General features: G+C 42.6%; 2 protein-coding genes across 2 annotated transcripts; both read left to right on the top strand.

Annotated features, from left to right (window-relative positions):
• Positions 1-33,346: 33,346 nt before the first annotated feature.
• Positions 33,347-91,600, top strand: FAM20C (FAM20C golgi associated secretory pathway kinase). Its single transcript, XM_084295766.1, has 10 exons — positions 33,347-34,772; positions 36,564-36,736; positions 45,697-45,775; positions 77,397-77,489; positions 79,138-79,253; positions 86,753-86,933; positions 87,522-87,631; positions 89,228-89,309; positions 89,810-89,869; positions 90,462-91,600. Exons 1-10 carry the CDS (start codon positions 34,258-34,260, stop codon positions 90,712-90,714), a joined length of 1,662 nt encoding a protein of 553 aa, XP_084151892.1. The 5' UTR covers positions 33,347-34,257; the 3' UTR covers positions 90,715-91,600.
• A 30,360-nt stretch (positions 91,601-121,960) lies between these two features.
• Positions 121,961-123,815, top strand: FOXL3 (forkhead box L3; the record flags this gene model as incomplete). Its single annotated transcript, XM_084295997.1, has 3 exons — positions 121,961-122,067; positions 122,814-122,982; positions 123,333-123,815. 3 exons carry the CDS (start codon positions 121,961-121,963, stop codon positions 123,813-123,815), a joined length of 759 nt encoding a protein of 252 aa, XP_084152123.1.
• Between the last annotated feature and the right edge of the window lie 20,364 nt (positions 123,816-144,179).

Genomic DNA, 144,179 nt, shown 5'->3' on the forward strand with positions numbered 1-144,179 from the left:
TCAGGCACTTGCAAAGGGTTTGTTGGTACTGGCTGGGGAAGGAGGCCATCGGAGATGGTGCTGGTGGAAGGAACAGCACCTTCTGCAAAGCAAGTCCCCATGCTTGTGGCAGAGTCTGTGCTATGCCAAAGGTCATCTCCTTCTCCCCTTTCCACAGGACTGCAACTAGAGCCAGCTTATACTCAAGGAAACACTTTGAAACAGAGAAGGGCAAATTACACTTCTTGCACTTCTCCAGTTCCCAAGCTGGGTTTCTCCTCTGCCTCTCAGGGTGCCAGAGCTGTGCACGCCGTGGGTGCATCTGAAGTGTCACTGCTCTTCAAAACAGAAAGGCTTGCAAATAAACAGGGGGGTTAATCCTCTTCTCTGCTCTCTCCTTGGGCATTCAGAAAGGGTTTTACTGAAGTCTGCTGTGGGCAAGTGATGCTTCTGAGAAGGCCAGCAGCACCCTGCAGCTCACAGCTCTGAGAGCTCATAAAATGAGAAGACAGCCAGATTTGCCCCTGCACAGGCAGCTGACCATCAGAGCTGCAGTGTGCTTCAGGGACTGGCAGGAAGCTGTGTGCCAGTCACCTTTTCCTCTCTGAGAGAAGCTGCTTTCCTGCCAACGGTTCAGGGACCAGAGCTTGCAAAGGAAGCGCCTCTGCCCAAACCATTGCAGCAAAATATGCTCTGTGTGCCCATTCCCTCACCAAGTCTTACTAGTTGGTGGCCATGACTTCTGTTATACTTGGCACCTTCCTGAAAGCCTCACCTACTGAAAGCATTTAACTGAGAATTTTAACCTAGAGAACAAGCAAAACTAAAAATAACTGCTTAGCTCTGATGATTTTGGATGAAGGCTCAAAAACAACCTGGGCTTCCCTTGAAGGCACCAAAGGGAAATGGAAATGCCACCAGATTTTGTATTTTGCTTTTAGATTTTGTAGTCTTAAAGCCAAGCTCCTACTTTTAGAGGACCTGACATCATCCTTGTATGGGAGGAGGCATTAACAGCTTAGCTGGGCATTATCTTTGAGAGAAAAATCATTTACCGGATATTAGCTATCTCCAGATAGTAATGGGCCAGTGAAGAAAAATGTGTTTTGCTTAAGTGTTCATTACCATCGCGAGTTTCGCTTGCTTTAAAACAACTTGCATATTAAGTAGCAATAATGTAAGCCTCATTAAGGGCTGCCCATATGTCTGCCACTGAAAGGACACACAGCTCTGGTACTGTGGGGAGAAAAAAAAAAAAAGGAAAAAAAAGAAAAGGCTTGCAATGGTAAGCTGTTCCCAGCCCTCTCCACTGGTGTTCCCACCCTGCCAAGCTCCTCATCCAGGCAGAGGCTCCCACTTCTGCTGCTGGATTTCAGTCTTTCACCACCTCCACTCAGTCATCCTCTCTTTTACAAAGAGCTACTCACATATCTTTCCCTGTGTCAAGTGTTATATTACTCTAAGTGCAAAAGAAATTACTGGTATGCCCATCACTAAATTGGGCTACCAGGGAAATAAAGGGATATTCAAGGAGGATGAGTGAACATATCAAAACCTAGCACTAAGGAGGCATTTATCCCAGTACAAATGGAGAATTATGCTTACTTGTACTGAGCTTTGCACCAGCGAGGAGAAAGACCCAGGGAGCTAAGCCTGAATGCTTGATAATATATATAATATCTTGAGGAGAAGGGCATTGACAAATTGAACATGTAAATATGCAAAATTACATTTGTAAACTTGCAGATATATATTTGCACACAGAGATGTAGATTTCTAAGCATGCTGCATATTCTGGGGATGTGGAGATTTGGCTCTGAGTGAAAAATACAACATTTGGTGTATTAATAGTCAGAACCAAATCAATAATGGAAGAATTTCACCCAGAGCTGTAAGATATGTTTTATTTTTCATGCCTCTAAGCAATGAATATTGGTGTTTTCTGCAATGTATAATACAAAAGAACTTTAGTTTCTTCCAAACATGCATTTTTATTAAGTTAGAGGAATAAAAATTCTGACCTTGAAGCACAGCCATACTAACATTAATAAACTACAAAATAGGTACGATCCAGTTTATCATTATGACTCAGTAAAATGAGATTAGCTAATCATGCAGCTTAATTTCCAAACATCTATATGCTGCTTCTGTTTGTTTGTAGTTCTGGCAGACAAGCCTCAAAAGGATGAAAAACATGATTAAGGTTTTATTTACATTTTCTTTAAGTATCAGCAGCATTATATTACAGACAACACTTTTAATCACCTAGCCAGTTTTGTGTTTATAAAGCACTACTTGCCCATAAATTCTGAACCCTGATTTATTTTCTGACAAATCATTGCTGGGTTTATGTATAAACCTACAGAGCTTGATGTAACTCTCATTTAAGTCAAGAACCAATGGCTGTCACAGATCTTTGGGCATTCAACCAGGTCCACCTGGCATTTTTCCAGTCCCTAGCAGTCACACGACAGCATCTGAGAACCCGCAGCTTCATCTCAAAACCAGAAGTCATGTTAAATTTACAGCTTTCGAGACAGCCCCAGGAGAGGTGGAGGTGAGAATACTTTTACAGAGAGCAGACCCCAACTCCCGCAGACCACGAGGAACCACACTAACACATAAAACAGCCATAAATGAGGGGATACCAAGGCTTCAAGAGCCCCAGTACCCCTGATTTCTCCTGCCTTTGTGCCCAGAGGCTGCCTGCCCAGCCTCAACTCCTACCTCCTAGAGGGAAGGGAGAGCTGCAAGGTACTGGGATGGGCATTCAGCACCCTCAATCCTATCCTTATTTTAAGTCATCTCCCCCAGGAAGTAAGAGTCAGAACGACTGAATAGTTCATCCTAGCTTGTCAAAGCACGAATACGGTCTGGGGTGTTTTCTTGAGGGCCAGCTTACATTGAAATGATTCGAGAAATGGGGGTTCCACTATCAAGCAGACTTTGCTGCTTGGAAAAGCACTCTGACAGCCAGCTTACATTTCCTTCTGTACATTTTCATGCTGTTCCTATCCACAGTGCCTCCTTTCCACCACTTGACACAGCTTTTCCTGTGTTTTTCAAGCAGCTTCCCCATTCCCACCACCCTGCCTTCTGCATGGGATGGAACAAGGGGAAAGGCTGGCTCACATAAAAAGTAGCTTTAAGCCCAGATTTACCTCCAAGGTCTGGGGAATATTTGCTCCTTGGTTGCAGTCTCAGCACAAACTGGTGATCTTGAAACAGATCCCCTGCCCTGGGGATGTCTCCTGCGTTGCTACTGACAGCTGAATTACTCACCTCCCCGGGGCTTTTATTTAAGCAGTGCATGCTTCTTTAGGCATCCCTCCCTTTACAGCTCTCCTGCCCAAACTGACATCCCTCCAATCTGTCCAAGGGAGCTTTTGTTCCCCCAACCCATTCTATAGAAACGAGGCCCTCTGCAAATTGCAGGCCATCCTTTCAATTATATTTCTATAGTAATGCTGGCACATTAGTTCCACTTATCCTTGGTTAATAGTTCAGCTTATATTCAAACAGCCATTAACATAAAATCAACACAGCAATTTTCGTATGAATTCTCATATCATTAATCCATTTAGAGTGGATACACAGTTCACACTTCAAATTCACTTAATTATTGACTTAATAACATTTAAAGAGGCCATGGTCTTTGGCTCCATTGGAATGTAATCTTTTTTTCCCCTTTCCCTGCTTTTACAGCTTTTCCGCAGAAGTTAATTTTGCAAGGTTTGAATAATGCTTGGAGGTGCAACATCTCTGGGAGAAACCCCCATCTAACTATTTTCCTCCCAGATTTGATTCAACTCTTCTCTCCTTGTTGTTGCCAATGTTCAATGGTGTTGTTTGCACTTCATTGCCTGTTACTGGGCAAAAGCAATTGGAAGCAGCAGGTCTTGCATTTCACTTTGAAAAATGTCAGGTTAAGACTTGCCTGAATCCTTGCCTAATTTGTGCCACTGCTGGAGGCCTTTCCTGGAGATCTGTATGTTTCCAGTATGTCTCTGGGCTATAGCCACAGATCTGGGGAGCAGCAGAGAAACGTCTGGGAGCTGTAGGGAAATGCGTGCCCAGCTGGCACGCAGCCTCATCCCCTCTGGCCTCCTGCCAGGAACCCCAGTGTCAGCAGAGGAGGGTGCTCAGCATCACACAGTGCCTGGGCTGCAGCCCACCACACTGTCATGCAAGGTAGGGCTATCTAACCAAACAAAAGACAAGTCTGTGCTGGACATTCTGCTTGGCAAAGATCCTGAAAACTACTGGATCCACCCCAGTGATCGTGGCAGTCCACTTCATCAACCTAAAGCCACAAATGTTTGCTCCAGCTACACTGGAAGCCGTATCTAGCAGTACAGACATCCTAAACACCATCTCCCCTCTCCAAGACATCAGAGCAAGCCCAGTATCCCCGCTGGCCACAGTACATTTGCAGCAGTATATTGGCAGGAAACCTGCTCTATTACAGACACCAGTGGAGACTAATTGCATCAGCACGAAGCATTCAGCTTTCTGCTGGACAAGGGTCATTGGAGTCTAAGAGGCTACGTTGCTTTTTGCTGCCTTTCACAGGGAAGTGAGCACTTGGAAGATCCTATCAATGGGCAGGAGCCCAATTTTATTAATGCATCTCGCCACAGATGTCAGCAAAAGCGGAATCAGATGCACAATGCTGCAGGATATAAGCAAATGTTTTCATTCAGACATTGTAGTAAAGAGGAGAACATCCCAGGATAGATGATAACTGTGTTGTGTGTGGTTTCTTCTTTTCAATTGGGCCTTAGGGTGTTTCCCACATCTTTACCACACTCAGCACCATTCGCTCTTAATTCAGGCACATGGGAATTTACAAGTAGCAGTGTTTTCTTGGGGCTGCCTTTAACAGAACAGGCAGGTGCTAGATAGAACCAGGTAAAGCTTTGCACCCGTGTTATTACTTGTTTGGTTATCGCTCCAAGAAAAAATGTTTTTTCTTATTTGAGGTTTATCTGCACCAGTAAAAGCAGTCTTTTGTTGCTTAATGTCTACTGAGGCATCTGCTTAATTTATAAGGTGACACTGCAGTCATGCTTTTGCTATAAGACACAACAAAAACAATACCAAACGTTCTCAAAAGTGCTCTCGAAACACTCTGTGACATTTCACAAATACAACCAAACATCTCCCTGCTCTTCCTAAATTTACTGCAGATTTTCTTAGCATTGCATTTACAAAACACAGCCCTCATGAATGGTTTCTCTAAATAAGGTCCAAGCTGGGTTTCAGGCACTCTGCAGATCAGCTCCCACCACACAGCACGCTGATCTCCCACTCATATCAAAATTGTTACACAAGTTCTGCGATGGGGTTTCACACTACTCGTGATCTATTTTATCTTGGGGTGGTGTTTTTATTTTTTGTTTGTTTTTGTTTTCTTGTTTTTAACTGCATCAAGTATGCACTGCTGTCCATGTGGGGTTTTGCTGTAGGGTGCCACATATTTTCCTATTGTCTTTTCCTTTCCCCCAAACCACAGGAAGCTCCTCTGCCCTGCATTTTATTTATAAGATTTTATGGTACTTTTTTTTTTTTTTTTTTTTTGGGGGGGGGGGGGAGTGGGTGGGATTTGGTTTTATAGCTTTATATTTTTGGCAGAAAAATGGAAAGTAGCTGTTCTCAAAATCTCACTGTAACGGTTTGCCATTTGTCTGAGATTGTTCTACTTTGTGGAAGATTTCAGTTTAGCTGAACAAAGACATACAGGAAAAAACATCTGTCTGTTTCTAGCCCTGGAGTCGTCAAACAACGCTCAGGACCAGAAATATTTGCCACTAGGCACTAGCAAGAGGAACAGGTCTGCATGAGACATTTAGTTTGTGCATGGCAAGAAGCTCTTCTCTAGCTCAGAAGTCACCTATGCTTTTTTCACGCATTCTGTCCAGCTTTAGATTTGCTTTCAATCCAGCACACCTGGAACAGGATGGAGTCCAGATCCAAAAGCCTAGAGTCATTTGAATCCTTTTTTCTCTGCAAGCCAAACTTCTCTCATTTGATATGGCCAGAAGGATGGGGAAATGGGGTCTTAGAGAGAGCATGGAGCTGCTTGATACGAAACATCCTCCGAGCCCACGTTCACACCCCAGCTCCACACTGCTCCCAGCACCCGCTGCCTAGCGTGGCTGTCCTCTCACCAGCAGAAGAGCACCTCTCCCAGTGCAGTTTATTCCTCCAGGCCCAGGACTGGCTTACATTAGGAAGGATTTGCTGGTGCAGTTTGACCACACACACCCCTAAGGGAAATAGAGCTCACACCCATAAAAATTCATTTGTCAGGATAGCTCTAGTTGGTTTTCTGAGCCAACAAGCTATTAGAGCAAAAGGACATTGCTGCTATATCTGTGCCTCCAATTAAAGCTCTTCTCCAAAATCAAACAACTGTAGAAAACCGTATTTCCGTGGAGAAGTAAGGTAAGGGTCAGCATTCAAGAAAAGATTTTTATTTTTGGAAGGAAATAGATATATAGTCCTGATCATTTTTTCACTTCAGTAAAAGAAATCATGGGTGGATACTGTTATGAAACAGTTTTGAAGAGAGGTCACAAGAAGGCAGGGAAAATTGGCTATTTAGAATTAGAGGAAAAGCTCATGTTCCAGCAACTAGGAAAGATGGGTGAGAAAAATTAAATAAATCATAATACTATTATTTCATTATTTATGAGTGAATACAAACATTGGAAACAGATTTTAAATAGGAAATTAAGCCAATTTTTTAGTTACTAGCAATAAAATGTTAACTCAGCATTAGCTGCAACAAATACAGTGCCTTTCACTCCACTGATTGATCTTAATTGGCTAAATGAATGCACTTCATTTTCATATTTTATTGCCAGCATCTTCTGCCACTTTCTATTACAATCCATTATGCAAGATACCTGATGATCATACCTGAATATCCTTCCACTTCGTTCTCACTTTCTTTCTCTGATTAATTAGGTGGTTTCATCAAACCGTGGGCACACAAGTCCCATTGCTCCCCAAAAGACAGCAGCCTGCCAGCTGCTGACAGCCAAGCATCAGTGCAGCAAGGGACTGCAGCATGCCAGCAAGCCTAAACCATGTTACATCCAACCTGAACAAGAGCAAATAATTCTTCTACCCGAGCCTCTGCCTTGCTCAGGTGTTGAACTGCAGAGGAGACTGCTTTGGTTCATTTATACCTTCCCACTAAAGCACGTTCACACAGTTTTAATGGGGTCTCTATATATAGATGTTTAATGAGAGTTGTGTATTTCAATATTCTTTTTAAACCTAGGTAATGTTAAGACATGTCTCTGAGTTTTACTCTGGGTTTCAGGGTGAGATGCTTACTCTCCAGAGAGATGGGCTATATGAAGGGGAAGGTGGGGGAGGAAAGCCCAAGAATTTGGATAATGTGAAAACTGTATTACTTGAGTTATTGACAAAAGAACTTAGTCACTTAGAAGGGAAATATTTCCTGAAATAGGAGACAGTGCAACAGCAAAATTATATTTTGTGTAACATTAATCATAAAAGCATAGGCTCTCCAGCACTCACATAATGAATGGTATATTACAGCCAAGTTACCAGAGGAACACAGGCCTGTATTTGGGTTATTTGTCCCTGGGGGCTTCAGTCAGAGCTCATCGTGCAGCCTCAGTGTACAATATGCTGCTAGAATACTGCACATAGCACCGGCTGGATCTCTGAACAGAAGGGAAAGCATGCTAGCACAATCCCTAGAATCTATATTCGTGAAAGCGAGTGAGGTAGATAATACACAGAGAGCAGCAATGCAGATAATTAAGAGGGGAAAAAAAGGAAAAAAAAATCTGAGGGAGAGAAATGGATGATCTATACTCTGTCACTGTTTTGAAGAGGGAGCCTTCCAAGGAAAGAAAGCCCTACTGCTTGGCTCTGAGTTAGTCTAATGACAGGGGGATTATACCAGTACAGCAACTGGGTAGTGCTGAAGAATAAGAAGTCTTTTTACCCTTAACACAACACAAATTCAAGAAATGCTCATCCCTACAAGACAAACCCTGCAGCCTGTTACGGTTAGCAATTTTTGCAAGTAACGCCATGCATGTAGACATGGTACGAAGGCCATCTCAGAGCAAAGGACAAAATTTCCCCAGCCTCCAAAGGGGGAAATTGAAACCTGCAGACAATGCCCCTGTCCAGTCCTGGTCTCCAAAAGAAAGTACATCTGGAATCAACGACTAAGAGCTTGCTTTCACTACCAGAATCATAATTCTTCTATAACACAGTATAAATCAATGTTTTATTTTCTTTTTCAAACTGATGCCTGTTAATGTTTGTCTCCTAGAAAATGGCTCTTCCAAGTTCTGGCTGCACTTAGCTTTTATCTCATACAAAGATCTTTATCTTATCTACTGCATGAGTCAAGCAGGGGAGAAGGCTTCCTTATCTTTCCTAGCCAACAGGGAAGAGCCTAATGAAAAAATCTGTTGTTCTTCTGTAACAGTCTGCCTGCAGCTCCCATTGAGGCTCTGATATCCAACGGAGATACACCGATACCCATCACACTGCTACAAACATTTACTTAGATCCAAATCACACATCTGACTTACTCTACAAGAACCCAGACAGCATTTAATTGTATTTCTCCTCCATCTTCTGGACTTCAGAGCATTAAAGATTACTATATTGTAATTATCAATTGGAAAGTTTCTTCATTACTATTAAAGAGCACTGTTTACACATTAAAGGTAATTTGGATTAAGATGGCAGTCTTCATGCTGCCATTGCTGTTTCCTCTATAACACCTTGTGCAAACCATTGTCATTCCAAAACCTCCTCCTAGGAGTAGACCTTTATTTTGGGTAGTCATTGATTTCAAAAGTTAATAACTCTGCCGCCACTGTCATTAAGTTCTCCTGAAGCGATTTAATGCTTCCAGAGCAAAGCATTAATGAATCTAACACCTAAAGGGGAAGCACAGGAAGACCACTCCAGCTGAAGTGCTAGGAAGTGTTTTGACTTGGGTAATTTATTCCCACACAGGAAAGAAAATAAGTTATCCCAGCATATGCTACTTTTCATGTTGTTAAAACTTTCACCCAGGGATTTATGCAGATAAAAGTTTTTCTTGCTCTCCGAATTAGGGACACCAGAAAATCAATTTCATCAGGTCTACCAAAGACCACAGGCCTGAATGGCTTTGTTTTCCTTTATAAAAATGTAATTAAAATACCAATTCCATCTTCTCCTTGCATCCAACTTGTGAAAAGGAGCCATTTTCTCACAATAAATTCCTAAAGATTTCATGACACGAGCAGCAGAGCATAGTAGCAGTGCATAATAAATCAGTGCAAATTCTGGCTGTGGCTAAAGGGTTTACAGAAAGCTCTCTATCCATTTCACACTCCAAAATCTGAATTATAATTAATTTCAGGAATCAACCAACCTACCCTTACTTTAAAAATGTCAGGCTGAGGAGTGCATTATGTGAGATTACAATTACAATTAATCAGAAGTGCAAGCGCGCGCGCACACATCTTCCCACTTAAATTCCTCGGCCAAAAAAATATTACAGCAGCCCTGACAGATACTAAATGATCTTTTCAAATAATGCTCACAGGTGATAAATGTTGCAGTTTTGCAGCCTCGTTCTAATACAGAGCTTTTCAGCAGCAACCAGGCATCATTTGACAAGTCCTGCGTTAGCTCTAACACCGCGCTGATGGCAGTGACAGCTTTCTTTCTCTCACTTTTGCTATCCCATCTGGAAGGAACTCCAGGGATGGAAGAGCCCAGCATGCTAAGTTATATAAAAAAATTATCAGCATTCAAGGAACATTAAGCATAACTCTTAGGACAACGTTGTTATTTACTCATTTTCTTGCAGAGATTAATTGAATTATTCATAGCTGCTGCTCTTTCAGGCCCTGGTGGTGCTTTCCAGCTCTACATTGTCCTGCTGAAGGCCGTGGGGTTTTCTCTGCTGAGGTCTGATGATCTTTAAAATGTGACTGGGACTAAGGCTGTCCAAATGTCCTCACAGAAGGCAACTCCAGTATTCAACAGCAGAGCTCTGACATGGCTTTACTTATGGTGGGAGAGAAGACAAGGGACAGGATGATGTGGGCACCCAGCAGCTGTTGCCCCTTTCCATGCAGGGTCCTTCCCGTTCCCTTCTCTGCTCCCTCTCTCTGCCCTCCTGTGGCCAAGAAGCAGGGAGAGAGGTGACCCAGGCCACAAACCCCTCCGGTGGTAAATGTAGACTAAAGGATAAGAACTTATGAGAATTCACGAAGCCCTGAGGCAGGACGAGCTTTCCATCCCATCTTCTGCAGCAGTACTGATTCCCCTCTCCTCCTGTCCACATCTCCCCTCTCCTCCTGTCTGGCAAGCACATGAAGCAAAGGCACAGCCTTCCCTGCCTCAGCTCCTGAGGTGCTGACTGAAAAGCCAGACACAGCCTGTGCCAGGCACCGGCCGCAGAGATATCATTCTGCTTCATTGCTGCCTGCATGGGGAGAGGAACAAAAATAACCGGTCCCTAATATAATAGGGAATAAAAGCATCTCCTTTTTCATTTATCTACCTGCAGAGCTATTTTTGCCCAGTTCACTGGGAGAATGGCTACATTCTGGTGTGCCTAAAATATTTCACTTCTTTAATCACTGCTAAGGGCTCCTACCTGCAGTACATGAACTGAGCCAACAAGAGCAAGTTAGTGCAGGCACCAGGCAGAGACCAAATTCTTCTCTCATCAATTATTTGGACCACTATTGTTTCTAGCAGTTTCTCCTCTTAATAAAAGTGATTGCAGCTGAATGTTTGGCTGCTTCTTTAGGAAGTGCCAAGACTTGTTATTTCACCATTTGTGCATTCTTACTGGTTATCCTCTGCAAGGGCTTTATGTAAGTGATGAGCTTTGTCTGGTTGACAAAGTATGACTGAAGTACAAGCCAAGAGCTGGAGGATAGATTCATCCTCACAGTGCTGTCGCTGATTTCCCATGTAACAATTAATAAAAAAGCACCCTTCTTTTGTCCCTCTTTGAAGTGAAGCTGGCAATGCATTTCAGAGAGGGGATAGAAAAGTCTGGGCCGATTCCACCCCTCTGGTGCAGCACTGGAAAGAGGAGGACATGGCCCATCTGTCCTGCCCTGCAGGGAAGGGCTAGCAGAGCACAGAGAAGTCTCATCCCTATTAAAGCTCTTCACTACACAGGATGCTAAATGCAGGGACCAAGTGATGGGGATTTACAGGCTACAGTAAGTTGTTCTTTTCTTGTAGGGCACAGTTAGAATGCCCTCTTCCAAAAAAATCTCTACACAAATCCCACTCCACCTCCAGAGCAGTTCCAAGGACCTGTGGGTGGGAAAGGGGAGTCTGGAGGAACTAAGCAGCCCTAGCAGAGGGCTAAAATCATGCCTGCACCTCCCCAGAACAAGAACAGAAAATAGTTAGAAGGAACTGAGACTTCTTTTGCCCTGTGCTGGCAAATCTCATCATACAAATTGTAGGAGAATGAGTTCTGCTGTGAGAGCCAAAGCAGAAAAGGTGCTGAAGGTGATTACTCCAACATCAGAAGGAAGATTCAGGGCTAAGCCACCAGGGCATCTTGGTGCCATATCGCTCTGCCACTGCAAGTGAGCTCAGAAATTCAAACAGGATTCACAAGCTAGGCAATGTAACATCTTGCCTGCTCTTAGTGAGCTGAAATTTTATTCCTGTAAGAATAGTTTTGATCCCATTTATGTTTAAGACACTTCCCAGCTGGAAATGAAGCTCTCTTAACAGTATAGATGCAATTAACTGTGGTAACTAAATGCCATAAAGTGCCTTATTCTGCTAGCAATGTCATCCATGTCCCTCATGGTATAGCAGAAGCTACTCTTAATCCTGGCTGTGTGGAGCCCTACAGTCTCTGCAATGATGACGAAAGTCTTATTTTGGAGTTGTTTTTAGAACTGGATTTCCCAGGTGCCTTATGTCATGAAGAAGATAGAGGTTACAGTCGTGTGCACTTCTGATTCCTAATAAAGCCACTTAGATAACTGGTTTTGAAAATACTTACTCAGTCAGACCACAGAAGAAAGGTCCCCTCTTCAAGCCAACTCACGTCGCGTGGCCGAGCACCTGTGTGCACATACATAAGCAGCATGAAGATCAAACCGAGCTAAAGAAGAGGTTTACACACATCCTCCACCAGCTGCAAAGGGACATCCACCTAGTCCCATTTGCCCAATTCAGAAGACTAGCCCCACAGCCACCAAAATGATACAGGTCTTACAGAAGTCCTCATTGTCAATGCCATTACCTCTGTTATTGCGTAGAAGTAATTTCACCTCCCTTTAGTTCACTTTTTTGGAAAGCGAGAATAAAAGTATTGCTCTACTGAATTGTCTTTGAGGTCTCCCAATTTACCTTTGAGATCTCCCGATGGCAATTGCCAGTCTGGGTTATTGCAGGTAGATCAGCCCAAGACCAGCACTGGCAAAGCACACCAGGAGCCCTCAACCTTGGAGGTCTAATTACAATTCCAAGTTCTGGTGGGAACAGAGCTTAACTCAGGATATGAAGAAATCGTCTTGAACCTACTCTATAAATTGATTTAAGAGATGAAAATTAAATGGTATAATTACAAAGGTTAACAAACTCAAGGGAGTCATTAGACAAACGGTGAAAAGATTGGTTTTAAAAGAGCAGAATCAAAGATAATGGAATTCAACCACTTCAATGCAGTTTTCCTCATTTTCCTCAATTGAGGGAACAGTAAGCCTACGTCAAATAAGAGCATTAGATGATAACTTCTGTGATGTTTACCTTTGAGCATTAGGTTTAAATGAGGCTTTATAAGGTAAGGGTTGGTCAGTATTTAACCTGCAGTAGTGGAAAAATATGCAAGACATTAAACATGATCTATCATTACTGCTATAATCCATCATTTCCTAATCCCTTAACTCTTCAGGAGGATTTAAAATAAATTGTATAAGATTTAGTAAACAAATATACCACATACAGGAAGCTAAAAATGAAACAGACTACCTGAGAAGGAAGTGTATATATTGCAAGTGAGGCTTAAGGAAAAGTTTTCTGAAGTACTTCCATGAATTAAGAACCTAATTCTCATTTATGGGAACGCTTAGGAGCTATGATAAGGGGCAGATTTCTTCAAGATTTATTATTATTTTATTTTATTATTATTATTTTTTTTTTTTAACTAAAATTACATGACAGGAGTACTTATTCAATGATTTTTATGACAACAAAAATATGTGATGTGAAAAGGCTCCTGGAGCTCCTGATTGCTTTCATTTCATTTCTCACCGCAAAAATGAAACAAGAGACTGAAGGGAAGATTATATTGCCAGGTTTCTCATTATTAATGGTGAAGGAAGTAGTTGCCTTAATGCATTAGATTACATCTTAATAATCTCAGCCACCCAGATCCTTTTTAAACATGCCAAATTCTGTAACAGAAAAGCCTCTTTCCAGCAGTGAACTGTTCAGTCCTGACCACTGACAAGTTGTGACAACTGCACCGAGCCTTCTGGGAGAGTGTAAATATAACTGGCTTTGTACCCATGTGAGTATCAGCTGTCGACAGGAGAGCATTATCAAAGCTGCAAGGCAGGCCGGGCCGTGCACTGCAAAAACTTTCCCGAGGTGCTTCAAGAGTAATAAAGAGAGCAGTGCACGTGCGCACGTAGGGAAGGGCTGCTCGGTGAGCATGCAATGCAAGGTCTGACCTGCGGATCCCCAATGTGCCCAAGCCACTGCTGCCCTCAGGGGTAATCCTGGAATAAAGAGAAGGCTGAAGAAAGCTCTGCACCTGATGTGTCCAAGCACTGATAGTGCTGGCAATCAAATGTGCCAAGCTGCATCTTTGAAAGAAAAAGAAAAATCCATCACCAGAATGCTGCTGGAGCATCCTGACCCTGCAAAGGTCCTCCCTGGATTTGAGCTGGAGCAATGCAGAAGACCCGGAGGAACAGCTTCCCTTTTCCTCTTCTGTCTGTTTTGTATCTCTCTCTTTCAGGTCCCTCCTAAAGGGTTTTCCAGCCCAGCTTTGCAGAACTTGCACTGCAGCTCATTAACTGCATCAGCCTCAGTCCTTTGCCTACCTCCCAACAAACCCAAAATTCAGGACCAGAACTGAGGCTCCTTTGTGAGGAGCAAGTTAGTGGTCAGAGGAAAGAGCAAGAAGGCAAGCCCACGCCCCGGCTTCCCTGGGAAAACAGGCCTTTCAGCAACAGCTGTGTCCAGCCAGTTTTATCTCCTGCATCACCTGCCGCTAAGCTTAAAAAAAAAAAAAAAAAAAAAAAAAGAGAATTGTTTCTTTAATAAGAAAAGTCATCTCAATAAATAGCCATATAGACAGGGACTGGGCGGTCTGATACACTTTGATGTACAGCAAGGCAGGGCTGCAATATTTCTTCTACCTATATACAACAGACTACTGCCTAGAAAGCTGAGAGCACTGTCTCAACCCCCTTCTTATTCCCTCATGGATATTTTGTGGGGGCAAGATCTCAGAGGGCTGGAAATGAAGGGAGCATGAAGAATTGCAAGAGAGAAGTAAGGAAAGTGATGCAGATTGAGGAGAAGCAGCTCAGCGCTGCCCTGAGACTGCTGTGAAAGGATGCTGCAGAGGGGAAGGGAATAATCTATTCTTCGTGCACATGGTAGGTCAGACAAGAAATAATGAGATAAAATTACAGCTAGGGAAATTCAATTCGGACATCAGGAAATACTTTCTAATGGTAAAAGACTGTTATACCCTGGAATAGATAGCTTGGGGAGACTGGGGAATATATTGTGCTGGTGGTTTAAAGAGACAGATGAACTAAACGACCTCCTGAGGTCCCTTCCAAGCCCATTGTCTTTAATTTAGGGTAAATCATTTCAAATTTTTCTCAGTGGACTCTGGCACCTGTATGACCTCTAACTTTTCAGACTCAGTGGATATGCTTATTTCTGAACCCACAGTGCCTTTGGGGTTTTAAAAGAAAAGCATATAAACTAAGTAATACTGATTATAGTATTTTATGATACAGTTTTATCACAATTATATATAGACTGTAGATCCTTTTGATCCAAGAACACCATTAAGCATCTGGCTATGCAGCCTCCATTCAGTCAAGAACATCAGCCCTTTCAAATGTTCTGCAACTGCTCCCAAACCACGCTCACAGGTTACCAGGTGTCAGGCTCTGTATTTAATTGTCTCATGCTTTAGTGTTGTTAACTGGACCTGCTCAGTTCAACATTACTCTGGGTGAACAGGTTTTGATAGCACGCATTGTAAAAACTCTGTGCAAGAAGCACTTTTGGGGGGTGATTTATTCAGTGTCGTCACTTATTTTTATCAAAATCACAACGTGAAGAGCTGGCCTGGAGAGGCAGTAAATGAAACCATATAGACCTCATGTGTGCAAAAACCAAAGCAAGGCTTTGGTGCTCGCAATGAATCCAATATTGCCACCCATTGCACACACTGGCACCAACCCAGCAAAGCACTTAAGTGCATGCTTAATTTTAAGCACACAGGTAGTGCCATTTAGGCTAATGGAATCACTTAAGTGCTTTGCTGGATCAGGGCCAGTCTCCTCAACATCTTGCAGTGTCAAGTACACAGAGCAAGGGCTTCGTCTAACTGCATCAGACTTTAATTGACAAAAATCAAAGTAATGCAGCATTTAGACCAAACCCATCTCTCCAAGGCGGCTATTATAATTACAGTGAGTAAGACAGGGTTTGTTTGTGCCATCCCAGTGCCTGAAGGATCCAGCTGGATTTGATCCACCTTGCCTGTCTTGTATAAGCCCTTTCTCAGCAGTTCCCCTTTAAGTTTTCCATCCAACATAACACAAAACAATTAATGTTTCCCCCCCCCAACTCATGATTATGCTAGCTTCTTGCACAACTACAATCGTACACCATGCCAAACATGTCTTATTCACTGTTATCTCCTCTTGATGTATACATGTTTAGGCTGTGGATTCCTTTGGAAATTGGTTTTTACTTGTGCTATGAAACTCCACAATACACAAGAATTAATCTGGGGCATAAGAGATGGACTTTATGATCTTGTGGATCCTTACAGCTGAGGATATTACAAATGCTATTGATGCTTCTGTAACTGAGAGATTACCTGATGTACAAGCTGAACCTCTCCATGTCCTAAAGAATAACTGTCCTGAAATACATAACTTATTCAACTTCCAAGCAAAGGAACACAGTCTATGTAGGGAGCCATTAGCTTAGCCTCACCTCTCTATGTAAGTTCCTACAATGACAACACTGAAGTTTCAAAATTTCAGAAAAATGGAAGAACGAGGCATTTCATTCAGCGTGGATGTAGAACTAACTTCTCACCACACTGCAATCTAATAAACACAGTTATGACAGGCAAAGAAATGACCTCTAGGAATTCAGACCATTGAGTTCAGTTAATGTGATGATAGAAGTAGCAGTCAAGAGCATTGCCAGGAGACTGGGACACTATTCATAAGCAAGCCCTATGCTTAATCACCTTTGTCCAAGGATGAACAAGTGCAGGGCTGAGCCACAATCCCAAACCAAACTCTGGCAACCAAAACACTAATTGGAAAAGAGTAGAAAGAAGTTTCCAGAACTGTAAGGGGATTTCTTAATATGTCTTTTGTCATTGTACTGCCCCACGGTCACTATTAAATAATCAGCATTTGTCCATAGCTGCTGAAAAGACGTGTGCCAGAAAGGCACATTTCATCTCACTACAGGAAAATGCCAGCCAGAGGGGGGTAGGAAAGGTCCGCGATGTATTTGGACCTTGCAACAACAGTATTTCTGTTGTGGCTTAAGTATGCCTTCTGAAACACAACCACGTCTTTCTGCAGGAAGTTTGTGCAGTTAAGAACTCGGGAAGCTGTTTTTCACAATACCTAGGAACGATGCTCCACCAAACATCAGGCATCCTCACGGCAGCTGGAGGAAGTGCAACCGCCCACATCCATACCATGGCAGCTCTTTGTTACGCGGTTACCCGAGTCACACACATGGAGGCACAAATAATTCAGATACCGAGGTAGTTCAACATATTCAATACATTTGGTGCAGCATGTTTGGAAGCATGATTCAACTTTGTACAGTCTGAAGAAACCTAAGTGTCCCTTATACTGAAGAAACTGTTGAATTTCTAAGTCTGTTTGGACACTAAACGGAATGGATTTAAAGAGTATTTGCAGGCCTTTTACTAGACCAACAGAACCCATTGTTAAGATTGTATCTTGTTCTGAAGGCTTCACTTGTCAGCAAATTTGTGAAGTTTGTCTTTTGTAGTCATATCTTAAAGGTAGAGTCCTTGTGTGCACTTAGAGAACAAGTAAAAGTTAGTGATCCTCAATGAACCCACCAAGACGTACATGAATTTGGACACAGTATCAGCTTTGAAACCCCAGACTGCAGGTACACCCTCACAACTTACTGATAGTCATTGGGACCCTTCCATGAGTCATTCATGGGGCCGCACCCTGAAGGAATGCACAGGCATTGCAAATGCCCCTAGCAACGACCTCATGTGGAAGCATCGTTTTTGAAAATGCATAGGCAAAACAAACACAAGGATATAAAAATCAATTCAAGGAAAAAACAAATTTTCAAATGTCAACAAGACTATCTCCCAGCATTTATCATATCAAAACAACACTACAGTGGTTACCTCTACCACGCTGTAGTCCCCAAATAAAAAAGCCTAGCTGCAAAAAAGGGCATTTTTCCCTTCTATGACTGTCCCATAAATAGGAACTTTTACTCATTAATTCAGAATTCAGTTTTTAATCATATCTGCTCAGAACAGGGTTGAGGCTGCGATGCTATGCACAGCTTTCCTGCAAAGCATATGGTATTTGAAAAGCAAGTAGAAGGGGAAAAACAGACAGGAAAAGGTTCAGACTTCTGTAGCCTCGGTTTTGCACTGCGTGGTAATTACACTGAAGAATTCATGACTCACTTTGGTGCACTACTGTGCACTGCTAAATTAGAAGTTTGGCAAGGACACCAGACAAATGATGAAAGATATAATATTGGTTTCTCCAGCATAACTCATCACTATACTCTCATGGCATTTCAAAAGTCTTTTTTTAGCCCTCTAGGAAAACTTTGGGTTTTTATTCTTCCTCTTTTTTTTTTTTTTTTTTTTTTTTTTTTTTTTTTTTTAAGCAACATATTGAACCAAAAAAGCACTGTATGGAAGTTTACAGAATTAGCAATATTTGTCTTAAAGAAGTCAGCCTTCCAGGTAGATTGGTGAACTGTTCCCCTAAATTGTGTCTATGTGGAGTATTCTTGCACAGAGAATTACTTAAAACTGCTGTACATTTGAGCAGAAACGTGATGTGGAGATGAAGCTCTACCACTATACTACATGCAAAGGAAGAAAATGTTTTCTTTACACCAGCTTACAAATGCATATTGTCAAAATTATTTACATAAAGGCCCCCATGCCATTTGACAGCAGCAATGAAGCCAAACACACTGAAAGACACACATTGGGAGCACACTCAAATTAACTCTTAAAGACAAATCTTTCTCCCAAGGATTGCAGTCAGTCTGGAGTTATGCAGCACGCTGGAATTAATCCAGTTTTGCCAGATGCAGCCAATCCTCCGTGTAATGCTGAACTAGCTACTCAGATTTGTAATGAGAATGAATTGGTACCAGTGACAGAGAGAGGCACCAGCATTCAAAATAAGCTTGCTGTGTGACCCTGACTTAGCTTCTCAGTTTACCTCAGATACAAAATACAAAAAACAAACAAACAAACAAACAAACAAACAAAAAAAAAACAGCTCCACAGCAAGACAAAAATGGGAATTAATTTTGATACTTGCTCATCTTTTCTCAAAACTTAGTGTAACGTGCAAGTGGTCATGAGAAGACTTTCACAGCTCATAGCAGTCAGAGGGTTTGAACATGGGTAGTGCTTAAAATGTTAGCAGAAATCCTGTCTGCAAAACTTGTCATTAACTTCAACCCAACCCCTGCCCCCCCCCGCATAAACCTGGCAAGCTCTCAGAAATAGCAAAGGCAATTATTAATGTTAAATTCTCCATACACTAAACAACTGCTGCTCTGTACATTAGGTATTTTGTTTAAAGGCAAGCACTGAGATGGCAAACAGTTATTCTTAACTCTTTTCAGTATATAGTACATCTGTTGTGTTCTTGATTTCCATGAAAAATCAGAGTCATTTACTGATCTGGCCATCATCCAGCTTTCTACATGAAACACATGGACTAAGCACAAAATAATGCTGGTTTATGTGCATGGGTGCATGTATTGTATTTATCATCTCCTCTGAGAATAAGAAGAGCAGTTTGAAGAGCTTGGGGGGGGGGGGGCAGGCTTTGAAGAAACAAACCATCATACTATTCTTATTTCTTCAAAACCCCTGAATTAAAAACATTAGGAACATGAAAACTTTCTTTACATGTTGCTGCTGTGACATACAATCCGTTGGCTTCATTTATGTGAGCAGGCGATCCTGAGGCTGCATTCAAAGGGGACGTGGATCAGGCTGTACCAGGTACCTCGAGCACAGCTTTAAAGTACAGAGAAAAGCCTCCAGCATAAATGAGCTACCAAAATATCTGCCAACATGGACCTCAGCCAGCAAGTCAAGCAAATTAAAAGCTGCAATCACTTCCCTGACAATTCTCCAGCAAAACTTGTTCTGGGTTTTGCTTTCTTGGTGGAGAACAGCAGAGGATCAGTGCTCACCAAAGGTCAGCAGGGTCAGACTATCTGAGGCCAGGGAAGGGAGGAAATTAAAATGCCGTGAGGGCACGGCCGAGCACCCTGCCAGCAGCCTTTTACCAGCTCAATCCAAAGCCTGCTGAAGTCGCCTGGACTCCTTTCAGACACCACTTCCTTCAGGTCACATCCTGCCTCCTCACAGGGCTCCACTGCCTTCCTTGCTGCTGGCTTCAAAGATGACAAAGCAGCAGGAGAAAAAAAGAGGGAATCTTCTAAATAAGTGCTGCATTAGGGCAAGGGAGGTCAGTATACCACAGCACTGCTCTCACCAAAACTTGGAGCTGAGGCAAGAGTGGAGAAAATGCAAGATATTCACTAGAATTTGAAAATGATTTTCAAGGTCATTGTCTTGGCAACCTTTCAGCACTTGCTTGCCATGCCTGCACGCATGCACAGAGCCCTACTTCTGACCAGGATCCTTCTAAGATCAGCCGGCCTAAAACGTGAATGGCCAGATGTTCCAAAAAGGTAAAATTCAAGTTTTGTGTCTGATTGCTGATGCAGTTACATAACCTGTCCAGCAAGAAGACAGAGCTGATACCCTGTAGCTTACGCAAATGACCCAGATGGAGCTTTGCTCATAAGGCAATTCCTGTTATTATTAGCATGGGCACATCTGGCTGCCCAGGCCAACCCCACCACAGCTGCACGTAGGTCCCAGCCCATTGCAGTTAGGGGACAGCCCTTTGCAGGGTGGAGGAACACGACACGGATGCCCAAATTAGCCGAAATCCGCACGAGCCAACATAGTTCTGCAAAACTTGTCAGGTCCAGTCCAGACACAGCCCCGTTCGACTCGTGCAGAGATACGCCTGAGCTTCAAAGCCTTTCAGCAGAACACCATGGTGCATGAAAATCCCTTTAGTGACACAAACACATGCAGCCAAGGTGGAGTCTTCTACCCATTGTTCCTTTTCCATGCTCCAACACATCCACACCTGCATGGGAAGCCAGCTGTAGAGTAGGGATTAAGGCACTTTCTGTACTTATTCCCATACCCTTCCTATCATGTCCCCTCACCCCAGCAGGGTGACACTCTCCTTGCTCATCCACCAGGCAGATCACAGAACACGGTTGTTTCAGATGTGCACAGCCCCAGACTTCCCCTCCTTAAGGATGATGTGATCTCTAGCTGTGATTTATTCCCCTGGCCTTTGCATGCATGCTGCATATGGTACTCATTTCACACCCATTTGAAAGCGATGCGTTGAAATTAAATGACATGGCCACAGTCACACAGGGACGACAGAATTAACGTGGACTCTGGCAAGGTAACCTCACCCTCTTTCTAAATGCAGGTGTGCTGCTTCTTCCATGCTGTATCACTGCTCTATGACTGCCAGGCTGACAATACCATTGCATGTTACCAAACCTACATGTTCAATTTAACTTGTGTCCTTCAGAGGTTAAACTTACATGGAAAAAAAAAGTTGTAGAAATATGGCTTGCATATGTTTGTGCCAAGAAAGTTTTCTTCTGCTTTTCTCCACAAAAGATTTGTGCCTTTTTTTTTGAATTATGACTCAGACTAAATAAAAGTACAGCTTAGGTTTCAGGAAGAATGCAAATGTGCATATTCAGCACCCAGGGCAAGTTTTCCCACTCCTGGAATTAGCCTGCCCAAGCCGAAAGAACAGCGCTTGCAGAGGATCCAGCTGGCAGCAGTCGCAGTCACTGCCTGCCCTTTGAACGCTGGGGTCTGGAGAGCAAAGAAAAGGAGAAAATCATTTTCCACAGACCTTTCCATTAAAAGACTTTAGAGGCGATCACCACTGCTGTGCCTCTCACCTTTCTAATCCTCAATCTTTTTTTTCTTTTCCTCCTTCTGTTTCTCAGCCCCTTTGGCTGTCAGGTGCCAGTAAGTGAAGAACCAAATGACTTCAGATCGCACTTATTGTGGGGTACAAACAGGAGTGTGTTTGCAGTCTTTTCCTGTTTTCTTGCTGCGACTGAATTGAAGGAGCAGATGAGGAAGAGCTGCTGCATCAGAACACAGCCCCTGGAAATTTGATGGAGGAAGAGAGGCTACTGGGGCACGCAAGCTGCCAGCATTTCCCTCTGGGGTAGAGCAATTTGTATTTCACTGCCTTGTAGCATCCTTACCCCTTCTGAAGTGTTTTGCAGCAATACCAATGTCTGCCTTCCGAGAATAAACCAAAAGTGCTAGAGCAGATACTGAGGGGATTTTCAGCTGGTTTCTCTCATGTCCTCTACAAGAAAAACAATTTGGGTCTGGCTGGACTCATGAGATCCATTGGCCATTTCACTTCCCATTTTGCCACAGGTTTATAACCCCACAACAGGTGGGGAATAGCACGATTAAGCTCTGACTTTTGCACTACCTCTGTAATGGGTTCACCCTGGGGCACGCTTAGACATCTGTTACACACCATTCACATGTAGCACACCTCGTCCCTTACCCCAGGGCTGTTGCTGTGCCCTGAGCATCGGTGCAGGGGGAGCACACGTGGAACAGCTGCACAGCACGACTCTGTGGCCCTTATTTATATTCCAGTCTCCACATCAAATTCTCCCAGTATCTTGGCATATACTTGTTACTTGAAATAGCATCTTCTGTGGTGCATAAAATAGCCCTGACTTCGTTGGCAGAGGTACTTCATACATTCTCCTGCACCTCTCTGTAGGTGGCAGATAGGGCAAATCACACATTATAGACCTCAAGTAGGGAAGGCAGCCTCTTCCTTATCCTCACTGAGCCTTCACCTACCGTGACACATACCCAAATCCTACCCATATTTGAGCACATGACAGAACTCTGCTCCTTCCTCCTGCAACCCTCAGACCACTTCTGCCATTGCCAATGGCGCAAGGCAAAGCATCCAAGCAGTTCTTGACAACCCACAGTGCTATTTCTGTTATCCCTTGAGACTAGAGGTAAAAGGCACAGCCTACCTGTAATTATTATTAAAAGGAACCTATAATTATCTTCTCTAGGGTAAGGTACAATAAAATGAAAGAAAATAAAATAGGAAGTATAATGCAAGTGCTCACATTGGTCTGTGAGCACCCATGCAAATGATACTCAAGGCTGCATCATGCTCCTCTTCTCTGATTTCTTCATGTCCTTCGTTTTCAGTCTTCTGTGTAAGACATTTTGTTCTTTCTCTACATAATTTTGTTCTTTAATTTATTTGTCCCTATTTCCTTTTGTTCTTCCTTTGATGTTGATCCTTTTAATGTTTCTTTCTAAAAGCATTTTTTTAAAATCCTTACCAGTTTCGATGGGCTGTCTTTGAAGCTTTTTTTTTTTTTTTTTTTTTTTTTTTGATTTGCTACTTCTTTGCTCTTCCTGGAACTTTTCTTTGCTGGTTTGCTCGCTATCTGTGGCACAGAAGCTATTAGCTACTGGGAACCTCATTGCATTACTTAGTATCTTAACTAAATACAACTATTCAGTTTAGGTTTCAGTTTATTAACCATAGTCCTTGATTTATCTACACCACTTCCATTTATAGACTAGAATTTTAGAGTGGTCCTTGCAGATAAGGAATTAAAGTCTTTATGGCCTTATACAATGGTCTCCAGTAACATGAATGTGGGTCTTGCAGAACTTAGTTCAGCAAACTGGCGACCAACACTGAGCTGAGCAGGACCTCTATTCCCAGTGACAGCATCACATACAAGGGCTCTACCAGCCTTTCAATTCAATATGTTCAGTCAGATATCAAACTGCCACGCTGAATATCAGTAATGAGAGCTTCTGGTGACTTCAGTGAGCAATTCAGGAGGCCAGCTGTGTTTCACTGCCACCTCTGGTGCACGGAACTGATGGAGCCACTACAGCCTCCTCCCCATCACAGGGCAAGGCACACCTAGGACATGCCTGAGATCCCCCGAAGGGGCAGTGCCATTTACCCCCCTTTTTTCCTGGAGTGTTCTGGCTACATCGGTGCCCAAAGGAGCAACATCTGTGGAAAAGGTACAGAGAAGCCTTATCCCTGTGCCCTGATCAACCCTCCGGATGAGCATGATGTGTATTTGAAACAGACAGAAAGGAAGGGGAGATGCAGACATCCACACAGCAAATGTGAACACACCAGAGCACTACTGCTACTGCAAACCTCTTTGTGCCCTTGAATTTTTAAGCTCTAGCAGTACAAGCAGATGCCCTTTGAAGAAACATCTATACAAGTCACTGTATTAGTGCTTAAATATATGGCAGTTGTGTTTAAGGGGTTTCAGCTGAGGTCTGGGCCATACTTGGCGCTGCTCTAACTTGGAGCTCCTGATATATTTCACAAGGCAACTACAGCCCTGGCTTATTCTGCATGTTTTCCTATGAGAAAGGACAGAAATCAGAGCAGACAGCCATGTGCAGCACATTAATCTAAAAGATAATAGGAAAAGCTTTGCAAGGAGAAAATTCAATTCAATCCAATAACAAGAAAATGTTCATTTCCCACAGTGACACCCAGAATGGTCACCTCCTGGTTCCTGCAGGCTCAGCTCCCTAGACAAAGGTCACAATATTTTGTCAGCAAAGAAAACAAATGTGCTGAGATGGGCTAGTCAATAATTGACTGGGCCTTGTTACTGCAGTCTCCATCTTTTCACCATGTCCCTGTCTGGTTAAACCAGCGAATCACTTCACTGAAAACGACTTCTTGTGGGGAAAAAAAAAAACACCACACCACTGACAACAAAGTTCCTGTGTTTTGGTGTTGTGTTTTTTTTTTTTTTTTTTTTTTTTTTTTCCCCTCCAAAGGTCACTCAGCACTTAGGTCCATTTACACTGTGACTTATATCAGCTGTGAAGAACATACAAAGCACACTGATATTCACTCCTTTGGTTTTGAGATTTCCATGGAAACCTTTTATTTTTATTTATTTATTTATTTATTTTATGTTACCTCAGTCTTCAAAGAGCCCATGAAGGAAAAAGCCTGCACTTCAACCACTCTCATTTTGCACGTCTAACACTGACGCTCAGGGCCCACCCGGGAGTTATAACCTTGACACATTTCTCGGCAACTGCCCAAAGTTTTTATCTTCCAACGGAGCAGGGAAATGAGCAACTACTTTCCCTGCTGGATTATAGGTGCTGTGCATCTACATCATCTTTCTTCTAATCTAATCCACCTGAGGACACTGCTCTCTTGCTGTAGGCACTGCACAAAGAGAATAAAGGATAGGCCCTGACTCAAAGCTCTCCCACCCTGAGAAGAGAGCAGATAATCGAGTCTTGTTACTCCAGCCCATAGCTGGGAGTCTTGGTTGAGAGATCAACACAACGGCAACCCCAAAGGCAATTAGGTCTGACCTGCAAGGGAATATGGCAATTATGCTTCCAGCTCAGCCACTGAAGCTGTCTAAAATGTTTGAGCCCATCCCTTGGAGAAGCCCCAGACCTGACAAGAAATGAAGCCAGAAAACCAACCTGCCCCAGCACACTCCTTTACTCATAGATCATCCCTCCCTGTAACAGCACAGCTGCTTCTACAACGAGGGCCGCACATCCTCCCACCTTCAACAGCAAACACAGAATAACCCCATTTAATCACTGCAGTTTTACTGCAACATATCAGTAAGGAGAGAAAAAAAAAAAAAAAAGTGTGATAAACCCCTTAGAAAAGCAAAGACAAATTTAGGACCAAAAGAGTGGAAATCACCACCAAAGCAGTTCCAGAAAATCCTGCCAACAGGGAGGGAAGAAGAGAAAAAGCAGAGACATCAATTCAGATACCAAGGGAGCATAGCAGGAAGGGTGCAGGCTGGATGGGAACTGCTGCCTCAGCAGGTTTACAGCAGCACCAGGCAAGGAGAAGCCTGAACCACAGAGAAGGTGACAACCCATTAGAAAAGAAGTTCACACCAAGTTAATAAATCAGAATACATACATTTGCTAGGGATGGGAGCACAGAAGGCGTACATTTTTAAACAGCTACAAAAGCTTTTTCACTAACACCTACTGAGCAACAATTCAGGAGGTGGGAAAGAAAGAGGGCTGCTGGGAGCTCAGGCACCCTTGGCAAGCACCTACCTTTCCCATGCTTTTCTCTAAGCTTGCAGTGAGCTTTATGGCAAGGCTTGATTAAAGAATAAAATATCATCAACTGGTGGAAAAAGGGAATTTTTTAGTGATAACTACTGTACAGGAATTCACCATGGCCAGAGTTTCCAGTGACTTTAACATCAAACCATCAGAAGTAGATCTGTGATTATGTTGGATCAGCATTCAAAAAAACATTTTCTTAGGGACAGGAAGCAAGAAAAACACAGGAGAGCAGGAAAACAGACAAGGCTGGGAAAGGAGGAGGTGCAAGGGGGCTCTTGCAAGCCCCTCTGTTATTGGAGACAATCTGCTTGCACTTCCAGTCACACCACAAAGTCCTGAAGTATGCGAGCAATCAAATAACCCTCAATCACATAGCCATGAGGGTGCTACTAGATGTAAGGGTTTTTCTGACCCCAGATTCGTGCATAGTCCCAGCATTTCAGGCCTTCCTCTACAGAAGCATTCTTAAGGGTGTGAGTTTCTTCTAAGGTTAAAGTCAAGAGCATGAATTATTCTCCAAAGACACTGAAAACATCATAGTGTCTGTCTCTCTCTCTCTCCTGTAGTGACTTTTATTAATAGATCTCAAAACGCTCTAGGGTGTCCCTCCTACTAAATGAGGAAACAGAACTGAAATAACTTCCCAGCATCACGTAGCCAGGGAGAGCCCAAGTAGGGAAGAGCCCTGGTGTCTCCCAGGGGCAGAGTAATTCACAGTCTGCTCTGTTACACTGCCTAGTTGTAAGGCTCTCCCATGAGATTTTTTTTTATTAGTATTTTAATTTCTATTTCAGGTTGTGGCGTGCTTTAAATGTCTTTGTGGCTTGCTCTTACTTCCTCAGGTTGTTTTTCTTTAAATGATCTGATCGAAAATTTAACCAGCCAAGGGGAAAAAGGCTCAAGTTAAGTCAAAATATCCATACAAATCCAAATTAGACAGCAACAAAAAATGTATTCCCAAAAGTTTCTCCAGCATACAATTAAACTGCTCATATGTGCCTCCATTCACATGTTCATATGCACTAAAACGTGTCTATGACCACGCTCACTCCAGTAAGCCTAACTTTCCTGTGTGCACGTGTAACTAAACTTGTTTTAGCACCAGAAAACACTTTTTCCAGGCATAACGCATGTAGCGCCATCAATTTCAATGAATCTGCAAAATGATTGTGTGATTTAGCAAGCCATGTTTTATATACTTTCAAACGATTCATGTAGACTGAGTTCAGGTAATAATACAAGAAATACAGGATATTTGATGACAGTCTTTTTAAAGGAATCAGTATTATAAGAGGATAAAATTAACTGAAATAGTGCATGCTGTTATGTCATGCAAGTCAAGATAATTTGTTTTGACTTAGTTTAAGTAATTTTTAGATAAGAACACAGCTTCCTAACAGTTAATTTTCTTTATGATGCTCTACCATTTAAGAGTGGAATTTTTCAGCCCCTCTGATGTAGCTACACACAACATTACTGCTCTGCCTGAACAACCGGAGTAAATGTGATACCTCCACCGGCCAATCCCATTGCTCTAACACCAACAGTAACAGGTTTTGTTCTTGCATTGCCAGGCAGCCCTTTGTTCCAGCCAATGGAAGAATTAAGCATTGTGGACCAGACCCTCAGCTGATACAATTAAATAGCATTTAATTGAAACTGGGGCCAGCTGATACCAGCTGAGGAGCTAACCCTTGATCTGCAGCAGCAATAGCTGATGAGGAACAAACAGGCAGGGAAAAGTCTTCTGTTTCGTTGGCCTAATATAATGAATTTCAATAGGTTTCTCAAGCTACTCCTGGTCATTTTTTTTATTTTTTTTTTTGAGGGGGAGGGTCACCTAGAACATTTGTATCCTAAATTACAGAATGGAAACGCTCAAAGCTGGAAGTTCTGGCTTTCTGAAATCAGTTGGGGCTGGTGATGCATTTCCAGGACAGGGTACACTTTGCCCAGCACTGATGATTCAGCAACACCAGCCAGCAATGCTGGTAACAGGGGAAGCCTCCTTTCATATTACTGAGCTCAAGCTCACAGCTCAATGCACTTCCAGTCAACCTTAGCAAAACCATTACAGGAAGGAATGAGTGGTCAAACTGTCTCTGGTTTTGGGAAGAGATTTGGCCACGACTTGGATCAAAAATATAATGTAGCTAACAAAATCCTGGGCTGGAAGGCGATCAAAATAACCTAGGGGGTACTTTTTAATTGTTATTTTTAACACATTAACATACCACTTCAAACAGGTATCCTTCATACATTGAGAAGTTGACTATGAAATCATGCTTATGGACTTGCCTTCTGTTCAGTAGACAAATCAAGCATAATTCTCAGCAATAAAGGTGATTTTCACAGTGTGGGAAGTTAATACGCAGTACCTGTCAGATTTCTGGTGTGATCCTTTTTTGTAAGGCAAAGTACCAATAAATTGGGTCAGTACATGCATCTTCACAGAGGCGGGAAATGCAGAGGGAAAGCAGAAAGAGCACCCTAGGCAGTGTCACCACAGGGACCAGATGAGGCATGGGATGCCCTTGGGGCTCCCAGCATCAGAGATAGAGGTTTTCAGAAAGCAAAACCCATTTTTTCCATTAGATGGAACAATAAAAATATGTTGATAGAAAATGTGCAATCAGGCCTGACTTCCAGTTTGCCCTGCTGCATTCAGGTTTTACATCAGAGGGCTGTAAACAGTCATAATAGAAAATTATAGCTGGGTACGTTTACTCACCCAAAACCACGCTTCATTTATTTACCTGAATACATTATCACATACACTGACCATTGTTGCTGCTCAGCGAGGCAAGCAGACAAAATGGGGAAAATAAACTTCTGCACAGATTTCACCAACAGAAAAGCTATTAATTCATGCACAAAACAATGAAGTGCCAGGATATATAACAACTGCTCCTGAATTCTTGATTGTATTGTTAAATAAAAGCAAAGGCAGAACATGCAAAAATGCATTAAGTACAAATTTATATCAGATAAAAAAAACTTGTTAGATCCAAAGCCATCTTGGCTTGTGATTATTCTAATTTAATGTCAAATTTCCAATAACATTCAAATACCCTCAAGAAAATGAAGGGTATTTGAATTCAATAACCAAAAAGTTGATTGTGAGAGACTTGATTTTATTGAAATTTTTAAAATGAGCTGCATGCAATAACTTATTAATGTCGTAATATTCCATTAAGAAGTTATTTCGTTGTTTACATAACACTAGCAATTATAGGAGCAATGCTGGCCCAACACACAACACAGCAGAAACAAGAAGCTGTTGGCCACATAATAGAATTCCATACAACAGCATAGAGTTTAGATAAAGAGAAATATTTACATTTTTCTTACTAAGCCTAGGACCTTAGAAAGTAAAACAATGAACTTCTGAAACTCTCCAAATCAGGCATTATTAGAAAGGCCCTACGTCTCTACACAGATCAGTTCTGTGGATAAAAACTTATTTGAAGAAAAGGTTCAACACCAGTCAGCAGTTACCAAAATCAGCATTTTCCCTATCAACTCCAAGTCTTAAAAGCAAACGTTTGAAGTCAAGGGAGGTAATGCATTCAAGTGTTGCGCTTACACTGGAAGTGAAGGGGCCAAAGCATCAAGGCGCGGAGATACGGCTGAAATCCAGCTGGCTGGACACAAAACCTTGTTTCTTCCCACACAGCAGGGGAAGGGAGTCATTCCTTGCTAGGGGTAGGTCATGTACCCCCAGACCCCAGCACAAAAGCCCCCCTACCCACACTTGCTCAGAGTAAGCAAAGGGATGGTTCTGGGAAGCCGCACCAGCCCTGGTAGCCCTCAGTCCTGTTCCTTGAGCCTGCCTGTCCTAGCTCTGCCTGCTCCTTATCTTGTACCTGCTGCCCAATTTCCAGGCTTTCCTGACTTGTGGCCCAGCCCCTGACTTCACTCATGCCTCACCCTTTAGCTTCATGCACCCACAATCTGTGGCTTCTTGGCCATTGGCCACCTTGGCCCTCCCAGCCCAGCAGATATTTAGACACCCAGCTCCATCAGGTCCCCTACCAGCCCTGTGTGACCACCAACAGGAAAGCAAGCTTCAGACTTATTTACTTGGTGCTCCCAAGTAGTGGGTTACAGAGGCAAGAGCCCCTTTACTCAGGCCCAAGTTGAATTATCTCCAGAACAAGAGCAGGTCTTGCTCACTACCTATTCATGGGAAAGATCAGTAAAAAAAGAAGGAAGTTGGTGTCCTCATTGCATTGAGGGATGTGCTAAGGATGGAACCCACACAGGAGAGGAGAAATTTAGATGTACCTTGGCTTCATTCCCTTGTCTCACCAGCCAGCACAGCTTAAAGGCACAGAGGGAATGTAGTATTGTGCTGATGCTGATCATTAACAGCCTCCAGGAAGAAGGATGAAAGGCTCAGGAAATACAGTGGGAATTACACATTGCCCCTTCCTTTAGGGAAAAGCCACAAGTTCACTCTCTGTGTTTGCCTTAGATGCCCATACATCTTTACATATTGATACGGTCATCTGTGAAGCAAGACATTTGAAGATATCGAAGTCAAGAAACAAAGAATTATCTGATGTTATTTTCCTTTAAAGATTGTTGTATTGCATTGAGCAAGAGGACGAAAGAAAAATCTGATTCAGGTAACAGCATCTGCTCATCCCTGCTGGGAAAGGCTGAAGCCTGAAAGACACTGTGCAACTTAAGGAAAAATACCCAGGCTGTCATGGGGAACAGAACTCCACACAAGAGGCAGCCCAAGTTAACCAACTTGTAGAATATTGATCAGTACTTTGAGGAAGCCAGGAAGGCCAGAAACAGAGGTGAAGGACATCTCCTATAGCAATTAGCTGTATGCCTACAGAGCCGTAAGTCCACTGAAGATCCTGAAAGGAGAGATCTCCAGCCAGTGACACCTTTTTTTCAAACACCTTTACTTGACTTCACCCAAAGCTACGTATGATCTTGCAGAAGAGAGACTTAATCCTCCTGAAGGCCACTCCTAAAGAAGCACAAAGAGTTAAGAAACTCCTTTATTTGCACCTCTAGGGAACTCTGGTCCACAAAAGTCCAGTTGTAAAGGGAATACAAACAGCTTCCCCTCACCAGATAGGTCTGTAAGGCTTGAAAGGCCCAAGGAACAGAGTCCATGGAACAGCCTTAGCAGGAGTCAGTTCTCAAGTAGGCAAAGTTTAGATGAAACCATACTTGGTTTGGTAACAATGTTCACTAAAGATCATTCTGATGAGAACAAAGTTTCAAGGAATCAGTTGCCTGTTTACTATATTGCTCTTTCATTTCACCTTTTGAAAGCCTCATAACTAATTACATTCAATTTTCTGTATTACACTTCAAAGCTAATCCCACTTTCATTATATAAACCTTACATGCAGAATTATGATGTCTGATGCAATTTGTTGCTGCAAAATACCAGAGGTATTCAAAAAACAAGTATTTTTCAAGTTCATATCTGTTAAGGCCCACCTCCTATCTAATATCATGGCCTTCAGATTTAGTAGGCCAGACACAAAGTTAAAAAAAAAAAATAATAATAGTCCTGTAGCTACAGCACATAGTCTGCAAACCCTATAGTGGCATGCTAAAGCAGGTAATGTATTGTATTCTCTAACCTTATAGAGATCCATGAAGAGCTGCAAGGAACTCACCCAGAACCTCTCAGAAAAGCTGTAGTAAAGGGACTACAAGTAAACTACACAGAAGCACGCGGCCTGCACTCACCCCCTCCCAGAGGGCCTCCTTTGCCTGCTCTCCTCCACCACCCCCATTCCCCAGAACCCAAGCTTTAGCTCCCACCTGCCTTCTTTTGTTTCCTTGGGCTTTACTGATAATTCAGCCCAGCTGACTTCCCTAAGTGACAGCACCAGAAGCTGTAACCATTGGCAGATTTAAAAAAAATAATAAATAAAAATACTCTTCCACATGTCGTTAATGTCACACCCCTATCACATACCATACCCCCTTCAGGTAGTGGTGGGTTTCCTGATATATATTCTTTCCTGAGTGTACTTTGCTAAGAATGCAGAAAAAGATGAGAAGTGTTGCTTCTGGCTCCACACCCAAGTGTCTTGTCATGAAATATGCTTGTACTTAAAGGTCCCAGGGTGACAAAATGGCTTCCATGGGAATCAAAGGCCTGCATCTGAACCTTGGAACCAAAATGTTCCCCCCAAGATAGCAATAGCTCTTGTTCCCCCATGAAGGCACAGAGAAGTCCACAGGATCGTTGCCCCATCAGATCATTGTTTCTGAGTCTATTTTTTCCCTTGGAAAAGCAGTGACTTCACTTGTGTGGAAGCTAGCCATGTGGTAACCCCACGGATGTGTTCCAGTGGACTGCAGGGCACAAGGCTTTGTAGAAGCTCTCAGTGGGGGGACAGTGCTGGATGGAGTCTGGGGGAAAAATACTTTTTTTGGGAAAGCAATATTTTAATGTTGGTTAAACCACGGCAAAATGGGCCAGCATTTGAGATGAGTCTGTGTGAAGGGTGGCAGTGGGTGGGCAGAAGCCCATACCTTTCTTTCCTACTGTGTCCCCACTTCATGACCATTTGAACCCTGCTAAGCACCACAAATCCAGGGTGGCCCCCTCCCAAAGGCAAAATCAGCAGCCCTGAGCACCCCTACCTGGTCACCTGAACACCACTGCAGTGACTTGTCCCTTCCTCCAACAGCCATTAACACCTCCCATCAGCCCCAGGGCCACCAGCACCACTAGCCACCTGGCCACGGAGCTGCAGGGGCAGCTAACAGCTGCAGGAAGGCAGATTACCCCACAGCACACCCTGGGATTATCACAACACGCAGGATCTGGGATTAAAAAATAGACTGCTCCTCCGGAGGAAGCGGAGCACAGCTTTCCCTTCTGACCTTGCTACGGTGAGGGGCTGGGTGCGAGGGGGAGCGGGCACCCACCCGCTCTGCAGCCCAGACAATGACAGAGCAGAATTGCTGCTCCCAGCAGCAGACCATGCTAATACTTTGCAACACTATTAGTGCAGCTTCCCCACTCCGCCACTGCTTGATTATTATATTCTTTTTTTTTTTTTTTTTTTTTTTCTAATTATTTTGCAAACCTTTGTGGAACAGACGCCCTCTCCTTGCCCCAGTTGGAGCTGCAGTAGAATGAAAAGGGGGGTGGGAAGGAGGGAGGAGAGGAGGAGAAAAAAAAAAAAAAAAAAAAAGCTTTTGGTTGAGGTTTTCCTGTTACTATCACTGTAGCGTTTATTTAGCCAATCTCCTAACTATGACGTGAGGAAGGCAGGAATCATGGCTCGCTCATAATATTTAACACACCCACTGAAAGCTGGAGCTGCAGAGCTACTAGTCCAACCAGTCTCCAGAATTCAGTGTAGCTGAAAGAGGTTTTCACTCTGCACCTGCCAAAGATCTCTCCCCCCTCTTCCCTTCTCTCTCCCCCCCCCTTTCTCTCTTCCTTTCTCTCTCACTAAAAGGCAGATCTGTAAGACCCAGCAGAGATCAAAGACGGGACCTCTTTGCTAAAAAGAACCTCTACTGATTTATTAGTTTCTTTTCTCTAATCCTCCCCCCCCTTTTTTTTCTGTGCCATATTTAACCTTTATGTTGCAGTTGTGCCATCAGACAGTTTTGCGGCCAAAAAAACCGACCCAAGCCAAAGCAAAAGCCCAGCTCGGATACAGCAGCCACCCAGACTTGATCTCAGTTGAACATATTAATCTCTCCCAAGCACTGGACGCAATGGATGAAGAAACTGGAACCGCTCTAAGAAAATGATTTTCCAGCCAATGTTCTTAAACAGTCTCACAGAAGAGAGGGAGCGACAGCGAGCGGGAGAGCGCTTCTGCTGCATCACTGGTCAAATTCAAAGGAAGGGAGTCAGCGTTTCCTGCACAGCCAAATATTATGGATGATTTTTTTTCTTCTGTCGCCTTTCTGTACAGGTTTTCTTAATATTATTCTTTCCCCCTCCCTCCCCATTTTTTTTTTTTTATTATTATTATTGTTATTATTTAATCCGAGCTAGCGTCAGATGCTGGTTTCTCTTCAAGAACCAGTTTTCCCTATTTGTTGTGATCCCTGTAATAAAAAGAGAGAGAAATCGTGAACAGATGGCTTTATAAATTGCAACGCCGCCGGCTTTGTTTTCCTATTGATTTTAAAGGCTCGGACCGGTGCACTTTTTATTATTATTATTATTATTATTATTATTATCTTTTTTTTTTTCCTGTTTTTTTTTTTTTTTTTTTCCTCCCCCCCTCCTAAGTTCTTGATGCTCCTGAGACATGAGGACCTATTGTTTTTAGCCTGTGCGTTCCGCGGCGCCTATGGAGGTAACTTTACGGACTTGATCGCTCGCCGCCCGACCCGAAGGGAGAAAACCGAAGCGGCCCCGGGGGGGTTGCAGCGAGCCCCACGCCCGCCCGGCCTTTTTCCGCGAGAGACCCCGGCAGCCTCCCCTCCCTCCCCCTTCCCCGGCTAATTCCAGAGCCTCATCCCCGGCCATGAAAATGCTCCTGGTCCGCAAATTCCGCCTGCTGATCCTCATGGTGTTCCTCGTCGCCTGCACCATGCACATCATGATCGACCTGCTGCCGCGCCTGGAGCGCCGGGGGGCCGAGGGCCGCCCCGCTTGCTCCTGCCCGCCGCCCGCCGCCGCCGCCGCCCCGCCGCCCCGCGCCGCCCCGCGTTGGCCCAGCAAGCACACGCTGCGGATCCTGCAGGACTTCAGCGCCGAGCCGGCCTCCAACCTCTCCTCCCAGTCGCGGGAGGCGGCGGAGAAAGCGGCGGACGGCGGGGGGCCGGCGGCGGCGGCGAGGCCGAGGCGCCTCATAGCTCCCGGGGCGCCGCGCCCGCCGCCCCCCGGCTCCTCCACCGCCGCCGCCGCCGCCCCGTTGGCCGCCCTCTTCCAGCACCCGCTCTACCGCGCCGCCCTGCCCCCGCTGGCCGACGGCGACCTCCTCTTCAATGTCAACAGCGACATCAGGTTCAACCCGCGGGCGGCCGAGCAGCCCGAGTGGTGAGTAACGGGGCGGGGGGCCCGACCCCGGGTGCCCCCCCAGCGAGAGGGGAGGCTTGGGGTCGGTGTGGGAATGGGGCGCTGGGTCCCCGCTTTGGGGTTTGTAGGGTTGGTCTTCGGCCCGCAGTGCTCGGGGGTTGGGGTGATGGGTGGTTCGGAAGAGGAGGAGGGTGAGGGGGGGCAGCCGGGTGTCGCCGGTGGGAGAGGGGAAAGAGAATCGTCCATGGGGTTGGCCGGTTGTTTTCCTCCGAAAAATGCAACAAAATGCGGGATATAACACATGAGAACAAGAAGGCTGGAGTGCTGGGACCACAGGGTCCCCGTGCCCCTATATGCTGTCTCTGGCTGTAGCCTGAGGCAGATGCTGCTGGAAAAACAGCGTAAAAATGGGGTCAGGCTCTAAGTGATCCTCCTGCTCCAGCACCTTCCCAGTCTCTGCTCAGAGGAGCGGGGACTGAGCAATGAGGCCAGGCAGTAGCATATTAACTTTTCTCAAAAGCAAGGTCTGGTATCACAAAGGCATCCACCCTAGCAGGTATTTCTGCCTTCAGGATCTGATCTGTGCCACATTTTTCATCCTCAATTAATTCCCAGTGTCCCGGCACCTCTGCTGCTCTCCGGCCTTCAAAGCACTGACTTGCCTCTGTGAATCATTTGCCCTGTTGGCTTGTAAGGAACGCTGCAAAATTTCAATGACTGAAAAATCAAAAGGCTTGTCTAATACAACAGCACCCTCTTCCAAACACACCGACATTGTAATGTTTAAACAGCTGCATTGTACCATACAAAAGCTCTGTAAAGCCGCAGAGCAGCCAGCATGATCTAAATCCTCAGAAAGGGAGGATAAGTATTTCTGATTTCTGTCCCGTATGCATGTGAGTGGTCCAGGCCCCTTCTGCTTTATAATCCAAAGTGACTGTGAAGTGAAATACCTGAAGAAGTTCTGGTTACTCTGAGAAAAAAAAAAAAGAAATAAAAGTCACAAAATTATGAACATCTGGAGATGACTAAAACCACAGAGGACCTCTGGATGGAAGATATGTGACTGTGTCAAATAGGTGAAGAGCAAAAATATCCCTGACCTCCACAGTGCAGCTGCCTTTTGTGCTTTTTTTTCCTTGGCTGCAGCGAAAGTTCACAGAACTAACATGAAATGTAGGAGTTAAAAGTCAGCCTAACCATCCTTTTCTGTAATAATATCTTACTCCTAAGGAAGGGGCATAACCACCCAGAGTTTTTCTTTAGTGACTGGTTCAGAGTGATCTGTTTTCTTCTCATTCTCTGTGTTTAAAAAAGAAGAAGGAGAGAGAGAGTGGGAACATTTGGTACAACAGGTCAAGTTCCTGCTGCACTGTCAGCTTCCAGACCCAGCTTCCTGTTAAATAAAAGTTCAGGGTGATGCTTTCCTTTGGGTCAAACTTGTAAAAGATGTTTGTACATAATGCAATGTAAATACAATATAAACCTTGCAGCCCCATGTTTCAGCTGTATAAGGACCTCTGCTAGTGCTCAGTGATGTCACTCCGAATTTTCCTCCTGACTTTTGGGCATTAAATCAGGCGTGAGGAGCAGAGGTGAAGATCCGGCCACCCTGGCCCTGGGTGGGAGTGGGCTCCTGGCATGCAGCGGGCACAGGGACAGGCTGGGATCTTCTCCTACCTCGTAGAGCTCTGCGCTTCCATGCTGTCACCTCCTGAAGCTTTATTTCTTGATGCCAGTTGCAAACTGTAACATTATTTCTTACTCCTCATTTATGTTTTTTCCTTTTTTGTTGTTTGTTTTTGGTGGTAGGCAAAATGAAGATAATGAAGAATTTTTGCCAACTGGAGAAACCTCCATAGACTCCTACCCAAACTGGTTAAAATTCCACATTGGCATTAATCGGTACGAGTTGTATTCCAGACATAATCCTGCAATTGAGGCTTTACTACAAGACCTGGTCTCCCAAAAGATAACCAGTGTTGGTATGTTTGGACATATATTGTTTTTTTGATTATTTGCTTGTTGTTCAGGATCTCATTGCTGCTTGAATATTAATGAATATTTTGTATGGCTTTTCTCTGGTGTGCCTACAACATTGCTTCCTGACTTCTACGTTCATTTTCCTTGTTAAACATAAAGAGATATTGCCAGCTCTGTATTACCTGAATAATTGAAAAGTCTGCCAGCGAGGCAAACCTCATTCATTTCAGACATCTTTTAGTTATCAGGCTGAGAGTGCCCTATTTAAAAAAAAAAAAAAAGGGATAATGAAAAAAAGGATGGCCAAAAGGAGACAACATCCTAGCAGCACTAGATCTGCATTATTAGCTGATCATTATTTAAAAGGCTGCGTCTGGAGGAAGGAGGGAGGCAGCTGACCTGCAGCCCTGCAGCGATGGCTGCGGGAGCATCCGGCGCCGCGGGGCTCTGCGGCTCAGCGGAGCTGCAGCCTCCCTGGGCATGGCTCAGCTCTGTTCTGCTTGTAAATCCACAGCAGGGATATGCCTGTGTCAACCTTTGGCTCCGGTTAAACAAGGTGACAGAGTTTGTTTTTTTCTCCAGGGCTGTTTAATGACAGTGTGTGTCTCTTCGAATTTAGCTGCGTAGCTGCGCAGGGAGCCAAAAAAAAAACAACCCACAGCCCTGAACGAAAGCCCTGGGATACTAAACAAACACACACCCCGTGGTTTTGTAGAGGTAGAGAGCTGCAGCATAGCCAGCAGTTTTCACCGGTCGCAGAGAAAATGGAGTTACTTGTGCTGACCACAAAGTTGCTAAGTCTGTTTCAGAGGGATGAAATAGCAGGAGCTCTGTAAAACTGCTGATTGTACATTGCCACCACGGGATGAGGTCACCAGGTCTTTAACCCTGCAAGGCAAAATTTCCCCTGGCTTCAGCAGGAAATGGTCCCTGCAAGAATAGCACCGAGCAGGCCGAAGGTTTACATTTTCCATCATGTGAATCTCAGCAACTCCTGGGCAGGAAAAAGGGAGCTCCTTGGTCGTCAAGAGTGGGCTGATCTGGATGGAGTAGGTGGGAAAGGTGGAATGTCATGGGAGAGCTTTGCCCTGTGAATCGAACTGCTGCTTGGCTGTGCTCAGCTCTGAGCTCTGCCAGGCTTCGCATAAAGCAGTTTGTGGTGCCCAGCTGCCATCCCCCATCTTGGATGGAAGGGGCCAGTGGACACCTGGGCTCATGAAAGAGGACAAACACAGGCTCATTTATTAACATGTGCTGGGTTCTCTGTTCCTACAGCTCTGGATTGGAATGATTAATTAGGGAGCACAGGTGTGACAATCGAGCCATGTATTTTCCCATCCCTGGCTCAGACGTGCCACTGCAGGTAGCAGCACACTGCCCGAGCTCCTGCAGTCTGCGCAACGAGGGCATGGGACAGACCTGGCCTGTCTGATTTTCCCCTTGACGCACGTAATGTTTCCTGGAGTGTTAGTGACCCGTGTGAATGGGGACTGAGCCAGCTTTTCCCGGCAGGCTTGTTAGCATTGCACTTAGAGCATGTCCATTGAGAGAAAGGAGGAAGAGACGCAGGCTGTGCCCTTCCCTGCCCACTGCAGAGTGCAGCAGAGCCCTGGGGCACCAGTGACCAGCCTGTCCCCAGGTCCTTGTGGAGGTGATGCTCAACCAAACCATCTTTTGGCTCAGCTATTGAGGTGTACACAACATGCATGGGCTGTAGCGGCGTTTCAGACTGCACGTCTGCTAGGTGTATCAATATCATTTTACCTCTTGTACACTTTGGAGCTGAGCAGTATCGGCTGCGCAGGAGGAGAGCAGCATTTGCAGCAAACTCAGCAGCACTGGGGCCATGAGGTCTGTCCCTTCTGCAGAGCTCTGAGCAGTTAAGGTTGAAGTAGGGACGTACAAGCTGGTAGGAGAAGGGAGATGGGAATGAGAAATAATAAGTTAGTACTCGTTCTTGCTTGATCTAAGCTTCTGGGCATGTTGCTTAACCCCTCTATGCTTCAGTTAACCTGGCATCAAAATTGTTGTGATAAGAAATAGGAGTGAAATCCTGACCGCAGTGACGTCAGTGAACTTTTGTTCATTGACTTCCCTGGGGCCATGATTTCACCTAATGTGTCATATAGATGTGTCGTTAGGTTTTCATTAATTATGATTTTGATAGAGCTTTGAGATCAACAGGGGGAAAGTGCCACAGGCCTGCAGAGGAAGACTGATGATTGTTAACAATGATTTCCTACGGGATTGTCTCTTTGCTAGTATTTCAACAATTTAGGGCCTCTTATGCCTCTAGCACAAAAACACAGAGCTATGGTTTCTAGCAGTGATTCAGTATTATTTCCATAGGCTAAAATATGAAGTACCTTAGCTATAGGTATCAGTCACTGTGGGAACTGTCAGGGAATGATTCCTGGACAGAAAACCCAGTCTAAAATTAAGTAGATGGAGGTGGAAGGGGACTTTTGCTTATGTAAAGATGTCAGGATCTGAATTTAGCTGGTAGCATCCACAGCCTGACTCTGTGGGATTTCAGGGGCTTTCAGTCAGGTTGCAAAACAAGAAAGAGCATCTTGTTAATACACTTTTTTGTTTGTTTGTTTTAAAATACACAGTGCAGCATCTTTTCCTTCATGTTGCAAATTCTTTGTGTGTTTAAAAATATATGTTTTTAAATAACATCTGCCATTTTTCAGCTTTACTGCAGAGCCACAGCAGGGATTCGAAAGCATGCAAGCTGATTAATAAAGAGTAATATATTTGACCAAAGAACATTTATAGGACTTTTACAGTCTTTTGCATATTCCTGCATATTTTCCAGTTTGTCTGGTTGTTATTTTTTTCTTTCCTGCAGGGTTGTTTTTTATTGTTTTGCCTTCTGTGCTTTTTTTTTTTTTTTTTTTTTTTAGGTTAGCTGCAAATATTCTAGGTTAGAAGTACAAAATAAATAGGAATCTTCATAACACTAAATCTTCAGGCTTCTTTTTGCAAGCAGGACAATTAAATATACAGGCTTACATGTATTACATGAAACAGAATATTGCTTTGTCCAGTCTTTTCCCACTGTTCAGATTTGCTGTGGCTATAATAGAATTAGGTGATTTTCTGTGTGGGTTTTTGATACCTTCAGTAATTAGATCCAAACTGCAGCTAAACAGCTTTCTTAGCCACGTCGTAATTTCTCTGCTCTGCTTGCATTATTTATGGGGGAGAGTGGTGACCAGACTGATCCTGCACCATCTATCAGAACAGCTCACACGACTCTGTAATGTGCAGTGTTGTTTTAAAATGAAAACGGTGACAGAAGCAATTCCCAAGAGCAGGGAGCACCAAGGTGACATTTTCTTGATGTTGAAGTTTAAATGGAACAAATCCATGGATGGGAAGGAGTATCACATTCAGCTCCCACAGTGACACCTAGAGCTGGCCTTGGAAAGGACAGGGTTACTGAGAGCTTTTAGGCTGAGGATGTGTTCTGTGCCCTGCATCAATATAAGTATTTCCTATTCATTTTGTGCAGCATAAAGGGATAGCTCTTAATTTGATTTAATTCAGTGAAAATTTCCTCCCGCCATAAATAGGAGCCTAGAGAGAATTGTTTTCCATTGAGCACTGAAACAGTTTTCAGAAGAAGCACATGCACAGGCAACTGCACATTTTGTTTGCCTTTCATAACTGTTTATTGCATGCATAAATAACCATAGTTATCTGTTTTCTTGCATATTTACAAAATGTCTGTGCATAATTGTGGCAGCACTGTCAGCAATTTACCAATGAATATGGCATGGTGCATTGTAGAGACAGTGTAGTCTTCATCTCTCTTGTATTTCTGTCCAGAAGCGCTGTGCTGTCAGACTGCAGTTGAGCAGAACAGGCTTTTGTGTTTGCTGGGCTTAGTTAGTTGGGTTTTATTTTTTGATTCTTTAAATTCTCTGGCTGGAAAGGTTTGGAAACATTACCTGACTGAGTTCATTTATGAGCCTGCAATGCCTTCAGTTTGTACAGACAGTAATTAGAAAGCAAGCACACAAGATTACTCATGCAGTGAAGAAATGCTGCAATTAAGTAAGGTGGACTCTGCTTCAAGTCAGGAAAAAAAAAAAAAAGACAAGACACTAAATATTGAACCTAAATTCCGGTACTAAAGGAAATTATAAAAATCTCATCCAAAGGAAAGAAAAAATAGTGCTGCTGAGAACGTTTGAAAAACATAATGAATTATAGCACCATTGATTTACTGTATAAGGAAACAGTGAATCTGCCAAGAGTCAACAGATTGATTAAATGTACAGTTCCAGATGAAAGGAGGGGACTTAAAATGTACAACAAGGTCTTTGAATGGTTTTGTGGATCTCTTCCCCTCCAGAAGTCTATACTATCTTGACTGAAGGAAGAAAGGTCTTTAAAAACAAGTTAGCAGAATTGGCTGAGCAAGAACAAATTAAGAGATGATGAGAGTTTGAATTTATTTTGAAATCTGTTCTTTACCGCTTGTATGGGGCCATGTCTCTAGCCTGGGGCAGAGTATTGCTTGTTAAAGCCAATCAACATGTTTATGCTAGATTTAAGCTTGGTCTATAAATAGGAATCCAAAATGAATCTGAACTTTTGTTTCAGACATTTGTGCATCCCAGGCTTTGACTGGACCTCACTGCTCAGGCATTAGCATTGCATAAATAAATACATTTTCAAATGTTTGTTGGACTCTGACCAAAAAAAAAAAAAAAAGTTCAAAGGTCCCATTGGGACCTTTTCTCTCCATCAGAAGAGCATACACTCTAGAGATGAGAGTACTACAGAAAAATTGAGGAGCTGGAAAACCAGATCAATTCCAATTCCAAGTCCTTCTGAGTCAAATCACTTTGGGCAGCATTGGGTCCCTACCAGAGTTTGTACCAAATGCTTTAGAAGAGGGAGCTAGAACTCAATTAGCATACAGGTATAAAAACATGCTTGAGAGATAATTGGTAGTACTTCTTTTATATTGATGGTATCCTTGGGTTGGAAGGGGAATTCAGGTCGTGTACTGATGACTTTTCGGAAGGAATGGGAGAGGACAAGATGGGGGAAGGAGCAGACATGTTATGTACTGTGCCAACACTCTCTTTAGATGTAAATGAAGAAGAGATTTTTAGAGGCTTTTTCCAAAGTCCATCAGAGAAAACAGAAAGAATCTCACCGATATCACTGATCTTTGGACAAAACCCTAATCTCTCAGACACACAAGCAAAAGGATATCTCAGGGAGTTTTTTGCAAAGCCTTCTGAAGTTAGGAAGATTTCTAATCACATCCACAAGCTCTTGCCCTGGGTTAACAGGAAAGGTTAACATTGCATTCTTTTGCTTTCTACTTTGGGGGGAAAAGAGAGACTTTGAGTAGCCTGGAAATAAAAAATAATGGTTGCATTGGGATTTGTTTCTAATGCTTTGCCAGCATGTCCAGGAGGTGTATAAGAGAGAATTTGAGGTACCTATATTCTTTTCCCAAAGCTGCTCATGACCTGTGATGTTACAGTTCATTCAGAAACCTTAAACAAAAAACATAAATTCAGAGCATGATTAAAGGTTCCCTTTGGAGTCAGAGCAGCATGTAAGACCCTCTTAAAAATATCTAAGCCTGCTGATTGTAGCCATGACAGTTTGCAATGGTGTAGTGTCTTCCAATTTTTCAGAAAATTTTGTGTTCTGCTCCAGGGTATTATAAATTCTTCAGAAGTGTTCATGTGGGCAGTAGGTGACAGCACAAGGGCGTCTCCAGATACCAAACCATGTTGTCCAGGCTCAGTGCCTGGGAGGTGACGGGGCTCCTGCTGTTGGGTCGTCATGGCCAGAGGGACGTGTCTAACTGAGGTGTGAGCAGGAAGGGGAGATCCTGAAGGAAAACAGCTCAGAAAACAAGAGGGAAGCTAGTATGCAGATGTAACATGAAGGAACAAGGAGTGTACCAGACCTAGAAGTCCAAGTAAGTCATCTCCAGAGAGACCTGCTCTTCTCCAGCACTGCCACCCCCAGGAGCTGGGCACCCTGGGCAGCTGGTGGCCTTCCTCAGGCCCCGCTCCCAAATCTGTGTCATGTAGAGATGCGTGAAGGATCTTCTTCAGTTTGGCGGGCCCAGCACCAGGTGTTTCCTTCAGTGCAGGGAGTACAGCAGTAGGTGTTGGCCTTACAGGGCCTCTTTGAATCCCCACCAGCCTGCCCAGCACATCTACAGCACAGAACAACCGGCTGAAGTGGGAATAGCTGCGTGTGAGCCCACAGTGTGTGGAGGGAAGCCAGCACTGAGCTCTGGCATGTGGTGTTGTCCATGGTGCACGCGGCTGCCAGCATGCCCTGCCACGAGGCACGATGCAGCGCCGCTCCCACCGATGTCACCCTCTGCTTCGGGGAGGCGCGAAGTTTTCTCCTGGCAGCAGCAGAAGGACAGCATCCCAGCAAAACTCGTGTTTGGTCGAGGCTGCTATTGCAACCAATTAAGGCAATACAATAAGATGGATCTTAAAAGACCAGGGAGATGCTTTTGTCTTACTTCAGCTCAATTCTTTCTGACAGGAAACCAGGCCTTTGTGTCTCATGGAAGAATTATGCTGAATTGTTAATCTTCTTCATACATTTCCCTTCTCGGTGATGACACACTCATTGTTGAGTTCGGCTGCTAACAAAATCATTATCTGTCGAGTGGCTTCAATTTGCTGAGAAACCAGTCGGCTTAATGTATCTGAAGCTTTGTGCTTAGAAATAGGCATGCTGGAACATCCTTTTTTCTTCTTTGCATTGCTGTGGTTTCCCAAAGCCTTGGCTTCCTCGCTGTACCTCAAAATAGGCTCTATCCTTCCCTTTTCTCTGATGGGCTTATGGGATATTTGCTACATTTTGGACATACATGTCTGAAGGCGTAGAGGGAGTCAAGGTCTAAGCCCTAAACTCCTCATAGTTAAACCAAAAAGAAGAAATTGTATAAATTTTAGATTAACAAACAAACAAACATTGTTTTCAGTTGGTGTGAGCCGTTTGCAAGCAGCTCTGTTGAGTTTGGTGGAGCTGGGGAGCATTACACCTGACACAAATCTGCCCTTTGGTACTGGGACTGACATTGCTGACCTATATGGAGCTATCCCACATGAACAGGGGTGCAAGTGCAGGTTATGCCTTAAAAAGCCAGGCAAATTCTGCACCTTTGGCAGCAGCTGGGCAGGGAAGGCCCATGGCATGGCTGTAGATCTATGCGGGCATGAAGCAAGGGCAGTTCCACCTCGATTCTGCTGTTCAAACCATCCAGGAGCATTTCCAGAGTGAATGGCTAGGCTGAGATGGTCCTAGGGCAGCACATATATGTTTTTGGCTGGGGGGTTGTTGCTTCTACTTTGCCTTCAGGCTTTGGGCTAGGTAGAAGAAGGAGCCAAGTCCTTCCCTCTGGTGCAGATCAACTGACCTGCTCTGCACAAGAGAGGGAGTTTAGTATATGAAAACCACATGCTTCTGCTTTACCTGTTCAGTACAAGTTATTTGATGCCCTTTAATTTCTAATTATTTATATGTTCCTTTGGGATAAATTGGTAATGTAGGAGAAGGCAGGGGTCAGCAAAACAGCAAAGCAGGAGGGATTTTATTCTAGTGGAAGGAGAATCAGACTGACGAGATTTGCATAGTATTTTGTTGCAAAAATATGGATTACAAGGTTTGGAAGAGAGACGGTGACCTATCAGTAATAAAGCACAGTGAGGAGTAATTAAAAAGGAAGTGTGGTTAATGGTGTTGGTTAGATGAAGAAAATGTGCGAGTTATATAGGTGAAACAAGGGCAGCTGTAAGCCAAAATTTACGGAGCAAGGTAACTTGACATTTGTGTAGTTCTCCATCGACACAGGTTTTGTCAGAACTGCAAAGAAAGGGATCGATTATCTGATCATTCGTGGGAAGCATTTTGAAAGGCCTGACTCATCCCCACAGACAGGACTGACATGGCTCTCCAAATGCTGAAGTGAATTAAAGAGTCAGGCTATGGGTCATTTCATTTATTCAAAGCAGTTTTGATTGAGATTGTGAAAAAGCAGCTGGTTTGCCAAAGTATATATTTACCACTTTTAGTAACCTTATCATCAAGTCAAATGCGTTTTAGGAACTCTTACATTAAAAAAAAAAAAAAGACTCTGGCTTTAAAAACACTATAATCTGGCTGTTAACATGATATTGTCCAAATTGTACAGATTGGTATGAATGAATGTCAGTCTTAAATTCCTATTAGCTCCCAGCTGGGAAGGGAGTGCATTCAGCGTTTGAGCAGATAGAGCCCTTAGTGCACGGTGTGGACGGCACCTGCCACCCCCACGTGTCCTCTCCTGCCCCCCCCAAATGAGCCAGCGACCCTCTCTGCACAGCTCTGCTCACATGTAGGAACCACCTTGGGATCCCCTGGAAGTTAGTGGATGGGCTTGGATAAATCTCCACTGTACAAAGAGGAGATGGATTTACATATTTCTACTGCTCAGCAGTCATTATTAAAATCACAGCAGAGATCAGAGATTGCTCTAGTATCTGCTCATACTTTTAATTAAGGAGATGTCTGCTGCGCGTCTCACTGTAATCCCAGCCACAGTTGTCTTTGAAGACATCCTATTTCCTTTCCCAATGTGTGTCCCTTGTTAGCAGAAAGTCCAAAAGTTGTTGAAGATAGAGAAAACAAGGCTCCAATGAGCTATTCCTGTACATGCTGTTCAGTTAAGGTGCTTGTGGTGTTCATACATCCATTTTTAGTCCTAGTCATCAGCTCAAAGCTGTCCCATGTACACTGTACCGACTGAATAATTTTTGAAAATTCTTGTCCAGTTAGTATTACCCTTCTTGGTGCTCAGATATTGCAGTGCTGCATATAATCCAGAGCAAAGATATGTGGGTTTGTTTCAAGGAAGCTTGGTGTAAGTAGACCCATATGTAACATTTTAAAGCGGTTTTGTTTTTTCCCACAGCAATGAAATCAGGAGGCACCCAACTGAAGCTGATCATGACGTTCCAGAATTATGGACAGGCATTGTTCAAACCAATGAAGTAAGTGAAAAAACGTCTGGCTGTGTTGTAATGTGAAATTGTGGTGGAATATTCTGTTGTCATTTTCTCAGCCATTAGAAGTTTGCTCTAGTATTGCTCAGGGTTGGTGTGGCTAGTTCTCTAGATTTGCTGCTGGATGTAGAGCTTCGGGCTGTAGTGAAACCTTGTCTTGCTGGACTGGTCTTTGAAAGAGATACTGAAGAGGCTTCTTATATACATTACAGTCTTCTCAGGAATGTTATTCAGATCTCTGTGAAATCTCCCATCATAAATATAGGGTGTTTTCAGCATTTCTTTATTATGTAATCTTACTCTGCAGGCCTGAGCTCTATCTAGTGTTAGTTTCCCCCCAAGGAATATGACTAGATATGAGAGATGGTTCAGAATAGCTTTGGGAAGACCTAAAAAGCATTTGTGTGATAAATTATAATTTAATCCATTGATTTATTGTTATTTGTATTAAAGGGCTGCGTTAGTCATTTGGCTGTGGCTATGCTGACTTTGTGAAATTTGAGAGTGATGCTGCAACATAATCTAGAGAGAAGGGGAAGGACTGGGATGATACAGACTTGATTTTGCACCAGTATCAGGATGGCCAGACTCCACTGAGATCAGAGAGATAATTCAGATATAAAGCAGATGTAAATGAGTTCTGAATCCTGACCTGTATGTTTGTGTTGTAATAAGGAAAATGACTCTGTGCTCATTGTAGAGGGTTTAGCAAAGACGCTCGGGGCTGCAAAATGTTTAATGAAGCTACTCAATATCTGTGTCAAGGGTACCACTGGAATAATAAATTCATTTCCTTCTTTTGTTCCCACTGTAGGGAAGATCCATTAATTTCCTCTAGGATGGTCCATAAAAGAGTAGAGTAACTCAGAATGGGTGGTTTGACGTATGTATTGGTGTTGTGTTATGGCTATAGTGGGGTACACAGTTCAGGGGGTAAGCTGCTGGCTGGCAACTGAGATAAATTCCCAATTTTACTATAGATTTTGCTGTAGACTGACCTCAGACAAGTACAGATTTTATTTAATCTTATTTTGACTGCCAGGAGGGACAAATAATTGGTCCCTAATTCCTTCGAGTTTGAGCAGGAACTCACCTTGTGTGCATTTGTCCTGGTATTCACACAGAAATCGTGTGAGCTTGCAAGGCATTTGTGCAAAAGCCAGGTGCCTCCCTGTTATTTCCCCAATTCCATGCAAATTTCTCCATGCTTCTGGTAGAACCATAATTCCCTAGGGGAATCAAGAGGAATCACAGATAATAGAAGTTAGAGGCAAGGTGCTATCAGAGAGCATCTACTCCAGCATCTTCCCTTCCCCTCCCAGCCCTCTGCTCTGAATCCTTAGATCATTTACTTCATGATCTATTACTCCATGGGTCCATCCCCCTACATTTGCAAGTTCGATGCATTTAAGCACAATTCCTAGTCGTCTCCTGTCCCACGTGGCAAATCAGCAACTGAGCAGGTTTGAGCAGCTTTTAAGTACTAGGAAGAAGTATGGTTTTTACCGTGGCTTTTTACATAGTGTGAAATTTGTTTCTTCTCCATTTGCTGAGAGGCAGATAATTTCAATCTTTATCATTGGTATGACATTGTAATTCGAGGAATGCTAATGAGGTTAAATCAAAACTTTACTGCTTCTACTGTACTATACACAGCCTTGGCAAGATGATGGATGACAATAGATGTATAGCCACTTTCCTGTATAGAAGCAATTACCACCATCCACCAGTGCAACAACAAAAGATGATGATGTCTTAATCATTCCCTTTGCTTGATTCAAAGGGCAGCAACACCCTATTTTCTCACCGATCTTTGCATTAAATACACATCTGGAAAAAGCAGCATTCAAATATTCAGCAGCTGTGTTCCCAGGCACCACACCTTACAGCAGCAACACTTCTGTGTTTGTACTGATCGTTGCTGAGCACATTAGTGATTTTGAATAACTATGTTTGCAAGCATTTGTCTTCATTCTGGTAGCAGTGAGCAGGGAGCCAGATGCTCAGCTAGCGTAAATCTTCCTAGCTCCTTTGGCATCTGGTCCCATTGGCCTCTTTCACCAGCTTACGAACGGTTGTTGATGAAGTTCTTGGAAGTGTTTGTAGCATCCATTCTTGATACAAAAATAAGTGCTCTTGAACTGAAAAAGAATAAAAGAAAAGCTACGAGACTTCTTGCAAGACCTTACCGAGTCCCTAGGCACCTCCCAGGCTGCTTCTGGTGCTCCCTCTTTTCTGCAGGATGCTGTTCTGATCCAGGCTTCACAAAGCTGGCTGTGCCTTCTGAGGGCAGGAGGCTATAGGAGAGTCACCAGTCAGGGCCACATGTCTCCTAAGTGTAGTCTGGCCATCAACACTGATGGTGCAAGCATCATTAAAAAAGGTAATAATTTAATTTGGGGAGCATGAAACGTCATGATTCTGTGAAGACTGGGGCCTGAGTTTGTCCCTTCAGTGCTGGGGGAGGCCGTAGGAGTTACATCTCTGTTGAACTGAACTGCTCCAAAGTTTTTTGGAGAATAGAGTTGGCATTAGTAGGATTTCAAGCTTGATCATAAGGAAAACTGATAAACCTGTGTTTTCTACCCTGTCCGGGATCTGAAGTGCTGAAAACCGAATGGTGTGAGGTCCACCAAGGGTAATATGCAGGTGTGAGGCCAGTCTTTACTTGGTTTCAATTAATTTAATTTACCTGGAAAGCTGGTTTTGCTATACAAAGCTGTACTCAGCACCTTCCAAACTGAATACCCTTTTTGAGCAGGATAGCTGCAGAACGGGGAGTCCATGGAAACCCTTGCCTGACACAGCCAGGTGTCTGCTCGTGGAAGGGCAGTTCTCCAGACTTCAAGCAGTGATTTCTGAAGGAGAGTGGCAGCAAAACAAGTCCCTGGCAAGTCACTTGAAACCCTGCAGAACTCATCGGCCTTGCGCTGCCCTTTCCCAGCCTCCTAATTCCACGTTGAATTTATCCAGAGAGCAAGCCAGCTCTGGAAAAAAACAGACAGGGGTTGGAAATGGGGAAAACAGAATCTGCCTTTGGCACCTTTTTTGCTCAGTGTTTGACATTAACTGACAACTCTTCATCTGGTCATCGATCCAGGGTATTGGAGCAAATGAGAGGCGGGAAGCATAGCAGTCAGGGAAATGTGATAGCAGTAAATAAAGCCTGATCAGCTGCAATTATTTTATTTATCTGTGGCTCTGCATCTTAATTTCTGAAATAATTGCCCATAAAGGATTGCAGAGGAAGCCAAATCTATTTATAAATCATATGGCCCAGTGTAGATTCCTTTGCTAATTCCAAATGCCTCATAGAAAAAGCGAATATTTGCTAAAACTCCAGGGAAGATTTAATGTATTTGCAATGTATCTTACAGTTAATGTGTAGTTTTATTTAGCTCATAATAGTTCAATCATACAAGATTATTACCATATGGGACAGGAAAAAAATAGCAACCTCCCCTTCTCCCATGATTAGTGTGTCTAACCGTATTAGTATTGTAGAACATAATAAAATTTATTTACATGATCGCTGGTATCTGCAGCCACAGCTTTTTGTATGACTTAGCAGGTAGAGATGGTGTAGAGCCATAAATTTCAAAGGGTTTTGGCTTATTTGTCCAAAAAGAACATGTGCTTTATAGTTTTATTTGGTTTCCCTTTGTTTCTGCTAGCTGGTGGAGTTAAATAGCTGGCTCAGCAACAAAACCAACACACTTTTTTTTTTTTTTTCCTCCCAAGGCTTTATTCTTGAAGGGGGAGATTCTGCTCCAGCAGAGTCAGTGTCAGGACTCCTATTGATGCCAGGATTTTCAGAGAGGTTTTTACAGTTCCTTATGGAGAAGCCAAATAGAATCAAATAGAAAATGATATCCTGTTATAGGAGTTGTGAGAAAAGTGTCCAGTGGTATGTTTTTAACAATGGCATTTCTCATTCCCAGTTTTATAGGCTGCTTTGTACAAATGTGTAGAAAGGGTATTCATTAGAAAATCTTTGAGGTTCATTTGTTCTATTTGAAGAAATACTACTGTATCTTATAAACTCAATTTTGACTGAAACTGAGATTAAAGCCAGTTCTGTTCCAACTTCAGATTTTTCCTGATATTTTTAACATCTTTTTTCTTTTCTCCTTCTGTTTTTACAAGTCCCAGTGCAAGATTGGTAAGAGCCACGTGGCTGCTTCTTTCAGTGTCTGCTGCTTGCAGTTACAGTCTTTAATAAAGTAGAACTAATTAGCATCAGGGTGATATCAGGGCAGAGGAGACTTTTAGGGTCGCAAAATCCAGATTCCTTGAATCACAGGTAATCATCTCATGAAATTTCATCTATAAACTGATCCAACCTTGCTGACCACTGTGTTTGTACCCTTTGCCCCTGTTATTCCTCCTGAAACTCGCTGCTGTGAGTGCACTGCGCAACAGTGCCATTGGTCTCTTGTATTTTGCAAGATAAATATTGATTGCAATTTAACAATTTAACTGCAGAAGCTTTTCCTTTGGAACTTTACAGAAGAAATGCGTCACACTGAGACCCATTTTGCTGGAGCGTTGGCTAGCAGGGGGCACTTTTCCACTGTAGACAAGTCTCCTTGCTCCTGCAACTCTCAAAGTCGTGACCCATCCCAGTGCCAACTTCCAGATAAGATGGTAGTCACGGCGTCATACAAAGCAGGTGCTTTACAGGAACACAACCAGCACGCTTGCCTTCTAGCTTCTGTAACGTTCCTGTAGCTCAAAGACATGGGGGCTGTTAGATGGGCTGAAATCTAGCAACCAAGGTCATGGGAGAGATAATATATTTGTTTCGATTGGCAAAGCACAGCTTTTTATCGTCTTTTAAATGTCGTACTTATAGAGACAAAGCATTATCAGCATTCTTGAAGTTTCTCTTTGATTTCCTTTTTGGAGTGTTCAACAAATAATGCATCTTTTGATAGGGATATTAAATAGGGCAAACAACCCTCGTAATACAAACAACTGTTAATCGCCTTCATTTCCTACAGTCATATTCCCTTCCTAAAGCTGCAGTGTGGCTGTTGTACCTGTGAAAGGCAGCCTCTAGGCCTGATTATCATATCAATTAGCCCGGTGTAATTCTTCTGACTTGGTAGCATTGCTTCCAAGTCAGAGGAGTTGAAATGAACTTCAGCATCAGGGCGGCTGGAAGATTGCTTTCCTTATTACATTGCATATCATGCTGTTTTGAGGAAATACATTTTGCAAACCTGTTGCATTTCAGCTGGCAGGCATCCAGTATAAACATACTGTTATAAGTCAACATGGCAATTAAATCAAATTGCAATGTTTTCTCTGAGCGGCTACAGAAGTGAGATATGCATACAGTAGCTGCTATTCTAGAAGCCTTCCAGGATTAACACTTGGGCACGCTGGAATGTGCCGTGTGAAACTCAACAGAGCAGATGCTCGTCAAAGTACGAACCTGGCCAGTTGGGATTGTCGCTTGGTTTTTGTCCTTAAACTGTTTTACTGCACAACTCCCTGGAGATCTCTGGTTTTGTGCGAGGTGTGTTATTGGAGACCCAAGACTGAATAAACCGGTGGGAAAGGCTGATGTTAGTAATCCCAGTGTTTAGTTTATATAAGTGTATTTTAAACTGAGAGGAGTGCTGTCTCATTGCGTCATGAAGAAGAAATGCTTTTCTGCTGCTCAAAGTAACAAACAATAATCAGATATTCTGTGGACCTTATCCATGAGATTTTGGGCTTTTAAAAGATACGTTCAAATCCTTGCCTACCAAATCCCTGCTGAAATGTTTACCTGACACAGACTGACAGGCAGATTCTGATTGTGATTACATCAGGAATAAACCTGGAGTAAGCTGGATGAATTATATCACTCGAAATTTGAAATGCATGAAATCTGAATGTGGTCCTAAAGTAGAGGTTGCCATGTAGTATTTTGGTTCTTCAACTTTCTGTGTATTATGCATGAATTGCTCTTCTCTTTTATAACTAATCCCGTTCATCAGAACATACTTCAGTATTTCAATGCAAATTGTGTTTTAGCACTCAGCAGTGCCTGTGGTCCAAGTCTCATTTATGCAAATTGGAAAATTTGCACTGACTTCAAGGGGAGTTGGATGGGGATTGATGCTGACTGATAGCCCTGGACAGCAATGAAACTCAGTCTTCTGTCTGCCAGTGTGTGCTGCATTTCCCCTTGCCACAGTTCAGCAACTGCTGCCTGAAATATTGATCAATCCCATCCAGCCCAAGAGCAATCTGTTCTCCAATTCTGCAAGTGTGTTTATGAAATGACCCCAGAGTCAAAGTCTGCAAAGTCCAGGTAGCTCAAAGGTTGTCCACTCTGATTAGGGTCTGTAGGGATGCATGACAGCAGTGTTTCACCAGCCAGGGCAGGGAAAACAAACCTCTTTTCCATTTTTTGGCTGCGGATCTGCTGTGTTGTCCCGAGCTGAGCTGCCCAGTGGTGGGATGGGGCAATAAGTGTCCCAGTGGTGTCATGCTGGGTGCCACCTCGTCTGTGGGGTTCAGTCCATTCCATACCAGGGGGCTGAGGGCTGCTTTCCACAGCCGTCAGTGAATTCTCCAAAATTCCCTCTCCCCTCACCTCCCTGTGGCATCTCCAGCTCCTGGCAGGAGAAGACTACCCGGTAGCTCACAGAAGTCTCAGCCCATGATCTCTGTGTCCGGGGTTTTTGCATGAATAATTAAAGCCTTGCATTTTGCTTCACCTCACTTGGTGTTTTTCCTGTGGATGATAGCGTGGTGCTCAATGTGTTTTTTTGGCTCTTGTCTTACACACAAAAGGCCACAGGTACAGGCTGTACCAGCCCCATATCACCTTTTTAAGAGAGAGATGGGTGGGCAGTCATATTTTACAGTAGCAAAGTGTCTGCATGTATGAAGCTATTGATCAGCCTTCTTCTATCTAAATACTTGCAGAATCTCACTAATTAGTCTTCAGGAACAGAGACATGCTGTTTATTTCTTCTTTAAAAGCCAGCTACTGCAGCAGCTATTTTTTTTTTCACTTGTTACCAGAGTGTATTAGGAAAGAAGCATTTTCAGTGTCTGATTTTAATCAAGCTATTTCTCCATTTTAATTTTCTACATACTAAGCAATGCAGTCCTGTGGATTTATCTTTTAATCAGAGACTCATTTTTAGTTCCTCACCTTCCTATTTAACACAACTTACCCTGCATTGGCGGTGCAGAAAAGCAGCAAATGTTATCAGGGGAAGAGCTGGCATGAAATTCATAACCTGTAATTTACTGCTAAGTAACAGGGCTTAGCACACAGGGGACTCATTGGTGTAGCAGTGAGGTAAGATGCCCTTAGTAAATCTAAGCAAAAAAAATATGTCCAAAATGTTTTCAGTGGGACATGCAGATATTGCTACCCTGAAATATTTCATTGGAATTTGTCTCCATTGCTTTACAATTTATAATCCTTAAACTAGGCTCAAGAGGCTGAAATTCAGGGAGGGAAAATGATTTGTGCAAGACTTGTGGCATAAACCAGAGGCTGAAGCCATTGGGCTGTGCAGTGTTTTCTCTCCAGAGCAGCAATGCGCAGGTTTCTCCTAGCAATCAGTTGTGCTGTGCTCACCTCCTCCCTTGGGAGGAATTATTTTTGGAGGCATTTGTGGAGCTACATCACTCCCCTCTGCCACTGGTCTTTGTGGTTTAGGCATCCCCACCGCCTTGGAGGGTGCAGATGGGGATCTGGTCGCTCGTGCTGAGATTTGGTTGAGTAAATTTGCTCTTCTAATGCTCACCTTGTTACAGCCCTCAACATTTCTGCATGTTCCTTGAGTTAGGGTTGGCTCCCTAAGGAGGAGGAAATCAGCAGCAGTGAACTGTGTGGGATAAAACAGTTTCAGTGTTTGAGCACCCACATCCAGCTTTGGCAGAGGGCAGTCGTTCAGGTCCCATGGCCAGTGACAAGGCAAAAGCAGTGGTGGCATGCAGGAGGGACCCACAACAGAAGTGACAATGTCTTGTAAATTGAGATGGGGACACTGGCAAAGCTGAGATGCTTAAGAGAGTGCACAGAGTGCATTCAGATTGTGCCATTGGCATGGTGCTGTTGGTGACTCACTGCTGTAAACAAACAAAAAAAATGTATGTTTAAAATAGCCCTAATGGCTGATAATAATAATACAGCTTTAGGACATGCTGGGCATTTCTGACTTTCTTTCTTTTCTTTTTTTTTTTTTAATTTCATTTTCAGTATCTGGTTCAATACCGTTAGTACGTTCTCTTTCTAATTTACAATTTTTCACCCTGCTGTAATGTGCTGCATGTGGGTAAATAAAAGTGAGAAAGCCTGAAAGACTCATTTGCATGTGAAGAAGTAGCAGAAACCCAGAGTAAATAGCATCTGCAAATGTGTGGGAGCTGGAGAGTAGGGGGGGACAGCAAAACTGTTGTAAATAGAAGCCGTTTAAAGAGCTGGATTATGCACTGTGGATAATAAAATACCCCAAGCCAGCTCTTAAGCCAGATCCTGTTCTGAGCAGCAGAGTCCAACTGATCCTGTTAGCTCTTCAAGCCCCTTCTGTAAACCTCGCTAATCGGTGGTCCGACTTCTTCATGCAGGGCTGGTCACCAGGCCAGAGAACGAATAATGCCATAGCTGTGCATGGAAACCTGCAAGGGCGGAAGTATTGCACACAGATACCAGTACACAGCCAGTCCATGGATTTTGAGCTGCTTTGGTATGCTGCCATGAAGCAGCAAAGGAAATGTTGAATTAATCTGTAGGTGTATGGGAAATACAGCAGTGAAGGTTGTTATTATTTTCTTTATTTTTTGGTATAGCTTATTTGTATTTTGTTTGATTTTATTTTGTGATATGCAGAGCATTTTTACCCAACGCATTTGTATTTATTTCCCTGTATTTCGTGCCTGTTTGAATCACTGCAGTATGACAATCCATCCAAAATTTTCAAACGAGCCTCTTTTGCATCCAATTCTTTAGGGATTTATTAAGCAGAAAATCTGATTCCCGGGGCCTAAAACCCAGAGGTTCTTCAGCCTTTCATGTTACAAGCCCAGGTTTTGTGCAGGGAGGAGGGGAGCACAGTGCTGTGCTTCCACTGCCAGCTCTGCCTCCCAGGGCTGCTGATGGCAGAGACAGCTTAAAGCAAAATCCTGTTTTTTTTTTCTCCGTAAGACCAAGACGTGAGGCCTGGCCGGGCCCATGAGCTGTTGCTGGCAGGATGGGGCACAGCCAGGAGGACCTGTGCAACCCTGGGCAAGGCAGGGGCAGCAGCTCAGCTGTCCCTTTCCACATGGTCCCAACGCCACCCCAAGCCTCTGTGTCTCCCCTGATCCACACCAGCAGCCAGCCTGACATCTCAGGGCTCCAACACCAGCAAAACAGACTGCCAGAGGAGGGGAGAGCTTCCTTTCCTCATTACCTGCCTAATTACCCTGTTCTTGGAGCCAGCTCGGAGCTAACACTATTTTTGCAGCCTGCTAGCCCCAGGTAGAAGAGCTGGGTAATGGGTGGGGATTTAGCCCCAAACATGCCCATTTTGCTCTGCCTGACCTACTTGTCACTGCCCGTAGCAGCCACAGGGCTTTCTGCTCCTCTCACTCTTTGCTTTTCAGAGTCAGTCTTTTGCACTGCCAATTGCATCGTGGTGCCTCGAGGTTGTTTTGCCGTGCATTGAGCGTTTTAGGACAGAAGCTGCATTTTATGAGCTTCTGCAGCACTCGGGGCAGTAACGCTTTGCCCGAAGCACCGGCGAAGCCTCCGTGTTTGTGCTGTGGCACCGCAGGGCAGCATCAATTCGGAGCGGGTGCGTGGCTCTGGGAGGTGCGAGCACCCCTGGGGGCTCCAGCTCTGTTAGCAGCCAGCAGAAGAGCTGGGTTTTGTAGCGTATCCAGGCCACCTATTCAAATCCAGGCTCTTTTGGCACCCGTGAAATTGTCTGACAACTTGCGAGCAGGCACCGTGCCATGCAAGCAGATGGGCATGGATGGCCCGGCAGCCAAGAGCCCAGGGTGTTCATCTGGCAGGGGGGAGCGGGAGCAAAGCTCCTCGGCACGCACGGCCAAGCTCCCTCCTGAAGTCACCGTGGGAAAAGCTGGCACACGACGGGGGGCCTGGTTTGGGGACGGGGTGTTTCGCAGTGGGGGTGTCCCGTCTCCTTCTGGCATGGTGCTGGTAGAGGTACATTTCCCGAAGGCTGCTGACGGGGTGAGTTTGAGCAGCCTTCATTTCAGCAAGCTGAAGAGAAGAGAGGCTGCTGCCGCGTCCTTAATTCACCAAGTCTTTATGCAGGGAGAAGTTGTTATTATTCATGGCCGTGACTTGTCCCTAGATCCACTTCTTTTTTGGTTAATTTGCTGAGAGAGAGAGAGAAGGTGTCCCTACAAGCCAGGGTGCTGACCATGTGAAGACACAGCTCATGGAAACTGAGCTCTCTTTCCAGGCAGGAGGTAGCAGCAGGGGAGCCTTCCTTCAGCATTTGTGCTCCATCCAGTCCATACCACTCCAAAACCAAGGACAGGCAAGTTTCTGAGATGCTTTTAACCTGAGCTCCCCATCTTGATGCACAACGTGGTGGTGCCAGCCAGCCCCTGGCACTGTCTGGTGTCCTCCAGAGGCTCACCTTGAAGGCAGCAGTGCAGCAAGGTTTTTAACTACCTCTGCCAGGCGGTGTCCTCTGAGAGGCTGCCTCCTGCCACAAATGCACTGTGAGATAAAAGGATTTAAACATCCTCTTTGGGGCCTCACAGAAATTGTCAGGAGGGCTTTCTTTAAATCCTGACTCCAGGGAAGGCCTTAACGCTTACTGCCCGGAGGGAAGCTTCTCTCGCACAGGCAAGCGTTTGGAGGTGATTGACAGATCATTAATTAACTGTTATTAATTAACCCCTAATCTGAAGGGAGGGAGGATCTCCTTGTGGGCCTGGATCCTGTCCTTTCTTTGAACAAAGGAATCCTCTGTTCTGCTGTACTCCCAACTCCATCTGTCTGTGAGACTGCAGAAGCTCATAAAGAAGGCAGGCCTAATGATCCACCTTTTACAGCCCCCCCTTCAACCACCCTCATTTCCTGACAGTCACAGTTCAAGCAGGTGATTTGCAGGAGCAAGACTATTTGTGTCTATTACTCCGAATGTAGAGAAGGAGATCTGTGTAAAAATAAATCTGTTGTTGCCTTTCCACCTCGCCTCGTTCCCCGCAGTGTAGGATGGGCTCTGGAAGGGTGCCGGCTCTGTCTGTAACACAACCCAGCTCTGCATGTGGATGGTCGCATACCTCCCTTCAGGCTGGCCGTGCTTTGAAAGGTTTCAGCCAAAAATTAGGACAGAAAAAACTTTCTTGTCCAGGTTAGCTCTGGCGTGGTGACCTCCCCTCTGTCCTCCCCAGCCCCAGCTGTGCTAAGTGCTGAGTCCAGCTGCAGCTGAAGCCGTAGTGAAAGGGACAAATGCTTCTCATGCTGACATCAGCTGGACTCTGCTGGTGTCCTTGAAGATATTACTTGGCTCTAATCATTCTGAGCCAGCCCCTATCTCCTGCCAGTTGTACCTCAACCTCCCATGTCAGGCACCAGGATAATGATAGCTTTATTTAACTTCGTCTGCATTTGCCTGTCCAGGAGCAGCAATGCAGCAAATCTGTACACTAGCTGTGGCCTAAGAGAAGAAATCATCCCATTTATCCCTAAACCTCAGTTTGCAAGTTCTTTGCCAGTCTTGATAAAATATCAGCGGTGATGACAAGCCAATAGTCATAATCACTGATGAGTGTTTTGCTGATGATTGTTCTAAGGCTTGTGTCCAATATTGTTGACCCTACATGTTTCCTATTATGTGCTGCATCTGTTGGCAGGAGAGAGACCTTCTCAGGGATCAATATAGTACCCATATTGCAGGAGTTATCTAAAACCCATAATGTTTGGCATGGGTTGATCCTTTCATTCAGTGTAGTGTATCAGGATTCATCCCTACAGTGCAATTTCAGACACAGCAGCTTTAATGCTGTATCATCATGAATAGGAATGGCCTCACTTTGCTGACATCTCAATTACATTTTTAACAATAATTTCCTTTATTAAGTAAAAGGAAGCCAAAACAAACAAACACCAGTACTGGAGGCTTACTTTCAGGATTGTATAATGCAGTCCTTTACATGGATGAGGACTACGAATCATTTCTGTGTAAATACTGGTTGAGGTTGTTCATGTGCTTGTTTATGAAGGGTTCTTGTTTTGTTTTTGTCCCTGCAAATGCCAGTCTATCACTTTCTATGCAGTAACACAGTTAAGAGCTCCCTGGTCCCTCTTATCTCACCATACTCTTATTTGATTATTGGGTTCTTTCTTCTGTTCTTTCCTCTAAAAATTCACTCACTTTAAGGGGTGAGATTGCAGCGTATTGAGCTATGTGATATTGCACCAATTGTTTATTGCGGTATCTTTTAGATTTTAAGAGCTACAGGTCCTGAAAGTATTTTGGTGTTACCAAAGACTTTACTATCTGTGTATTTATGGAAGGTATTTTCTGGCTCTCAGCAATGACTCCAAAGCCCCAAAGAATTACTCTCAACAGCCCTGAGTTTCAAAGCCTGACATCACTGTGAGCGAGGACTACAAATCCATCAACAGGAGCAGGATTTTAATTGCTTTAGAATGATTCTATAGAAATCTAAAATTGCTTTGTGGGATGAAAAAAATCCCCACTTTTATCTGTGAAGAGGTTTTAATTCTGGTGAATAAAATAAGTGGCTGCTGTAATAATACAAGATTTTTTCCCTCTGACTGTGTAGCTGTTCCTTCAGCCCCTGCCTGCTGGGATTTTATCCTTGAGCAGTGAGACATCGGAGTTCATCAGATATTATACATGGCAATTGCCAAACCAGGAGAGGCTCTTTGGTGGCTGGAAGATTTGTGCTTCTGTTACGTTAGCTCTTAAAAAATGAGACCCCCTGCATTCTTTTGCAATGTGACCTTCTCTGGCTGATCATGTGCTGTATTTTCTCTGTGATCTGATTTTAAGGGTAATCAAAAGGTCAACAGTGCTTTAAAACACAATAATACCTTGAATCTTGCTTTGCAGCTTTTTTTTTTAATTTTTTTTATTTTTTTTTTATTTGAAAAGAACCAAAACCTCTGCAGACATTTCTACATCTGGCTTAGTTTCTGGTTAAATGCATCCTCAGGGAGTGCTAGAAAATATTACTTCTCCTCTTCAGAAGTAAATGAGTCATATTTTCCAAAACAGTTTTCAAGGAAAGGGCTATCAGAAGTTGTTTATATTTTCCTGTTAAATAGATCTGGTGAATACTTGAAAATGGTCTACAAGCAAAGTCTGGAAGGCTTCAGCAGCAAATTTTTCACAGACGATGTGGCTGAGCCAGGGACTGGGCAGACCCTGATGGTCCTTTCCTTATTCCACCCCTTTTGCCAGGGAAACCTTTTCTGAACTCCCAGATAAGCTTTAGCCCAGGCTCAAGCTGGAAAAAGGCACCATTTCTCCTGACTGCACCCCAGCCAATGTCAGCTAGATGTTCCCAAAGCCTCCCAAGGCCGTTATCAGGCATCTCTCAAGTGGAGCCAAAATAGCATCTAATACTGGTCAGCAGTAGCATTTCCTTACCAGGTATTTAAATGATTATTGAGCTCACTTTAGGGAGGGAAAACCAAAAAAAAAAAGGGAAAGGAGAATCTAACATTTGTTATTTTAGTGGTAAGCTTGATACAAGGTGATTGCCAGCTGCTCCTGAAATTCGGTGCTGATATTTTTCCTGTTTGAAGCATGCTGATGCTAACATGCATTAAGGTACAGAAAACCTTCCTGGTGAGGACTTTAAAATATTTTTAATTATTTTCAGAAATAAACCTAGCCATTATTGTATTTTTGAAGGACGATTATTTTGCCCTCTCTTGCATAACTACACATTTTAAAATAATTATTTTTATATTGATTTTCTTCAAATTGACCATAACAAACCAGACAAATCTCTTCAGGATTAATTTTCCACCTAGCTGAAGAAATTAGCTATTGCTTTCTCCCTCCCACCTCAAAGTCGTGGTAGAATGGTTACCTGGATACCCTGCCTGTAAAGGATGTATGTGCTGAAGCAATTTAAATAGCCTGATTTGTCATCTAACTGCAGACATCATTAGCAAAGCATTATTTGGCTGGAACATTGTAGGCTGAACATGGATAACTCCTCTGTGTTGAGGAGAGATTTAATTTAACCACCTTGTGCCCAAACAGTGCCTGTCTTGAGAGTGGAGCTGCAGCAAGTCCAGTGTGAGGACATGTGTATGGGTGGGAAATTATTTTACCATCATATACAGCTTTTGGAAATGTATTCTGCACCAGGGTGAAAACAAGATCTTTCAAATAATTTGTTTTAAAACCTGCTGATTTGTTTGTTTGGAGGCTAAGAGAGAATTTGCAGATGGAGGAAAGAGGGAAGGGAAGGAAATTTGAACCTGGCTTTTGCTTTTTTTCGAGTAGCTTTTCTCCTCGTCTCAGCCCCTGTTGCAATGTATGTCTCTTGCTAGCCTTTCAGTTTTTAAAATGACAATTACATCAGAATGGAAAGATGTGCAAAAGTATTTCTTTTTAGAAAAAAAAAGGTGAAATTACAGTGATGACTTGAGATTAATTTTTCTGCATATGACAGCGTGCAAAGCAGGAAATAGTCACCTCCTCTGAGAAATACTGCATGCCGGGAGGTGGGAATGGACATTTCCCTGGAATCTGGCTGTTGAGCTTGGCCAGGGGTTAGCCTCTGCTTAATGATAAACAATGCATAAAAATAAATCCAAGCTATTGGATCACTTTTTAGGTCTGGACTCAACCTAACTCACTATTTCAAGGCTTTATCCAAAATCAGGTTAGTTATATTGGTTCTGGTGTGATTTGGAAGATTCAGCTAGGGTCTGGGGATTTGTCAGGTAGGTTCAGTGGACCTGCATCCTTCCATCTAAGCTAATTCTGCAGCTACAGCTGAATTGCAGGAGCACCACAATTGCCTAGCTGCCAATTACATATTCCTGAACATCCTTCTTGGCAAATCAACTCCCAAATCATGTTCAAGAATCATAGTCTTAAATGAAGCACGGTTGCAAAATATTCTGCTGATCTATGGTGCAAGTCTTTTTCCTTTAGTCGTAATTGATGTTACAATTTTTTTTATGGCTTCTGTCATTAGTATTCCCAATTGGCTCGATCTACAATTTATTTTGTGCTATAAAAATGCTAAGAATTTTCTCCTGATTAGCAGCAGCAGCAGGGCACGTTTCTGGATTTATCAACATGGGATATTTTGGGGCGGGAAAGGAATCTTTTGTCTTTGAATTAAAATGTGTCTAGACAGTTTTTTTGTTACAAATCTAGCAAAATGAAGATACTTTCTAGGTAGTAATTAAATTCTTTCAGTGACATACAGTCTATTATGCACAAGACTTCAGTATAATGAATATATTTATTTCCAGGAAATCTACAGTATTTTCCTTGCCATTTGTAGGAGTAAGCATATAAATAATGCAAACCATGCTGCGCTGCTTTTCAGCTCTTCCTAGGAAATTATGCCATTAAAAATGCCATGGTTCTTTCAGGCACACACAGACACAGCAGGTAAAAGGAATGTTCATGTGATGAACAGTGACAGAAGCAGCATCAGCTAATACATAACACTGCAAAGCACAGCTCAGACAATGAAATTGTTTGCAGTAATTATGGTGCAGAATGAGACTGTTGTTTAACTTAACATCATGGTAGTCAAACTGGGATCCATCAAAGTGGGCTCTGAATTTACAGCCGAGGGTTAGGATTCATAGGCACAAAATGAGATGAGGGAAGATGGTGAGCTCTGCAGCCTCCCCTGCCACTCCATACACCCACCATCGATAGCCGTAAAGAAAATCAAACTTAATTTGAGCAGTTTGGGAAATACGAGGCCCCAGAAAATTCCTTGTGGGCTTGTTTTTGTTTGAGAGCACATGTTGCTGTTAGAAATCTGCAATTCAGATGTTAAAATCTCTCTTCTGCAAAAATAGCAGTCGCTCCTGCAGCTTTCAGACAGCAAAGATCAGCCGGTGCATAAAAGCACGGTCGCGTCCTTTTTCTCAGTGAGGTAGGAGTGTTTGGTATGTTAAGGCAGGAAAATTTACCATCTACCATTTGTAGGCATTCCTTATGCATAAGCAGAGCTTTAGTACGTGTTGCAAATGGAAATTGAGTACATTATGTGCCTGGAAGGAGTTTATCTAACTATTTATGGGCTGATCACATTTTGAGCTAGAATTGCCTGGGTTATTTTTAGTGAAATAACGTTACAGGAGTAGGTGCCTTTAGAAAGAAGCAGCGAAATTCTCCTGTCACGTGGCAGTGCTTCACGGAGAGACTCCCAGACCTCACTTGTGTGTCTGATCTAAAACCTTCATGTCCCCAGGCTCACGGACGAGAAGCCGAATCCCCAGTGCCCCCAGTGGGGCTGCCATTTCAGATCAATGAATTGCAGCTTGGAGCCAGGCTTCAACCTCCCACAAAGCAGCTCCGTGCATCTCTGTGCTTTCCTCCATCTGTCCAGCCGTGTGCCGAGCACTTGGATGGCTTTGGCCAGCCTGGAGCTCTGGCGTGGAAGTGGTCCGTGGCTGCTCCCTGGCAATCCAGCATAGGTTTTCCCATCCCTCGAGCATGGTGCCCACGGAGTGCATGTGTTTGCCCTGTGGTTTCGGAATGGATTAATTTTCAGAGCTGAGGTTAGCTGTAGCTGGTTCAAAGGAGCCAGGAGTGAATTCAGCTTAGCATGAGGCTGTTGGGTGAAGTTTTTGTTGGATCTGGCAGAATAGTTCAAAAAGCCAAAAGAGTTCACTGTCTAAGGAAAAAAAGGCCTCCGCCTGTTTTCTCACCTTTACTTTCAGGGTAAAAATCAACAATTTTCACTCAACTGCTCTTTGATACAGATGGAGAAAGAAATTCCACAAACATTAGAGATGCAGATGTAAAACAGCACATCATTAGCACAAGTGACTACCCCTTCTTTCTAATATAAAAGGAATGGAAAACCATTAAAACTCGTGAAATAATAAGGCAGAAGCATATAATTTAATATGGTCATCTATTTGGAAATGCACATTGTGCATAAATAAGCAGACATAGCAGCAGGGAATCCGCAGCCATCTAGCAAGTAAGTTGTTTTGCCGTTGCCATCTGACCTGTAGATAAGTGGAAACAATGTCTTCATTAAACCTACAAAACTGCACATTAATCATTAGCAAAACCACTGCTGCGAGATGTAGGGGAAGCCTTGCTGTGGCTCCGGGAGCTGCGTGCATGTACCTAATGGCAGGCTCTAACTATTAAGTTCATATCAAAAATAGATCTGCTGTTGGCGTGAAGGCTTGAGCCACAGTGCTTACGTGCCTGCTATGAAGGAAATCCAGTTTATAGTTTCTAGACTTACTGTACATTGGGGAAGAAAATCTGCATCTGCAAAAAATCCATCCTAAATGTAGAAAATAGAATCCTGTGTTGCACCCTTCGGTCATTTTGCTGGCATTTCTGTAGGTAAGCAAAGGACCCACTTTATTTTGTTTCCTCTGTCTTCCTCTTTCAACCAATAAGCCAATTCAGTCCGAAAGTAGTCAGACTGTCTGTAACTAATCCTATAATACTTTCTTGACATTCATATTGCTGTTGAGCATTTCTGTCAATAAAGTCATTGCCTGTGAGCTGCATGGAAAACAGAGTGCCCAGGCGAAAAATACAGGTTTCATTCTTATCAATATTTTGATAAAATGAAGATCTTCTCTCAGCTTTGCTGGAATTTACTCAGGCATTTGATAATGGCAGCATATTGGACATGACTAAGGAGGGAACTTCAGGAATCTATACTAAAACACGAGAAAATGGCCTGTGTATTCTTTTTTATCCAAGATCTGAATCCTGAAAGTGTCAAACAAACAGTGTATTTTGGACAGAGTTGAAATTCCAATATTAATTTCAGATGCTACTCCCCAGCCTAGCTTAATCCTACAATATCTGCCTTGATATTAGTAAGAGCTCTGGAAGATGTCATTGCCATTTTCAAACTAAACGCTAAAAGCAAAGGTTATGTTTTCTGTCCCCCACATTCAGGCATGGACAAGAAAGGGGTGTTTGCTGTCACAGCCGGCTCATTTGGTTATTGCCTTCAATCTGCCTCTGACTCATGCGCCACTGAAGCTAGTGAGGGCTTTTCCCATGACTTTGCTGGCCTTTGGATTTGAGTATGGGCAGGTCAGGTCCCAGTTTAGGAACTGCCTCTGTTGTTCCTGATCCAGTTCACCTTGAAGTTAATGGGAGACCTTTCACTAAGTGATAGGGAAGTTGGATCGGACCCAAAGAAAAAATACTTAGTGAGTACTTGAGGGATGAAACAGTGCAATTCAATGATTAACTCATGCAACCACTTTCCTCCACTGAATTCTTGTCCTCACAGTTTACATTAAAAGGCAGGAAAACTGTGAAATACAAGTGTCTCATGCTTTAGGAAAATCACTGTCCTTTCTTTTGAATCAGGCTCCCACAAAACTCCTGCGGGTTGTACACACATACCTATCACACTGTACAGGAGATAAGCTTCATATTTTGTAGACATTTAAACACAGTTAAAAATTCCAGGAGAAGTAGCCAGACATGAACATTTGGAGAAAAGCGGCTGCATGTCATAAATCAGGTTGTTTGTTTTTTTTTTTTTTTTTTTTTTTTTAAATTGGCAACAGTGTCATTTCACACAATGTTTTACTGCAGATCTTTTGCAGATCTTTCCTCCTCTCTCTTGTCTTTTGCTTTTCTCTTCTTCCCTGTGTCGTTTTTCCTAACCTCTGCATTTATTATCAGCCCCTGCATGCTTTAGCACAATCTCCCCTTACCTTACTGAACAACCTGAGCATAGGTAAGCCTTTAGGTTTAAATTAGCCAAAGCTAATTTCTAAGTCTTGTTCCAAGGAGCACACTTGTTTCACATTGAACACGGGCTCAGCCAAGTCACGTCGGAGTGATGTATTCCCTCCACACCCATGTGTACACACACACACACACACACCCACACACCCACACCCACACCCACCCACCCACCCACCCACCCCCTTTCCTGAGCTTTGGTTCAGGTTTGCGTGTGTGCGGTTGGGTGATCCGCGAAGCGTGAATATTTCTCTGCACCTTGAGCACGGGAGTTCACTGAACTCGTTCCACTCGATGGGAGATATTTATATAAAACAGCAATTGCGCTGAGATGTGCTGCCGGGAGCAGCCAAGCCAGTGAGAGGCTGGCTTGCAGCTCCCCTTGCAGTGGTGCTGAGCAGTTTCTCTGCCACCCTTCTGCTCTTTATTCTTTCATGCTGGGTGTTTTTCAAAGGTTTCTATGAGTTTTTTTGTTTGCTTTGTTTTTTACTTAAAAGGAGCAGGGTTAGGCCAATATAAGCCCTTTTTAAATCCTGCTTCTACTGCTCTTGTGATAGATGCTCCTCAAAGCCTTCTCCTCCAGGTTTTCCCTAAAATGCTCTCCTTAGTGGGGATGAAACAAGGAGAGGGCTCATGGCTGCGTGGAGAGCAGGGCTGCTCTTGCTTCTCTCACCCCGCTGCAGCCTCCAGCAGCAGGGCCCATGCAGAGGCTGGGAGGTTGAAATAAAAATGCTCCTTCCCAGTGTAAAGGCAGAAGAGGGAAGAGATGCTAATATGGCTTGATTTTCCCTCGGGAGTAACGCAGTGACTCCCTGGGGGCTGCAGAGCATTAACCCAACCTTTATCCAGACGCTTGCAAGCTAAAAGGGCCCTGATGTGTAATTTCCAATGTAATTTGTGACTCACGCAGTGCCTTTAATATAAAGCACGGATTAGCGGTGGGGGTTTCCAGCCTGGACGAGGAGAAGTGTAGAGGGAAAGTGAGATTTTTTTACAGTTCTTTTAAGGCACAACTGGTCTGTGAAACGGCTACAAAAAAAGAGCTCCCAACCCAGTGCCCTCTTACTCATGCAGTATATGGCCAGCCAAGTCGGAGAATAACCCTGTTAGCTTGAAAGTGGACAAGGAGCTGCGAAGTGTTTGGGTTGGTGCTGAGATGGTCCGTGGAGTCTTGGAAAGCCGGGCATCCTCTGAATGAGGCTGTTCCTAAGTGCTCAAGAGGTTCAGGAGTACCATGGAGTATTTGGGCTTTTAAATCACCTTGGCAGCTGCCTGCCAGAAAGGAGCTATTTGAGAGATGCTCTACATGGCAAGCCGGTGATGTCACCACATTCCCAAATGTGTAATGCTTTGCAGACTGGAATAACCAAGGTGGGACATGTGTCCATGAAGCATCTATGAAACCAGCCTCAAAGGGCTGTGAGCAGTTGCTTGGTTTTACATTGGGATGGGGCTGGTGCCCTTGCACAGCCTGAATCCAGTCCCATCACACCTGGGGAGACAACGAGCAGCAAAGTGCTGTTCTGTAACCCTTGTTTGGGCAAAATTCTTGTCGGGATGAAAACACACAAAAAAGATGGAAGAAAACCCATTAAAAAAGAAAAAGGACGGTTACCCATGAACCGCAGAAGTTACCACACACTGCAGAAGCAGCTCAGGGCAAAGAATACGTCCACCACCCTTCATGGAGAACACGGTCACTGACAGCTGGAGAAGTAAAGAGACAGGAGGAAAAATTAAAGAAAAGCTGGAGGTGGAGTAGTTTGCTTTATTAGAGCAATGAAATACCACACCATATCAAAGCAATTCCCATTTCTTTTGTAACCACAAAGTAGTCTGAAACAGGCAATTACATCTTTTTTCCAGCTCAGAGAGGCACGTCACCCTTTGCCACACATTAAGGAATGTTAATAGCAGCAGGAAGGAGTTCAGGGGTGCGTGTGCTTTAGTGGGAAATCACACCTCCGAGGAATTAGAAGCACTCAGCCCCAGGGAGTGATTATCTCGCAGTAACCACATGCCTGCTGTTCTCTGTGGCATAATTATTCGTGGGATTTGGGATTCAAACAAGCCGGACAAGCAAAACTTGCAGTTCTCCAGGGAAATAACCCCCTCTGCCCCGAGCTGGACTGGGCACCTGCATCCTCGGGTGCTCTGTGCTGTTCTGACCCCGCATCTCTGGGTTGGTGTCAGGCAGGAGAGCAGTGTCCAGCCCTGGAGATCCATAGCTGGTAACAGCTGGGCAGTGCAGCACTCACTGTACAAATGAGAATTTGATGCTCTTTTTTTTATCTGTCAGTCCCCAAGTGTAGACTCTGTCCTCCTAATGGGTCTTGACAATAACAATTTCTCTGCAAAGTCTTGGGCACCTTGCTCAGTGTAATGCGATGTCCAGTAGCTCTCAACTGATTAACTGTGAATAAAAAGCCCTAAATATTTGGCTTTTGCATGGGTAATTGAGGAAGAAGAAGGAAGAGTGCCATAAGTTAGTTGTTTGGCATCCTTGGGGAAATGCTGAGTCTGTTGTAGTGCTCTGCATGGGGCTCTTGCTTGGGTACTGAATGTTCTGAGGGCACAAGGTGACATCTGGGTGTCACCAAAGCCCACAGCCAAAGCTGATTTGTACTTTTGGTGGAACCACATGTTTTTTTCCCAAAGTAGTTGTTGTCATGGGTGGAATAGGATAAAGAAAAAAACAACAATAAGTGTAGAAGTGGATGGGGTGAGCGGCCAGAGCTGCTTCTGGGATCCCGTGCTCATCACTGCCTTGTTCTTGCAAAGTGCTGAGCACAAAAGAGCTCCAAGGAAGTATTAAGTCTATGCTTGACTGTCAAGGACAAACATAGTTCACTGAATATATGCGTGCCCAAAGTTAAGCATGTGCTTAATGAGGCTAGAGTGCTTTGCTTAGGGCAGAGCTGAATCCTTAATAGCTCCGTGTTTTGCAGCTTTTGCTGAAAAATGGAGCTGATACTTCCCTGCTTCCTGCACTATTTGGAGGACAGGCTTACTAATATTCATGTTTCTTGGACTGATGGGAAGGAAAGTAATGAATAAAAAGGAAGACATTATGTATCAAAACATCAAGTTCACAGTAATTAATTTTTCAAATGTATTTTGAACTGGTACTTATTGTGAACCCTGGAATTTCAATGGCATATGCATCACATACAGCAAAAAGAAAAAAATCCAGCAAGCTGAAGGAAATTTGAGCTCCTGATGCTTCTGATACATTTAATGTTGTTGTTCCTTCAAATCCCTACCTCTAATGACCCCAGACATATTAAATAACATTCTCAGGGCTGAAGCAATGCTTCAGACTTCTAATTTTACACCAGTTTTTCCTCCTGCACTCTAAGAATGTTATATATTGAAAAATCTTCTCTGCAGAAAGCACTCTGTAGGCTTTTTCCTGAAGACAGGCTGCCGGTACCTGGGCTCACACTGAGCGCTGTTTGCACTGCCTGGTTTTTCAAAAATAGTTTTTGCAGCTGGATCATTTTTCACGTTTGCAATTTATGGCTAGCAGGCAGTGTACAACTGAGCCTTAGAGGGATAAATCACGGGGAAAGATGACAGATTTCATGGCCTTGGCATGGCAAAAATGCTCACACCACTTGTCCAAGAACACAGAGGAATCCATGCCAGAAAGGCTAGTGTAGGGGTGGAAAATAGTGATGGTGATCTAGTTTCTTAATGAAGATACCTTAAAGAACAGCACAAAATATCATTATAGCACCTCATTAATGATCTCTCCTGCTTATTTAATTGCTATGAGCCTTTTTTTCTCCCTGCTGTGGCAACAGCATTGACCATATTAACGTTGGTACTGGGAACTGTTCTGTAGTGCTGTCAAGTACCTCTTAATCTTTCAACTCCTGCACGTCGGGGCGGGTTTCTCTCTCAAAGATGAATCAAACCTTATTTCTGTGTTGAAGATTTTTTTTTTTTTTTTTTTTTATCTGCAGAGTAAATTAGTGACAGGAGCTTCCCAGACCTTGCTGTTCTCTTCATACCGTGACTCATTTGTTTTTCTGTACAAGCCCGGCCTTTTCTGGATGGTAGGAAAGAATTCCTGGCCAACACGCACTGCCACTTAGCCACTGGAGCATCAGCATTTGTTTGTTCCCTGTCCCAAATCCCCTGTCCCCATCAGCATCCCAAAAAAGGGAGAGGAAGGAGAATTTGCAACAAGTCCCACATTTTCACACCTTCAATTTCTCCTCATGTCATGTCCTGTGCCATCAGTGGACCAGTGTGGATTATAAACCTGCTGCTGAGCAACCCGCACAGACAGTAGGCTTCTGTAAATCAAGGCATGGAGACCTGAGCTTCTTATCTTGGAAATACACATTTCAATCCCCTCTAGTGGTCCCGAAACAGCCCTGCATATTGTTCTGTACATCAGAAGCAGCTTTGCATACAGCTTCCAGAAGCAGCTGTGAAAAGTGTTGGGGTAGATCTTTACTTACCCCATTGTTCAGTGGCGCTGCATTTCGTTAATAACCGAGATCAGACTCTATCCCATAAAATGAAATGAGCTGGAAAAACTCATCTTGTTTTAAGTCTTTTAAACTCTTACACTTTTTAACACTGTGCCTGCCGCTTAATTTTGAGGTATCTTGGGGAGGGGGTAGTGGTAGAAGGGAAATAGAAGCAGATATTGTAAAGAATAATCTGTAAAGAATACCTGTCTGATCATGTCCAGTACTGCAGCAAGAGGTGTAAGATACTGATGTATGTGTGGGACTATGCATGAAGTACACCTCTGTGCATGCACTTACATGCATTTATCTGGAGTTTGGTAGTGGTAGAGTTCTGTGCTCTTATTGTGTATGGCTTACTTACTTTGTAACAGCATTCCATTTTGCTTTCTTTTAAGCCATCTTCTAACTAAATACTACTACTACTACTACTACTACTACTAATAATAATAATAATAGACCCATGACTCCGATATCTACCCCACACCAGCTCTCTTTAGCTGACATCCCTGGAAGGGGAAGGGGACTGCTGGCTGTCGCACCAAAATGTGCGGGTGGGGAAGACGTCCTGACAAATATGCTTACACTAATAATATTTTTCCATTTGCTTTTCCCATGATGACAGGCAGCTACTAACTAGGCAGGGCTGGAAGTCATATTCTGAATTGCTGAAAGAAATGTTCCCAGATGATCAAACTCTATGTGTTTTTTATACTGATCAAAGATTCTCTGCATGTCTTATATATCTGAAAGCACAGAAGAATGAATGAAGAAAAAATAGTTATTCTTCTGTGCTGGTAGACAATGAAATGATGATTGGTGAGATTACGCCTTGACTCTACTGTCAGCACAATGTCAGTAAAGGCAACGGTATAGAGAGGGAGCATTCTGAGATATTAATACCAAATCCAGATCACTAGAAGGAACAGAAAAGCCCCAAGGTGGAGGAAAAGGTCTGGTTTTATTATTATTTTTTATAATTTGGTGGAGAATAAAATGAATCTTACAAATTCTTCTATCCTATTAGTTACTCTGATTATTCATCCCTTCGTATGCTATCTGCTTGTGTAGTCAGGAGTGGTAACTTGTTTTTTGCTCAGGTGAAGATCTGCTTTTATATATATATAAGTATGTATCTCACTAGTGGTATATTTTTGTGCATGGGATGGCAGGAACCTTTCACTCTTGATGCTTTGAGCCAGGGACTAGTTTTGCAAAGTCTTTTCCCAAATGCCCTGATTTGTGCTGAGGAATCAGAGGTTATTTCGGTGTCTCGTAGAAACAGTGCTTTTTTGAGGGGAAAGGCTAAAGTAAATATTTCAAGGCTTTGGGTTGGGGGGAATTGTAATGAATTAAAAATAAATGAATGGTGCTTAGTAAAGAAGGGGCCTCTGAGCAGAGGAATCTGCAGTCTAAAGGCATTAAGGCTTAATTCCCGTGTCTTGGCTTAAGGCTGCTCTTTTCAGGAATGGGAGCCAGTTATTCTGGTAAATCTATTGTGTGTATTCCTTCCTTGGAAAGACACTCTGATCAGCTGCAGCAGGTCTTACTGAATTGGCTTTGTTTCGATCATGGAGCGAGGAGGAAAGCTGAGGATGGAAATTTTCAGAAGAGTGAGGCCAGCACATTGCGACGAGGAGGAGAGGGCTGCAGCCAGGGAATTGGGGAAGGACATTTTGAAGATCATGTTATAGCAATGTCTGTCAAGAATGGTTTAGGTCCAGCTGATCTTGGCCTGGGGCCAGGGGATGAGCTAGGTGACCTGAGCCTTTTTTCTTTGACTCTGAAAGTGGAAGGAGAAAAAAAAAACAAAACACCTTAATATACCATTTTCCCTGTGGATTTTCTCTCCCTCTTCTCTCCCAGTACCCTCTTGTGCCAGGTAACAAGATACTCATATATCCAAATGCTCTTTCTGAAGCTTATTGTCATGCACTGTATCAGAAGTTTGTGATTTATATGATGCTCACTGGTCCTTTAGCATGTGCAGTTGTTAAGCTCTCCTCGTCTTCTCGGAAGAAAAGCCCCCCAGGGCTGGCATGCAATAGCATGATCTCGGTATTTATCCTTTTGGCGGTTTGCTAATTATTCCTATTCCTAGCACATCCCTGTGCGAATTTCTGTCTTTCTGCTACAGTAAATATTCTCTCATTTTTCTAGCTGCAGAGCTGCTAGTTAAGCAGGAGAAGCCTGAATATCCTGCAGAGGCCCATATTGTCATTTGGATGATAGCAATGAAACCGGCCAAACATCTTTTCTGTACCACTTAAATTGCATGTCTTTGCATTCCTGGATCGGCCACTCATTTTCTGGACCATATTCTGCTCTTGTAAACAGCTCATATCGTTCCTGGGAGTGCTCTTTGTAGCAGAGCACTTTGATAAAGCCAAAGCCATCAGCTGCCAAGACTCCATAAGGAGTCGGAAATAGGCACCAGATATCTTCGCTACTGTAGACGTAGCTGCATTAGCAGTATCATTTATCTTCCTAAGGACTTACTAAGCCACTAAAATGTATTATAAAATTAAGTGGCATTTTTTCCACCTGTTCTAACCAGTGCCAAAAAGCTCTCCCCAGTGATAGGATTCTGCATGCAAAACCTGAGTGCACTCCTAAGGACTGCAGCTGCCTCAGAGACAAGGTTTTGTTTTTCTTTTTTTCTTTTTTTTTTTCCCTTTTTTTTCCATGGGCTGCCTCCTTCAGTTACAATAATACGCTTTAAATTATCTCAGGGCACTCTGGATCCCAGTGCTGCACAATCCAATTTGACATAAGGGTTGCAGAGGGGGGAGAAAATCTTGCAAGCAGACACCGGACTTTCGGTCTGCATCTTCCATGGGTACAAAGAAGTTCATAGGCTGGGGAAATTCCCTGCCTGTCTGTGCTGGGAGAAAGGCTTTCTGCTCCTGAGCTGTGTTTTGGTTGCTTGCCGGAGTAAAAGCAACCCCAAAGCCCCACCGTGGGGCTTCTGAATGAAAAAGGTCCCCATGTCCCTCCCAGGCTGCAAAATAATTGAAACAGCAGCAAACTGCTGAGTGGCCCCTTTTGGTTTTGTGTTAACTGTATTTTATCGTTTAGATAACACTGCATTTTAACCTTTGTGTTCACAACTTGGCTCCAACACAGGTATTTAAGCACCTTAAACACTCCACAGGCACGGAGAACAGTAGCAGCAGAGGAAAGCTGCTTTCCAAAGGAGAAAGAGCAACCTATAGATGTGGGTAGCCCCAGATAATCTCCAGTTATCTTTTCCCATGGCCAAATTACTCTCTTACCAACATTAGTCGTGTGCCTGCTGATGCACTTGCCATGCCACCTTGGCCAGTGACGTCTCTTGCTGATTTTGCTGCTGCCAAATTCCCCAGCTGGAGAGGGTCAGGGTCTCCATCTCCAAAACAGTTCAGCCCGAGCAGACCTGCCACTGCCGTGGAGATGTGATCCGTAATCATCCCTAATCCCTTTGGCTGATTCCCCTGATTACGTGTGGGAGCAGGAGTGCAGCCTAGTTAAGAGGAGCTGTTTTCAAATCATCAGCATGTCCTTTGATTAGCCAAGGTGCATGCATTTGAAACGAAGGTGTCCTGAAATGGCTCTGGGCCGCGGCACAGAAAGGCAGCATGTGTCTGTCAGGATAAAGCTTGACTCACATTGGGCTGTTTGCCCTATTTTCTAGCTTTTTGGCTGCTGCACAGATAATAGGACCCCTCCAGTGCAGAGGAAGCCTGGCATCGAGGCAGGATTCTTTCGAGTAATACACGGCCCTGGTGGGTACTAATCCTGGTAATTTAGGCAGGTGCATGCGAGAAATTCTGGAAACTAAATAGAGATTTCCACGTTAAAGGTATCATAACGATGCTTTCTGAAATGCCAGAGAGCCTACAGTCCCAGTGTGGTGATGGGGTTCATGAAGAAAATAAATGAGGAATTAGTAATATTGGGGTTTGGCAGTGAAGTAATTGGGCAAAAAATATTTACAGAAGCCTTTAAGAAAAAAAAAAAAATGAGGCTTTGCAATGGTGCCTGCAGACAAGTCACCGTGTTGGTTTATCCAATCCTGAGCACCAATCCAGGCTCCAGCCATGGTCAGAATGGAGCTGCCTCACCAGATTTACTCATGACTGCCTTCATTTATCAGAGGAGCTTTGTTGCTGCTGTTTGTGAGCATGACTTGCTCTTTTCGCCACAGGATCAGATGACAGTTGCATCTCATCATGCAAATGTGTTCTTAGCCTCTTTAAAATCGTTCTTTATTTCCTGTATTTTCTCCGAGTTGTGCCATGGCTGGGAAATTTTCGTGGGCTTTGATTTCCCCTTAGTTCTTATTTCTCCCCTACTAGTGTTACCGGTGCTGATTTGTCTTTTCCTCATGCAGTAATTGGGCTGGTGCCACTGTGTAATTTTTAACTGTGTGCAGTATCAACAGACCTCCATCTGTTTTTCCTCCAGAGCTTCCCAGCCTGCCGTTATAAATATCTGCCAAATCCTCCTCCAAAAAGAGGATCACCAGATTCCAACTGTTTGCAAAATAAGAGCCGCTGCCAGGAATCCTCTCCCACCGTCTGCAACCTGTGCAGGACCCGTGTCCTGCATGTTGTGAGCTTTTATTTTTGCCACTAAGGAGCTCTGACCATCGTCTGTGATTTGTTGTCTGTCGGAAGCGTGCACTTCTGCGGAGGGTTGGGCACGTCAGTCTGTTTGCTCAAATATCTCATTGCATGTGTCATTTTATTAGGCAATAACCTTCAATAACCATCGGGTAATAAAACGAAAATAACAGGGATTTTATACATATATATATATATATGTATTGTTGTTGTTTTTTCTTTTAAAACACAGTGCTGATTTAAAACATGCTATGGGCTGGATCAGTTCCATCGTTGTTTTATAAGGTATTTTAATTGACCTGGAATGGGCTCAGTGTGCATGCTCCTTTTGCAGCCCTTTTCTTAGAGACTGAGGGTGTTACAGTGCTCTGAAGCTGGTGTAACCGATAGGACTTGCTCACTGCCCACCTGTGTTACCAAGAGCAGTTTGATTTCATAGAATCACAGAATTTCCCACCTCTCTACATTTGCACATCAGAGTAGAAGATCATTAGAAGAATTAGCACCAAAACAGGTGATGCACTGATTAGACCACACACACTAAAATCTATCAGGTTTTCTAATACGATAAAATGGTGTATAAATTCATTTCTACGTGTATAACTCAAAAATAAATATTATGATGTAGGTGCCCTTTTAACACCATGAAAGCCATTCTCATAATGGTCCATTGATTCCATCGATTCAGTGCTGTGTTAGGCTCATGTGGCTTTTAAAATTCAGTTGTGTACCCTAGGCTACGATTTCACACGTGTTAGCGTCTGCTGGTGGTATGATAACCTGCTGTGGCTGAGGAGCTACCAACAAATCTCTTTAGGTGCTGCTGCTACAGACATCAAATTAATGATAATTTTTGTTTGAATAAAACTGGTGCCAGCTAAGGTCAGATCCAAGGAGCAAGGCTCCAGTTCTCTCAAGTGGGATATTGGAATATGTCATCAGAAAGGATTTTTCAAGGTTATTTCAGGAGAGGACCTCGTACATAGAAGTTCCGCAGAGCTTTGCAAAGGAACTTAAAAGCCAGCTTGGAGCTGAAAAATATTCTTTCCAGCCTGCATTCAGAAGAACCCAATATTTCCCAGAGACAGCAAAGCAGGTGCCCTGCCTGCCCGCCGCAGGCATTGGACACAGCGACTGGGGCTGGAGGCTGTTCTTCTGTAGGTGATTAGAAACACCTGGAGCACTGAAGGAATTCAGAAGTTTGTTTCATGATCTATAGACAGGTTGAAAAAATACTGGTATTTACAGTATATAGATTGCACTGTGGATTTGGTGTCCATTTTTGAAGGTTTTAGGGCAACCAAGTTCACGATTTTCTAGGAGGGCGCGCCACCATTTAATAATACATTATGACAGGAGAGAAATATGTACAAACAAGTCGAAGCCTGCAGGAGAACTGTACTTATTCCCAAATGAATAATATCCCCAGCCATTGCCAGGGGTGGCAGGGAACAAATAGGAGAGTGAAATTAGAGAGACCAGACCATCCCAGCGGTGATGTACTGGCTGCCTGGCGTGTTGAGCTGTCGTGGGGCTATGGGGAGAGCTGTGCTTACAAGATTGAGATCGACCCTTTCTTTAAGTCTGATTTTCTGGAGTAAGATTTTCTTGTAAAGGAACAGCCACGATTCATTTAAAGTCTTTGGGAGATAAAAAGCAGATGGCATTGATTAGCTAATTAATTATATTTTCTGCAGCTTGTCGGCTGTGCTGGTATGTGTAAAGTTTGCAAAAGCTTGGTATGAGTCTTTTTTTCTTTGATTTGTTGAAGAAATTGACTATTTTAAAACCTGGAATGGAGGGGAAGTTATACACAGATGTGTAATTTTCCCAACAGAAATATCTTAAACTTTTTCTTTGCATTTATATTCAGGGCTCGTTTTTGAGGGGAATATGCACAACGAGGCTGCAGCTCTTCTAGCTCTTGTCTTGATTACACACTGCGCTGTGTGACTTGCCACAGGCGTCTGGCTCTCCTGTATTCCTCCTTGTTGGTGTGATCCTCCCCCCTTTGCAGTTATGATGAGACAATGCACAATATTATTTTTTTATTTTGTTTTATGCCAAGCTTTTATGCCAAGCTTGTCTACTTGTGAACCTTGGGCAGATACAGTAGCTAAAGTACTGATTTGATTTCCTCTGTAACATCTGCTAAGCATTGACCAACTCCGTGACCACCAGAATGGTCCCTGCTGTTTTGGCTGGGGCATCACTGGGTTGTTGGACACCTCTCTGACCTCCTGTAATACTGCATATGTCAAATATCTTGATTTTCTATCTGTGATGGCAATTGTTCAGCATTTAGGGAGAGATGGAATACCTTGCTAAGAAAAAAATGTAAAGAATAATTCGTGAGAAGGGGTATCAGCTTTTCAAATCTGCTGATGGCATAGCAAAATTTTCACATGACCAAAAACCACAAGACTCATCTGGTTTCTTCAGCGAAGTGGACGTGGGGGACTCGCAGGCATACCAGTCCCATCAGTCATCATGGTCTGGGTGGAAATGAGCATGGCTAGATGCAGCTTTGGGTTCCCAGCAAGCCCTGTAAGTGCAGCTTGCTGCAAACTCTCTGCAGGTTTGAGCTCTGCACCAGCACCACCCCCAAAACCTTTCATGTGACAAGGTCCTGGCGCAGAAGCTTTAATTTAATTGCCAGTGTATAGCACAGGTGATGCACGAGCTGTCAGCTGGCCACCTGTGACAGCTGGGAATGAGAAAGAGCTTTGGAAAATTATGTTTTCCTCTTCTGGGGAAGTGTCCTCCCTTGCAGATGCTGTACAGAACAGCTTTGCAGTCCTTATTTCATTTTTAAGACTTCAGACAAGGATATGATGCAGGTCTTGGTAGGGCCCAGACATTCTACTGGTCAACTGCCTGAGTTGTGCTCCATCTAAAAGCCACCAAGACTGGAAATTGCCTGAAATGAGACAGAAATTTGTTCCTGCTATACAGAACTTTCTATTTTCTATGTAGTTGGGTGTTCAAGCTTGAGCCTTTCTATTTCCATCAGAATGACATTTTTTATTGTTTCTTAAACTGAAGAAACAACAAATTCTGCATCTTCTCTGGAGCACAGTCTTGTTAATGTTCTTTGAAACATGACATGTGTCGTGGCCGTCAAACTGCAATGATCCCATTTCTTCTGAAATGAGAAAAACATGTCACTTTTGGCTCTAAGTAATACAAAGGGAGAGTCATATTTTAGATAGGAGCTACATGGCTGCCAAAGATGAAAGAAAAATGTTATTACTTTTGGAAATTTCATAATTACATTTAATGATAATTTAATGAAATGACATTGTCTTCACCGCTATCACTAATGAAATGTTTGAGAGTGATAAAATAGATCTTGTTAAACAGAGCGAGAGCCTTGAGTAGAATAGCTTTTTGACAGCAGCCTCCATGCACAAGTCGTGGAATACTGTTTTTTGTTAGTTTAAAACAGAAGTTAAAATGAAGGCTACATTGCAAATAATGCTCAGAAGAAGTATTTAAAGGTCTTCCATTAAGCAAACAATACTGAACTCCTGAATAACATGCTGATGATTGAGTACTGCTCCTTAGAAATGCTAACCTTTCATTAAAACACTTCCCTTGTTTTTCTTTGCAGACAAACCAGAGAGCAAGAAACACCGCCTGACTTTTTTTATTTCTCAGACTATGAAAGGCATAATGCAGAAATAGCAGCATTTCACTTGGACAGGCAAGTAAAATGGATTTACATTAAAAGAAAAAATAGAAATATTGTGATAACTTTCTGCACTTTGCCCTGCTCTGTAACTGAATTACTTTTAAAAAGGGGGAAGATGGAACAAAGGTTGGCCAACACCATGAATAAAAGAAACAGAAGATGATGAAACAGTAGATTAATAATTAGGAAGTGCGACTTACTCTGGGAATGAGAAACCTGGCACTAAGTAATTCTTAAAAAGAAGGAGAAATTATATTGAAGGGAAGTTGAGAAATGAATTTCCCCTGTGATCATGAAGTGCATATGGAGAGGACCAGTCTCCTGGGGAATAGGCAGCACAAGTACGATGAGAATCTGGCTCACCCTAATTAGCTCAAGGGCACACAAATCCAAGTGAGGCATGGGGAATTGTGTGAGTGTTCAGAGAGGAATAATTGCAGTGGAAAGGGGATTCTGGTTTCACAGCCAACAGCTGGGGCTCTCCCATGTCAGGAGAATATGGAGACCACAAGAGTGTAGGAGGGAGAAGACACTGATGTTCACCCCGTGTTCCTGTTAGCTGAAAATGTGCCTCCAGCAGAGGTAGAGCAGAATCTGTTGGATAGTCCAAGACTGGAAATGGGCTGGGGCTTGCCCAGATTAGAAGCAGGAATTAATTCATGAGGAACTATTAATTGTAGGGCTAGAAACCATGGCATTTCAGGCATTTCACAGTCTGAGTTAGAACTGAACAGAACACTCTGAGGTGCCAAGAAACATCCTTCCAAAAGTTTCAAGTTTTGGGCCACAAATTATTTGGGGGTACGTATTATTGGTGCCTTCTGGTTTGGTGGTCAGGATGAGGGAACCTATCAGCAGGTCACATCCTTAAAAAATCTTCTGTATTTTATTGTTGTTGACCTTAGCATTGATTCCCTCTGTTTCATATTTTATATTGTCATTTTAAGCAGATGGTGCTGTAGGAAAAAACATTAATGGAGTTCCTGCAGGGAGGTATGTTAAATATCCACATGTTAAGCAGAAAAAGCAGTGTAGAAAATCGTAACAAAAGCTGGTGAGTTTGGGGTTGAAAAAGGCTCTTTACCCAGCCTTTGCCCCTGGGAAAATTTTTAGTCTTGGAGAGGTTGATTAGGTTGGTGTAAGGGTATTTAAACAGAGAGGAGTGGAAGCAAATAAATCAAACAAGTACTAAGACTGTCAGGAAAAAAAAAAAAAAAAAAAGAGTACTAGTTTTTAAATCTATTAGATGGAGTTTATGGAAGAAAGAGGCAGAAATCCCGTTCCTCAAGTCACTTAAAAATTGATGAGCAAAATGCTTGTTATAACAATCCTGAATTGGCACAAGGTCAAAGTCTCTGCTGTCTCTTATTTGTGGAATTTTATGCCACTTGCTTTTTTTTTCATGGAACAGTGTGTCCCCATCCTCTTCTGTATATTGAGTCTGCTTCGTCCTATGTAGGCAAGTCAGAGCTGATCATATTCAGGACGTATTTTGTAGCATATTATCAGAAGGATTATTCAGTTTAAAGTTGATGGGCTTTTTACTCCTTAAAGGCCACAGATAAATGTGCCTTCAGAGTGTAATGAACCTTCCTAAAACCTATCACTATCATTATAATTTAATCCTTTACATAAACTGCCTCTTCACTCTTTCTCCCAGGATCCTGGATTTCCGTCGCGTTCCACCAGTTGCAGGTAGACTGGTTAACATGACGAGAGAAATACGAGATGTTACTCGCGACAAGAAACTGTGGAGAACATTTTTCATCTCACCAGGTAGTCTTGGAAATAGCACTGTATTCTTTCTATCCCGCCGAACACGTACTTAAGGGAACGATGCGTAGATTGCTTAATTGCTCAGATATTTCTAATAGAACTGTCTTCTAGACCTTTGAATAAAAATAAATGTGGAGACATAGCCTACAAAGAAGACTTTATTGTTTTGAATTGAGTGCCTTTCCCCTTGACAAATTATCCACAGAGACAGGCTTTTATGTTCACAAAAGCAATGTATTCAACAAATGTTTTATGCAGAGCAATTTCTAAAGCAATTTCTTCTGTTGCTCTCAGTTTACCCCAAACCTTATTACTTAGCCCATTAGTTATTTAGACCTTTTTTCTAGTGGTATGTGATCCATCACTTCTGGTGGTCAGATGCATTTATCTCTTGGTTTTTACTGGAGGACCAAAAGCTAATTTTCTCGGAGTCATGTGCCTCAGTTTTTATTACAAGAGGAGTCTGAAAGAAAATCAAGGCAATAAATGTGTAAGGTATCCTGCTTCCGGCTCACATTCACAGCTGTGCAGAGGCTGGACTGGAATTGATCTGAATTGTTCTCAGTCTCGTACTTGCTTTGAGGACTGACTGCAGGAACCATCACCTCCTTCTATTTCTATTATCCTTCACTCTTTCACAACATCTGGTGGCCCTCGCCAAGGACAGAGCTCCACAGGGTGGGAACTATACAAACACAGGGTAAAACCACATCCTGGTCCCAGAATATACAAAAATAGGTAAAGACGGTCAAAAGGTGAGAGAGAGGTGGTAGCCTCTGGGGTGCTGAAACAGTGGAATTAAGCTCTAGGTTAAGATACAAATGCACATTCTTAATTATGTTCATAGGGAAAGATTATATAGAGAAATGTTCATTTTGAAGCATTTAGCTATGTCCAGTGAGCTTAGCTGATATTAGTTCAGCTGTGTGCAAATGTGTTGCTGAACTTGGGCTATGCCTTGTGTAAACAGGAAATCTGGAGTGGAAATCTCCAGGGTTCTCTCCTTAGCTTGTGCCATTGGCCAGCAGTTGTTTATCCCAGATCCCCAAAGCCAAGACCCAAAGACTTCATTGCAGTTTCTCCCAGTGTAGCAGTATTATTGCTGATAGCTACGAAGCACAGCCATGTCACTACAGAGCTTTCTCTCTTAAAATGTTCATCACACTGTTTTGAGCTCCAATAAAGTCATTATTATGGCTGTTATTTTTAGCAGGACACAGCTGAGGAGACCGTTATTAATTCCAGTAACTTCACTTGTGAAATACATTACACAATTACAAGAGGTTTCATCCTACCACACATCACATGTGCTCCAGTTTTACCCATACTACTGAGAGTGTTCACAAATGTTCTGTGCAGGCATTCTGTGTGCACTGCTGGGCACTTGTCTCAGTCCCTGTCTCTCCCCTTCTTTCCCTCTGTCTCTGTCTATGTTTTATTTATTTATTTTTACTTGACTTGTTTGTAGGCAAATAATTACCCCTCAAAGATGACAAAAATCCTTGCAGTTGTTCATGTGCACAAGATACTTTGGCTCATTTGAAATATAAGGCATTTTGTTCGCATTTCAGCAAGTAAGACAAGGATTAGTAGGCTTGCTTGCGTTCTAGTCTTTCCAGGTTATATATGAAGGCTTAGGGGTGAACTTGAGCGATTTCTGAGAATTACAAAACTGTACTCGGGTATCGAGCAGCTTACAGCAGCCACAGCCCAGCGATGCTGAGTTAATGCTGCCGGTTCGGATGAAGATCTTTATCTTGTCATTACAAAATTCCAGACATCCAAAGGATGATCCAAGCATAATCCTTTATTCAAATTTATTTAGAGGTCTGGGATAAATTCAATTAAAATATTTGATTAACTATGAATCAGGCTTTTCCGTAGAATGAAACGCTTAAGCAATTATTTTTTCTTTCAATTTTACATTTCCTAAATCAATATACTTTGCTTAAATCATTTTGGTTACTTGCCAGAGTTTTTTCCTACACGGCCCCCATTTAATTAGTAGGATTCTCATTAACATATGCCCAGCCTCAGTCTTGTATTTCATACTGACCTTAAAAGGCAGGCATTAATTAATGCCTAATGAAAAAGTAATAAAAGCCCTAAATTAAGCAATTAATTCTGTTGTGCTACATGGATCCTTGCAAGAACCATTCCGCACACCCACATGAAGCTGTCGAGGCCCCCTGGGACTGCCTTGCAGTCGGCTCTGGCTCTGCACCTCCATCCCCAGCAGTGCCTGGTGACAGCGACTGGGGACACACTGTGTCGGACAGCAATGCAACAAGCCCTCCATGTAATTTATTTCATACAAAACTCTTGCTCTCAGGCCGGGAGGCCATCATTTGCAATGAAAACCCTGTCCAACCTTCAGGGGTTCGTTATGAGCATCATGACTGATGATGTTCACCAAGACATGGTGTTTTTCTCTGGACCAGCGTGGGGATGTGTTGGAAGACACCTCCCTGCTTTTCAGTGCCTGTGCCACCTCGCTTGTCCCAACAGGAATGGAAACAGGGGCCTCTTACTGCCACAAAGCTGCCGGCAGATGTTGCTGCACAGCACGCAGCATCCTTCCTTCAACCGGGGAGTGCAAATGGCTGAGAGCAGGCAGGGCTGCGAGGGGCAGGACGGGGTCAGGCGATGCGTTAGGCTGCATTTGGAGAGAAAGCAGATTGCAGAAAAACGCTCTTCCAGGCAGTTTGGACTAAACATGAGAAATGGAATTAGGTCAGTAATTATTTAAATTAATTTTACATCCTTTGCGGTGGGGTAGACTGCAGTAGCCCTGCTACTTTCACAAATGAATGGTAATTTGCTAGGAAAAAAAGAGACATATTAATGATGTCAGCCTTCGTTTTGGAAGTAATTGAGGCAGCAGCTTAAAGAAATCAATGTTACACAGCTAGTAAGCATTATGTTTTTGTTCATATTAACCAATTCCTAGGAATTATGGATTTTTTTTTCCTCTTAGCAAACAATAGCAATTCTGAATTAGCTATTATTTTGAGCAGGTAAATGAAAGATCTTTTCATGCATTGCTTAGTAAATATTCAGGGTTCTTTCCAGTGCTTGAATTGCACAGGCTTGCTAAATGTCCTCTATTAAGAGTCATGCAAATCTCAATAGAAGAATTGCTCTGCCAAGCAATTTGCTTTAAGGTATCTCCACTTGTTCCTTTTCTTCCTAAGAAGAATTATTGTTCAGCTATCAGGGTGATGCATAGAAAATGTTCAGATGAGTACACAGACACTCTCTTCTTCTTAATTGTTGTAATTAGGTGGAGTTTCGATCAACAGGCGTGGTGATTTTTGCATGGATTTCATTACGAATCATGACCATTCATCCTCAGATAATGGAAGTCAGACATTTGTAACACCATTTGGGATTCTCTTGCCTCCATTGTGCTTTGAGGAAACAATTTTGTTTATTTGTTGGTGTTTTTTTGTATTTTTTTAATGAAGAAGGAGTTTACATGCTGCAAATGTGCAGCATTTGAACATTTCACAGTATATGAACATCCCTTTCTGCTTTGCCAGCACTGCTGCTGCTGCCATATCTACCCAGCCCACAGGAACACAAATTCCTGGCGGCTGCTCCTTTTGCAGCTGTGCTTTGGGACTCTCATTTTTCCCTTCCAAAGGCCAAACCCCGCTCTCAGCATGGGCCTCCCATCAAAGCCCTGGGTTTGTGTCTCCAGCTGGAATTTCCCACTCGGCATGCTGTGCAGAATGTGGGTCACCTATTTCAGTTTCCAAGAGGCTTGCTACTGCACCTTGAAGTCCTAAATGAGAACTGCGTTTTTCTATCTTTGGTACCTCTTTATTTCTGCATTTTTAAGAAACCTTAAAAATCTTTCCCCAGATAATTCGGGCTGCTTTATCTCACTTGCTGTGTATAAGAACTAGGGTAGACATATCAGGATATCTATCCTGTGTCCATCAAAGCAGTTAATTTCTTTATTAATCACTTGAGATCCAGCACCCTGTCACCTCCACTACCTCCAGAAATCAGACAGGTAATGGAAAGTAAGTACTATACGTCTGAGAGAATACCAGATGTCAGAAAAGGCTTTGTCATCAAAAGAAACTTCTCACCAAGAAATATGCTTGTGTTTTTACCGCACATTTGCTGTCCTAATGAAGCATCCTGCCGTCACTCAGAGGTTGGGCTCCTCTTGAAGGCAGTGGGGGCTCTGCAGGAAAGTCAATAGCCGGAGGAGCCCAGTGGGAGCAGAGCAGCCCATGTGCCAGCCGTGTCGCCCTGCAGCAGCAAATGCGATGGCTGCGATAGCCCCCGAGCTTTCCTGAAGATTTATCTGGATACGAATGTGTGATTACTGTCAGATGATTAGTCCCAGTTGCTTCCGTTGACAATACCAAGCAGGGTTTCATTGTTCCCAAAGTTAAATTCGGAAGCAAACTATTAAACACAGTATTTATCTTCCCCACTGCGCGAAATGCTGTGTTTAATATAATTCCTTTCTGGAAAGGTCAGATTTACATAGTGTGCAGCAGAGGCTGCGGCAGAGCAGGAGGGGCATCACCGTGCTGTTTGCTCCTTACAGAACTGGTACAGCTGCAGATAACCACGCATCTGCTTCCCTCTGCCAGGTCGTCCAGCCTCTGGAAGATAAATTGTCTCAGGTGATCAAGATAACTACGAGTAGGTTCCTTCCCTGCACACAGGAGCAGGTGGTGCTGACACAGCCAAATCAAAGCAGGAGCCCCACTGCAGCTTCAGTGCAAACATAAGCTCTGGCTGCAGCGCAGGGGTGAGCTGTGCCTTCCCACCGAGGCAGCAGGCGCCTGGGAAATCAGGGATCTCTTCATATCTCCTAATTCTTTTGTGTTAGCCTGCAGCGAGCGGCAGCATCTGTATGTGATTTCTTGTAAATCATCCCTCGTGGCAGCTTGGAGCCCCTTGAAATACTTGGTCTGCAAGCATTTCTTTTAAAGGTATAAATAACAGATGTTTTCCCCCAGTTTTTATTGGCTGGGAAGATCCCAGCCTTCCTAATGACCCACTCTGATCCTCCCATTCGCAGACCATCTGCAGCTCACAGTGCTGCCCGCAGGTGCTTGGACAACTTTTCACTTTCATCCTGAATTATGGAAGAGGTTCACATGGAGGCATGAAGCCCTCCTGGTTTTGCCAGGATGATCAAAGGCAAGTTGAGGCACCTGTGTTAGCCCTGTAAAAACTGTGCCAAGTCCGTGCTGCAATAGCATTTTTTGAACAGGAAACCCATGAGAGATCATTGACTACAGGGCCGTGAGCCCACAGCTTGCATTAGGTTGGGTCTGTTTAGATGTTGCTTGATTTTAAGCTAAGAAGTTGAGTGGAGTCCAAAGGAGAGACACTGACGTGGTCCTGGGTACAAGGAGAAGCTGAGGGATTCAGATTCATTTAACCTGGAGAAGAGAAGGAAAAATTAGTGGGGTTTCTGTTTAGAAGTTAGGTGTGTCATGCGATGAGCTGTGCCAAGGCTTGTGCTGGGGTTCATCAGCAATCACCATGCCAAGTGGCTTTATGGCCAAGGACCTGGTCATTTCTTAGCCCACAGGAAGGCTCAAACCACTGTTCCTTTAATTAAACTGTTAAGGGACTAAGTATATCTTAAATATAAGGAGAAGCTTTAAAAATATTTGTAAAGTGTATTTTGCACGATAAAACATTTTAATAACAGAAGGAAAAGTGCAGGCATTCTGAGTGCTCCCTTTCTTGCTTTTGTTATTTCTGTTTTTTATTTTCTCTTCTAAGCACTTTTCTTTCAGTAATTGTCAGTGAGGATTTTGACTACAGGGTAAATATTTCTGGAGTGAATCAGGATGTGTTTAACTGGTATGAGCCAACTGTGTGAAGGTAAATGTGCAGTTCGGGTAGGACTTGTACAGGACTTGTAGGACAGAAAGGTGTGTGGCTGTTCCAAGCCAGTCACAATGGAGGGATTTGAAAAGTGTGTGTCCAGCATGAAGTAACCACAGTGTAATGGACAAATCTGATGACTATTGATAGAGGCTTGGGAATGAAGAGCCAATAGAAACTGCCAAGCAGTGAAACATCAGCCTTTTAGTCCGATTATTTGGTGTAATTCCAGGATTAGCAGTCAGAACCATGTGATATGGCTAGTTAATGCAATCAAAACCATTGCAAGACCTTCTCCATGTTCTCGTGTTCCTCCTTCCCCACTTGCAGCCTTGTGCCCTGCTTCTCCATCCCTCCTCTTACCTTGATGGCATCAGGGATTGCCTCGATGGCTCCTTCACCTCTTCACCCATTATCTCCCTTGCATCGCACATCAGCAGTGTCCCAGTCCTGCCAGTGCTCTGCCAGACCTAGGCTGGCTCTGGATTGTGGGGACGTGCCCCAGAGCTGGGGGCACATTGCAGCGTGGTGCTGCAGAGCACGGCTGTGATGAAACCCCACCGGTTTGCCTCTTGGAGCCACATGGGCTTCTGCAGCAGGCAGAAAATAGACTCCATCTACTCACCAGCCCTTCCTGCCTCCTTTACACTGATTGTGCCCAAAGGGGAAGTAGCTCAGAAGCAAGATTTGAATTTAGAGGCCTTGGGGGGAATTAGGAAGCAATGTGACTTCTGCATCCTTGTGCTACTGTAAGCAAAGGGCACAGTCTTCCTCTAATGACATTTTATGTGCACAAAGCAATTGTAGGAAGAGCTGTTGCACTCTGACAACATCAGCATCATGATCCTATTGTTCATAGTCCAATGCTGGGGTCTGGGGACGAACTGTTCTCTCCCACCTCCAGTGGGAAGGGGGTTCTTGTACAGAGTTGAATGGTTCCCGGTGGTACAGATACGTGTGGTGGGAGCTCTGAGGAAACTTTAAGGGAACACCCACCCCCAAACCCGCTGCAGGTCCTTTTTGTGTGGTTGATGGAGTAATGTGATGTGTGGAGGAGAAAATTTCTGTTTGGGATGTGTGGTGAAAGATTTACTTCTGTGCTATTTCCACCTTCCCCACACACCCCCACATGAGTCTGCACGCTACATAATTCTACTTGGTAAAGCTGCCAGTTCTTCTCACACCAGCAAGTAAATGGATGAAAGGTTTTTGTCTGTTCTTAAAGAAGTGAACCAAGATTTGGAAGGAGGCTTAATTTTGGTCATGTCATTGTTTGGCTGCAGGATTTGGGGTTTCAGCCACCCCAATTAGCTTGGGGTAACAAATATATGCAAAAAGATGTATCAGACTGGGACTGAAAGGAAAAAAAAACAACATATATTTTGTGTTTTTGGAATATAAATAAACTGGAAGTAGTCACAAAGAGCTCATCACAGGGCGTGATCCCAGCCACTGAAATAAATCAGTCTTCTAGTGGTTTCAGTGGAAGAGAACTATGCATGGTAACGGTGGGTTCTGGGCTAGGGCTTTATTTCTGCTTATGTTCCATTGCACACATGAGTATTTTTATGAATTCTTGAACACTAATTTCAGAGTAGGTTTTAAAACTCTTTTTCTTTGTTTGCCAGCCAACAACATCTGCTTCTATGGTGAATGCTCCTACTACTGCTCAACTGAGCACGCCCTGTGTGGAAAACCAGATCAGATTGAAGGGTCTCTAGCTGCTTTCCTTCCTGATTTGTCCTTAGCTAAAAGGAAGACCTGGAGAAACCCTTGGAGACGTTCCTACCACAAGCGCAAAAAAGCAGAGTGAGTAGCGGTGAGCAAAGGGTTCGTTCACCCACTGTGAATGTCAATAAAGAGACAAAACAGTGCTTCTTTTACCTGATCTAAGGCTTAGGAGAACATTTGCATTCCTTCGGTGGGTCCAGCTCCTGGGAAGGGACAGAATACTTGTGATTGCAAGGAGCTCTGCGTTGTGGTCTGAACCTGAAATGACCTTCAATGGCATAATTCCTTGCTGGGATACATTTCTGCAGTGGATTTTGACAGGATGCAGTGGGACCTAAGTCCTATCAGAAAGAGAAAGATTCACTGCCACCCTCAGCCCTAAACAAGTCTCCAGCGTTTTTGACTGATGGTGCAGCTGGTTTCCTAAATCTTGAACCTGTTAGCTGCATAGTTTCCAGTCTTGTGTTTTCCTTCCTTTTTCATCAGTCACAATTCTTAACAGTTGCTCGGATTACTGAAAGCAGCCTGAAGAGTCTGCTGCCTCCACCTGACCCTGTCCTCAGTTTAACATGATACAACTAGATATTCACAAAATAACAATTTATTTTTTTAATACTCAGTAAGCTTTGCATGTCACATAAAATATCAAAATATCGGCTTTTCCAGATGGGAAGTTGATCCAGATTATTGTGAAGAGGTTAAACAAACACCCCCGTATGACAGTGGAACCAGAATTCTGGATATAATGGATATGACAGTTTTTGATTTCCTAATGGGTATGTTTCATCTCTTTCAAAAATTAAATGCAACATTTAATTAGAATAAGAACCACTTCTTTCTACACCGCTTTGCATAGCTCAGCAATTTACTAAAGCATGGTTGAAGTTGCATTTACAGTATATGCCCTTCTAGATGATTATGAGAAAATGCAGATTTACATGGTTATGTATTCCCATCAGCGCAGATTAAAGGAACAAAGATGTTCAGAAATGCACAGTGATGAATGCAGGTCATGCTAGTCTCCTTCACAGCAGCTAAGGGCTTCACAATTTGCCTTAGTGAGTGCCTTGCCATTGTAATGTGTGCCTGTGCAAGGATTGTTGCTTATTGGCACATTGTTTTCATCCTCCAGCTGTAGTCACTGCTGCTTGCTCTGTAAACCTAGGGGTTGAGACTGGGGGGTGGAGAAGTATTGATTTATCATGAAGGCAACTGCAGTAAATAACAGGGAAACTTTTTTGTTCAGGTAACCTGACCACAATTAAATAATTTTTTTAACAAGTAGATAACAGTGACCTATTTCAAACCTACTCAGTGGTTAACACTGAGACATTTGCACATGAAACCTGTCCTGCTGTAGCCAAAATAACTGCAAGGTGCCAGCACACATACTCTATCCTTGGACAAGTGTCAGCATGGATGTATCCTCTGCCATTCCCACTACTGAGGTTTCTGCAATTGACTGCAGCAGGAGAGGCCAAGTCCCAGCTCAGGAGCCATATATTGAATCTAGAAGTGACTCAAGTCCCGATCATGAAGACAAAATTCCTAGCTTGACAGTAATACTCTACACATGACCGTAAAAGGGACACTGATGTGGGTGCCCAAACAGAGCTGTTCAGCTGTACCAGGAGCACCCTAATCCACATGTTAGAGCCATAAGATTGTTTTGGCTTTCCAGACAGACAGAAATTTGGGCTAAGTTCTTAACCAAGTTAAAACAGGATATTTGGTCATGGCTCAAAAATATTAGTGAAGTCATATGGATTAACATCCCTGTTTGAAGGGTGCATTTCCCTCCGCCCCCAAGCTAAGCCTTGCACCCAGCATACATACCAGTGCTGCTTTGTGCTCCACATAGACTGAGGCTTGGAGCAGTTGGTGTCATTTTCAGTGGCGAAGCTGTGCTGGCTCAGGATGTGGCTGACTTGTGGATGAACAGGCCATTGAGATGCCATCGTGCTTGAGTGGAATTTCCCTTGGTGTACCCCAGGAGAGGGTTTTCTGGAGAGTAGGAAGGTTTATTTTTGTCTCCTGATAGGTCCTCTAGAGCTTAAGTGTAAAAGCTACAGGGAGACAGAAAAACTCATCTTCCCTCCCAGAGGCTCTGATGGTGAGATGTTTAAAGGAGATGTTCGGGGATTCTCCAGGGAATTTATGGGTACAGTTTAGCATAAAAGCCCATTTTGTAGTATCACATACTTCAGGGTTTCCACAGTAGAAATGAATAGTGCCAGTAGATGGGTAATTTTCTCCACCTTCTACCTTTGAGGAGTGTTGGGATTCTTGCTGAACCATGGTTTTGACATTTTCTTAGCCTGCACACCCAGCAAGCCTGAGTGAGAATGGTCTTTTTTGTCTTTATTCTATAGGTAACATGGATCGACATCACTATGAAACGTTTGAAAAATTTGGAAATGAAACATTTATTATCCACTTAGATAATGGAAGAGGGTAAGTACCTTTAATAATCTTTTTGAACAATGAAACAATTTTGACCAAACTAATTACTTTATACTAGCCATTATAAGATGATTTTTGCATCCCATGATTTATGATTTAGTACCAATTATGTGTATAATAGGACAATATTACAAACCCCAAAGGGAAGCCAAACTCTTCTATCCTACATGCTGGTCAGGCAGAAGTTTGCCTTGTCCATAACTCAGAGTTTATAAGGAGAACAGTTCAGTAGAGCAGGGTACAAAATAAATATTTTTTCCCCTGTTTCAAAACAGAAAAACTGATACCCACCAATACAATAACATCTATTCAAAATAAGTGGCTGAACTTGGAGTCCAGATTTCCTCAGCTCCAGTCCAGTTAAGCGGAAAATAGACAACTATGATTTTTTTACTTCCATTTCCAAAAAAAAAAAAAAAAAAAAAAAAAGAAGTGAGCGAGTGAGTCTTTAAAACAGCTTTTGTCACATTTTTATTCTTACCTTTAAACAGGTTTGGAAAATATTCCCATGATGAACTTTCCATATTGGTGCCTTTAAACCAGTGCTGCAGGTATGTTTCATCTCTGTAGTTGTTCACCATTTTATACTTTTGTTTCCACTAGTAGGACTGAAATGTTCAAGTGCATCTTCTGCTATGAACCGTGGAGACAAGGAGATGCTGTGATCCTGCCTGGAGAGTCTGACCCGAGCTAGCCCTGAGCATTGGCTCTGATGTGCTGAAGTGCATTCTTTACTGAATCAAGATCTTCCAGCAGGAGTGCAGCTGTGAGCTGTTGTGAGAGAGGCTTTATTAAGATTTGGCTTTATTAAGGCAACATACACCTCCCATTGAAGTCAAGTGGGAACACTCCCTCCAGCTTGTTCTAGCGCTTCCCATAGGTATTTGTTCCTCAATGCCCCTGGCCAAGATTTTCAGAGGACAAGTGATACTTAGAGTTTCAATTTTGCATGAGATTTTGCCCATTTCTAAGGGCTCCTAACCAGGTGAAAATTGGAAAATTCAGACTATGACACTGTCTGGTTCTGATCATTTCAGATCACATGGTAACATTTTTACTCTTATTACTATGCTGACTACAAGCTCTGTTGAGATCAATAGTGATGAAAATACTGATTTGCTTTTTTTTTCCTTTTTCTCCTAGAATAAGGAAGTCTACCTATCTGCGATTACAGTTGTTAGCCAAGGAGGAGTACAAACTCAGTCTCCTGATGAAGGAGTCCTTGCTAAAAGATAAAATAGCTCCCATTCTTTACCAGCCTCACTTGGAGGCGATGGACAGGCGGCTGCGGATTGTCCTCAAGGCTGTTAGTGACTGTATAGAAAAGGATGGTTATGACAATGTGGTTGAAAATGACTTTAACACTGATGTTAACACTGTTGCGACCGAGAGGTAGTGAAATCGCAAGACTACGTTTTTACCAGCCAAATAAAGAAGATTCAAAAAGGAAAAAAAAAAAAGTCTTGCAAAAGACTGTGTATGCCACTTTGTGAATTCAGTGAATTCAGAAATGAGATGTAATTGTTCCCAGAGTAGGTAAAGTGTAGACTCTGCAAAGGATTAGTTCATTAAGAAAAATAAGTCTAACGTGATGCGTTTTCATTAGTTCCTAAGAAGAGATTATGAAAAGGTTGAGAAAATATTCAGTGACAGACAGCAGTCTGATAGCAAAACACCTCCTGTCCTTTTTGTATAGAAAGGAGGCCTTTACTTAATATTTTCTATTTATATATGGTATATCTATGAAACCCCAGACCTACCTACCAAATTTAACTAAGAGGGACAGCATAGTTTTGTGACTCACACTTTATTTGTGGTGACAGTCCACTTAGTATTTTGTGTTAACCCTTTAAGTGCTCTAATCCACTGTATCTTATTTAAATTGAATGCTTTCTTTTTTTTCCAGCTACTCAGCATTTAAAGGGTTAAGGCATTATGAACTTTTAAAGGCAAATAATAATAATAATAATAATTAAAACAGTGGTTACCGGAAGGGAATTTCACTAATTGTTCATTGACAGGAATACTTGAATGTTGGTTTTACAAAGTGATGTAAAATGACAAGTTGTACTATTTATCCTTAAGGAGGTGGCAGCTCTTATCTTTCTAGACTATCATAGCTGAGCTGCTACTTTTCAACTTTGCTTTTGATAGTTTTGTGTAAATATATACATATATGGGTAAAAAGCTGCTCTCAGCAGCTCTAGGCTTACTTTTGCAGCATTTTTGTGGAATTGTTTGCAACGTGGTTAAAGTGCAATAAAGATATGGCAAAATGTGTAGCCATCACGTGTAAATGGATTCATTTTTCATTGTAGATCTTGTTCAGGGCAAAGCTGCGTATATCGGTCAAATATTCCAGAAGTAGTTGTTTAAATTGTTGTCCCCTTCTGTAGCAACAGCAAGTCAAGCTAAAGCAGGAAGCTGGTGACTAATATACAGTACAACAAGGAACATAGCATTGAAAATGGCTAATCTTTAGTATGAAAGCATTATTTTGATTATCATTTCAGCATCCCTTCCTCTTGCAATTATAGCTGTAGAAACAAGCTGTAGAGCCACACCTTTAAAAGATTATGGCTTGACACACTGCCCAAAAAATTTAGATAGATCAGTTTCTCTGGAATGGGTTGCAAAAGCCCTTGAAGAGTAGGAAATCTCAGCCTAAATTATCTAGAAACACAGTATACCCAAGCAAATAATTTTGAATCATGCACAGCTGAGCTTGTGTAATACGTGTTGAGACTTTCAGGCCAAAAGCAAGCTATAAATTGAACAAGTGGCTGTATTTGACTTGTAAAAACATGGAGTGGTACAGAAGGAATCCCTCACCGCTCTTTAGGGTGGAGGAGAGAATTTATTATGACAATATTCATCACAGACATAATTCTCAGCTGTCATTTGTTTCATTTTATGTCTTTCTTCTCAAGGATTTATAAACACATATTTTAAAAGCTTGTAGCCAGGTAGATTAAAAGATAGGCATTACAGCATAACCCAGCAGTATTCACACTGTGAACAAGAGGAAGAAGTGCTCTATAGTCTCATTCACTTCTTAGGTTGATATATGATCACTAAAAAATGCCTTTGTTACTATTTTACTACCCATTTTAAATTCCCATGACTCTCACATACATGGCATGCAAAGATGACAGAATAGCTCAGATCCTGCAGCTGTCCATGCACTTGGAAAATTTCGATGTTACCCTGTGGCTCTTTACACTTCCTGAGATCCAGCTGCGGTACTGAGGATTTTCTCTGCAACACAGCACTTGCACTGCCGCTCCCTCTCATTTATCCAAGAGATGGAAAAAACGGATTGCAAAACGGTGAGATGGGTTTTACATACTTATCTGTATCTTTCATCCCTCAGGGGTTACAAGGGACTACCTGCATGTCCTTGCTCTTTTCTCCCTCAACAAACTCAATTTGCCTCCCTTGCTTAATCCTCAGTGCCTGGCTGTGATTTTCGTGCAGGTGCAGCTTTTTCTCTCTGTGAGATTGTGAGACAGGGACAATAAAAGCGTCTCCTATGGGAAAAGCTCTGCTTTCTGCTCTTGGGGTCAGGTCAGCCAGGGCTCTGGGTCTGCAAACCTGATTTTCTTTTGGAAAGCAGCACTTGGCAGCCTCTTAGCTGAGGGAGGAGCAGACACAGTGAGGATCTTTGTTCTTTAGAGGCTGGGCTGTAGGTCAGGAGCTCCTGGCAGGGAGGTTCAGGCTGAAGGTCTCTGCAGAGGGCTGCTTGGTGTGTTCGGAAATAAACTCGCTGTTATGAATTGGAATTTGTATAAGCTAACTAGCGGTATTTATGTAGAATAATTACGTGAAGGTTACTTGTCCTTGCTATATTATAACCATCTCCATCGGGTTTCCAAGTTTTTCCATTTCCTGAGCTTTGATGCTTTCCCTTGCAAGCTCTCTGCTACAGTCCTTTGTAATCCTACAGAAATTATTTTTGTCTTCAGTGAACAGCAGTCCTTGGTTACTTCTAATCCTAAATTACACATACAAAAAAGGTGGGGGGTCTCCTCTGTAGGATAGGACTTGAAAGTGCCTTGGAAGAAGGGAGGTGTTAACTAAGAAACTGGGAGAAGTTTCCTTTCCCTTGTGCCTCAGGTGAGAAATTGGGGTGAATTAACCACACCTAAGCAGTGCAAGCCCAAATACAGGTTGGGTTGTTCAGGCAATAAATGGTAACAGCTGAGTTCAAGCCCTTTGTGTGGCTGGGGGAGCTGAGGACATGGGGCTGACCTGGAGGAGGTTGCTGTGTGTGGAAGGGCTGGTTAATGAAACAAGCTGTGGAGCTTCTTGGTATATACCAGGAAGCTCTAGGGTGTTTGTAGTTGTGCTGCCAGGTAGCTAGAGTTTTGACTCATTAATTCTCAAGGTATTTGGGAAGGGAAAGGAATTACTGCCTTGTTCCAGTGTTTCTTTTTGATGTGGGTATAGAGGAGCGAGCATGACAGACAGGAGATTGGGGGAGTGAACTCATTGCTGTCTTTCAGCTCCTGGGGCTAAAACACCATAGAGAATAGCTCTGTACAGCCCAGGGAGGGGCAAACCTCTGCTTTCTGGGGGCGTCTGCGTTGTGCTGGGACAGGGCTAGCATCTGGCCTGAATTTCTTCTCTTAAAAGCCTTCTTGGTATTTCTGAGCCTTTAGGCAAAGGGTATTGCCCTTCAGGGGTGAAATGAGTCCTTCTGTGGACAGCAGGAGCTTTCTGAGCTCCTCAAGCAGTAGTTATAATTTGAGGGCTCCTGTGAGGACAGCTTGTTTTGTTTGTGTGTGGGGGGGTCTCATAAAAAGGTCACCTGGGGTTTGGTGTGCGGAGTTCGCACACTTCTGCATGCCCATGTGGCAGCAGCTTACTGCAGTGCGAGCTGATGGCTCCAAAAGGGCTGTCACTGTGCGTTAGGTCAGTAATCCCTGAGCTAAGGAGGATTAGCACGAGGCGGTGTAACATCTCTTTAGGAGTCCTACATATCTCCCAGACAAAAAGATTCACTCTAAGAAGATAAATAAATGTCAGAATCCAATTGGTTTGTCGCCGACTCAGAAATGGTGTAGGAACAGCATCCAGACAATAACATACTGAGAAATCTGCAGTTGTCTGTCAGGGGCATAACATGTTCAGCACAATAAATACAATATGCACAATAAATAACAGATAAAATAGATAATATACTTCTAAAAGCACCTAATTACAACTGTATCTGACAGCCTAAAACAGCTTACTGTATTCTCCTGAGTAATTCAGATGAGAGCCTCATTTTGTTTTGCTGGTTTTATGTTGTTCAAGCATCAAAGGAAATTCACACAAATTAAAAGAACTCTCATTGTTTGAATTAGGTATCGCGGTTGTGATCAGTGGTACTGGGCAGAGCCTGTGATGTATATACAAGCTGCAAGCCTGAAGGAGGTTGTGGTGTAAGCAACAGCAGGAAACATTGCGTAGGAGGAGGGAACGTGGGATTTCAGCCTGACTGCTGCCTTCGGGCACTGAACTGAAAATGAGCTCGCCTTACGTGGGTGATAGAGGGAAGTGTCCAAAGGGTGATGTGATGTGGCTCCTGCTGGTGGGGCCATACAAGGCTGCATAGTACCCAGGGGTCTAGGTGGGCACCTTGCTCTCATCCACTGCAGCAACTGCATCATCACCTTCACACCTCCAAAATCCCCCTGCAGGCTGTCCCTGCATCACGGCTTTTGTGGCACCAGCCTGAAGGTCCTGAGTTTCCAGCTTGGAGCTGGGCCCATGCTAGAGCCTTGATGATGGAGCAAGCTTTCTTCTGGTGCTGAATGTAGGACTGCAAATATAATTTCCCTGAAATCAGTCCAGGTATCAGTTGCTTCTATAGACTTGCTTGCCATTGATCATTCACTGAAATATTTTTTACAGTATACCTGTGAAAATGATTTGTTGGTAGCCTCTGGCCAGTATTCAGACTGTGACCAGATCAAAATTAATTCAGTAAAGTACCGATCCAGTGCTTTTGGGGACTGTCTGCAGAAACAAATTAAAAGCAATTCAGTTTGGTGGCCCAAAAGACCTAAAAACTCTGGACAGGCCAGCTCCGGTCATGTGTAAGAAATGAAGCAGAAGCCAAAAGGAAGTATTATTGATTTAACAGCAGCAGTACCCTTTCCTCTAAAGCAAGGTCAGAGCAAAAGTTTGTCTAGAGATTGCCTGCAAGAGCTGCTGGACTGCATGCCATCAGCTGCTCCATCTTTTTCAAGTTATTTAATAATTTCCAAGGATTTGTGCAACTTTGATGTAGTTGGCATGAGGAAGTAAGGGGATTTTGAACAGGCTGGGGAATGGCTGAATTTGTGTCCAATCCACTATATGAAGACTGATGTGCTAGGAGATCAGCTCCACTCTTTGAAACGACCTTCATACACAAGCATCTCTGGCCCTTGTCAGAAGTTGCATGTGTTATGCCTTGAATCTTGCTCAGATACGGGTCTGAACCCAACAGCTTGCAGTTGGAATTGGCAGCTTGAGCTGAAGCAGGATATCTCAAAATTGGAGGTGTCAGATCAGAGCACTCTCCGCTGCTGTGAATGTGGGAATCTGGGTCATGTCATGCCTTGGCCAATGTAATGAACAACATCAGGATCCCTACATAAATTCTTCTGCCACCTGTTCTAGAAAGGAGCTCACTGATTAATAGACACATGTATAAAACCACCTACAGGCTTCAGTTGACCCTGTCAGACATAACTTCAAAATACATCCAAGGGTGGCTAAATATAGATCCTACCCGAAAGACAGACAATTTAAAATCTCATCCCTCCAACGTCTGGTGCTGTACTAATGCCAGCCAGGTGTCACTCGAGAGGTGGTGGCGGGGGCGTGGTGCTGAACTACAGCGATCTCTGTACGTCCACATCACTTGCTGGAGCACCTGGGTGCTGCAGAAGGTGCCATAAATCAAGCAAGAATTACAATCTGCATGCATCTTCTGAACCCTCCTGCTCAGCTAAATGGCAAAGGAAAGTTAAAGCTGTCAGCAAAATGGAAGCAACACAGCTGTGGAAGCCCAAGTGGGAAAAAAAATTGACAAAGGCAAGTTGATGCTCAAACTTTTCCTTGCAGACACTGATCCCTAAGCCAGGAGCACCGCTTACTGTTCTGATCTCGGGTTGAGCTTTGGAAACCGGGGACAAATCCTCTTCTGAGTTGTAAACTGAGCAAATCAGGCTATCCCAAACTGCAAGTTGCCTTCCTTCTGGCACACCCTCCTTAGTTTTTCACCATTACCATTTTTGCAGCCTCTTAGAGTAGCACTTGGAGTCTTTGCCACAGGCAGCACTTCATAAATAGTGGAGATAAAAGGCTTTTCCTGGTAGACCACTGAGGGAGGTTCACATCATTTTCCAGATCAAATTCAAACTTTTTTGCTGATTTTTAAGCAACTCCTTCCTAATCAGTGAAGCCAGTGAGAGTTTCAGAAGCAGACTTCAGGCCTGTTAACTTCCTTGCCCGCCCCATTTACAGATGAATGGTCTCGCTGACTTCCTCATGAGTTTCTTAGCTATAAGATTAAATAATTTATTATTATTGTTTATCTCTTCTCTAGATTGTTAGCTCTTTGCTTCACTGAATTGCGCTGGATTTCCATTTTTAATGGATGCTTTCTTAGCCTGAATACACTCCAAAATTCATTATTTATAAATTGAGGCATCTATAGCCAAGTCTTTGCATTGTAATTGCAGCTTTGTTTAAATGCTGGCAGTGGCATTATACTCAAGTGTTTGCAGTGAGTTTCTTTATGTTGTTCCTGTCTACAGAGCCCTCACTTTTTGACACATACATGTATAGTAGACATCTATAGGAGACCGTGTGATAATTCATCTGAAATCCCATTTTCCTTTGGAGCCCCCTTATAAGAGCCTGACCAAGTGCTTTACCTTCATTGTCCATCTGAGGGCTATATGATGCAAGAAGTTGGTGGAAATTTCTTTCCAAAGAAGCTGAAATAAGGTTAGAAAGCTGCGTCATGACTCAGGTATTTGAGTGACAGCTCCAACGGAGAAATAGACTTTTTACCTCTTAAACAGGCAATTGCAGAGCCATCCCACAAAGCCTCCTCACTCACCAGAAAGGATCAGTGTTTTCCTGTCAGAGGACCTAATCTGGTGAAGATAATGGAAACCTTCCTGGTGGTTTCAAGTTTCTTTGGATCCAGCCCAGAGCAGCTGCAGAGGGCCAGAGGCACAGAGTTGCTCCCTGAGCTGCTGAAAAACACCCTTGAAACTAGGATGTTAAAAATTAAAAGAGCGTAATGGTTGTACCAGCATGTCGATTGACCTAGCGGTGGTATATCTGGTTCCTGGTTAAGCAGTAACACCTCAGCTATGTGCATGGGACTCGGTTTTGCAACAGGTGAAAATAAATGTTACCTACCAAACAGGGAGGCTAAGAAATCAGAAGAAAAATACAAGGACCGTCCAGTCTTGTGTAATCTTCAAAGAGGATACAAACCAGCTGGCAGGCTACTGCATATTCATGAGATCATTTCACACATCCTCACTCTTATTACAGCATCCTATCTCAAGCCTGTCATGCTTGATTAACTTTTTAACAGGTCCAGGCACTTATCTGCCATGTCTCCACCCTTGGCACCCCAGACTGGATAATTCAGACATTGAATGCTGGTGACTGTGGAACATTGCCTGTCTAACAGCATCCCGGCATCCCACAGCAGCCTGAGAGCCCATTCATTACAACTTCCCCTGTGCTACTAGAAATTGTGAACTGACTGGTCAGGCACAGCTTCAAATAGCCAACAAACTTCTCATCTGCTCATCAGCCTTCAAAACCCTTTGCAGCAATTCATCTAAACCAGTACAACATAGGGTGGGTTATCTGTACTGTTTGGGCATCTGAAGGCCATCATTCAGTATTTAATTTATAGCCTTCAGAGCAAAGCTGCAGGCATGCTACAAGTTGCACACTCACTGTGATAAAAATCCCTTCAGTTGTGCAGTTTGTAAGAACCCAAATAAATAAAGAAATAAAGAAATGTGTTTAAATAGGACCACTATTTAAATAGAGCAAAAGACTTAAGGCCAGCAAAGCCCCAATATCAGCTAAAGAGCAGGTCCCACTACCTGCTTCAGCAGCACAATCTGCACGCCCTATTCTCCGATTGACAGGCTCAGTCAGATGTCCAGCTTTTACTGTAAATTAACTCATCAAGAGGACCAGCACAATCACCCTGCTTGCAAATCACATCTGCTTACAAGTGTCACTTGAAGGAACCCCCATCTTCCTGCAGCACAGATCCAGGGGAGGATGGAGAACCTTTCCCTGTGTTTCTCAAGGCAACTGTCCCAAAATATGTAATTTTCTCTCTCTTTGGGGGAATGCATTATGGAGAGTTGCATTTTCTCCTTTCTCTGCAACATGTTCTAATTTATAGGATGAAATTTGTGATAATTGAGTTCAGAGCTGAATGCTGAGCCTTCTCCATATTCCCCGGGGTCTTCCTGGGAACAAGATGGATTGCCCAGTATGTTTCAAGCAAAAAATAATGAATGAATAAATAAATACATGAATAACAGCATGCCTCATTTTGCCTATCTCCTAGAGAGAGAGGAAGCTGATTCTTTAAGTATCAGGAATGTGCTCATTATGCAAAAATGGCAGAGCAGATGCACATATTCATAATAAGTATATTAAAAATCTCATTTTAGCTCCTAGAGGACAAGTGCAAGTGCAAAATTGGGTGCAATTATATTTATCTTCCCACCTATGGTGTGCTTTCATTTGAATATGTATTTGTTTGAGCTGGCTCTATCTGGAAGCATGAAATTTCCTGTGACTGAAGAAGCAAATTATTGAGACTACTGGCCTATCCCAGTTGGTGTCAGAGGGCTGATCCAAGGTCCCCTGAAGTCATGGAAAAGGCTCATGGTGGGTTCAGCTGGCTTTGCATCCAGGCAAGGGCTGGTCTTGTGTGCAGCCAGCTCTAAGTGTGTTAACAGCGACACAAAAGAGCAGTGGACACAACACCAGCGTGGCTATTCATGACGACTATCATTTAATCAAACTAACGTGATGAACTGATAATTGTGTGTTCTTGCAGCGACTGCACAGAGTCAGAGCCCTGGGTAGGGTCTGCTTTCATACGCAGAAATAAATCAGACAAGGAGTCTGCTGTGGGCAAAGAAATTAATCTTTGGCATGAGCATGAACAATAGTGGAAATAAGTGTTACTCATGAGACCATCGGTCTTTGCCTGACTGCAGTAATATGCTTGGTGCTTGTGAATGAAAGAAGCTGCTCTTTCATACTTTTAAAGTAGCATTAAAGGCCGTTGAAGCTCTACATGTCCAAGCTTATTAAAAAGCTGTGACAACAAAAGCCTGACTGGGTCTAAGACAATTAATTCAATGGAGGATTTTCATGCTTTCACTTCAGCAAGAGCTAAAATACAGGTGGAGATAGAAGACTGAAGCCAAACAAGGACAGAATAACAGGAAAATTGGGAAGAGACGTGAAGAATGGTCCTACACAGGCAAGGGAGATGAACAAAGTCTTCCAGTGGTAATTCAGCAACAGGAGTGTTCTGTGGTATATTCAAAATTCTTTTTAATTAACATTAAAAGTGTATTTGTGTTCTCCCCAAATCCCTATCACCATACCATCAAGGAAAGCATAACCATTTTTTGAACAATGAACCACGGTGCTTATGAAAAATAGCACTCCAAAGAGCAAACGTTAAATGGATAGCAAGAAAATGAATTATTTTTCCATAGGGGAAAAATTAAGAACCAGAAAAAAAAAATGGTGAAAATGTTCAAGAGCTCATCTATTTCCTAAAAAGTGGTCTTGCCATGTTTCAGCTGAAGGCCATTATCCTTCTGTTCTCACCTATTCTTACCAGCCTACCTGGGGGTGAGCGGCAGTGATGGTTCCTTCACTGGCAGTGTTTGGCACTTCCCAGCAAGTGACTGACATCTGTCCCAGCTGTCTTTACTCAGCAAATGCAATATGGATTTAGTGAAGTGTGTATTTTGTCTGGGGGATTTTTTCCCCTTTTAGCTGGTCCTGTTGCTCTGTTTCCACCAGACAAGGCAAAGTCCCAGTAGCAGCACTTGCATGTGAGGATCAAAGTGGGAGCAGACCTCCAAGGGTCCCAGAGAAAGAGCTTTTTTCTGCACATGTGAACTCTTCCTGCACGGGTAACTATTTTGCTGGAGAGATGGAGCTGCTGCCTGCCTGTTCCAGGGCACTAGGTAATATATATTAGCTGAAAATCTGTGTTCAAAGCTTTGGTGAGCCAGGATTAATTGTAGTTTGGCACTGCAGGTTACCACTTGGCTGCCTTTTTTTCAGACACACATCATGTGCAATCCAAAGCCAGCACTTTTTCCATATTTCTTTTGCAGTACCATTTAGAATTCTCTTACTCCCCCCCCCCCCCCCCAAGCAAATAAGTTAATAATTACTTTTGCAGTTCCATTACACCCAAAGTAAGAACACCATCTTTTGAGAGTTGTAATGTCTTTCATTTTGTAGGAAGTGTGGAGTTAAAAACTAAAAACAGACAAAAAATTCTCCATTATGAGTAGTGCAAAATTCAACATTTGTGTCTTTAATCCTGAAATGAGTGTTGAAACCAGAGTGATGGGTAGTGGAAAGACCTCCAGGCGCTACAGTAGGAATGCTAGCTGTTACATGAAGAGAAGAATCTGTGTTAAAGTATTCCAGGGTTATCATAAATATATCCAGAAATAACATAAGACTGTGTTAGCAGAGCGATCCATGTGGAACAGGAAGAAAAAAAAATTATGTTTCTTGGACTACTTTTATTTCTATAAGGAAGACTTTTGCAAGTGCTTTCATCCTCTCCAACATACAAGAGGAAAGGTTGTCTGCTTTCCAAGAGTTAATGAGCAACACTTTAGAATACTGCTATGGACTTAAAGGCCGTTTAATGAACACAGTGCCAGTGGAAGGTCATAATCCAAACTGAAAGAAAATATGGCTTAAATAACAGAAAATCTAATGTTCAGACTATGAGGAATACAAAAGAGTCTTCTCACGGGACTATGGGGCTGACACAGAACGGCACCTTCAAGATATTTAATTGGGTTTAGTTCTGTTCTGTAAGGTGTCTAATGATTTGGGTCAAGCCTGGTGTATGGTTCCTGTTGGGTCTGCTGGGCAAAATCCTACTCTGTCTTGATTTGCACACTGGCATAGAAACAGGAGGACTTTGTCACAAAGGATGGTCACGGTGGCAGACACCTGAAACAGACTTTGGTGCTTTTTGAAAGGTTAAAGAAAGCACAGCTGAAATCAGTTTTCCAAAAGAAAATGAAGCAAAGTATATTTATTTTTGCAATCTATTCTTGATTTCCTTAGTTAGAGGGAAACAAAGGAAAGAAAAACACAAATAAAGGGTGTGACATTTAGCTGAACAAAATGCAAGATGAACTAAGCTTCTAATTATACCTTCTACATGAAGACGGAAGATGTTTTCCAAAATAACTAAACATTGTACATTTATCCATAATTAGGGCAGGATGTTGTGAGAGAGGAACATGAAGGTAAGAAGACAAAGACAGAGGGTTTTTTTATAGCTGCTTTTTTTTAAAAAAAAAAAAAAAAAAAAAAAGATCGTTAAAATTACCACAAGAAATATGCTGGAAAAGACAAGCTTGTGGGCAGGAGCACCACTGAATGAGGAAGATATGCCACAGGAAGGAAGAAGAGTAATTCTAGGAGTAAACAGCTACTTTTAGAAAATGCCATCTGTCCTGAATATGAGTTTGCCACATATTGTGACTCAAAAGACTTTTTCCACTGAATTCCCAACTTTGGCATTGTTAAATGTTGAAAACCTTAACCTGGCTCAGATACAGTCACATCCCATGGTTAATGTGTAACTTATCTGGAGCCAAAAGTTCTGGGCAGCAGAATCTCCAGTTCCAAAATTCATCTTAACTCCTGCAACCTCATGACCTTGCTGCATTTTTTCAGCTCAGTTTGTCCATCTATAGAAATTCATGGGGCTTATCTGCCTCGGGAAGTGCGTGCTGTTCTCACTTGCAAACATATGTGGAAGATAAGGCAACACACAAGTCATTGTCACAGTAGAAGCTAAAAATTTTATATTGCTTAGAATTGAAATTGGCAGGACATGTAAGAGGTGTATAGCTCGGTGAGCACACAGGGTACACCTCTGTCCTTTCTATGGAAAAATGCCTGGGATGCTTATCATACACAAAGAAATGAACAATTTGAGGTACTGGAATGAAAAACACATCGATAAGCAGCTTTGCACGCCATTTATACTCAATCTTCTAATTATCCACAAACTTTGGAGGTGGGAAGTTGTCTTTTGAAATATGTTATTCTCCATCAAAGATTGTTTTCTTCAGGGCTTTCTGTGATATCAGTAGGAAATCAGAAAATGAGAGGAAAAACAATTAATAGATATAAACATCAATCGGTCTGGAAAACAGGCCAAACAGATTTGATCCTTTGAGGGAACGAGGCAGGCTTTCATCACTAAGTCCTAGGCATCTCCTAAAGGATGAGAAACTGAGCAGAGGAGGAGAAAAAGCCAAGCCTGGTTGGGGATTGCATGGGAACAAGCTTAGGCAGAGACTGTCCCCAAATGGCCCTGTTAGGGAGAGAGGCTTTCTTCTTTGCATTTGTCCCAGAAAGTGCTCTTTGGATAATCAGGCTGTGCCGAGTACAAAAATAATCATGAACAGCCCATACGAAGAGTTGTCTTGGGTCCATCTACCAATGGTTCCCTGTTCCTTTCCAGATACCACATGGGAGACTGTTGCTGTCTCACCTGCCTTTGTCCAAAGGACATGGCCAATGCCTCTACTCACCTACCTGAGCCAGCAACAAAGGGGGGGGATAAGAGTGCCTAAGAGGGGTATGCCAAGTCAAAATCTCTATCACAGTTAATTCTGAGTTAGTGCAGTTTTTAATAGCATCCTTTACTCATGGTCATGATGGGGGGAAAATTAAGCCATTTGCAGAAAATAAAATTAGGATGAAAATGTAGCTTTGGGCTTGAAAATAAAGCAGCAGGTGATCATTCACAGTGGTAGGGGTAGCAGTAACTTTATGTGGAGGTTGCTGAGTGTGGTGTAGCACATCCAGGACACGGGGCCTGGCTGGTGCCTCTTACTCTAATTTCACCATGGTGCAACTCCAGCGGTTTCTGTGAATTTCCACCTGATTTATTCTGACAATGACAATTCATTTTTCATTTCTATATATGTAGTCCCAGCTAGTCCTTCTCTGGAGGTCTGAAAACAAACAGCAATACTTTCACCCACAAGTGGCTCTGTCATTTCAGAAAGACTGCCATTGCAAAAGTCTTCCTTTTCTTTAAGTACAGGGTATTACAACACAATCTTGCATTAAACAAATGAGATAAACATGCTGCATTTTCTGATACCTGCTAGAAACACTTTATCCTGTTGCTGATTTGGTGAGCTGGAGGCCACCAATTTGGACATTCAGAGTCAAAGGTCCATGGAAATTCCCCAGTTCCTTCCTATCATCCACCCACCCTGCAGAACTGGAACATGAGCACACAGCATCCTCACCAGTGTGCACATGTGGACAGGGCCATGCCATTTACGCCTGTTTTGTTATTGTATAAGCACTGCTTACCCCCTCCTCCAGTCTCAACCTGCCCTCAAACACCAGTGTGTAGAACAAATTATAGGTTTCAGCATGGGTAGGAAGAGGGAGGGAAGCTTCAGGGATTCAGCCTGCTCTCAATTAGCAGTTATCTCCAGCAGCTTATCTGATTAATGGCTGCACCTCACACTGTGCCTGTATAAAAGGTGCAGAGAAGGTGCTTTAAAAGTGCTTTGCTCCTAATTACCGTGGAGACTAACACAGTGGGTATCTCTCACTAGAGCAAACAGCTTCTCTGTCCTTCCCCCAGCCATGCTCAGATGCTGGGCCTGGGTGGACAGACCACACAGGGGTGGGAGGGTAGCAGGTCTCATGTGGCTGGTGCCAGCAGGACCCTGAGCATGACGGAGTTGGGTAAAGGTACCTGCGGCCATCGGCACTGAGCATCCTCACATCTTCACGCCCTGCATCAGAGTCCTTCTGCCCTCATGGTCCAGCTCTTTTGGAGCTGACCCTCAGAGTACAACGGCACCCATTTGTCTTGTTTAGCACAAACTGTCCCAGAGCCAGAGAGCTGCTGTGTGTTGGTGTGATGCATTACTGCTTACTGCAGTACACCTCAGACCCAGCTGGGGGCTGAACCATAGCTTAATTCCCTATATCATCACAGACGGTGACTTTGGACAAATCAATTTAGTGTGTCTTTGCAACAAAGCTAAATGAAATATGCACATATTACATCTTGTGGTAGCTTAGCTGAAGTGTGACCAGCTACAGTGCACAACTATCCCTGCAGTGCTGTGACTTGATGTCTGCCCCAGCTTCTCCGGATCTTGTCCACTTAGCTCCTGGCCTACAGCGACCTGCAGTATGCTATAACTCTTTCCCACTGAGTTACAGGAAAAGCTTGTGTCTGCTGCCAAGGGAATGCATTGGAAGATCATTTATAACTCAGACAACTTCAGTCTGCACATGAAGAGAGTGAACAGAGCAACTGAGTCTTGTGGCTGTGGGCAGGGGTCAGGGACTTGGAGCCACCTCTTTGCTTATACTCCTTAAAAAATGGTCTTCTACTCAGTGGAGAATTTGCTCCAAGTCTGGCTTAACATCTACAGAGCTGTCTCTCATCCCTACCTATCAACTGTCCTCAGGGTTGGTTTAGGTGTTAGGACACACTGGAGTGACTTTCAGGCCAGACCAGTCTGCTGAAATGGTTTCAGAATTTCGGGGCTCTGGCATGTGAGGAAGAGATGAGATTGACCTCACCCTTTTTCCACCAAGTAGTTCCTTTGCTTCAGGTATAAACATGCAGGTAATGATAGTCACCAGCCAAGAATTTTGAGATCTTTTTGGAAAAGTCTCTACCAGCACCAAAGCCATGTCTGTACTATGAACAGGAATGCAACAACATTTCCCAATCACAGCTGAATTGCATGGAAATTACAATCAGTGCACAGCTATCTGGGAGACCCTATTCTAAAGCTTGCTTCCCTCTACCTCTTTTCAAGAAGTTCACATAATCTCACATTCACTGCAAAGTAAAGAAAGGTTTCAAAATACATTTACCTTGTAAAAATATCAAATCTTCTTTAGAAATGAGCACTGGTGAATTATGAATGAAGGCATGCAGAGCTGAAAGCCCCTGCTTATACATTTTTAAATGTAGCCTTTCACTTCTGATAATACTTTTAAAAACCCACTGGACTGGAGCTTACAACCGACTGCAAAAACCAGCCACATGCCTTGCCACCATGTCCCCTTGTCTGACGAGAGTCCTGGCTGCCTCAGTGAAGTCACACACCCTGCTGCCTCCCTCACAGCCTGGAGGAGGCCAGCAGGTCTGGGCGAAGGTCACTTCAAAGGGCAGGAGAAGAACAATTCATGGTAAACAGTAATTATATACTGACAAGAAAATGTTAAGATTAAAAAAATAATAATAATAATCTAATTTTAATCTCTTATATTGGTTAATTTCTGGGTTGTTGATATAGAAGTAACTGTGCCCACTAAGGGACATCCATGGGCAGGGGGTTTGTCAGAGCTACAGAGCAGGGTCCAAACTCCAATGTCTCCATCACAGCAGTGGCACGTTGGCCTGCTGGGTGTTGGAGGTAACGTGCTACCTTGGAGGAGATGGTACATTGCTTAAATGCCAATGAATATGCCTGTGTGTGGGGGAATGAAGCCCCAGTGCAGTTCCTGAGCTCAGGTGTGATGCTGCACCAGCATGGCTGTACTGTACACAGGTGGGAGCTGGGGCTGCACTCACAGGTGCTCCTTGTCCTTAAAAATGTGTCAAAATCCTCCTTTAAAAACATCATTATTTTACTTTACAGAGTAAGAGACCTACCAAGCTTGAGATGAGCAGCAACTGATTTTAAGTTACAAGAACAAGGGGGAAAAAGGAAATCCTCAGCTTATCCTTTCCTCTCACAATCTGTCTCTATCAATCTTTCTTCAGAGACAATTTTCATCACTTCAGAGCAAAAGGCAAGGAGGAGACCTTAGACCTGATCCAAACCTGATCTTCCTTCTGTCAGCATTTCAGCAGGTGTCCCCGAACTGAGTCCAGTAATTATCTGACTTAAGCAGTTACCTGAAAGGTGACGGTAGCTGATTTGAAGCCATGAGGAAGCAGCAAAGCAACCTGCTCCCCTTGGCAGCTTCCTATGATGGCCTCCATTTAATGTGTGCCTTCTCTCCAGCCTGAACGTGTCACTTTTTTGCTATGCCCTTTTTCACTCTGCTGTATATAGCTGGTAGTCATGTTCCCTTGCAACCTTTCTTTCAGCTAAGCTCTTTCAGTTTGGCCACTTCAGTCTCTCCCAAACTCCAATCAGCACTCCCAAACTTTTCAGCTCATGGACAGTCCCATCATTAGTGTGACCACTGCTTGATGAGAGGTGTAACTGCCTTCTCCCATAAACCTACTTTCCAGTCTGGCCATTGGACCACATCCAGGCAATTGCCAACTTTGTAAACTCAGACCTTATCTGTTTTCTATTTGTTTAACAGTAATTATAGTAATGTCCATTCATTTCATCTTCATAGGATTCTTTATCAGCCTCTTGGATGAGAAGATGTCCCACCTGCAGGACTGGCTGGTGCCATTCAAGTACCAATGCAGCAGCACTGTTCTTCTAGTCCCAGACTTTGGCCCACTCAAGCTACCCAACAATTAATTCTCATGGGCCAGAGACTTCCTTGGTCAATTCTTCTAGTACACTTAGGAACAAATCTGACTTTTCACTGACAAATGATGTCTAACATTTTCCTAGCTATACAGACCAGGAGGTACTAGCCAAGAAGAGATCTGCTTTCCAAATACAGAAGGTATCTTTCGGATACCTCTCGCTTTCCCATGGCTGTGTCAGCTTCACTATCCACCTAATATTAGGACTGTGGTGTTGCTAGGATATGTTTTGCTTAAAAACAAATATCCTTTTCATTTTCTGTAACCCTTCCTGCTCTGGATTTTCAATTATACATCTTCCACTTGTGTTCATTTTTTGGCCAAATGATTTTCAGTTTATTTTGGATGTTATCCATTGTGCACACACTCTTTCTCATGTGTTGCATGTTGTTTTTTTTTCCATTCTAGTGGTGCTTTTGTTTCATCTGTGAATCAAAAGTGAGCTTTCACCTCAATTTGCTGTCCTCTGTTTCAAACGGATTTTTTTTTTTTGCATGAGTTTTTGCTTCTTAAGAATTGCCTATTGTTAGTGTGCTTTTTTTTTTTTTTTTCATGTTTTCTTGTCTTCATTTTTTTCCCATTAATTCCATTTGACAATGGTCAGCTTTGTTAATATCTCCTTTGCAGCACAGGTTTTGTTCAGTAGAAATTTGCCGTCAGGAACCTGTGGTTATGAACTGTAAATACTCAAAAACATTAAACCCGGTCTCTTACTCATCTCTGTGATATTTCCCAGTCTGACCTCTGAAACTGAGTGCATTTCCTGGTAAAGACTCCTAAATTAAATATATATATATATATATATATATATATATATATATATATAAAAAAAACTTTAGAAAAACGGTTTAGGTAGAAACTTACTGTGCAAAATAGCTCAAGGTACAATACATAAGAGTGCACCAGGTTATAGAAAATATGCATATGCTGTCGTGGACCTGGCTCTCATCCCACCACTTAAGGGAATTACTAGCACTGCAGTGTTCCAGTTCCCAAGCACTGGTAATATGCCCTTCTGTAAATGCAATTAAAAACCTCTGCCCAGAAGAAAGAGACCCCAATCCAAGCTTTTTTTTTTTTTTTTGCTTTTTTTTTTTTTTTCTCATATTTTTTATCAGACTGCACCATCTAGAGGGCAACAGCAACATCACCCAGCTCCAGCTCTGGAGCGCTCGTTGAAGGAGTACCCCTGCTGCAGATATTGCTATGTCCCAGGGTAGAGAAAACATTTCCACATTCCTGCTGCCTCCTTGTAGGCGTTGGATCAGCTCTGCAGAACCACATGCTCCTGCAAAGGTTTTCCTGGCTGTGTGTGAATGCTGTCAAGGGGCTGTGTTCATCACAACAGGATGAAATCTTTCCAGAGACTTGACCCTGGCCCTGTTAACCCTTCCCTGCCCTCAGTAGTAGCAAGCTATTCCTGTGACCCTTTGTTATTATGGTCAACCTTTAACCAACAATAAGTACTCATACAATATGATATATACAGACCTCTTTCTTGTCTTCTGTTTGCTCTTTTTTAAAAAATATGCATTCTTCCCATCTTCACATAAAAGTTCATCATAGTCAACCAGAACACCATGAAGCCAGCTGTTGCATGTGTGCTCTTATTAAATTCACATTAAGCTTGATAACAATCTTTTATTCAGCAGAAGTGTCTCCTGGTTTACTGTGTGACATCTGATTTATGAAAATATTAATCAGTTTATTGTAAGGATATTAGTATGTACTACTGTATTAATCAATGCACTGCTCAGAGGAAGGTAAATGTTTTTGCCAGGGTACATACTCATCCATGAAATCTTAGATAGAACTGAAGTCATCTGTGTGTCAAAAAAACCCCTTCTACGCTGCGACAGCTCGAGAATATTCACCACTCATAGAGAAAAAAATTGCTTCCTGTCCCTGGACCACTTAGTTAGGAAGGTGAGCATCTAGCGGTGTAGCGAGAAAACAATTTTCTTATTGACTTGTTGCTTGACAGGTTGATAGCTGGTAGGTGCTGCACAGCTGCAGGGGGACCAGGGTGCTGCTACAAATGGCAGCAGATGACTCAGGGAGCAGTGAAGCTTCTCAGAGCCACAGGTTTCTGCCTCCACAGTGCAGGTGTATGCTAAGTCTTAGGTGTCCAGCAGGAGATGAGTCCAGGCTCAGCTTTCCCATCAGATAATAAATGAATTAGGCCCAGTCAGCATGGCTTTATGAAAGGCAGGTCATGCCTGACGAACCTGATCTCCTTCTATGACAAAGTGACGCGCTGGGTGGACGAGGGAAAGGCTGTGGATGTGGTCTACCTTGACTTCAGCAAGGCTTTTGACACCGTCTCCCACAGCATTCTCCTCAAGAAACTGGCTGCTCTTGGCTTGGACTGGCACACGCTTCGTTGGGTTAGAAACTGGCTGGATAGCCGGGCCCAAAGAGTCGTGGTGAATGGAGCCAAGTCCAGTTGGAGGCCAGTCACTAGTGGCGTCCCCCAGGGCTCGGTGCTGGGGCCGGTCCTCTTTAATATCTTCATCGATGATCTGGACGAGGGCATCGAGTGCACCCTCAGTAAGTTCGCAGATGACACCAAGTTAGGTGCGTGTGTCGATCTGCTTGAGGGTAGGAAAGCTCTGCAGGAGGATCTGGATAGGCTGCACCGATGGGCTGAGGTCAACTGCATGAAGTTCAACAAGGCCAAGTGCCGGGTCCTGCACCTGGGGCGCAATAACCCCAAGCAGAGCTACAGGCTGGGAGAGGAATGGTTGGAGAGCTGCCAGGCAGAGAAGGACCTGGGAGTGATGGTGGATAGTCGGCTGAATATGAGCCAGCAGTGTGCTCAGGTAGCCAAGAAGGCCAACAGCATCCTGCTTGTATCAGGAACAGTGTGACCAGCAGGGCTAGGGAGGTGATCGTCCCCCTGTACTCAGCTCTGGTGAGGCCGCACCTCGAGTACTGTGTTCAGTTTTGGGCCCCTCGCTACAAGAAGGACATCGAGGTGCTTGAGCGGGTACAAAGAAGGGCAACGAAGCTAGTGAGGGGCCTGGAGAACAAGTCCTACGAGGAGCGGCTGAGGGAGCTGGGCTTGTTCAGCCTGGAGAAGAGGAGGCTCAGGGGTGACCTTATCGCTCTTTTTAGGTACCTCAAGGGAGGCTGTAGCGAGGTGGGGGTTGGCCTATTCTCCCACGTGCCTGGTGACAGGACGAGGGGGAATGGGCTTAAGTTGAGCCAGGGGAGTTTTAGGTTAGATGTTAGGAAGAACTTCTTCACTGAAAGGGTTGTGAGGCACTGGAACAGGCTGCCCAGGGAAGTGGTGGAGTCACCATCCCTGGAAGTCTTCAAAAGACGTTTAGATGTAGAGCTTAGGGAAATGGTTTAGTGGGGACTGTTAGCGTTAGGTCAGAGGTTGGACTCGATGATCTTGAGGTCTCTTCCAACCTAGAAAATTCTGTGATTCTGTGATTCTGTGAATTTTAAATATAAATATTTACATTAAAATTATGAACTGCTATAACAATTGTTTGAAACAGGCCTAGAGAAGGCAGCAAGAGACCACTTGATGTGCCAATACCTACATAGAGACGTCTTTGCATTCAAGTAATTCTCAGTTCTAATACAAACAGGCTAACAGTGACAGGTTGGAGGAATAGGAAGAAAATGTACAAATTAAATGGCGAGACCAGTGATGATCACCCCCATTTTGCAGTTTAATCCTTTTTAGTGTCATGCTTATCTTTGCAGGTACTTTACAAAATTCACCCAGCAAGTGGAGTAGTGGTTTATCAAGCAGTTTGTGACAAGACCAGCAGTGCTCTTCTCAATGTTTTTGCATTGAGTAGAACAACTCAGTGCAAAAACACTTGTGCAGTTCATGAAGAACTACTGGGTCTGTACTCCTGACTCCTCACTCCACATGCATTCGCTTTTTTCTGCTGCCACACTGAAATCAAAACTTCCTCTTGGATCCTCTTGGCTCTGCAGAAGAAAAGATTTTTGGAAGCAGACACTCTGAGATGATGCTTGCGACTGTTGTGCAGCCCCAGACCACTAGGACTAAAAAATAACTAGCCACAGTACTGACATAATATTCCCTTTAGAAGTACTGTTTGTTGGGACGGAACATAAAAACTTAATTTTTTTCATTGTCAACACTCTACTCTAAAAGGAAAGTGGTGACTCTCCTCTCATTGCTCCAGCCACCTCAGGGAGCAGAGCAATGAAGCTAAATTAAATCTTTAATGGGGTTTACACAAAGAATCCTTGCTGCTCTGCCATCCAGAGGGAATGAATATACACCATGAAGTTTTTTAGGCAGCTGTGCTTGAAAATAGTCTCTCTAACGGTTTCTGCTTTGCTCCTGCATAATGAAACCAAGCAGGCAGCATCAGGGGTCTTTCCTTCCCATGGATTAAGAGGGATTTGATCCCTCACAAGGAACAGCAGCTGACCCCGTAGGAATATGCAGCAAGGCATGGCTGTGGAAGAAGCCTCTGCTCTTCTCAGTCTGCCATACCCTGTGCTCTCCCCTTAGTCAAACCTTCATGAGTCTGGTCACCCAAACAAGCATGGAGAGGGCAAAGCCAGCAGGGACACCTGCCCTGCCTAAGGCAGAGGGCAGCAGAGGGCAGTGACTTTTGCGATCCTTCCTTTTGTCGGGCCTCGACATCCTGCCACATCCTGGTGTTCCACTGGCAGCATCCTGATGCCCCAGGACACAGCTGAACCCTTGCTGGGGACATTTTCACAGTGACAACCTGCTCCTGCATCACAATGCTGACAGTTTCTGAATGCACTTTGACGTCACACCTTGAAGCCAAATTGCTCTGGAGGGCAATGTGATGAGAAGACTTTTCAGGTGGATGTCCTTATACAAAAGTCTTCTCCTTTCCCCAGACACCAAGAGGAATTTCAGATATTTCCCAGTCTCCCCTTCATCTGGTAACAAAATATATTGACAAGCTGCAAGACAGATGCATTTGTAGGAACCAGACTGCCTCAAATAGCTTTACACTGTCCTAAGAAAAACTGGGGACATCCCTTAAAATCTGTGAACAGTTGCTCTCCTTTGTTTCCAAATAAAGATTAAGTTCCAAATTGGCCAAATCAGATATGAATGTGTAGGGGTTGGAGCCAGGCGACAAGCTTTAGATCCAGACTCCAGCAACCAAAAATAACCTTGGGAAACAATCTTCTAAACTCCCAGTTTTAATCAAGAACATGTCCATCCCCACCCGTATTCCAGGGAAATGAATCTAAATACAACTCTGGCTTTCTGCTTGATGCTGTTCAACCCCATACCAAACAAAAAAACATAAACAGTTGTGATGCCTTTTTTTAGAAGAAGTTTTCCCCACAAAAGCTAGCAAGAGATACAGAGGCCCTCAGCCACAAAAAAAAAAAAAAAAAAAAAAAAAAAAAAAAAAAAAGACTGAGATGAATTCTGTGTGCTTCAAATTTGGAGTTATTGGGATCCAATATTTATATTCAGTTCTATTTCAAAATGTGAGTTCTTGATTCAGACAGCCCCTCCATGACACTGGTGTCTGATTTTTATTAAGTGAAATGAACAGAAAGGAGTGCTCTCTGTCCAAGCTTAGTTATTGCAGAACAGCTCCGAAGTATTTTGTATGGCCTGTAAAAACTCCCATGCTCCAGTTTCTCACCCACCAGTGTACCATGATGCACTGCCAGCAGATCTCTCTGCAGTACATGTCAAAATAGGGTTTGCTGCTTATTTTAAGTGATCGTTTGGCTGCTTTGCATCCTGCTTCCTAGAAATCATAATTCTACCTCAGCTCTAATAGAGTACTGTTGTCAATACTAATGCATATTTCTTCATAGCTGAGTGACTTTTAAGATTGTTTCTAAGTTGCTTCTTCAGTGTAAATTACCTTTAGCAGCCCAGAGCCCATCAGGTAGATGCTGCTTCAAGTCTTTTCCAGGTATGCTAAATAAATAACACCAAGCACCACCAAGCCCAGCTTAGTCAGCAGAGAGCAGGGCTTATTCTCCTGCTGTCAGACCCTGCATTGGAAAATGCAGCTCACATCAGGAGGATGCTTCTACTACTCATCTCTGCTGCTCATTTTAGTATGTGCACAGTGTTGTTCCACTGAGATAAAACCTGAGACATGAAGCAGAATAGGCAGGACTGTCTTGTACCATTGCTTCTTTTCAGATCAGTGCTGGGTGTTGGACAGTGGTGGTACATGCTTTGGAGGGTCAGCATATTATTTACTTGGCTCTGAGTATTTTATATATATATATATATATGTATACATATATTTTTTTCTTTCCAAATTGACTAGTACTGAAGAGAAAAAGGAGAGAAAAAAAATTGTCAAGACTCCCAGAAAGCCATAAAGAAAGAATGTTTGAAACTATCCCTGTGTCTCACCTCCACCCACTGATCATCCCTTTATGGGCCACAGTCTACAAATGGTAACACTAAAGTTCCTACTTGGGACTATCATTATCAACAGGATCTGCAATTAAATATGGATACATTCCTCCTTGTTTCCTGGGTCATGTCACTGCTTTTGCCACCACCCACACACTCAGCTCCTGCTCATCTGCTCCCATCCACCCTGGGCAGCTGCTGCAGCGTTGACTGATACAAGTCCTTTACTTGTGGCTCTATTTTACAAGGACTATGTCAGGCAAGTTGGGTCCCCTTGTAGTTGTGGCTTCAGACTGCTGTGTGGGCAGTACACACGGCATAAACCTAGCTCTGTTTCTTGTGAAGCTGTGAAATACTTCAAGTAATACCATTTTTACCATATGACTGGGTTGCAGCTCTAAGGAGAGAGATGCTTTGCTCACTTTGGGGACTGTTCAGCAGTATTAGAGCAGACGTGCACATAAACAGTTGGATTTAGGAATATCTTTTGCATAGTAAAAGTGCTGAGTTTGCTCCCTCATGATTTCTGAGATCCTATTTGTTAGCTTTTGAGTATACAGACAAATACAGAGCCCCTGAATCCTTGAAGTTTCATAAATTGCTGTTTGTCTTGAAATTCATGCCAGCAGTTAAATATGCATGCCATCATTTATTATTTCCCCCAAAGTGTTCTGTTCAGAGCTCACAAATTGTAACCAGTATTTCTAAATTCTGAAGTTCTGAGAAATATTCATAAGAATTGATGGGCAACTTGGAAAATAAGTAAGATACTAAATAAAAACAAACTGCTCTCCCAAACACTCATTAACTGAGAGGTGAGCTCTTAAATAACAGCCCTTTTGCTTACATACCTAGTCTAGCATGCTATTACAAAAATAGGTTAGACAGAAAATGCACAGGATTTGACTCTCAAATAAGGAAATCTTCAACTCTTAATCAAAATATGTGGTTTACTGAGAATTTACTTACATATACCTGAAAACACCAGGCACCTGATGAATGGGAAGAAACTGAGTTTCCATTAAAATACCCAGTTTCTCAAAGCTTTTGTTTTTTTAAATTCAGTTGTCTAAAGGAAGGTAGCTACACACTGAGCACAAGAAAAGTGAGAAACTTAAAGCACTATAATTAGGCTTCAGACACTTCTAAATCCCAAAGACATGTCAAAATGGCCAGACTGAAATGTTGATGTAGAAAGATAATCCAGGGTCAAAAATCAATGGGAAGAAGCAAGAACAAAGCTTTATTTTTTTTTGTTTGTTTGTTTCCTTTTTTTTTTTTTCTTCTTTTAAATATATATATTGCTTTTAGCACACTTAACCAGTTCAGACATAAAATAAGACTTCACAAACAGACATGGAGCAAAGCTCCTACCATCCCTAGAGACAGCAGAACTGAAGACAATAGCATTGCACTCCAAATATTTTCACCTGGAACTATACTAATGGTGATGATGCACTTCAGGATGCAGAGATCAAAGCTTATTTCTCTTTACACTCTACTGCAAGCATCAGGAAACCCCTCACAAGATGAAAAGGCTGGAAAAGCAAGAAGGAAGCTTATACCTCTTTAAGGAGCTATCAGCAGAAACCTCAAAATGCAATGTTAGCCAGTGGTTCTCTGCTGAGACTCACTTTCATGTGATAGATGGTCAAATACTTGAAGGATGATAAATGTTGAACTTTGAATGAGTATTCTAATTCAGAGGGAGAGAAGACTTATGTCTGGCGTTGATGAAAAAGTAATCAGATGTCCCTGACATTTTAGCCATTAAGTGTTTATCCTGGAATGAAATAGAGCAGTTTAACTGGTATTATCAAAACACAATATGTTTGGTATTTTTTTCAAAATTAAGAAAGCCCTTGACAATTGAACTTGCTTACAGGGAAAAATACTTCAAATTACATCTATGATTTAGGAGAAATTCTTTTTTTTTTTTTTTTTAATGGGAAAAAAGAAGTTTTGGTAATAGAGAAACATTAATACCATTTGTCAAGAGAGAGGGAGGAGACATCTTATAAGGCATGATTCCATTTTAAAGACAGGTTTTGTGGAAAACTGGAATACCCTAGAGGGTTCGTGCAGCCACAAGTTGCACCTTATGAATAAATCAGAAGAGAATAGCTGAAGAGAAAAGGGTAGATGTAGGGTCTGGAGAGGGGGGATCCTGCAGCTCACTTACACACAAGCGGACAGTCCCTGACTACCATCCCCTTCTTCAGCAGCAGCACTTTCTTAAGATCCAGTTTCCAGTTACTCTTCTCCTGCCAGTTTGATCTGCATTGCTTTGGGATTGTTCATGCAACTCCCAGAAAATTCTGCGTGGGTGAGAGAGTTATGAGTAACTGAACTAGAATGAATCATTATTTTCAAATGAAAATAAAACCAGCAAAACATAATGGTGCTGGTTCTCCCCGTCCCTTCTGTTCTCCCAAGGTGTAGTAATCGTAATGCTAAAAGGGGACAACAGGGTGCAGAAAGAGACAGTAAATGACCATGGTCCACTACAGCTGTGGGTCGCAGATCAACAGATGCACAAAACTAACCTCACAAACTTGTCCAAAGTAGGAACTGGAAGTCCAGGGACTCCGTATTCAAATGGTCCTTTGATTCAGATGTGATTCCAATGGTCTCTAAAGGGTCATGGTTTCTCACATGGCCTGTCTCTGGTGGTCAGAGGTGCAGGCAGCACAAGGAAGCTGTGCATGTGTTCCAGCAGCTCAGGCCCCCACCTCCTCACCCTTCAAGAAGCCTGCATTGCCATGGGGCTGTTACCTTTACGCTTATCAGGCCACATGCATACAGTCAGTTTGGGCAAAGCTTGTTTGCAAACAAGGGCTTTCAAACCAAGGGCCATGTGGTAGAGAACAGGCAAAGTGTCATATACACTGGCCAGCCCCTAAGTGGCTACCAAACTCCTAAATATTGCCATTTGTGACTGGGTAAGATGAGTCTGTTTTGACATTTAGATTTATGGTGGTAGGAAAACCCCATTACCTATGGCATCTTTGACACCCATTTTTTGTCCCTAGAGTAAACCTTAGCTCATCTGGGAATTAGCTTCTTTGCCTCATCATTGCTCCTCCATGCTTGGTTGACTGTTGTCCTTTATACTCAACCATGATGGCTGAAAATAAATGTGTGGGACAACTTGTGCCAGTTTCCCCAATTTAACAGTACATGGACGTTTTTGTGAAAGTGTGAGCCAGGATGTTTGTGTTCTTTCTCCTAATTCTCTCAACAAAATGATTTTATAAATAATCAGGCCTTAATTGTGTGATTCCAGTTAATGCAGAGGGAGTTAATTAACATCTGGAACAAGTTTCCTGGCCCGAGCTATTAGCTGTGTCTGGTGCAGAATTCAAACAATGTATGAAGTGAGGCCTATAGCCAAATGATTTTGTACATAGCTGAAATGAGAAATGACCAAAGATGGATGAGGTATGGCAGCTGCGCCAAGATAATGTCCGTTTTTGGTAAACAAGTGTAGACATGAGTCAAGGCATGAATGCTGTGCCGGTCCAAGAGGTGCACTATGCTGCGAAGAATAAGCATCACCTCTTGATTTATCCCCTCTTCAAATCCTCCAGCTCTCCCTACTTGTCTCCAAAAGTCTCATGGATCAGTGATTCTGGAGACTTTCACAGCTGAGGGAGGAACAAACCCACCAGCAGAAAGGCCAAATCTCCCTCACAGCCTTGCACATTTCTACTGTGTTTTATCCTATCTACACACAAAGTCAAACAGGAGGATTTAATCTTGTGCCACTGAGAAGGAGAATACCAAGCATGAGCAAGCAAAGTCTGAACCTCTGTCTCATTTATCTGTATCAAATACAGAAATCCATACGTGGCCTTTTAATCACCAGCATTCCACCTACAGAATGGTTCTGGGCAAACCAAGACAGAATGTCCCTGGTCCAGGGTAAAATTTTGAAAAAATTTTGGGGTAAACACAAACCATTTTGTCCAACCTCAAATTATCTTTTTTTATTCTTTGAGATTTATTTTTTTTTTAATTTCTCTTTCTATCATTTTTTGTTTTAAGTAGAAAATAAGTTCAACAAAAGTCAAGAATTTTTACCTAATAAATGACTAAAAAAAAGAGATCTGCTTATTGTCTCTCTTCACTGTCTTTGAAACCTTGATCCCATGGGAGCAGCTCCTGGCTTCTTACCCATTTGGTAGTCATCACTTCACTTGTCTGGGAGCTTCCCTCAAGAAAAGGATTTGTTGTTCTCTTGGAAAAAAAGATAATAATAGAGAATAAACCAATCCATTGCTCTGGGGAGTGACGGACTGGGGTACCAAGTCTGCACACCATGCAGAGAGGAAAGCTCCTGCCTGGTCCAAAGGGACATGTAGCCTCTCCTGGTGAGAAAGTCGTCACAGGACTTCACAAGACCATGGAAAACACTCAGCTTGGTTGCATGGAACTTCTGACAAAACTGCTGATCTGACCAATAGTCATAAACCAGGAGTAGGTATAGAAACAGCTTTTCACTCTGAAAACTCTTCCTATTTTTCACTACCAAAAGATACTAAACATGCCCAGGAATGGATTTTCACATATGTCTTGTGAATCTCTATATTTACCTAGGGCAGGAATAATATATCTGAGCTAGTTTATACAGTTGCTGTCTTATTACCACCCCACAATGTGATGAGTTGTTATTCAAGATTTCTTATCCATGTTCCACGTTTTAGTAGAAACCTGTGTTGTGTTTTATGCATGAGTTTCACACTGCTGCAGCTAGAAGGCATGCAGATGAAGAATGCCTCTCCAAATAATCCTCTCACTAGGAAACATAAACAATTCTCACCGAGCTCCAGCAGAAAACTGCAAACTATGGTGCAAACTGTATTTCCATAAAGTTCTATGCAAGAACATAAAAGACACGCAGAAGGGAAAGCATCAGCGAACAGACTTGGGTGAAATGGAGAGTAATTTTTGGATGAAATGTACAGTTTGGCAAGACCCATATTTTTCTTCAAAATGATAATCGCTGAGCTCAATTTCAGAAGATCACATATATGGGGTATCAGGTACCACCACAGCCACAGACCCAGCCATGTCTTGGGGACCATCCTGCTCCTTATCCCATATCGGAGCAACTTGGAGAATAATTACTACCACCTTAATTTCCCCACCCTTTTGCCAGAGCTGTAGATTTCATGCTAAAAAGAAAGCAGTTTACTGGAGATACAGACTGCCATTGAAAGCTGCTGAAGGCCACCAAGTTTCCAATGAAATTAAAAGGTCAGCTGCAGTCAGCTTTGGTGCCCAAGTCAGAGAGAAAACAGGAGAGGCTGTGATGCTGGGTGATGCCAGGCTACACCAGTAAGAGGACTGGGATGCCGGCATGCAGTCCCACACTCTGAAGTACCTACTGGTACTCCAAGGAGATAAAATGATTGGTAATTCAGCCCATTTTTAGATTTATGGCCAGTTTGCATTTCATGCACAATTTCTGTAATCTGTCTCATAATTACAAAAATTGCAAATAACTTTTTAATACCAATGTAAAAAAAAAAATAAAATAAAATAAAAAAAAAAAAGCAAATCTTTCACAGTGTTTTTATTGCCTATTTACAATCTCAAATCAAATGGTTTACAACTTTGTGTTCTGAAAATATACAACATAAGAAAACACTACCCAGGCAAAATTATATTTTTATGGTAATGACAGGGATGAATTATAGTTACTCCAGTTAAACTATAACGGCTGCACAGATGCTAGGAAAAAGCGGTTGTACAACATATTTTGCCACCATAAGAACGACACCTGCTAACTCTGCCATGGTACATATAAGAGCGTGTTAGCCTTTCTTTATGAATATTATTTTCTAGGATTATAATTGGACCATAAACATTCACTTGGGGATAAAATATCAGTATGTAGGCTTTAAAAAAATACCTTGAGAAATAGTCCTTCAGTTTTGCATATCTGGATTTCAGCAGCAAGTTTATGAGAGACAATATATGCTTCTTTTCTGATCTTGTAGGATTCAAAAATGGTTTGCACTCTTCTTATGGTCTGTATGGATTTACAACAAATGAAGTTAGTGATATTTAATGAGTTAAAACTTAAATCCTCCAGCCCACTACTGGCAATCAGGAAATAATATTTATTCACAGATTATATATTACACAGAAGGAAAGGGCAGGAGTTTCCTTATGCATCTTGCCAATGTGTCCTGCAGACTCCACCACAGTCTCACTCCTGAGATGCTCCTCAAGAAGTTAATCTAAGTTTGTTGTTGTTGTTGTTGTTTTTCCACTGGAATGGGTAAGGAATATCGTGGCCATGAGCTCTTTCACAAAGCAAAGGTAGCCACCAACAGCAATGAACATTATGGATGTGCTAGACAGGGGTGGGCTGATTACACACACCAAGGCTAGAAGATGCAGGAATTGAGGTAAATCATATTACAAAAAGAATGACACTACATTAATTTGCTGTCATTCCTTTTACAGAAAACTTTACTTACTACTTACTCTTGGTAAGAACGTGAAGGTTTTGGTCAAAGTGTATTGTCTGACTTTTTCATCAAGGTGATTTTTGTAAATGGAGTATTCAAGAACTTAATGAAGGGTGCTAACAGACTGTGTAAAATCAGATCCAACTAGCACAAATTTTAAAAAAATTATTATAAATCAGAAACATCAATACTTGTATTACTGAAATGTCAGTGAAGTAAAACACCTTCAAAGAGAAGAACCACTGCTAAAAATCCAAGCAGACATTTATTTGCATCTCAAGGATTGCTCTTTTAGTGCAGGAAAATCTTCCTGAGTCCGTGCCCCCCTCTTCTTTACTTTAAGCCATCTGGACAGAGTATGAATGAAGATCAGACATTATATATTTCATTCTTCATCACTGAATCTGCTCCATCTTACTCAATATTAAAGCCCTGCCAATGCCTTGGGCAGCAGTAGCTGACCCTTTGTATTAAGACCTCCTCTGCAGTGGATGCCTCATGCATATGCCTATTGATGTATTTTAGAGTGAAGATAATTTTTTTTTTGTTTTGGATTTCTTTGGTTGGCTTTGTATTCCTCAGCAAGTACCTATTGTATCTACATTTTCATGCCATGTATTTCTTCTCACTCTCTGCTGTATACTGTATCATTATATTCCACCAAAAAAAGCTACTTTACACCCATCTTTATCAAAACCCTATGAGACACTTAAACATCACTAGGAAGGGTTCTTTATCACTTAGATGAATTTTCCCCTAATTGTATCCTTTAACTCCAAAAGGGGTTTGGGGACATACTTTGTATGAAGGATGCTATAGAAAACAAAGTTGCCTTGCTAGTGGTTCTGCTTTTATATTTCGATCCACACAACTCTCTGCACACCAATTTGCTTTCTCTTTTCCAATACCCATTTCCTCCTGGGGCTAGTTCCTGGGACAGAGCTGTCTTCAAATAATTTAATTATCATGTGGCATACACCTTTTTAGTCCCCCCTGAAATGGTGTGTGATGTCTTCGGTTTACATCACTTGTTGGAAAACACTCCAAAGCATTGAAAAACTATTAAATTGTTACAGTATTGGATGCCAACACACAGGGCTATTAGTCTAATTCATCCTTCAGATCAAAGCCCACACAGGCAGCTCTCCTGCCTACAGCTATTTTCCTTTTACTTTCCTGCTTGACAGTAGTCCCTCATATCCCTCTGTTCTCCTCTCTTTGAACATACACATTTTCCTTTAGTCATGGAAATATAATTTATGTCTATTATACTGCATTATAGATTGCAGATCGGGACAAGCGTGAGTTACTGCCTGGATCGTCTGTTTATTGTACGTCGGGTTTCTAAAAATAAATAAATAAGAAAGCCACCCTGCTTCGCTGGGGAGAGAAAAAATAAGAAGGGGGAGGACTCGGGGGCTGGAGAGGGTGTTGGGGAGGGGAGCTGGACTCTGTTCTCAAAGTTTAATTTCCAAGCAGGGACCTTGAAGCATGATTTATTAACATCATGCTGTTTGCTTTTGTCACGTTGTGGATGTGGCGGGGGAAGCACTGGCCCCGCTCCAGCCCAGACCACCCAGCGAGCCACGCAGAGCTACCGGCAGTGCACACCCCGGTTCAAAGGTTCACCCCCAATCCACCAGCTCCATCAGTCACCAGCACCCGGCCCCACCGCCCCACTGGAGGCGAGAGCAACAACAACAATAACACCACCCCCCCCCAAAAAAAAAAAAAAATAATTATATGCTAACAGGCGGGCTGTCTGGGATGCAAGAATTGCAAAAACAATCCCCACCCCAACAGGGAGAGTATGTGTGTACGGAGGAGAGGGAGAGTGAGGAGGGGGGAGAGAGGGAACGAGGCAGACAGAGGGGAGGGAAGAAGGGAGGAGGGAGCCCTAGCTCTGAGAAACATCACTCCATCTCTCTCACTCCACAGGAGCTGAGCAAGGAGCAGGACGATGTTTGACAACACACAGTACCCCTATAACTGCTTTAATTATGATGGGGATGATTATCCTACCTGTAGTTCTGACGAAGAGAAAAAATTCACCAGACCGGCATATAGGTAAGATGAAGTTTTTCCAAGTCCCCTCGTCTCTGGGGAGGATTTTGAGCTCTGGGAGAGTGGGATCAGAGCACTCAGGGCAGTGGGGTACCTTGCCCCAGGTGTGCATGGTGGGGCTGGTCCTGGTGTTGACACCGTGGTGGGCAAATTTCCCCCCCTCTCTGTGTCTGAAGTGTTCATGATTTGTTTCTTCTCGTGCGGGGTCACAGCAACTCTGGCATGCTGTTGAGCGACCAGACCTCAAATGGTCTCTTTTGACCTCCAGGAGCCATAGGAGAAGGGGAATTAAATGTGCAACTTGCCAATGGGGGAGTTGGAAGTAGATAATTGGTGCTGTGGTGGAAAGATGCACAGTGTAGTGCTCACAGGTCCTTTCCAGGAGCAGGCAAGATCTCTGGTAACAGGGCTCTGAGCCTGGTCGGTCTCACTGCAGCCTTTCAGCCCAGGGAAACTTTTCTGATGGGGTTTGAGAGGTGGCTGAACTTTCTTTAGTCCTCTGGGACTCTGCTCCCTGGAAGTAATGCCTGTGTTTTGTGCTGGTTATTGGAGAGCAGAGGCAGTGACTGTGCTCAGGGCTCGTCCCTCAGACATCTCGGGTTAGGGTGCAGAACTGGAGACCAGGGCGCAGGGTGCAGAAAAGGAGAACTTTTGGAAGTGGGCTCATAGATGCACGCTTACCTGTGTAGTCCTAATAATGGAATATGTGGGCAAGGTGACGCTGTAACAGCAAGTTTTCCTTTTTTCAGCTACATTGCCTTAATTGCAATGGCCATCCAGCAAAGTCCTTCAAATAAAGTCACCCTCTCTGGCATTTATGACTTTATAATGAAGAAATTTCCTTACTACAGATCAAATCAAAGAGCCTGGCAGAACTCCATCCGACATAACTTATCATTAAACAGTTGTTTTGTGAAGGTAAGACCTATAACTATATATTTACATACACACTGTGCATGGCTGAAAAAATATTCAGGAATAATCCCATCACTAGGAAAGAAGGAAAAAGAGCAGCTGAGCTGCAAATCGTTTAAAATCGTCCTGAGTTGTCAATTATAGAGATAAAGAGTATGTCCTTGTCTGATGTATGCTAATAGATAACAAATTGAAGAGGCTGGAGTTTACATCCTATTCATATAATGAAAGAGAATAGGCTTAAAAGTCTTGTCAGATGTGTTTACACCATTCTTGAATGTAAATGAATGCAGATGTTAAGCAGCAGCATCTGTAACACATACAAATACTGAACTGCCTTTAAATAAATACAGGTTCCCAGAACAGAAGGGAATGAGAAGGGGAAAGGAAACTATTGGAGCTTTGCAACGGGATGTGAATCCATGCTGGATCTCTTTGAAAATGGGAATTATAGGAGAAGACGGAGGAGGAGGAACATGAAAAGGGAACATAAAGAGCAGAGATCAAGCAGAGGGAAACGTCCTTCATCCCCTGATATGTCTCCTATGGACTCTGCTTTTAACAGTATTTCCTCTTCTGAAAGTAAACACGAAAGTATTGGATCAGGACCAAGACTACTGGAGCCTCGTGGGTTTGCTCCAAACAACATGACCAGCAGGCAGAGCCTGAGCAATTCCTCCTTAGCAAAATCGGATTCTGAAATTAAATTCAGCATCGATTACATTCTTTCAGCCCCCGACCCCTTGCCTGTCCTGAGATCTCAGTACAATATGCAAGATAACAAATATCATCTACTGGAGGCCCAGCAGATTAATCTCCAATTTTGGACAATGTGATGTTATTTAGACGTGGTAACAAAATCTGAGTTGCAGTGTATTCAGCAGCCTCATGTCACTGAAAATCAGCCATCTGCCTCTTTTTTTCTCTTCCCGAGCAGTATACAGAAAGGGTTACTGATTCACCAGCTGGTACTCTGTCTATCCCCTAAGAACTTTGCTAAGGTTAAAGTCTAAATAACTTTAACCAGTATCAGTTTTTGCTATGCTGAAATCCATGAAATTATAGCTTTGTTCTCTAAAATATCCTGGACATCATCAACCACCACACAGAATTTTATTTTTCAAGCAGAATCCAAAAGAAAAGAGACTTGCTCATCACCCAACACTTTATTAGAGACAAGTGAATTGGATTCCACTTTCACTGGTGGAAATTAGTATCAATTCCACCAAAGTGTATAGGTCAGATCTTGAGCTGATCTAAAACAGTGTAATTCCGTTGATATGTGCTACCTGAGAATGTAATGATTTGGGTGGGGGGGCAGGGGGGCTTTGTTTTCTTAAAAGGAATCACAGAAAATCATCCCGTCTTCCCTTAATTTTTATTTTGGCATCATGTCTCAAACTGTTGTGTACTATGCAGTTTTAATCCATCTTTATTTAGTAAATGTAGCTATTTATAAGTGTTTAAGGTATATTTTTGTCGATATTCAGGACAGAGTTGTTTAAACTGTTAAAGTTGTATTCAGAAAAACTCCACAAAAGCAAATTGCAAGGCTGTTGAACTCTGGTAGACATTGATCGATAATGTGGCAGAGGCATAGGGTCTCCTAATACTCTGATTTAAAAGCAAAAATAACACTTTCCCCTGGCACTATCAGAACGCTCCCTGAGATGCTGCAGGAAAGTCCTTGAATGTATTTCATTTAGCAAGCATGAAGGGAGACACATTTTTCCAAGAAGCAGTGTTCAGTGTCAACCAAAGCCAAAATTTCACCAACCTGCTTTGAGACAAGTTGTATATTCTTATTAAACAGATTTTTATTGATCCTTCTTGGAAGCAATTACTGAAGTGGCACCTGATACATTTTCAGCAAAGCTGGTGAGATTTATAATTTACAGATAGCAATGCTAGATAACGAGTGCCATTTCTAATGAAAGTCCTTTCATTACATGCAGCAGGGTGTTTCAGGACAGAACCTGATGGGCTATGATGAAGTGTAACTAGCATTTAAGAACTTGTTCTTATATAACTTGCTCATGATAAATTGCTTCCCAGTACCTAACGACAGCATCAGCAGAGACACTACAAAACCTTGGTTTTGGCTTGGCTACTAAAAACTTCGCCTATTAAAGATAAAAGAAAAAAAAAATACAAGGATTCTAGTGGTTTTAAGCAATTACATATATAGAGATAAAATTATCTTTACAACATGAGCTAAAGGTAAATGAAGGTATATGAGATAAGATTAAGCAAATTGTGCTAGAGGAATGCTCAGGCATGACTTGAATTTTTATGCAGAAGCTTTGACATTTCACTAAGTTATTTTACGTTGTGTCTAATATATACTGTACATTTATACTATATATTCTTATATATTGTTATTGAGAAAAGGAGCAATATTACTGCACTTATATGTTGTAAAAATGCATGATGTATGTTGCTATGATCCTGAAAGTCCTGCCATGTACTGAAAATTTACCATCAGCAGTATTTCATGCTGATTGGTAATAAATGCTCATTTTGGGGAAAACTATAAAACTTGTTATCTTCTGGCATTTCCATAGCATGCAAAAGTCTTTGCTTCTTCTTCAAAAGAGCCAAAATGGAAAATGATGTCAAAGTCACATCACTGCATGTCTCCCAGACTGTCAAGGGATGCCTTCTTGTGACCAAATTCTGCCTTCAAATGGGAGTTTTCAGTTCCCTGTGAATCAATGGTTGTTCTAGGCTACTATCTGAAAGCAAAATTTGACTAATTAGACCCAACTGATTGTCTGTTTACACTGATGTTAGAAAAAAAAAAGAAAACCTCTGGGGTCACTGGAAAGATGGATTCTCATTTGAAGAGAAATGAGAATTTGCTCGTTTAGTATTTATATTCAGTAGTCAATAGGTGTGGGAAGTATGTCTGCAGTGAGTATCTCAGTATATGCATGCACTCACATGTGTGTCGATATGTGTGCAACTCTACATTTGTATATTCATGCTTCATACGCATATTTTTTCTTGATTGTTTTAAACATGGCAATGCTGCTGTTAAGCTGATAGTTATAGTACACATGGCACTATATTTGAAATATATATTTTTTGCAGTGAAATGTGCATATGTTTCTTACTATGTGTTCTTTGTTACTGCTGTGAGCAAAAGGTAACTAAATGACAGCAAAAGTTCCCACCAAGCATACACCTTGCCCAGGTGAATGCAGTGGGCTGCTGAGACCAATGGTGAAACAGTTACGGCTACTAAGCACTACAGGATAAATGCATTAGGAAAGGCAGAAATATACCCACATAGATTTACAGCAGAGCTCCAAAGCCATTTTCAGAGAGATGAATTAATATTCACAAATAGCCACTTTCTTTGCTTGCAGTAAAGTGCCTGCTAGGAGACACTGTCATACTTGAGTTTCCCTAACACATAATCAAAGAAATTTGTGTGCAAATAGGTGTTAACATTTGTTTTGCAAAGGATATCAATCATATTTCAAAAAATGAAGGGACATATTTCAATTTACCCAGTATATTATATTCTGACGACTCCAGAAAGGTTTCTAGCACTTAAAGTGAATGGCATTTAATATAGAACAACATAACAGGGGTGAGGGCTAGACGTGACCTTATTCAAATGTCGTCGCCATTACAAAGCCATTCCCAATGTAATTATAATTAAATACTTTATGCCTTTCTTGCAAATCCTCTGATCGATCATTGATATTAACATTAATATTGTATTACCCCCGAGCAAATGTCTCCCACACAAGTGTTATGGATCACCAGGTTTCCATTAACAAAGTTGTGAGCTATTGCTGTATGCTGGTCGTGGATAAATTTACGTAAATTACCTTTTCTCAGGGAAGGGGGGGAAAAAGTCTAGGGTTTTTTCTTATCCCTGCACTCTGAGTCCAGTGCTATTTCTTCAGTTCCATCACAGCCTGCCAGTTACTTCCATACAGCCATAACCAAAGAAAGAGAAAAAAATCTCACAGGAACATCCCTCCTTGCCCCTCACTGAAGCAGGTGAACATTCCCTAGACGTGGTTGAGAACAGTTTAGTGTCTGGGTTAAAAGCTGAAGCCAGGGCTGAGCAGTGCATGCAGGCTGCAGGAGGGGGCTACCTTCTTATGGGCAGGATGAAGACAGGGTCTGCACCCCACCGATGCCATTCCTGGGGTGGTTATGCTGGGCACAGCTGCCAAAATAAGCAACGGTAAAGGTGTTTGGCTGAATCCTTAATTTCATGGGGTTTTCCTGATGGCAAATGGAAACCCAGAAGGAGCCTTGGATTTCCTAATCCTAAAAAAGCTACTTTCCCTGGGGGGGATGATGCTGCCTGTCCCAAGCCCAGCAGCAGGGGAGCAGCTCCTCCCTGCCTGGCAGGGGAGAACAAGCCTTTTGTCCTGTCCTCTTAGGATCATAAATACCTTTGCAAAGGGAAAGATGAAAGGTTTCTTCCTGGGGAGAAGCTTGGTTGAGCCTTGCTGAGGGACCCCGGGGTGTTCTCTTTATGTATCAGTTTAAAGAAATGGTTCCCATGATAAATCAAAGATTTTGTGGAGCTATGCCAGGTTACTCTGCACTGGTTTGATTTCCAATGATTTAATATCTTGGGCTTTTGTCACTGATGTAACAGAAATATTTTTTTTACATGGCAAGATGATGCTCTTGCTGCAGAGTAAAATCCAAAATACACAGGCAAAGATGCAAGCACCTTTTTCCTACCACCAACATGAAGAGCCTAGATAACAAATACCCAATGCAGTTCAATGTGGTTGACCTCAACTGCTGGAACATCTCCCTCATGGCACAACCTTCCCCTCATTATGGGAGCTAAAACCAAACCTTTTCTTTGTCAGTAAAGCAATGTTGCCCTACATTTTCTACAGTCAGATAGACCCTACTGGTTCAGTCCTATTAAATCACAGCATAAACAGAAGCTGTGTTCAATAAGCATTTGAAGGGCAAACCATGCTAGAGAGCTGGTGTTCACCATGACTATATTATGTTGTGCTGCATCTTGTTGCTTGGATTGTCACGGCCTTCCTCAGCCATGCGACAAGTTGATCCTCAAGTACTATGCGGGGCAATCTGCATGCTCCCTCAAAGATGAATGTAGATTTTCAATTTTGGACCATTTTCTGCTCCCAGAGATTTTTCCTTTTGGGTAGGAATTGCGTGTTCAGGTCCAAATGTAGTGTGTCTTTCCACTCTCTTTCAGGTAGAGGGGACACCCTGGGTGGGAAAGGAGTATGGAGGGACAAGCCTTGAGGAAAAAGCTCTGCTACACATCTTCCAACAGTATAGTGCTGGTTGGGACTCTGCAAATGGTTTGGTGCAAGGGTCCTTGGGACTGTGTATCAGGTCTATATTATCTTGCAAATGGGCAGTAGCTCCCAGTGTCCCACCACACTCAAGCTGGGACACTGCACCACACTCAAGATGGTCACTGGTCCCACCGCACTCAAGAGGGACCCTAGTCCATATGCTTGCATTGCGCCTAAGCAAACAGGGCCTTAATCTTCCCCTCTGGCAGTGTAACACTTCCTTACCTGTGATCAGCACTTCAAATCCCAAACCCAAAATGTGGAAATCCCACTCTGATCATTCCATCTGGACTCTACCCTCTCTAGATCCTCTGGGGTGCATTCTCCTTACAGCTCTGTGGGTATAAATCCTTGAAAATCCATTAAATTTAGTGCAATTGCTTTTAGAATTTAAATAACACATGTGAAACTGAACTTTGCATTTTGTACCCAATGTATCTACTCACACAGTCTGCCAAATTGTGCCAGCAACTTATCTTCTAGATAGCATTCGTGAATGGTCCTGCCTCCTTATTTTGCCTCAGCTTCCAGCTTCTAATTTCTTGCTCCAGAGCATGGCTACCATATGCACTGCAAGGCACAAAGAACCTACTACATACTGTCTGTCTCTCTTTTACTGAGAATGTCTTTCTTATTGCACGTAGGGTCATTAAACTAAAGACCAGGGTAGGTCCAAGCCCTATGGAACTCACACTGGCATTTTTTTACCCAGAGAGCTAACATAAAATAACAAAGTAAGCTGTGCTCCCTCCCACCCTAGCTACAACAGTTGGAGGCAAATCCAACTGTGAGAATTTTGCCTGAGAAAGAACTGCAGGATTTCTCCCACTGTGAAATCCAGCTGTTAATTCAAACAGAAGGGATGGACCTGACCAGATAGGCCAACTGGCTTGTTTCCATCCCAAAGTCCATTGTGTTCCACAAGTTCCTAAATTTATGGTTGTGAAGGTCTTCCAAGCCCTGTAACGGAGTATGGCATGCAATGTTTTTGTTATGGAATGCACGCTGCAAAGGAAAAACAAGGTTTGAATTTATCTTTCAAATGAAGATCCTGGAATCTCTCAGGATAAACAATCTAAATTAGGAATCAAAACACGCCATGTTTCTCACCATAAGTATGAAACTGAAAATAAGCACTTACAGAGTACTGTCAGAGAAGAAAGCTAGAAGTTGCAATAACCCAACTAACTCTCTTTTTGTCATGAGCATTTCTATGTGTGCTCATTGTCACTTCCTAGCAGGGGATGGCAATGTGCAGCAATGGGAACAACCTTTCATCTTTGGGGGACTGTCATTCTGTTGGACTGTTTCAGAAAAAACGTTTTGCATTTCAGGATTGAGCTGTCGTTATTCACCACCAACGTTTATGTTAGGTGCATATTATCTTGTCTTGCTTTGAGCAGGCGGGAAATTGCAAAATGCTCTTTGACTTAACAGTGCAGCTTTCCTGTTGCTACAGCTCCACAAAAGAACTGTTCTGACAACTCTGCTCCCTTTCAGGTCTTTGTCAAAGACGCAGTGAAGACTTAATAGGCTTGGAAGTTTGTTCAATTTTCAGAGTGATATCAGCATATCAGTGGCTGTAATTAAAAAAAAAAAAAAAAAAGAAACTTCCTGAAATTTGCATGGCTACAATGACACTCTTTCCCTCAGTCATAAAAATCTTTTATTAGTACTAGTACTTGGCCTTACAGCCCCATGTATGTGAATCTAACTACCCCCCAGAAGCTGCAGTTTCCATAGCTGCTAATGGTGAAACACTGTCATGTTTTCCTTTGTCCAGGAAAAAAATTAGGATAGAATCAACTTTCCTCTTGAGCCCAAAGGCTCCACTGACCATTAGCCATCTGTCCCAAGCAGATCAGCTCTAGCTGAAAATCCTTTCTGAGTTTTCATGCACAGATATTTATCACTACATCAAAATTGCTCCCTGTTTCTCCCTCTATACCTTGAGGCATTAGGTCGTGCTTGTATTGACTGCCATCAGTACCCTCTGTTGCTGTCTTCTCCTTCCGCATGGACTATATGAAAATGGGAAACAGAAGCAGTTTTTCCATAAAATGAATCTGGAAAATAACAGGTGCAATGAGCTGTGTTTTGTGATTAATCTGTCTCAAGCTTTTCTAAAGCTAAGGGCTATATGAGCAATTATCAAGCCCTGGGAGGCATTTCAGTACTAATCAGCCCATAACATTGTTCTGCACTGGAGCATCTGGGACTGGCTTCATCAGTTGAATCCCTGACTCTTATGAAATGAGTGGGAGTTTTGCCATTGGGTTGAAGTGATCAAAACTTCATCTTCTGTTGCCAGAACCAGATTATTCAGTTTAAATGTCGTGTTGACTGCAGAGAAAATTAAATACTACCTTCTAGAAGTAATTTGATGTCTTCTCAAGACAAAATAGAAGCTTGTTTCCACAGGTTTCTTTGGCTCTGTCTTTCAGCCAGAAAAAATACTCCTTGAATTCAATGGGAGATGTGTACAAATAGGGAAGAAGTTCCTCAAAGCCCAAGGGCTGAACATAGCAGAACCAGATGTTGGCATCTGGGGTGAGATTCCTGGTGCAAAGATGTTTGTATGTTCTTTGAGAGCACCTCTGTTCTGGGGCTGGTGTACGCATCCAAATAAACAAGTTAAGCTAGGCTAATACCCAAACTTGGGATCTCAAATTTTCTTTCAGCCGGAAACTGTCCCAGATCTGCTACAGTTTGGCAAAGGGGTGACATTGTATTACTTTCTATTTTGTTTTGCTGTTGATGAAATTACAGGAAAATAAATGTTTTCAAGATGATACATTGTGTATCCCTAATAAATACCAAGGGCATTTAATATAAACTATGGACACATGGTTTGCTTTGTTGTTCTAAGTAACCATTTCCTTTTAACCAAATGAAAAACTAGTTGTGCTGTGATGCTGCAGATTATAAATTAGCAGCTCTCATATGGTTTTGTGCAATTGTTTCTTGAAGAGCTTTAGGCTACTTCAGACAAAAATTTCAAATAAAATGTGAATTCATTGAACTGTAACTTGTGGTATTAGATTTATAATAAACAAAGGTAGGTCACATAATCATGTCGTTGAAAACAACATTTTAAAATTCAGCCAGCAACATTTCAATCTAGTTTTGGTTCTGGTTCTAAAGTCAAGAGGAAGCTTGGTGCTTTCTGCTTCCCAGCACGTGAAACCAAGGTGAATGTAGACCAGGTGAAGAGCATGCAGCCAGGCATGCACTTCAAGCTGGTTTGCTGAGGTGGGAGAAGAGAAGACATTTCTTGTTGGCTAGAGGTGGCAACAGCTGGCTCCTGCTTCAGACAAGGATGGAGGGGTCAGTTGAGGAGAGGAGTGGGGCACAATTCAGTCCTTTTTCCAGTGCTTCCTCACTGCTGGGTCTCACCTTTGCTCTGTGGAGCACGTGGGGAAGAGCAGAAATCAGGACTGGCCACAGCAGAAAGGAATCAGGTCGCCACAGCAGCAGATTGCTTAGAGAACCTGCTTGGTTTCCTACCTCAGCTACAGGAAAGAATGTACCTAACACATAGAAACTTTTTATTTTGCCCCTAAGCCTGAATTTGAATAATTTCTGTCATTTTGTTTTGGGAGAACAAAGACTATACTTGCACCTCAAATCCAACTGCAACATACTCCTGTAAGGAATATTCCTATTAGCAAGTGAGTTTTCTGTGTATTGGGCTCTATGGGTACATGTGCATGTGTACAGCACATATGAAATTGACATCTCTATCTTAATTCTAGGTTGCAATTACTTGGAGATGAAGTTTAAAATTTTTCCAACTGCCAGACTTGTGAGCTGAATGACTGTATAGCTACTGAAATTGATTATCAGGCTTCCTGTTTCCTCGCTTGTGATCTGGTAATATTGACATACGGTACAAGGAAATTGCAGTCTGAACTACTAGTAGCAATAGCTAGAGGCAATTACAGAAGGAGTATTGCTGGTGGTAGCACATGGATTCCTTTATTAGATTTAACCATATTCTGATCATAATGTGTTCATTTGAGATAGAAGGAAATTCTATATTTTGTTTTTAAACTACACCCAAGAAAACATTTTAATATGTTTGTGTATATCAGGCTTTGCTTTGGAATACTGCAAGAAGAAAACCTTCTGGCTCCAGAAATTCAGGTCCATTTTGATTCTAATTGGGGTGATACATTTGTAATGTTGCCCCCTTGCATCAGGAGCAAGTCATTTTCTTTCTGCGCCTCCACATTTCCATTTGCAAGCCAGCATATAGAGTTCATGTTTGCAAAGCATTTTATTAAAAATATGCTATGTAAGCTCAAGTTATTAACCTTCTATATTATATTAATTTGCTATCACCTTTTCTGTCTTTGCTTTAGTCTATTCTAGAGCTCGAACAATTCATTCCTGCTGTCAATGACCAGTTGCCACAGATCAGTTTTGCAGAGGCCTGTCATACAAATATACATATATATACATATATATAAATACATATAAATGTTTAGAAGCTACCAGCTCTCCTTCTTTCACATGTACATTTTAAGAAATTAATATATATATATAAAGAGAACTAGGATCAGATCACAAAACTTGAAAATGTTATTTAGTTTTTTGTTTGTTTGTTTTAACTAATCTTCTTGTTTCTCATTTTCAAGATGAACATACCCATATATCCAGCTAAATGAAAGAAGCTTTCCAACTTGTGTCACACCCACTACCACCCACACTAGCAAACTTTGTGTCATTACAGCAAGCAGAATTTTGCACCCAGTTCTTTTCATAAAGACCCACAAAAAACATTTTGCTGGCAGTGAAAAATGAGTAGAGGACTCCTGTAATTTCAAGAGGAGTTGCTAGCACTGGGGATGATGGTATAGCAATGGCTGATTGAACCGGCCTCTGTAAAGGATTTCTATGCTGCCAGGAGATTTGTTCAAACCCAAGGAATTCAGGAGCTTAAAATAGCTTTTGCCACAGCAGATGCTCCCTGGATGCTAAAGCTCCTGGAGAATCCAGCCTAGCTCTTCTTGCGATATTCCCAACCCTATTAGTAGGGAAGAGCATTCAAAAACCCAAGTTCAACAAAAGCAGAGCTTTGATTTTGCCTTCAGAGAAAGTTCTCAGGCCAACCCAAGCTCATTACTTAGCATTTGCTACAAACCTAGTCTCAGTGCCATCCTGAAGTAATGATCCATGGCCATCCGTTACGCAGAGGCTGAGAAAAAGTGGATTGTCATGGATCGTGGCTTCTTGACAGGCCAACCTTTTCAGAAGAAAAGTTCAGCAGAAGTGGGAAAGTTATTGGTTTTTTTTTGGTTTTTTTTTTTGGTTTTTTTTTTCCTTCCTTGCCTGTGTGATTTGTGAAAAAAGTACTTTTACTAATGAGCTCTGCCATCATCTCTCCTTCTCAAGTCCCTGGGGCTTTGCATGTGTGACTGCCCACCAAAGCTGCAGCAAAATCTAGCTATGAGTGTGAATAAAGCAGATAAAACTGCACTGTAATTACAGAGATCTTTACCTGCAACCGCTCATGAAGGTGTAAGGTAGCATCTGTTGGGACCACTATAAGCTATAATAAAAGCGAAATATAGGACTTTCTATCTTGTTGCAATACCAGTTGTTTGCAATTCAGACAGGAGTTTGCCTGTAATGAACCCAGATTTTTAAAGCTTGGAACCTTCTGTGACCCTTAAGAAAAATGGATAATTAAGAGAGTGAGGAAGCGGATATGTCAAAATGTGATGAGTGACACTTAGTGAATTTTTCCTTCCCTCAAATGGGACAGAGTGGAAATTTCACCACTACCATAAGGTGTCTAGAACAAAATAAGAGACAAGAAGACTTGTACAAATGTAATCAAACTTGTCAATTTTCTTGAAGCTCTTAGGCTCAGTCTATCTTTGATCAAAACCAACTGGAAGAGGAATAAATGTACCTGGAAATTGGGCACGCCTGTCATACCTTTGCAGTGGCCTACGTGGAGCCAGGCTTTGTTATGCTCAGTCAGGTTCCAACCCCTTTTTCCTTGCAATACAAAAGTTAATGGAAATTTGCTGTTGGTTAAATATGTGTAAAATGATGCTTGAAATGAAAAGTCCTGAGTTAACTGACTTTTCATTACTGAAATCAGTTAAAGTTGCATAATGTTTTTCTTAAAATAATTAGTGCTCAATCAGGTTCATTTGGTAGACTAGCTGGGTTATTTTAAGGCAGCATTGTATTTTATTCAAGAAGGCTCTTTTGTATTTGAATTATTTCCACAAAGTGATGAAGATAATTGCTTAATGCTTAGTCATTCTAATACATAGTCCCTCAGCATCTGAACATTATTAATGGGAGCAGAACTTGGCAAAACTACCTGTAATTTATTTTTTTTTCTCCTCCCAATCTTTTTTGAGCCAAAGGCAGAACATCACAGACAATGAAGTATGCAAACTTTCTATTTTTTACCTGCAAATTGATCCTGAAATAAAGTACACTCCTCTGGCTGCCACTTCAGGACTGCTTTCACATCACTTAGGTTTTAATATGTTACATTTTAGCCAAGTTTAAACCTGGTCAATAGGTGCATGTTGGTCTTGGTACCTTTAATGTTTCCCCAGACAAATAACTTTACTGACCAGAATCAGGACCAAAGACTTCCTTGTCCTTTGTAAAGGTTTGTTTTGTTTGTTTAAATATTAGCATCCACCAGCAGTGCAAAATAGACCTTTTTCATTAGTTGTTTGATCATGGTGGGAAAAGCTATTAATTTAGTCAGTTCCCTGCAATGAGCTCTGGGGTTGCTACCAAACCACAAACTGATGAAAACAATAAATGCTAGACTGTATTAACTGTAAAGGTTAATCCATAAATCAAAGAGAAATGTCAGATGCCTTTTAACATTGATTGAGATGTAATTTGGTGTCGGTAGTGATATGTTTGTTACATAAATTCACAAGTGCACTCAATTCCTGTTAGAAGTCCAGGTCTTTGTAACTTAAAAAAAAAAAAAATAGTTTGTTTTATTTACATAGCCATATAAAGATAGAATACCTCTGTTTCGGTTATGATATAACACTGATTTTTAAACAAGTGAATATTAACATCCAGGTCTTCTTCCAGGGCTTTATATTTGGCTTGGTATAAAAATGAATGCTCTGTTGTTTTTCCTGAAAGTATGCCATTACCTTAAATATGTTTAAAGCAGTTGTTCCTTTTAATTTTTGCTTTTGACTCATGCTTTATAATTACAGCATAAGAATTAGCCTTTGTACAAATGTACTCAGAAGTATAGAACATGTTTTCTATATTATGGATACATAATATTTAAATATATAATATAAAACAACAAATATGAAGAGGAAATTCCAAAAATTAGATCAGAATGGAATACAGCAACTGATGCCAACAGAGCAAGGAAAAGATCATTACAGTCACTCATAGAAACGTTTCTTTCCACTACTCTTCATGAAAGAAATGTGAGGCCATGGAATTCTTCACTCGGCACAAATGAGAATCAGGTCACCAGACCTCAAAATATAAACAGATAAAACCAGCCTTTCAAGCTTTATCCACCCAAGGAAATTGCAAAAGAGAGTCTTCAAGGTCAGGAGCATCACTCGCAGGTCACTATTAGCCAAAAAACTGGAAGCCACCAAGCTTTTTCACTAGCTGCCACTTTGGTGGGCAGGGTGCTGAAGGCTGCCAAAGTAGGGAGCATTCTGCACTTCCATAAACTGCAGAGGCCCTGGCTCAGTCTTTTTGCCTTGTTTCTTTCTGAGAGAATCACATATGATATCATTTTACGTAGTAATCTCTGTAAGAAATCTGTGGGAGCAGTGTTTTAAAGGCAGTCAGGTAGATCACAATCATTTGCTTCTGGTTAATTTAACAGAGCCATGAGTGGGAATGTTTTCCCCCAGATTCCTGAAGGGCATCGATCCAAACAGGCATCCAGAATGCTTCTAGTGAGATTAAGACATATAATGACATGAGGTTTGGTCAATTGAAAAATGCCCTAAAATTTCTTTATTCTATGGTAATGGGACTCTTCAAAGTTCAGCGATGGCAGCTGAGTATTTCAGCAATGGAGACAGGCCATGCAGTGCACAAGTCCTATGTGGACGTGTCATTTAACTCTTGATGACTCTAAACCATACAAAGTTATAAATGTGATTTTATTGCCCCTTTCCTTCTGTCTATGAATGCACATAACAAGGTAAATAACATTCTTTATGCACCTCTTTTCCATGTCTTCTTGAAAATGCCTGCATGAGTTGAACCATATCCTCAGCTCATGAGTATTTCTTCAGTAGTGTTTCACTTACCAATACATTTTGTCTATATATAAAATTTGGGGAGGAATATTCCCAGACACGTGAATCCTCTGCAACGTCTGCTGGGGCACAGGTCAAGAAGAGCACAGATTACACACCTGCTTAATAGGGCAGCAAAAAAAGGCAAACATCCCTGAGCTCAGCCAGCCACATCTTCCACTTCTGCCCTCCCACGGCAGCTCAAAGGCACATGGGGAGGCTGACGGAGCTGCGATCAAACACCGTGCTGTGGCTCTGCAAGCAGGGTGGGAGATCTGCACGGTGCTGGCATTCGCTAAGCCCCAGGGAGAGCCTTCCGTGGCTATCTAAATTAGGTCTTCAGAAGAGGGCAGGGAAGGAAAGATGCAGAAGGAGATTAAGACCACCCTGACCTCCAGCCAGCTCCCACGGCTCTGCATTTTGTCCTGAGAAGGAAGCGGCAAAATGTCTTTGTAATCTGAAGCAATGCAGTCAAACATGAATCACAGATCCACACGCAGGAAAGCCTTTCTGATAAACATTACAACATATTTTGCTGGGAAGAGCAAGTCTTTATGCTAAAATAAGTCTGACTCTTTGTGAAAGCCCTGGCCGGAGATTTCTTAAATTTGGGGCTTTTTCTCGCATTGTAAGGCTGTGATTTACAGATTTTTCAGCTACATTCACCACATTTATATAGAGTGCTCTAATCAAAGGTTCTATACTCCTCACCTTCAAGGATGGAATTGTAATGAGTGCATAATGAGCTAGTCCACAGCCATTAGTTCCCATGCCTTTTAGACAAACTTCAACAACTCCAGAATCTTCAGTGTAGATTAGTGGAGCCCTACTGATATACATAGCTATTGTCTCTGGAAATAAATGAAAATTGTATTATTGTTCAGAATGTCATTCACTTATATGCTAATTGGAAGGATCACAAAATAAACTACAAAGACAAACACAAAAAGGCACATGACTAGGGTAAACCTCAAGGACATGAATAATAGTGTTGGAGGGAGACAGACCTCTGAAACCACCAACTTTTGGGAATTCCACCTACTCTCCAACTGTCCCAAAGATGAAATAGAGGCCAGCTCTCTTACCAGTTGTCATGGCCAGATTCTTGTCCCACTGGCTGGTGTGAATGGTGAGGATAACGCAAACAGGGCAAGAAAGTCTGCAGCGGCAGAGGTTCCCCTTGTAGATAGACAGAGGGATGCCCCACTGGGACTAGAGCTTCAGCTTTACCCCATGAGGATGAGTTAGATTGGCCGAAGGAGGGTCTTACCAGACTGTTGTAAGTCAGTTCAGGATGATGAATTCCTTCCCACTCCATCTTCAGCTTCAGGATCATCTCAACTGAAACTTTCAATCACTGCAACACATCACTGAGATTTTTGAACTTAAATGCCACTGATCTTTTTATTTTCTTCACTTTCTTTATTTTAATTTATTGGAAAAGTGTTTACTTGATTCCTCAAGTACTCGTTCAAGCATGAGGATTTGCCAGCTCAAGACTAGAAAGGGTAGATTTCTCCTCTATGGATTTGCACCCTATGCCACTTACACCCGACAGCATGTAAAGAAAAAAGAACTGTGCACCAAACTAGGTAGTTACCCGTAAAAAGTCTTCCTGTCAATCTCAGTCTAGACACCTGGAGTAGTATCTCCTACCTCACTGAACCTACTCTGGTGTGATCTGGTTCGATTATTTCCCAGCACAGAACTACCTACATCCAGTTGCATATAGTGTGGAAATACCTGCTGCTGTTGTCTTGGAATGTTTGAATACAAATATTCAGAACATTTCCCTTTCGAACAAACTATACATCCCTCTGTCTAGCTGAATTATTTTCAAGATTAAATAAATCAATGAGAGAAAAAAAAAACATACACACAGACAGATCTCAGAAAGGAAAAAAGACAGGACACAGGTGCAGAAGTTTGGAACACTATTTCCCTGTTTCTTTTTTATACCAGAGTTGAACTGTATCTAAATTATTCATTAGGAATTAAAAACAACTTGGCTCTTTTTTTTTTTTAATTTTTCTTTCTATTTGCTGATTTTTTTTCTCTGATCTATTTTTCCCTTTCACAGAAGATGACACCTATTACACCAAAGGCCAAGTTGGGACCAGGCACCACTCACTGAGTTCCAGTCCCTCTCTGCATGTCTGAGTTTAGTGCAGGGAACAAAATCCCTTACCCACTTTTAGATGTCAGAGATATTGCATGAAACCAAGAAGCATGCAGTAGATACATGAACAGATTAAATGAAGGGGGCAGGGCAAGTGTGCAGTTCCTCAGCCTTATAAATGTTGTAGTCTCCATTCTAAATTAATTCCCATATGCTAACAGGGTCACATCCTGGCAGAGGAGATTGTCTTCACTGTGGGCAGAGCTTGCTGGAGCCCTCCCACACCTCAGGCTCTTTCTTTTCCCAGACATTAGACAGAAGCACTGGAGACCTTTCTTGCCTTACCAGCCTAAAAGTTCTCATAAAAACCTTTCAGCAACTCCTTGGGTGAAATGGTGATTTTCAGCAATGGGAGCCTACCCAACTTGAGATATTTAAGATTCCATTATAGGTTTTAAAAACTTTGAATTCATTTGTATCTTAACAACTGCTCCGAGGTCATGTCCCTTATCCTCTGACTAGCCTAATAGAGAATTTCCAAAATATGTTATTTAGTGGGGGAAAAAAAATCAGACTCATTCTAGATTTGGTCCTCTTTTTGGCACGAGACACATCCAGTCCCATCGGCTGTGATGTGCTGATTGCTTGCCAGCATCACAACCTGGTTAGGGCAACAGCACTGAAGTTCCTGACCAGAGCTGACAAGTATAAATAAGGGACAGTTGTCACATTTGCTTACAGGAGGGCAGCTGAGAGGAAGGTTGCCTGCAGCAAGAACAGCCAGGCTGAGACAAACTCTCCCATTGTTTGGGGTCATCTGGTCTGCAAACTGTTTCACATGAGAAAATTAGATTATGCCAAACCAGCTTCTTTGGAGTATTTTTTTTTTTTTTAATCCAGCATTAAAAGGATGGAAGTAATCGTAAATCTGGAAGCAATCACACACACATCACTTAGAAATGCTCTGCCTCAGTGCAAGAGAAACAGAATACACCAGTGCTGATTGGCCTGGGGTATCTCTCCCCCCCCCCCCCCCCCCCTTTCCACCCATCCCCAAACCCATGTCCCAGACAAGCTAAATGTTTCATTAATTAGGCGCTAACTATGGTTAAAATTAGGAGGGTTGCAAGGCTCTTCCTTCAGACTAATCCCCTGATTAAAAGCAGGGCCCCCACTATGGGCTCTCAGGGTCACTCCAAGTTGCTGGTATGCATTTGTTGACTTTGGGTTTTGAGTCAGCCTGGCGGAGTGTGTGGGGCAAAAAAATAAAAAAAATCGTTTTGGTGCCTGGACAGGGGGACAAGCTGTGGGAGCAGGCTGGAGGAAGGGGACACTGCTGTTACATGGTGTGTTTGGTGGACGTGCACACACCCAACCACTCTCATGGGCCCCATAACTCCCAGCCGTGTATCAACAAGAACCGATCAAAGCCCACCACAGTCCTCAAAGGGAACTATCTCCAGGGAGAGCAACTCAGGACATCTACCACATCTTTAAACCACATGCCAGAGAAGCTACAGCCCCCATGTCCAGCCCGCTAAGATGAAGGGACACCTCACAGGACCCCATCTCTTCCCTGCTCCTCTGCAAGCTGGGACGCCATCTCCAGATCCTCCCTGCAAGGCGAAATGCAAAGAAAGGCAACACTCCAGACAGGAAATTCTGGGCTTGAGGATGCTATCTCAGAGAGGTTTTGATTTTAACTGTATGCAAGTCCAGCTGTTTTGCAGCACCATTCACCTCAGCAGGACTAGCATGGAGATTTCAGTGCTGTTTGTTTTTTAAGAAGCAGAGAGAAGAGATGCTCTATCTATCCATCCAAAGTGCTGTCAAACTATGATATTAATCAGAAAACAAGGGTTTTGGCAAGCTGTCCTGTCAAGAAACAAAAGCAAACCTGGCCATTGAGGGCAAGCGGTGAGGGAAGCGCACCAGAAAAGAAAACAATAGGGACATTCTGTAGTAACCACAAAACCCTGAGTTTTCTGCCATATTCTGTTTTCCATAAATATTGGCCTCACTTTAATGTAGAGCAGCCAAGAGCGGCTTGTATGAATTCAGCCTCCCTAACCAAGAGCTTTAATCAAGTATAAATAAAGTTACCATGACAGACAATAATAAATATAAATTAGCAGTGCTGAGGTACGTTCTAGCACCTTTCAACAAAGTAGAAAACCAGGAAAGGCTGCTGAAAGGCAGTTGCTTCCAGGCAAGCAACCAGTATCTCATTAGGTGTAGTAAGCAACGTGCAGAGAACAGCCAGAGGAAGCAGTGACTGATTTACAGCATCCAAAATGTCAAGAACCAAAATCCAGAACTTGTTAAAATACTTGCTATTTTGCTCAAACCTTTCCCTGCAGGTCTACACCTTCTCCACATTTTGGGCTTGTTTCATTCACCATGTGAGAAAGAAGGATCGATTAGGACATATTGAACAAGTTTTTTCCCATAAATTAGGAGGGTGAAAATGATGTTCTCATAAAGAGAAGATGAAATTGTCACATGATGACTCAAGTCCAGGAGCTTGGGCATTTTTATACATCAAATACAATGAGATTGGCAATGAGATCCAAAGAGAAGGAAGGTCTGAGGATGAAAACCAAACAGGGTACCAGAGAAATATCATGAACATCCCATGCACAGGACTTTGTAAATATTATTTTTTAAAAAGTACCAGGGGATGAATATTTACTAGGAAAGAGCACCTCACCTTTAGTTCTGTGCAGCAAGGTGCCAGGGACCAACTTACAAAGCAGTGAATCAACATTACAAATGAAGGAGCCCACCCACCAGACCTCCAGGACTATTACCCCTGGGCAGCAGGATGTGTCAAACAAAGTTGAAAGACAGGAATTGAGTTTCCTGACCAGACCTGATGCTTCCTTGGTCCACCTGATTTGTTAACGTATATAATCTGGAACTGAATAAATAAATAAATAAATAAATAAATAAATAAAAATCTTAAATTCCACTCAGACAAAACATTTCAAGCAAAAATCAAACATGATATATTTTATTTCCATTATTCCTCCCTCCTTGAAACACAAACATGCTTAGATCCATCTCTAAATAGAAGTTCCAACAAAAATGTTGGAATCAAAGCAAAGCAAATCTTCATCTTGAGAATGCTGCAAAGTAGAAGTTAGAGAATTATGAATTATTATTTTGAATTATTGTTATTAGCTATCATCTTCAGTTGGCTGAAGCACCTGAAAAATTTCAGCTAATGTACAAGCTTGTCAGAACGGCTCACATTTACATTTTTTTCTTTTTGCTCATTAAATATTTGACCACAAACATTCCTCCAGTTCACATCTCAACACCTCACCATTTTTGACCCTGTTTAACTTGTGAGAGCTGAATCCTTCCTAGTCTGAAGTGGGAATGGCTGGAGGCAGGAGAGATACCAAACAAACAATGCTTGTAATATTACCCCACAGCAAAAAGAACTACGATACATTAGTTTAACTCTCCCACTGTGCCAGGGAACTTCATCAAAGTGCATGACCTTGTTAATCATATGCTTTGGCATGCTGCCAGACACAAACAGTGAGTTTAAAATCAAGTAATCATTTCAATGCTGATTTTTTTTTAATATTATTTTTATTTTTTCTGCTTTCATTGGCATTTAACTCATAATGTTAGTTTAACATACTTTTTGTTTCTAATATTAATATGTACCAATATTTACAGAAAAAACAGGATGAATTACACTGGAAGGAAAGATGCTGGTATCACACTGTTGAAGTTCAGCTCTTAAAGAGGGAAAAGAAACTCCTAATGTTGTCTCAGCTGGAATAGCTGCTAAGTGCACTACTAGCAGCTTTCCTTGCTGAGAACAGTATCTTTAGCATGGTCAATGCTTCTGAGATGCTGTGATAACATTGCCATTTATTTCAAGGGATTTTTTTCTAACAGTTCTAGCTGAGAATCCATCATGACATTCAACCACTGTCATTAAAACCTACCCAAAACCCAACCCAAAGACAACTCTTTAAAGCCTGAAGAAAGAAACAGCTCTCTCATTACCAAGTATAGAAAGAGATAATTTTTTTTTTTTTTTCATTGACTGCTCAGTAAGATCATACACAGTTTTGGATCTGGCAGCTAGAGATCCCCACTCTCCCAAAAACGGAACAACTGAAAAAAAAACTTGTAGTAAAAAATCCCATCAGACTGACAGAGCAAGAGCTCAGACTCGCACTCAGGAGGCCAAGCTGTGGAGTGCTCTGAAGTTTTTCCATGTAGATGTGCCAAAGACTGTGTTTGCCTCATGTACTTTTTTGCTCATGAGTGCAGTTCAAAAGGGTGAGTCTTGCTGTGATTAAAGCCCTATTATCTTCTGACGAGACTTTTCGCAGGCTTTCTCAGTAAAATGTTGTTGTTGTTGTTTTTTCTGGTTGTTATAAACACTCAGAGAGTTCCATGGATATATTTTATTAATATATATATGTATATGTAATAATAATAGGAAAGAAAGATTCAAACCCCACCCCAGACTTTGGGAATGGGAGCTGATATGGGCAGATGAGTGGTTGCTTGTTGGCAGAAGTCAGAACATGATGTGAGTCATAAAAAAGGCACCATCGGCGTCATCAGACAAGGGGAAGGTGAGGGTAGCAAAGCAGCTCTGGGGCCAAAGAGCCATGTACTAGGACATGGCTGAACCACCTGCTGTGGTTGAGAAATGATCAGCAGCTCTAAAATAGATGAATGAGCCAGCTTCAAAAAAAAAAAAAGGTTGTTACAGTGGCAGTGGTGTCTGGGTTACAGCACACATCAATCAACAGATAAATGCGGGATAGTAGAAAGGTTTTATTTTCTTCATAGCCTCTCCTTTTGCTCTTTAGCACCTATAACACAGATATTTACCAGTTTAAGGGATGTAAGGGTTTAGAACATCCCAATCTGATCGTTTTTCAAACTAGTCAATTGCTAATTTTTGACAGAATAGAAAATAAATTACGAGACAAGAATTAAACTGAAATATTTTCAGTCAAAAGGAAGGGGAAAAAAATGAAGGAATAACTTTAATGAATTTCAAAATAGATTATTTCAATGTTTCTTATATGAAACATTTTATTTTGAAAAACTTTGCAGTTCTTGTTTTTGATGTCTCCCAGAGTAAAACTCCTTGACTTCTTGTTTTGCAAACAGCGGTTTTCATTTCATGAAAATCACTTCACAAGCCTTGAGAGGGATAAATAGCCTGAAAATGAAAGACAAACAAAAACATGTCTGGTTAACCAAAAAGAAAAATTTCAGAGGTGGGGGAGGTTCACTTTATTTCATTAAAAAATTTCCAAAAGCCTTTTTCACTTCAATCCAACCCAACATCTCCCCCAGCTCGCTTTGTTTTTCCCCAGTTTGCCCCCAGAACCACCAGAGGTCCTTCACGCCCCCATGTCTATCAATCAGTGGCTCTTCTGCATGTTGAAATTTTTAAGAGGGCAGGAGGGCAGGCGCTGGAGCTGTTTG

This window comes from Netta rufina (assembly GCF_964035555.1).
Source record: "Netta rufina genome assembly, chromosome: 15".
In the NCBI taxonomy this organism is placed as follows: domain Eukaryota; kingdom Metazoa; phylum Chordata; class Aves; order Anseriformes; family Anatidae; genus Netta; species Netta rufina.

Bases quoted from the DNA above. Each gene is read 5' to 3' on its own strand.
- FAM20C (XM_084295766.1), top strand. From the start codon at position 34,258: ATGAAAATGCTCCTGGTCCGCAAATTCCGCCTGCTGATCCTCATGGTG. The intron at 34,773-36,563 runs GTGAGTAACGGG...TTTTGGTGGTAG, and splicing joins GCGGCCGAGCAGCCCGAGTG to GCAAAATGAAGATAATGAAG. The intron at 86,934-87,521 runs GTGAGTAGCGGT...CGGCTTTTCCAG, and splicing joins CACAAGCGCAAAAAAGCAGA to ATGGGAAGTTGATCCAGATT.